This window comes from Sus scrofa, chromosome 15 (genome assembly GCF_054392235.1).
Source record: "Sus scrofa isolate SSC_HxYL_T2T_F1_AM1 chromosome 15, Sscrofa_HxYL_maternal_Yorkshire_Landrace_v2.0, whole genome shotgun sequence".
NCBI classification, from domain to species: domain Eukaryota; kingdom Metazoa; phylum Chordata; class Mammalia; order Artiodactyla; family Suidae; genus Sus; species Sus scrofa.
The window spans coordinates 33,879,042-34,000,937 of NC_139397.1; the positions used below are offsets into that span (position 1 = coordinate 33,879,042).

Here is a 121,896-nt window from a genome sequence, read left to right on the forward strand (position 1 = left end):
TTGCAGACGCGGCTCGGATCCCGCGTTGCTGTGGCTCTGGCGTAGGCTGGTGGCTACAGCTCCGATTAGACCCCTAGCCTGGGAACCTCCATATGCCGCAGGAGCGGCCCAAAGAAATAGCAAAAAGGCAAAAAAAAAATAAAATAAAATAAAATAAATAAATAAAGTCTTAAAAAAAAAAAAAAAAAGATACATGCACCCCTATGTTCATGGCAGCACTATTCACAATAGCCAAGACATGGAAACAACATAAATGTCCATCAACAGATGAATGGATTAAGAAGATGTGGTACATATATAAAATGGAATATTACTCAGCCATAAAAAGAATGAAATAATGCTATTTGCAGCAACATGGATGCAACTAGAGATTCTCATACTAAATGAAGCAAGTCAGAAAGAGAAAGACAAATACCACAGATATCACTTATATGTGGAATCTAAAATATGCCACAAATGAATCTATCTACAAAATAGAAACAGACTCGCAGAAATAGAGAACAGACTTGTGGTTGCTAAGGGAGTTGGGGGAAGGAGTGGGATGGACAGGGGGTTTGGAATTGATAGATGCAAACTATTAGATTTAGAATGGAGAAAAAATGAGGTCCTACTGTATGACAGAGGGAACTATATCCAATCTCCTAGGATAGACCATAATGGAAAATAATATAAGAAAAGGAATGTACGTATATGTGTGACTGGGTCACATTGCTGTACAGCAGAAATTGGCACAACAATAAAGTAAATCAACTGTATTTTAATTTTAAAAAATGTAAAAATAAAATGCATTGTAAATGGACAAACTGAGTAGGCTGGGTTAGATCTCCTAAAGAAAAGAGGCAAGCTGTTACTCAAAGAAGCAATGCTGGACTCCCTCAAAATTACATCACAATTAAATGTTGGAACTCTGAAGACAGATAGAGGTGGCTTTGGGTCCTTATGACTTAGTATGAGACTGGCAAATGGTTTCATTCCTATGGGCCTGAGTTTTCTAATTATACAATAGGGATACAAGCTATGCCATGGATATATCAGGAGAGTAAAATGAGACAATACCAAATGTTCACTAAATGTTACATATGGGAGTTCCCATTATGGCTTAGCAGGTTAAGTCCCTGACATAGTGTCCATAAGGATGCGGATTTGATCCCTGGCCTTGTTCGCTGGATTAAGGATCTGGTGTTGCTGCAAGCTGCAAGTAGTTCGCAGATATGGCTCAGATCTGGTGTTGCCACGGCTGTGGTGCTGGCCTGCAGCTGCAGCTCTGATTCAACCCCTAGCCAGGGATTCCATAACCTACTGTTGTGGCTATAAAAAGAAAAAAGAAGTTAAATGTTACATATGAATAGTTCTTCTTCCCAATCACCTCTGTCACCCCCGCTTAGATTAAACTGAACGAGGTTAAAGATATTATCTGTTTTCTTTGTGGCTCTTTCCCCATTCCTTTTATACTATAGACGCCCAGCCAATATTTCTGGAATGAGTTAATGACAGAACTAATAAACATCCTGTGAATTTCTACTCTTCAAATGTCAGCTCCCAAGCCCTTAGTAAACAGTAGGAGTCATTTTCTTCACTTTGCCTGTTGACATTTCTCTTACTAACCTTTCTTACAGTGCTTAGCAGCAAGAATGAGAACCAGGAACGCAAGTGACTTAGCTCAGGATCCCACTGCCGGCCTAGTGCCTGGCACCCACACAGTATATGTTGATAAATAACGAAGAATACCTAGTCCGAACTCTTTATCTCACATGTGTTTGTGACAGAGACCCAGAGAGCTTAAACAATTTGCCAAAGCCAAATAACTTCCCAGTTCAGCCATGACTTCTAGTTTACTCCTCTTCCATCTACCTGATACCTCCCAGACCCTGGTTCTCTTGTGCTCCCTGGAACAATACACACTGCTGAGGATAAAGTGAAGTTCTTGGTCTTCTAGGAGGGAAGGTGTAACAGAGGAACAAGCCTGACTCCATGTTGAATTGATTCCTTTACCTCTAACCCTTCTGCTCTGTTGCCTGTGCTTAGTCATGCTGACCCTACACACCTTTTGTAAAAGAATGTTGCCTCTAGCCTGAAACATACCGGAGAGCCCATTCTCAAGACTCTGGTCTTTAAAGGTATAACACTTTTCCATTCATATAGAGATAAAAAGTCACAGAACAGAGAATAACATTTGTCTTGTTGGAGGTTTACAGGAACATTGTGACCTGGCCCGCATAGACAGCTGCAAGAGCAAAGGATTCCAGTATCAAGAAGTTTCCAACAACCAGCCATACCCCCTCCCCTTCTAGTATAAAATAACCCTGAATTCTAACTTGGGTAAGATGGTTTTGTGACATTAGTCCACCATCTTCTGGGTCTGCTGGCTTTCCAAATAAAGTTGCTATTCCTTGCCCCAACACCTTGTCTCTTGAGTTACTGGCCTATTGCACAGTGAGCGATACAAATTTGGACTTGGTCACAACAGAGTATCTTCAATATGGAAAGTCACCAGTACAGAGACCAGCATCGAGTTCCACATGAGAGTTCAAGAATTATTCACTTGTTTCATTCCACATATAAAAGCATTTTTAGTCTCAGGGTTTTTCCTTTTACAACTTCTGCTTCTTTCCAATAGCTCCAGCAGAGATCAGCCATTCATACTCCACTCCCTAAACATATGACATCCACCTAATACCAAACCATTGAAAAAGGAGTCCAACATACCTTAGCCAGGCTGAAGACAGAATGCTAAAGCCCACAACAGTGGGTTGACAAGCTCTTCTCCACATTACTCCATCCCATTCTCCATCTAAAGGAAGAGGGCCCCCAGGCAGGAGTCAAGCCAATATCTCCCCCTTCCTATCTATTTCCAAACCCAGTTTCCCCAAATCCAGGTGCTATGCCTTGTTAATTTCTATCAAAAACAGAATCTACTATTAATACACTCAGGATCGTTTATGCTAGTCTCACTGGAGACCATAAAAAAAGATATTTATTTTATTCATTTATTTGGTCAATAAACATTTCAAGAGCTACTATGTGCCAGGCACTGGTACTGAGCATACCAAAACAAATAAGCGAATCATAAAGAATGTATCTGCCTGTTACAGCACCTAATCCATTAATAGCATCTGTTTCAAAATCCCCAAAGCAGAGGAGCTTTCTCATTCACCACCACCCCACCGCAACGGATATATATTTCAAAGAAATGCTTTGAAGAGCATGTCATGAACAGCTTTTTAATTAAGAGAAAAGGTTCTCTCGGGGTAAACTTGATCTATTGACCAGCAAAAAGGTGTTTTCCAAAACTTTTATTTTTTTAATGACAACAGCAAGTGGATTCAGACTGCACCCTCATTGTAGAAAGGAGGTTACGGTGATGTGTTCACTGCTTCCTTAACACCAGGAGGAAAGGCTGCTGCTAAATTTACAGTATGCTGAATGTTTTGATGTGAGAAGGAAGCAAAACATGAGAGACTCTATCAAAAATCTCCTCTGAAAAGGATTGTACATCATGATCAAGTGGGATTTACCCCAGGGATGCAAGGGTTCTTCGATACCCACAAATCCATCAGTGTGATACACCACATTAACAAACTGAAGAATAAAAACCATATGATCCTCTCAACAGATGCGGAAAAAACCTTTGACAAAATCCAACACCCATTTCTGATAAAAACCCTTCAGAAAGTGGGCATAACGGGAACCTACCTCAATATGATAAAGGCCATATATCACAAACCCACAGCAAACATCACTCTCATGCTGAAAAGCTGAAAGAATTCCCACTGAGATCAGGAACAAGACAAGGATGTCCGCTCTCACCATGACTCTTCAACATAGTTTTGGAAGTCCTAGCCACAGCAATCAGAGACATAAAAGAAATAAAAGGAATCCAAATTGGAAAGCAAGAAGTAAAACTCTCACTATTTGCAGATGACGTGATGCTATACCTAGAGAATCCTAAAGACTCTACCAGAAAACTGCTAGAGCCCATCCATGAATTTGGCAAAGTCACAGGATACAAAATCAATACACAGAAATCGACGGCACTTCTGTACACTAACAATGAAAGAGCAGAAAAAGAAATTAGGGAAGCAATCCCGTTTACCATCACATCCAAAAGAATAAAATACCCAGGAGTAAACCTACCTAAAGAGACAAAAGACCTGTACTCTGAAAACTATAACACACTGATGAAAGAAATCAAAGATGACACAAATAGATGGAAAGACATACCATGCTCGTGCGTTGGAAGAGTTAATATGATCGAAATGACTCTACTGCCTAAGGCAGTCTACAGGTTCAATGCAATCCCTATCAAATTACCAAGGACATTTTTCACGGAACTCAAACAAAATAGTTTAAAGTTTGTTTGGAAGCACAGCAGACCCAGAATAGCCAAAGACATCCTGAGAAAGAAAAACGGAGCTGGAGGAATCAGGCTCCTGGACTTCAGCCTAGACTACAAAGCAACAGTCATCAAAACCGCATGGGACTGGCACAAAGACAGAAATATAGATCAGTGGAATGGGAGAGAAAGCCCAGAATTCAACCCACGCACCTACAGCCAACTCATCTATGACAAAGGAGGCAAGAATATACAGTGGAGAAAGGACAGCTTGTTCAAGAAGTGGTGCTGGGAAAACTGGACAGCCACATGGAAAAGAATGAAACTAGAACACTCCCTAACACCAGACACAAAGACAAACTCCAAATGGACGAAAGACCTAGCTATAAGACCACACCCTATAAGACTCTTAGAGGAAAACATAGGCCAAACACTCTCTGACATAAACGACAGCAACATCTTCTCAGATCCGCCCCTTAGAGTATTGACAATAAAAACAAAAATAAACAAATGGGACCTAATCAAACTGAAACGTTTCTGCACAGCAAAGGAAACCCTGAACAACACGAAAATAAAACCCACAGAATGGGAGAAAATCTTTGCAAGAAAATCCACTGACAAGGGATTGATCTCCAATATTTACAAACACCTTCTGCAGCTCCATTCCAAAAAAAAAAAAAAAAAAAGACCCCATCAGAAAATGGGCAGAAGATCTAAACAAACAGACAGTTCTCCAAAGAAGACATACAGATGGCCAAAAAACACATGCAAAGATGTTCAACATCTCTCATTATTAAAGAGATGCAAATCAAAACCACTACGAAGCACCACCTTATACCAGCCAAAATGGCCAGCATCAAAAAGTCTACAAACCACAAGTGCTGGAGAGGGTGTGGAGAAAAAGGAACCCTAGTACACTGTTGGTGGGATTGTACATTGGTGCAACCACTGTGGAAAACAGGATGGAGATGCCTCAGAAAACTAAACATAGAACTACCATTTGATCCAGCAATCCCACTCCTGGGCATCTATCCAGAGAACACCTCGACTCGCAAAGACTCATGTACTCTGATGTTCATTGCAGCACTATTTACAACAGCCAAAACATGGAAACAACCTAAATGTCCACCAACAGAGGAGTGGATCAAGAAGAGGTGGTAGATATACGCAATGGAATATTACTCAGACATTAAAAAGAATGAAATACCGGCATTTTTAGCAACATGGATGGACCTAGAAATTATCATGCTAAGGGAAGTCAGCCATACAATGAGACACCAACATCAAGTGCTTTCACTGACATGTGGAATCTGAAAAAAGGACAGATTGAACTTCTTCGCAGAACAGATGCTGACTCACAGACATTGAAAAACTTATGGTCTCTGGAGGAGATAGTTTGGGGGGTGGGGGGATGTGCTTGGGTTGTGGGATGGAAATCCTGTGAAATCAGATTGTTATGATCATTATACTACTACAGATGTGATAAATTCATTTCATTAATAAAAAAATAAAAAAAATAAAATAAAAGAGGAAAGAAAAAAACAAAACAAAACAAAAATCTCCTCTGGAGGAGCTCAGAAGAGCCCAGTGTAATTTTTTTCCAGGCCTGATGAGCACAGCAAATATAGCTCAATGAATTAACTTGGCTGTGCATACAGCATTTGCTTCCACTTTCATTTGTAACAAATTCATTTGTTTTGTTAAGTGAATAACTCTAACTTAGTGTTTACTGGGCTTCAGTATCACAAAGCTCCTTCCTTATAATGCATTAGAAAGACTCCTTTTTAGAAGTTCCTGTCCTGGCACAGCGGAAATGAATCTGACTAGGAACCATGAGGTTGCTGGTTCTATCGCTGTCGTTGCTCAGTGGGTTGAGGATCCAGCGTTTTGGTGTACATCACAGATACAGCTTGGATCTGGCATTGCTGTGGCTATGATGTAGGTCGGCAGCTGTATCTCTGATTTGACCCCTAATGGGAACCACCATATGCCATGGGTGTGGCCCTGAAAAAGATAAAAAAAGAAAGAAAAAGAAGATTCCTTTTCAGTATAAAAAGGGACCTTTTGGTTTCTTATTTACCCATTTATCTAATTTTTAAGAGAGGAAACCAAGGTCCAGAGTGTTTCTCTCAATAGCACATAGATAATGAGCACTAGAGCAAAGACTAAAATAAGTCTCTTAACTCCAAATTGAGTTACACTTAACGAAGCCCATTAAATAACTGTCTTCCTTGTAATTTACAGAAGACTCCACCAATTGTTAAGGGTCTATTATGTACTGGGTACTTTACATATATTTTTGTCTTTTAATCCTCTCATAAGACCTCCAAGAAGGGGGTCATTAATGGATGCCACTAAAGCATTTAAATGATACCAGTCTGTAGCAGCACTTAAGGTGTACTCAGTGCTTCCCCTACATTATTTCCAATTTTTCACAAAAATCCTGCAAGACATCATCATCCTTGTGCTATGAAGGAGAGTCTTGGTTCTCTGAGGGATGAAGCAACTTGCTAAATTCACAAAGATAAGAAATCACTGCGCACTGGATCCAAATTCCCCCCTGAAAAGCCTATTGTATCCCTCAGAACACCCCCAAGCGTTAGGTGCTTGACTTCAATGATGGTGAAACTAGTAAAGTCAGCTGGTGCTTCCAGGTGGAGCTGAGCTCTCACTAGTGTAGTGGTGTCGCCTGGAGTGATGTTGCATTAGGGGCTGCCTGGGCCTTAGCTTGTCAAGTCAAAAACCTGACCCTACCATTTTATCTAAGGGTGGCTTGTGTCCTTAAAAATAAATTCGCATTAACCATATCACATGATAATAATCATCATATAATAATTATTATGATAATAATATTGATAACTACAATTTATTGAGTATCTGTTACATCTAGTATACTTTATGTCCACTGTCTCTAATGATTATGGCGTTAGACCTATCAGCCTAAGAGACAAACCCCATTTTCCACTCAGCACACATCCTCATGTTGAATCATGGTGTGTAAGAGTATCCTGCAGAATGTGAACAAAGAATGGCCACAGAGAGAGGTGAGGGTCTTCCCTCATTCCACAGTGATCTACTGAAAGATCATAGTTAAAAGTTGATTTTCCTTATATAAGTATTTGACAGGCTTAGTCTAAAATCAAAACTGATATGATAATCAGTACTCAAATATTGCCTTTTTTTTTTTTTTTTTGATGCTTCTTAAGAGTTACAACAAAAACGTGATACCTAAGGTTACAATCTGGGAAGATTTTGAGAAACCTTGCCTGTGCCATCATGTAATAACATTTTTTTTTCATCATGTAATAACATTTTTACAAATCTCATCGTAATATGTGTTACTGGGAAGACTTAGGCAGTTAGGCAATCTCTTCTATTGTAACTTGATTTTGATAATTCACTTGTCCTGGTATTTTTGCAATGAAACAGTGTGTTAGGCCAAAGGAGATACATCCCCTCTCACTACACAGTGGCATCAATATCTCATTTTCATCCATGACAACAACCAAGACCAACCTCATTCCAAAAAGTAGAGACAGGAACTTATTTGGAAAGTGCTTCAAAAGCTACTCACTCTTTAGCAGCCTTTGGCCTCTTCTGAATGACTCTGTAAGGTGAGATCATGACAATAGGAATAAACAGGGACACTTTTCGAGTAGAAGCCATGGGTCCTAAAAGATGGCTAAATAAAGAAGGGTGAAGGTACTGGTTTAAGTCCATCCTCCTATGTCCTCCGGAGGAAAAATTAGAGGGTTGGGTTTAACATACACACACTACTACATATAAAAGAGATAAACAAGGGAACTCTACTGTATGGCACAGGGAACTCCACTCAATATCTTGCAATAACTTATATGGGAAAACACTCTGAAAAAAGAATATATATAACTGACTCACTTTGCTGTATACCTGAAACTAACACAAAATTATAAATCATGTATACTCTAATAGAAATTTCTTTAAAACAGTCTACCCACCTTAAAGAAATAAATAAATAAAGAATAGGTTTCATCTCTCTCCTCCTCTTGAGCTGAGAAGGAGCTATTGGATTCAATTAAGCTAAGGGTTTTGCATTATTGTCAAGAGTATTTTAAGACAGTAGAAAAGCTAAAACCAAAATGTTGGGCTGAGGTTAGATACAGGAAATAATGTAGACAGGATGTAAAAGTCAACACAAAAGAGTCATAAATGGGCCAAATTCAGACAGGACACAGCTCCAAATCCAGTCTAAACATTAATAATTTCTGGGAAGTCTTCTGCAGATTAATTTCATCTATCACATACACAGATTCTTTTATCTTGACATATTGAGTTGATTCAGTTTATTTTGAGGATCTATGTGCCATTTTCTTCCACAATTGCACTATATACACACACCCAAACAACATTAGTCTCATTCAAAAATTATATACAAACCAACTGAGACTGGGTATGGATTCAATCAGCTGAAAGTTGTTTGGAAAATTGTTGATTCATTTGGGGGAAAAAATGAATCTATATCCTTATCTCAAACTATAAACAAAATTATTCCCAGAGAATAAAATTTAAACGGAAAAAAATTAAAACTATAAACATACTACAGATGATACTTCCAGCTATGGTGGCCTAAAAGTCTGGAAGATCCTCTCTCCAAGAAACAAGTAACTGAAAAAGTGTTTATTTGTGAAAACTTGCTCAAACGATAGATAATAACAGCAGGAATCTGAGGGTTTTTGCATGAGGAGTTCTATCTCCTACTCAGCTCAGCTGTCAATAACAGTAGGTTTTACTACTAGGAGAGTGATAGGTGAGAAAATCTGTAGACTTGCTGCCTGGGGCCAGACTTGACTTGGGGCAGAGAACAAAAACTCTCACTGCTAGTGTTAAAGTAGCAAAACTAGAAGAAAAATTTTAAAAAGAAAAAGAATGAGGAAAACCTGTAGGTCTTCTAGCCTGAGGTTGTGGTTTCCTTTAGGGCAAGTAGCCAACCAGCCAGCAGTTTATGGGATGATCCTAGAAATGAGAAAGTTACAGGGGTCAGCCTCGGGGACAAGGAGAACATTCCCCCGACCCTCGCGGGACCTGCGTGCTGGCCAGCAAGACCACCAGGAGGATCTTCTAGGAGCCGGCCAAGCCGAACCCTAAGCTATCCACTCCCAGCGTGAAGGGCAAGCCACCACTGAGAGAAAACCCTCGCTGCTTTGTCATCTTTCCTATCAAATACCATGACATCTGGCAGATGTATAAGAAGGCAGAGGCTTCCTTTTGGACAGCTGAGGAGGTGGGCCTCTCCAAGGGCATTCAACACTGGGAAACCATGAAGCCTAAGGAGAGATATTTTATTTCACATCATCTTGGCTTTCTTTGCAGCAAGTGATGGCATCGTGGATGAAAACTTGGTGGAGTGGTTTAGCCAAGAAATTCAGATTACAGAAGCTCGTTGTTTCTATGGCTTCCAAATTGCCATGGAAAACATACATTCTGAAATGTATAGCCTCCTCATTGATACTTACATCAAAGATTCCAAAGAAAGCGAATTTCTCTTCAATGCCATCGAGACAATGCCTTGTGTAAAGAAGGAGGCAGACTGGGCCTTGCACTGGATGGGGGACAAAGAGGCTCCACGTGGAGAACGTGTCATCACCTTTGCTGCCGTGGAAGGAATTTTCTTTTCTGGTTCTTTTGCATCCACATTCTGGCTCAAGAAACGAGGACTGATGCCTGGCCTGACGTATTAGCAGAGATGAGGGTTTACACTGCGACTTTGCCTGCCTGATGTTCAAACTCCTGCTACACAAACCTTCGGAGCAGAGAGTGAAAGAAATAATCATCAATGCAGTTAGGATAGAACAGGAGTTCTTCACAGAGGAGCTGCCGGTGAAGCTCACCGGGATGAATTGCACTTTAATGAAACAGTACATTGAGTTCGTGGCAGACAGACTCAGGCTGGAGCTGGGCTTCAGCAAGGTTTTCAGAGTAGAAAATCCCTTTGACTTTATGGAGAATATTTCACTGGAAGGGAAGACGAACTTCTCTGAGAAGAGAGTAGGCGAGTATCAGAGGATGGGAGTGATGTCGAGTCGGACAGAGAATTCTTTTACCTTGGATGCTGACTTCTAAGGGAGCTGATGATGTGCTCTTATTTTTCTGATTCCCCCCGCCCCTTCTCATCAAAAGAGAAAAAAAAAATCAGGTACTCAAACTGTGTCAACCATGAATTACGCATAATGTTCATTAGCGGCATCTTCATAGCTACCTCAACTCCTGCTAACGCTAGTGGGGTCACCTAGATTGAAAGCGCAGACAAAAGCTACTTGGATGTTTAGCAACGATCTTGTCCGTGTTTGGCTTGGCTGTACACGACTTCACCCTGGTTCTTAACAGCGCCTTTCTCGGCCTTTCTCAGCCTCAAAGTGTGGGACTTAGTTGTGTTTGATCCACCAGGATCCAACAGTTAACAACCACAAGGCTGAAGGAAGACAAACTCACTGCTTCAGAGCAGATTTTAAAGTTTACTTATGATTTGTATATAAAACTGTCACTTTACAGACAAATATACATAGTGTATGCTGTTGGGCCAAAAAGCCTTGATTTCACCTAAATTTGTTGGTTTCGGCACCAGATCCAAAGTATTCTATTTACCACTAATGGGAGCCAATTCAAAATGTACTGGGTGACCCAAGTACATTAAGCCTGTGTAAACCAAGCACGTTATGTTTTATTTTTCTTTACTGAATTGATGGTGTTTTTTAACTCAGTCCTTTGCACACCCAGGTATTAGTATCAGCCAGGTGCTGCCACGTAGAAGGCAGGTGGGTTTTGTGCTGTAGCCCAGGTCAAGGGATAAAAGGAGAGAGAAGATGCTAACTTGGATCACTAGAGAAAAAGGATCCAGGCTCACTGCTGGCAACCTGGGTGGGCCTGAGGGGCAGTAGCGTTGATTTTCCCACACTGTATGTCCTCCGACTTCACATTAATAGGAAAGATCCTTGAAGAGTCTTCTTAGCTGGGATCTGAAATATTTGTCCGATAAATTGGTTTTCAAGTCATCCTTGAACAAAAATGACCCACCTAGGAGCTTTCTCCCCCTAAGTGGTAAAACCTGGACTGAAGTTGCCTCTCCTTAAAGTTGAGTGTTTATTCTGGTTTTGTTTAATTCGTGTGTAAGTAGGTACTATTGACTTAACCATTTATACTCTTTAAGTTAGAGAATTTTTCTACCATACATGTTTTTTAATATTGTAGCTATAGTTCATACTTTGAAATAATTACAGTATTATTTTGCAGTTGATAATTGAGATATTGTTCAGTGCAAATATTTCTAGGATTTGCCTAAATCTGAGCATCACCTGCTCAATCCCTAAAGTTCAGTAGAAGACTAGTGTTGTGCAAGTGATAAATACATGTTCCACTCAGATGTTACTTTCAGATAAAGGCATGAACTTAACAGATATATTTAATAGGGCTAGTTTGAATCCCTGTTTTTATGTTCCCTCCCCACACACACCCTTCAAAAAAGCCAAGAGGTGACGACATAATAGGTAATGCATGATGCTCATCCATCCTTTGGCCGAGTTGTTAAAACAGGTTGTTTGTGTGTTGGCTGACCACTGGCCTGCTCTGTTGTCAGTTTTCTTCACTGATTGTATAAATGGTATAATAGTCAAATTAAAATTTTCTGTCATGGGAGGCCCTTTTCTATCTTTTAAATTATTGTTCCATAGAGTTGATCCAGATTATATGGTCCTGAAACTCATGCAACACAAAAATAAAACACACCCTTTGCCTTGAATTGTCAGGTACAGGTGGATGCTAGAATCATATTTTAGAATTCTACCTCCTGTTAGCTGTGTGGTATAAGGATTAGTTTCTGCTAACTAGGATTCGGTTTCTTAATCTGTTTAAAAGGAAACAGATTTTTGTTTAAAGCGTTTCAATGTCTCTTAACATTGAGTGCTGCACAAGTGTTAAACGATTTAAATAAAACTATTCTTACGTCAAAAAAAAAAAAAAAGAAAGAAAGAAAAGAAAGTTATAGGAAGGCTAGATAAACTCTCCACACACCCTTGACTGACAGGGCAGCTACGAACCTTCAGGGTAGACTTGAGAGAGCTTGATGTAAAGTGAAAGCCAAGGCAGACTTGAGAACTAGCTTGACTTTGATTAAACCCATAACCCACAAATAGATTGATTGAATAAACCCACAACCCACAAACAGATTGATTGGCAGAAGGTGGAACTTTTATAGAGTCAAGATATATCAGCAAAACTTCTTTTTAAACACTGGTTGATCACTAAGCTATGCAGACATGGAGGTGACCCCAGGAAGTCAGGCCAAAAAAATGAAAATAAATTTTAAAAAACTGAGCAGAGACCGCAGTGGCCACAGACCATAAAGGAAACAGACTGTACAAAATGGAGGAAAGGTACAAAAATGAAGAAAAGAGAACCTCAGGGGTACAAATCAACAGTATATTGCTTAAAATGTCAATTTTCAACAAAATTATGAAATATACAAAGTAATAGAAAAGTGTGACTGTGTTCAGGAATGAAAGCAGTCAATACAAATCAGTCTGACTGTGCCCATATGTTAAAAGTAGCAGACAAAGTCATCAAAGCAGCTATTATACCTATGCATAAATAATTAAAGGAAAATGTTAAAATAATTAAAGGAAATACTATAACCTAAGTTGACAATAAGGACACTTAATAGAGAAATATAAACTATAAAAAAAGAGCCAAACAAAAATTAGAATTGAAAAGTACAAAAAACAAAACAAAAAATGAGTTTGAGAAATGACAGAAGAAAAAAAACCACAAATTTGAAGACAGATTAATAGAAATTATCCTTTAGAAGAATATAGAAAAGAAAATTGAAAGAAAATGAGTAGACCTACACAGACCCCTCAGAAAAATAGAAAGGAAATCAACATATATGTAATAGGAATCCTGAAGAAGAGGAGAGAGAAAAAGAGACAGAAAAACATCTAAAGGAATAGTCCTTGGAAACTACTCAAATATTCTGAAAATCAATGATCAGTAGGTTCAAAGAATCCAACAAACCTAAGTAAGATAAACACAGATTCACATATCATAGTCAAATTGCTGAAAGCCAAAGACAACAAAAAATCCTGTATGCAATAAGACAAAAATTTATTGTCATGTACAGGAAAACAACAACATGTATATCAGCTGATTTTCCATGAGAAAAAATGGAGGCCACAGGACAGTAGAATGACATATTCAAAAGCTCAAAGAGTCTTAACTATATATCTGGCAAAACCATCTTTCAAAAATGAAAGCAAAATAATGTCACTCAAAGATAAACAAAAGATGAGAGAATATGTAGCTATCAGAATTCCCTCCTAAGAAATACCAAAGAATGGAGTTCCCATTGTGACTTAATAGATTAAGGACTCAACATTGTCTCCATGAGGATGCAGGTTCAATCCCTGGCCTCACTCAGTGGGTTAAAGATCTGGCACTGCTGCAAGCTTCAGTGTAGGCTGCAGAGGCTGCTGAGATACAGTGTTGCTCTGGCTGTGGCATAGAGAGCAGCTGCAACTCTAATTCAACCCCTGGCCTGGGAACTTCCATATGCCATAGGTGTGGCCCTGAAAAAGAAAAGAAAAGAAAATATTAAAGAGGACTTTCAGGCTAAAAGATGATACCAGATAGTAACTTGGACTGAGAGAAAGAAATGAAGAGCATTGGAAATTATAAATATTGGGTAAATATAAAAGAGTGGGTAAAGAGGTCTTGTTCTCTTTTCTCCCTGAATTTCTTTTATTCCATTTTGTTTTGCCACAACAGCAGCATGTGGAAGTTCCTCTGCCAGGGATGCTGGATCCTTAGTCACTGAGCCACCAGAGAACTCCCCTGAAATTCTTTTAAAAAGTGATTGCATAAAGCAATAATGATAATCCTATACTGTTGATTTGCATCATATATAGATACACCATATACAGGAATAATAGCACAAAAGAAGGAGGAAGAAATAGAGAAATATTGACACCAAGTTGCTGTGTTTTACCAGAATAGTCATTATTAAACTAAAACAGATTGAAATAAGGTTACATATATACCATAACCTAAAGCACCACTAAGAAAATTAATTTTAAAAAATAGTTGATAAAACAAAATAGGAATTAAAACAGCATGCTAAAAATATTTATTTAACACAAAAGAAGACAGCAAAAAGGGAAAGAAGAACAAAGACATCAAAAAAAGACCAAATGGCAAAAGAGCAGATATAAATCCGACTATATCAATACTGACACTAAATGTGACTGAATTAAACAGTTTAATCAAAAGGCAATTATCAAATCCACCAGTGTGATGCACCTCTTTAACAAACTGAAGCATAAATCCATATGATCCTCTCAACAGATGCGGAAAAAGCCTTTGACAAAATCCAACACCCATTTCTGATAAAAACCCTTCAGAAAGTGGGCATAACGGAAGCCTACCTCAACATGATAAAGGCCATATATCACAAACCCACAGCGAACATCATTCTCAATGCTGAAAAGCTGAAAGAATTCCCGCTGACATCAGGAACAAGACAAGGATGTCCACTCTCACCACGACTCTTCAACATAGTTTTGGAAGTCCTAGCCACAGCAATCAGAGACATAAAAGAAATAAAAGGAATCCAAATTGGAAAGCAAGAAGTAAAACTCTCACTATTTGCAGATGACGTGATGCTATACCTAGAGAATCCTAAAGACTCTACCAGAAAACTGCTAGAGCCCATCCATGAATTTGGCAAAGTCACAGGATACAAAATCAATACACAGAAATCGACGGCACTTCTGTACACTAACAATGAAAGAGCAGAAAAAGAAATTAGGGAAGCAATCCCGTTTACCATCACATCCAAAAGAATAAAATACCCAGGAGTAAACCTACCTAAAGAGACAAAAGACCTGTACTCTGAAAACTATAACACGCTGATGAAAGAAATCAGAGATGACACAAATAGATGGAAAGACATACCATGCTCGTGCGTTGGAAGAGTTAATATGATCGAAATGACTCTACTGCCTAAGGCAGTCTACAGGTTCAATGCAATCCCTATCAAATTACCAAGGACATTTTTCACGGAACTCAAACAAAATAGTTTAAAGTTTGTTTGGAAGCACAGCAGACCCAGAATAGCCAAAGACATCCTGAGAAAGAAAAACGGAGCTGGAGGAATCAGGCTCCTGGACTTCAGCCTAGACTACAAAGCAACAGTCATCAAAACCGCATGGGACTGGCACAAAGACAGAAATATAGATCAGTGGAATGGGAGAGAAAGCCCAGAATTCAACCCACGCACCTACAGCCAACTCATCTATGACAAAGGAGGCAAGAATAAACAATGGAGAAAGGACAGCTTGTTCAAGAAGTGGTGCTGGGAAAACTGGACAGCCACATGGAAAAGAATGAAACTAGAACACTCCCTAACACCAGACACAAAAACAAACTCCAAATGGACGAAAGACCTAGCTATAAGACCACACCCTATAAGACTCTTAGAGGAAAACATAGGCCAAACACTCTCTGACATAAACGACAGCAACATCTTCTCAGATCCGCCTCTTAGAGTATTGACAATAAAAACAAAAATAAACAAATGGGACCTAATCAAACTGAAACGTTTCTGCACAGCAAAGGAAACCCTGAACAACACGAAAATAAAACCCACAGAATGGGAGAAAATCTTTGCAAGAAAATCCACTGACAAGGGATTGATCTCCAATATTTACAAACACCTTCTGCAGCTCCATTCCAAAAAAAAAAAAAAAAAAAGACCCCATCAGAAAATGGGCAGAAGATCTAAACAAACAGACAGTTCTCCAAAGAAGACATACAGATGGCCAAAAAACACATGCAAAGATGTTCAACATCTCTCATTATTAAAGAGATGCAAATCAAAACCACTACGAAGCACCACCTTATACCAGCCAAAATGGCCAGCATCAAAAAGTCTACAAACCACAAGTGCTGGAGAGGGTGTGGAGAAAAAGGAACCCTAGTACACTGTTGGTGGGATTGTACATTGGTGCAACCACTGTGGAAAACAGGATGGAGATGCCTCAGAAAACTAAACATAGAACTACCATTTGATCCAGCAATCCCACTCCTGGGCATCTATCCAGAGAACACCTCGACTCGCAAAGACTCATGTACTCTGATGTTCATTGCAGCACTATTTACAACAGCCAAAACATGGAAACAACCTAAATGTCCACCAACAGAGGAGTGGATCAAGAAGAGGTGGTAGATATACGCAATGGAATATTACTCAGACATTAAAAAGAATGAAATACCGGCATTTTTAGCAACATGGATGGACCTAGAAATTACCATGCTAAATGAAGTCAGCCATACAATGACACCAACATCAAATGCTTTCACTGACACGTGGAATCTGAAAAAAGGACAGATTGAACTTCTTTGCAGAACAGTTGCTGACTCACAGATATTGAAAAACTTATTGTCACTGGAGGAGACAGTTTGGGGGATGGGGGGATGTGCTTGGGTTGTGGGATGGAAACCCTGTGAAATCAGATTGTTATGATCATTATACTACTACAGATGTGATTAATTCATTTGAGTAATAAAAAAATAAAAGAATATATGTTACAAAAAAGAAAAGCTGAATGAAATTGATGGAACTTTCACTAGACTGACAATGAAAAAAGAGACAAAATATAAATTACTAAAATCAGGAATGAAAAGGGTATGCAATAACTGATCCTACAAAAATGGAAAGAATTAAGAATATTACGAACAACTTAATGCCAGCAAATCACACAATTTGGATGAAATATATAAACTCCTAGAAAGATAAAAATTACCAAAATTGATCCAAAAAGAAATTAAAAATAAGATTTCTAGGAGTTCCCATTGTGGCTCAGTGGTAAGGAATCCGACTAGTGTCCATGAGGATGTGGGTTTGATCCCTGGCCCTGCTCAGTTGGTTAAGGATCCAGCATTGCCACAAGCTGTTCCACAGACCTGCAGCTACAGCTCTGATTTGACCCCTCGTCTGGGAACTTCCATATGCTACAGAAGAGAAATTAGGCAAACAATCTAATTTCCCTAGAGAAATCAGGGAAACAATCCCAATTACCATTGCATCAAAAAGAATAAAATACCTAGGAATAAACATACCTGAAGAGAAAAAAGACCTATACTCTGAAACTCTAAGAAGCTGATGAAAGAAATCAAAGAAGACACAAATAGATGGAAAAATATACCATGCTCTTGGATTGGAAGAATCAATACAGTCAAATGATAATACTACCTAAGGCAATCTACAGATTCAACATAATCCCTATCAAATTACCAATGACATTCTTTATGGAACCAGAACAGAATATTTTAAAATTTGTACAGAAACACAAAAGACCTTGAATAGTCAGGGCAATATTGAAAAGAAAAAAAGAACTGGAGAAATCAGGCTCCCCGACTTCAGACTTACTACAAAGCTACAGTCATCAAACTGGTACGGTACTGGCACAAAAACAGAAATATAGATCAATGGAACAGGACAGAAGGCTTAGAAATAAATGCAAACTCCTATGGTCAATTAATCTATGACAAAGGAGGCAAAAACATACAGTGGAGGAAATACAGTCTTTTTAATAAATGGTGCTGGGAAAACTGGACAACTGCATAGAAGATAAGAAATTAGAACACTAATACCATACACAAAAATAAACTCAAAATGGATTAAAGACCTAAATGTACACCAGACATTATAAAACTCCTAGAGGAAAACATAGGCAGAGCGCTCTTTGACATAAATCACAGCAGCATCTTGTTTGATCCACCTCCTAGAATAAAGACTATAAGGACACAAATAAACCAATGGGACCTAATTAAACTTAAAAGCTTATTCACAGCAAAGGAAACTATTTAAAAAATGAAAAAACAACCCAAAGGATGGGAGAAAATTTTTGCAAATGACTCAACCAACAAATGTTTAATCTCTAAAATATACAAACTCATACAACTCAACAAGAAAAAAACAAACAACTCAACTGAAAAATGGGCAGAAGACCTAAATAGACATTTCACCAAAGAAGACACACAGATGGCCAGCAGGCACATGAAAAAAATGCTCAACATCACTAATTATTAGAGAAATGAAAATCAAAACTATAATGAGGTACCACCTCACACCAGTTAGTGGTCATCATTAACAAGTCAACAACTAACAAATGCTGGAGAGGATGTGGAGAAAAAAGGAACCCTCCTACAATGTTGGTGGGAATGGAAATTGGTACAACCACTATGGAAAACTCTGTGGAAATACCTCAGAAAACTAAATATAGAACTACCATATGATCCAGCAATCCCATTCCTGGGCATATATCCAGACAAAAACTGCACTGAAAAAGATACATGCACCCGTATGTTCACTGCAGCACTGTTCACAATAGCCAAGGCATGGAAACATTCTAAATGCCCTTCGACAGATGAATGGATTAGAAAGACATGGTACATATATACAATGGAATACTACTCAGCCATTAAAAAGGATAAAATAATGCCATTTGTAGCAACATGGATGGAACTGGAGACTCTCATAATGAGTGAGGTAAGCCAGAAAGAGAAAGACAGATACCATATGATATCACTTATATGTGGAGTCTAAAACATGGCACAAATGATCTATCTACAAAACAGAAAAGATCATGTACATGTAGGAGAGACTCATGTTTGCCGGGGGGAGAGGGAGGGGGTGGAATGGATGGGGATTCTGGAATTAGTAGATGCAAACTCTTACATTTGGAGTGAACAGGCCATGAGATCCTGTTGTATAGTAAGGGAACTATATATCTAATCACTTGTGATGGAATATGATGGAGGATAATGTGAGAAAAAGAATGGGTGTATATATATGTATATATACACACACACATACATGAATGGGTCACTTTGCTTTACAGCAGAAATTGACAGAACACTGTAAATCAATCATAGTAATTTTTTTTTTAAATAAAGGTAACAGGAGTTCCCGTTGTGGCACAGAGGAAATGAATCCAAATAGGAACCATGAGGTTGCGGGTTCGATCCCTGGCCTCGCTCAGTGGGTTAAGGATCCAGTGTTGCTGGGAGCTGTGGCGTAGGTCACAGACACGGCTCAGATCTGGCATTGCTGTGGCTGTGGCATAGGCCAGCAGCTACAGCTCCATAATTGGAGCTAATGACCCCTAGCCTAGGAACCTCCATATGCTGCAGGTATGGCTCTATAAAGCAAAAAAGCAAAACAAAACAAAAACAAACAAACAAAAAAAACTAGGTTCCCCCCAAAAAAAATTTAAAAAATAAAGGTAACATAGCACAAATGCTTGAAAAAATAAAAAACTTAAAAGAAATGGAGAAATCTATGTTCACAGGCTGGAAAATTCAATATTGTTAAGATGGCAGTTCTGTTCAAAGTGATCTGTAGATTCAAATGCAATTTCTACCAAAATCCAGCAGGAATATTTTTATAGAAACTATCAAGTTGTCGGAGTTCCCGTTGTGGCACAGTGGAAATAAATCCGACTAGGAACCATGAGATTGCGGGTTCGATCCCTGGCCTTGCTCAGTGGGTTAAGGATCCAGTGTTGCCGTGAGCTGTGGTGTAGGTTGCAGACACGGTTTGGACCCCACATTGCTGTGGCTCTGGCGTAGGCCGGCAACTGCAGCTCCGATTCGACCCCTAGCCTGGGTACCTCCATATGCTGCAAGTGCGGCCCTAAAAAGACCAAAAAGAAAAAAAAAAAAAAAACTACCAAGTTGTCCTAAACTGTATATGAAAATGCAAGAAACCTAAATTAGCCAATGTAAGTTTGAATAAGAAAATAAAAAGCAAAGGATTCACATTACCTTATTTTGAAATTTACTATAAAGTATAGCAATCAAGAAAGTGTAGTACTGGTATAAAGATAGACACATAGATCAATGGAACAGAAGAGTACAGAAATATACTGCTACAATAATGCACAATTTATTTTCAACAAAGATGCCAAGACAATCTGCCGCAGAGAAGATAATTTTTTCAACCAATAGTGTTTAATACAATTGAATATGCACATGCAGATAAATTTAGTCCTTACTTTATATTATAGGTCACAGCTGCAGCTCAGATCTGGTATTGCTGTGGCTGTGGGGTAGGCCGGCAGCTGCGGCTCCAATTCAACCCCTAGCCTGAGAAGTTCTATATTCCACAAGTGCGGCCCTAAAAAAAAAAAAAAAAAAAAAAAATTGACAACACCAAGTATTGGCAAGATTCTAAAATGGTACAACACTTAGGAAAATAGTTTGGAAGTTTCTTAAAAAGGTGAGCATATACTTTAACAAGTGATATAGCAACGCTACTCCTAAGTATCTACTGAAAAGAAATGAAGGCATGTCTACACTTACACGTGAATATTCAAAGTAGCATTATTCACAATAAGCAAAAACTGGAAATAACCCAAATGTCCGTCAATGTGGTTTATCGGTACAATTGAACACTATTTAGTACTAAATAGGAACAATCTACTGATACTACAACATGGTTAAACCTCGAAGTCATGATGCTCAATGAAAGAAGCCAGAAACAAAAGACGACATAATGCGTGGTTCCATTTATATGAAATTTCTAGGAAAGACAAATCTGTAGAATTAAAAAGCAGATCACTAGTTGCCAGAGGCTGAGGTTAGAGTGAGAAATAACTGCAAATAGATACAAGGGAATTTCTGAGTTGATAGAAATGTCTTAAAACTGGATGGTTCCACAACTCTCTACATTTGTAAAAATAATTGAACAATATACTGATCGTGGGTGATTTTTTTTGCATGTTAACTGAATCTCTATAAAGCCTTAAATTTAATTTTAAAAAGTGGGAAAAAAAAGTACTAGAATAGAAATAGAAAAATTAACATGTTTATTAAACTTTACAGAAATAAGTGATGTGGGAATGGACACAGAAAGGTAAAAATAACGTTTTAAAGGAATAAATGAAAATTTGCTAAACTTTGGAAGGGGCAGGTAAAGGAAAACAATGAATCAAAAGTACCACAAGTTTTTACATCAGAAGCTGTCTGAGCTGCTCTCCGGGTGTAAAATACCACCAGGAAGTCTGGCTAAATTTGATAGGCAATTGGGAATGCCATCCTGGAGCAATGATAGTCAATGTCAGTTTCAAAGATGCAGACCAATGTCAGTTTCAAAGATGCAGGTTTGGAAACTATGCACAGGTTTGAAATCGTGGGCCTGAATGAGATCACGAAAAAATTCAGAGCAAGCAGGACAAGACAGAACCTTGTAGAACACTCATCGCTGAGGAGCCTGAGGAGGAAGAGGTAGAATTTAAAAGAGAAAAAAAAAAATCTTCTACACCTTCATGACACTCACCTTCCAAAACAGAGCAATGGTGGCCAACTCACAAAGGAACACAGGCAGACAGGTGGGCAAGAGGCAACAAACCAGCCAAGACTGTAGTATTTCTAGACAATAAAGATAGAAAACATGGTTAATTTTCCCCTTTTGTCTCACCCCTTCAAAATAGATTAGGAGGTAAGATGCACCAAGAAACATTCTGGTTTCTGTCTGGCTTGGATGTTACTATGTGTTGTCCTTTTTTTTTTTTTTTTTTTTTTTTTGCTTTTTAGGGTCTCACCCATGGAATCTCCACCCCTGGAGGTTCCCAGGCTAGGAGTCAAATCAGAGCTGCAGCTGCCGGGCTATACCACAGCCATAGCAACTTGGGATCTGAGCCGCATCTGAGACCTACACCACAGCTCACAGCAACACGGGATCCTTAACCCACTGAGAAAAGCCAGGAATTGAACCCACATTCTCATGGATACTAGTCGACGGGGGTTTGTTACCACTGAGACACAACGGGAACTCCATGTGTTGTCTTTTTAAGCAGGTAAACATTAATAGGATTTTAAAAAATAAAGACCATATTAAAAAGCAGTATAGAGCAAATCTTGTTCCTCACCTTCCCATGTCTCAGTTGATAGCTTTTCTTTTTTTTTTTTTTTTTTTTTTTTCAGCCGCCTGGAGGCATATGGAGTATGGAGCTCCCTGGGGCTGGGGATCAGATCTGAGAAGTATTTGCCACCTAAGCCACAGCTGCAGCAAATGCCAGATCCTTAACCCACTGTTCCTGGCCAGGGATAGAACCCATGTCCCAGTGCTTCCAAGGCACTTCCAATCCCCTTGTACCATAGCAGGAAATCCTAGCAATTTTTAATAGTTCCTTGATTTTCTTAAAAAAGAAATTTTGAAAGAAAGAGGAATTTAGTAAAATGGAAATTAAATAGAAAATTCCAGAAATAAACAGTCTAGAAGCTATAAAATGTGAGCCATTCTGAGTAGCATGATGAAATCTTCATGTCTCCCACAGGGACTTGAATCACCCCTTTGTCCAGCATATACACAATGCATATGCCACTTGCCCCTCAGCACAGGAAAAACCATAGTGTAAGGAAGGTTCAGCCCTGTCCATGGTTTCAGGCATCCACTCGGGCCTGGGAACCTATCTTCCTGGGGATACCAGGGCACTACTGTGTTTGGAGAAGAGAAAAAGGCAGAGATGGGGAATGTTATTTGGGTCTAAGTTGACATTCCCTGGGTGCGTCTCTGCTCCAAGTGGATTTTCTGGCCCTCATCCCTGTCTCCACTCTGCTTCCAGTGCAGAGACTGACCTTGTTTCCCGGGACAGCAAATGGCCCTCTCCCTGTATCTGCGCCTCTCCAGAGCAAGACCCTGTGCTCTACCTGTGGGGGGAGTGGGGTAGGGTGAAGAGGGAGGCCCGGCCAATAGCTGCTCAGATCTTAAAGAGGTGCAGGCTCTCAATATAGAACCCAGTGACCAATGCAGTGCTTACTTTCAACTACAGCTTTTGGCTATTAAGGACATTAATGGGACAAATGAAAAAAAACCTGAATTAGGATGGCAGTAATGTGCCAATGTTAATTTAGCCCAAGTCCTGCAGAAAGGGCCAGGGATCCAACCGGTGCCACAGCAGTGACTATGCTGGATCCTTTAACTACTAGGCCACCAGGAAACTCCATTAATTTCCCAGTTTTAATGGTTAGATTGCAGTTATGTAGGAGGATGTTTTCCTTGTAGTCACTAAAATATTTGGAGTGGAGAATCGTGTGGGCAACATACTCTTAAATGATTCAGGGGAAAAGATGTTCTTTATGCTATGCTTGCCGCTTTTTTATAAATTTGAAATCGTCAAATTTATAAAAAATTTTTAAAACTGGTGTCAAAAAAATTTTTAAAACTGGGATGCAACTAGAGATTATCATACTAAGTGAAGTAAGTCAGAGAAGGACAAATACTACATGATATCACTTATATGTAGAATCTAAAATGTGGCACAAATGAACCTATCTACAAAACAGAAACAAACTCAAAGACATGGAGAACAGATTTGTGGTTGCCAAGGGGGAGACAGGGGGAGTGGGATGGACTGGGAATTTGAGGTTCGTAGATGCAAACTATTCCATTTAGAATGGATACGCAATGAGATCCTACGTACAGCACAGGGAACTATATCCAGTCTCTTGGGATAAAATATGATGGAAGATAATACAAGAAAGGGAATATATATATATATATATATATACATATAAACTGTGTCTCTTCGCTGCACAGCAGAAATTGACACATTGTAAAGCAACTACACTTTAATTTTTAAAAAAATTTTTTTTTTTTTAATTTAAAGCTGTGTGTTAGTGGGCAGTTTGGTTTGATGTTACATTTTTGCTTTATGGGTTAGTAGGACCTTACAGAAGGAAATGGACAAGGGAGGGAGGGAGGCTGGCGTCACATGTTTCCCCTCCTGGTTTTTGTAGAACTCTGGGTTACAGGCCTGGAAGCAACCCTGTTTGCCTTGCAAAATGTAAACAAAGACATTACCCTTAAACAGTGGGATAATGTGCCTTCCTCATCCCAGCTAACAGCAGGACTCCGGCAATCAGACCAAATAAATTAAGTCACTGGCACTGGGAAGGTTTGCTCCCACAAAGAAAGGCAATTTAAGTAATTAGCCAGTCTTTATGGCAAGATCATCTCCTGGGCTCAGCGGGGGCCAGGGAGCACCGGGCTGTTCTACGAGGAAAGCTATTCTTCATTTTTACACCCTCTTCCTCTGAAGCAAACATGCAAAGCAGGCTCAGAGAGGATGCTTTTCCTCAGTGCCTCTCAGGGTCCCAAATGCAAAGAGGGTGATGATGGCTAAGTCAAACTAGCACGTGCCGACAAGTTTTGTTTCATTTAGGGTTTTCATCACTTGTTCTCCAATGAAAACAGCTCTGTTGTTTTTCCAGATTATCAAAGTAACCCATGCTTGTTATTAAAACAAGTTTAAACAATAACAAATAAGAGTAGTTATAAAGTAGAACGTTAAAATTATCTATAATCCTCTCAACCAGAAAGAGCTATGGCTCCTAGTTCCATATATTAGGCTTTGAGTTTATATAATTATAAATAAAAATATGACAACACTAAACTAGTTGTACTCTAACCATTATAATCTTTGTTTTCCTCTTACTCTATTTTGTGTATCTTTACATGTTAATAAGTATATATTCTTGATGTCATACCACAAAGAACCCTTTGCCCAACTGGAAATGGAAAAATGGGCAGAAGACTCTAAGTCTTTAGCAGTCTTTGGAGGCAATGTCCAAAAAACATTAAAAGAATACGAAGCTTCATCAGTCATTAGGAAAATTCAAATTTTAGCCACCAGAATAGCTTAAGTGAGAGAGGGAAAAGCACATGGTGACAAGGATGTGAAGCAATTAGAACCCTCATACACTGCCGGCTGGTTGTAAACCTGTACAACCACTTTAGAAAACTGTTTGGCACTATCTATGAAAACTAATCATATGTATACATAGAGTTCAGTAGTTTTATTCCTAGGTAAATACCCACAGAAGTGCATATACTTCTTCACTGAAACAAAGGTACAAGAATGTGCACAGCCTCATTATTCATAATGGCCTCAAACTGGAAACAACCAAACATCCAGGTATTGTAGAATAGATATGAGACAAGCTGGAACCTGGGACTTGGGATATGGGACCTGTATCCTTTGCTGAAATGCTTGCACCTAGACAAACCTCTCCAAGAGCAACAAAATACAAAGAAACTATAAGAGATTGGATGCATGCACAGCTGGGGCAAATTATGAACAACAAGCCACAAAAGTCTGAGAAGCAAAAGCAGAATAGTGTGTACGCACCCTGCACACAGCACCACCAAGGGCGTGGGCAGACCAATCTAAGCCACCCCTCCTGCCTGGACCCACTCTTACCCTCACTCCACTTAAGGGACCAAATTGCTCCCCACTCAGGGAGCAAACAAGGGAATCTGTTACTTGTTTTTCCCCCTCCGGCTGCAGCGCAAGTTCCAATAAAGCTTGTCTGATTTCTCCTCTAGCCTCTTATCAATTTCTATTGATTTAGGTGTCCAAAACCCCTGACCGGCAACAGATAAATAAACTGTAGAATATCTGTAACGAAATATTATACAATAGTGAGAATGAATAGATCCTATGTGTAACAACACAGATGACTCTCACAAATATGACAGAGGTAAAGAAGCCAGCCACAGAAAATTACACATTGTACAATCCATGTATGACAACATCAAGAGCAAGTTTACTAACCACGGTGAAGTCAGGACAGAAATTATCATTCTCAGGGGATAGGGACTGTAGGGGGGACACAAGGGGATTTCTGGGCAATAGTAAACTTGACTTTATTGACTTGGGTACTAGCTATAGGAGTGTATTCACTAATGTATACCAAGCTGCACCCTTAGGATCTGTATATTTTTCTGTATGTAGTATGCCAAAAAATATACTATATACAGTAACACTACCAATACAATTAAACTGATCAATTCTCCAAAGGCTGGAATCAAGTGGATTATATTCAGATTTTTTTTCTCACAAATTGTAGGAATTTCCTATTTTTTTTTTTCTTTTTGTCTGCACCCGAGTCATGTGGAAGTTCCCTCACCACAGCAGAGACACAAGCCACAGCAATGACAATGCTGGATCCGTAACCTGCTGTGACATAGGAAACTACAGAATTTCCTAATTTTATTTATTTTTTATTTTTTCCTTTTTATGGCTGCACCTGTGGCATATGGAATTTCCCAGACTAGGGGTCACATTGGAGCTGCAGCTGCTGGCCTATAGCTGCTTGCAGCAACACCAGATCCTTAACCCACTGAGCAAGACCAGGGATCGAACTCGAATCTTCATGGACGCTATGTTGGGTTCTTAACCCGCTGGGCCACAATAGGAACTCCCCAGAATTTCCTAATTTTAAAGCAAAAACTACAATCAAATTGCATACAATATTGATGACATTTCCATTTTTTAACCCTCTAGCTATTTTGACCCCTAGCTGCCTGTCCCCCTCAATAGTTATGTAATAAAGTAATTGACTGTATAAAGAACCATATCTAGACACTGTTTCAGGGTTAAGCAGTAAAGAACATCCCAATGTTTGGCTCCTGGAGCCATCCCCACAGGGCTAGACAGTGGTTCTTTCCAAAGGGTACTTTGTAATCAGCTAACCTCAGGTATATATGGGCAAGTGCAAACTGCATTGTTAGTTGTACTTTGTAGCAATGCTACAATTGCCCATATATACCTGAGGTTAGCTGGATCCTGCCTCAGGCCTGAGGCACAATTTTCCCAGCTTCTGGGAGGGTTGCTTCTTGAGGACTCAAGAGACTTCCTCCCCAGAAATTGTTGTCAACAGAATGAAGCTGCCTGCTTGGCTTATGCTTCTTCCTAGGGCAGCTCATGTCCAGTGACTGGTCCATACAGGAATAAAAAGGCTGCCCCCTGCCTCAGTGGGAGACTGCTCTGAAGGACCACCCAAGCCCCAGGGTGCCCCATGAGTTGGCATGAACCCTCTACTGAAACTGTGTCACAGTTCAGATTTTCCCTCTCTCCAATCTTGCTTATTTCCTCCCAGACATTGTGTGTTTGAGAATATTCCCCATAATCCTTCCCACACACAAATCTCTGATTCAAAGTTTGTTTCCCAGGGGAACTGATGTGAGACGTTCACTTAGGAGAAAGAATTCAAAATGCATGTCACATCATAGTAACCCAGCATTGTCCAGGATAGGCTTTATGGAAGGTGAGAGCTTAAGGCCACACAGAATTATGATTTGGAAGAAGCCAACTTGAAGCTTTCCAGATAACGAAACACGAGGAAGCCTCAGGTCAGAAGCATAGATGGGCAGAGCTGGGGAGCCATTGCTTAGGTTGACCTAACCAGAGCAGAATGGCTTTGTTGAGAAATAGAGACGACAGAGACACAAGGTTTCATAGACCAATGAAGGCTGATTGGGGGTGGGGAGGGAAGCCTTGGCTTGAAGTTGGTTTTAATAAAATTGACCCTGTGGTGATTTTTCAATAAGCGATTGGTAAAAGTAAAGCTACCTTTGGAAAAAGCTAGCAGCAAAGGACAAGAATAATTGCAGGTGAGACTGATAGCTTGAAGACCAACACGGCAGATGGGGTCACAAGCCCAGGGAACGGGCACCACATGCCCAGACTGCAAAGAGCTCCCAGGATGTTCAGAAGATGAGAGGCATCTTTCCTACATGAAGGGCTGTCGTGAGAAAAAGGTATCAGCCTTGCTCAGTGGGGCAACCCTAAGCTATTAAGGAAGCAAATATCAGTTAAATACAAGGAAACACCTTCATTCAACGGGAGAGCTATCCAACAATGAATTGGACTTTTCTTTGGCAAAGGCGAGCTCACATCCCTGGAGATTTTTTTAAAGAGGCTGGTGGTTTCTTATTAAAGATAAGAGGAAGCCAGCAATGAGTAGAAGGTTAAACAAGGGTCCTTTCAACTCCCTTTTAAGCCCTCTGAAATAATGGAAAGAAAATCTCGACCCCACCAAGAAAAACTGGCTAAATTTTAGTGACTTGTGGGGATGGGGTGTGAGGAAATGTTCCCAATTGCCTCTGAGTTCTCAAACACAGGGGGTGAAATGCAGTTGGTAAAATTGATCCCGATATGAAAGTGTTGTGATTGGTCGTTTTTTAAACAATAAAGCAGAAAGTTGGACTCTGCTTCCAGTTGAAGTGAAAATGATGTCTGTGGTATCTTGCGTCAACCACAAGATGGGAGCAACACAAAAGGTAACTTACTTCCATCCAAAGCTGACCCCCAATTTTCAGAATGGAGCATCCAGCTGCCAGCTGCTCATAGCAGTTCTCTTTCCCCTCATAGCTCCTGCAACATTAGAGGAGAAAAGGGATTCCTAGCAACAGCAAGTGAAGACTTCAAAGTCTCCTTCTGGTCCCATTACCCTCACTGCCTCCTGAACAGGGTTGGGGAATATTCAGAATTTCCATCACAAGGTCAGCCTCTTCGTGATTTTCTCTCAGCTGCTGGTTACAACCAGGCTCACTCATCCTAGGTCTGTTAAAAAGCTTTTTGGAAGATTCATATTTGTTAAGAGATTTCAGATGACTCGTATTTCTCCTGGAGTCTGTTTCTTTGAAATTGTATCTTTATGCAGAGTTGGAAAAGGACTGTGCATTATTTTATTATATTTATAACATATATTTTTAAGTTGTAGTTCTAAGATCAGTTTCTTCTTGCGGGAGTTCTTTTGCTTTCTCAAGTTTGACTTTATTATACCCATCTGCCCCCTCTTCCCCAATCACTTCATTGAGGACTGGGATTCTTCATGGTTTCCCACTTACAGGGCTGATATTTTGGGTTCATACTCAAAGGAGAGTAAATCTGGCTCACCCCTTCTGCATACTGTGTGCCTCCAACTTCTGCATGAATGACATTTGTTCCTAGAGTGCCAATCCTGTTTTGCAGAATCCCTCAGAATCAATGAGAGCACAGGCCATCTGGTCTAGTACCCACTGAAGGTGTTAAAAGGCACATGGGCACCATTGTGTGTTTGGGGGTTTCCTGCCTCAAGTTCACATGTTTAAGACCAGTTTTGCTCCTGTTACAGTGCTAACCACGAGACAGAAAGAGGAACAATATTTTCTTTCTTTCTTTTGGCCTCGCCCACGGCATGCAGAAGTTCCCAGACCAGGGATCGAACCCATGCCGTAGCAGTGACCTGAGCCACAGCAGTGACAACACTTGATCCTTAATCCTCTGTGCCATATGAGAACCCTAGAATTCTATGTTCAATGGAGAATCTCACACTGAAGTGGAGTACTCCTTCAGCAAAAACAGAATACAGCCGCAACTGTATTTCAAAGAGTTGAACAAAAATTGCCAAGAGACAACTTTAGAAATGTTGAAAGACAAAAGCAAGCTCTCCAAAATCGCCATTAGCATCAGTCTGGGTGGAACATCAATGGTGAGGTTTTCATCTCTGTCTGATTTCTCTAGGATCAAGGATATGGACTTCCCTCGTAGCTCACAATATAACTACATGGCATTGTTTCTCTCCAGGCTCAAGGACAGATGTGAATATGGTAGGGAGGGGTCTGCTTTTCAAGGGTACCCACCACCCCATGACTAGGGATACAAATGTAAGTAATATAGTGTCTAGGTCCTTACAGGTAAAACAATAAAAATGTGTTTTATACAGGTTTGTGTTCTTTCTGTGGCAGGGACTCCAGAACAGCTTTTCCTTTTCAAATCCTTGAAGCTGAAACTTTCTGTGTGATGTTGGCTCATTACTGTGTGAATGAGGTCAGGGTCTTTAGTTCAGCATCCTGGGGACCAGCTTGCTGCTCTGTTTCATAGCCACAGACCACAACTATAACCTCAATCAGCAATGGTTTGACTGTATTTAGTATGTTTGCAATCACAAGAAAACCAGGTAAAAAAATACTTGCTTCAACTGGGGAAACTATGTACAATGCGGCTTTCTGACTCTATTCTCCTTTTCTTCAGAAGTTACTTTTTAAATTTTAGCATATATTCATCCAATCGCCTGGTGATCTATTTCTCTCTCTTAATAATAGTAAATCAAATGTAGATAGGAATAAGTCTCCCTCACTTGCCTAATCGCCCAGTGTACAACTATACTACAGGAATCTATTATTCTTGAGTTTTTTGGGGGGTAGGGGTTGGTTTTGTTTTTGGCCACACCTGTGGCATGCAGAAGTTCCATGGCCAGGGATTGAACCCACACCAGAGCAGCAACCTGAGCCACAGCAGTGACAACACTGGATCCTTAATCCACTGAGCCACCAGGAAACTCCTACTATTCTTGAGTATTATGAAAACTTGCAGTTTCTTTCTATGTATAAATGAAATATGCATATAATTATTCCAATTTTTTACATACACAAAATATTCTATTCCAAACCTTTATTTTTCTCACTGAATAATATTTTGGTGAGAGCCTTCCAAACTGGCCCATAAAAAGTTTTCTTCATTATTTTTCATGGCTTTATAGTATTCCATTTGTCCTAAAATTTTTTAACAGTCTCTATTGGAAGACATTTCAGTTATTCACAATGCTTTGCATTTTATTTTTAAAAGGTGCAATAAATAACCTTATACATACATCCTAGGATGTTTCTGTAGGATAAATTCCTAGAAGTGGAATTGGGAGGAATATGCATTTGTAATAGATATTGTCAAACCATTTTTCATAGGAGTTTCCTTATTTCTTTAACATATAAAATGGAAGTTTTAAAAATGATGTACCCTTGCCTCACTCTATACAAAAATATTAACTCTAGATGGATCAAATACCTAAATGTAAGAGCCACACTAGAGAACTCTTCAAAGAATAAATGGGACAAATCTTCATGACCTTAGATTTGGTAGTGGATTCCTAGATATGATTCCAGACACACAATCCACAAAAGAAAAAATAAGTTGAACTTCATCAAAATTTAAAACTTCTCTGCATCAGAGAAAACTACCCAAAAAAGTGAAAAGAAGACACACAGAATGGGAGGCAATATGTGCCAACAACTTTCTAATAAATATCCATTATAAAGATCCACTTACAGTTCAACAATAAAACAAATTACCCAATTTAAAAATGAGTAAAGAACGGGAGTTCCTGTAGTGGCTCAGCAGAAATGAATCTGACTGGTATCCATGAGGAGGCAGGTTTGATCCATGGCCTTGCTCAGTGGGTTAGGGATCCGGTGTTGCTATGAGCCGTGGTGTAGACCAGCAGCTACAGCTCAGATTCGACCCCTAGCCTGGGAACCTCCATATGCCACAGGTTCGGCCCTAAAAAGACAAAAAAAAAAAAAAAAAAAAAAAAAAAGAGTAAAGGACGTGCATTGACATTTCTCCAAAGAAGATAAACAAATGGCCAAGAAGAACAGGGAAAAATGCTCAACATCATTAGTCATCAAGGAAATGCAAATCAAAGCCACAATGATGTCCAGTAATTGAATATACTTTATGACCCAGAATTGCCAGAATTGTACATTTAAACCTGTTAACAATGGTAAATTTTAGTTATGCCTATTTTGCCACAATAAAAAAAATTAAAGCAAAGACCCTAAAAACAAAACAAAACAAAGAAACCCAAAATAAGTTACCAGTTCAACCTACTCGTATGGTTATAATAGGAAAAGAAGAAAGGAAGGAAGGAAGGAAGGGAAGAACGAACTAACAAAAGAAAGAGAAGGAAGGAAAGAAAAGGAAAGAGAGTGAGGGAAGGAGGGAGGGATGAAGGAAAGGAGAGAGAGAGAAAGGAAGGAAAGAAGGAAGAAAAGGAAAGAAAGAAAGAAAGAAAAGAAAGAAAGAAAGAAAGAAAGAAAGAAAGAAAGAAAGAAAGGAAGGAAGGAAGGAAGGAAGGAAGGAAGGAAGGAAGGAAGGAAGGAAGGAAAACAGACACATGGTGTTGAGGATGTGGAGAACTGGAACACTTGTACAACACTGGCTAAAATGTAAAATTATATAGCCACCTGTAGAAAGCAGGCAGACTCTCAAAACATTAAACATAGAGTTATCATTTGACCCAATAAATTTACTTCTATACACCCAGGAGAAATGAAAACATATGCACAAAATATTCACAGTAGTATTATTCATAACCAAAAGATGGAAACAGCCCAAATGTCCATCGACTACTTAACAGATAAATAAAACATGGCATATCTATACAACGGGATGTCATCTGGCCATAGAAAGGAATGAAGTTCAGATACACACTATAGCACAGATGAACCTTGAAAACACTCTATTAAGTGAAAGAAGCCAGTCACAAACTACCCCATATTATATGATTCCATTTGTATGAAAAGTTCCAAGTAGGCAAATGTATAAAGATAGAAAGCAGGTTAGTATCAGGAGTTCCCGTTGTGGAGCAGCATAAACGAATCCAACTAGGAACCATGAGGATGCAGGTTCAATCCCGGGCCTTGCTCAGTGGGTTAAGGATCTGGCGTTGCCGAGAGCCATGGTGTAGTTCGCAGATGCGGCTCGGATATGGCGTTGGTGTGGCTGTGGTGCAGGCCAGCAGCTGTAGCTCTGATTTGACCCCTAGCCTGGGAACCTCCATATGCCTTGGGTGTGGCCCTAAAAAGCATTAAAAAAAAAAAAAAAAAAAAAAAAAAGTAGGTTAGTATTTGCTTAGGGCTGGGGAGGTCAGGGAGTGGGAAGTAACAGCAAAGAGATTAAAGAGTTCTAAAATTAACTGCGGTGATGGTTGCACAACTCTGTGCCCTAAATGCACTAAAAACTGCTGAATTGCGCACGTCAAATGGGTAAATTGGGTGCTGTATGAATTACATATCAAGCTGCTACAAAACAAACCTGATCTAATTACTAAGGAATCTAGTTACCTGTTAGTGGTAGGATAGCAAGGTTGGTCTTCCATGATTATCCTCACTGGAAAGCCTATTAAATCTTTTTTATTTATTTATTTATTTTGTCTTTTTGTCTTTTCTGGGGCCACACCTGCAGCATATGGAGGTTCCCAGGCTAGGGGTCTAATCGGAGCTGTAGCCACCGACCTACACCACAGCTCATGGCAATGCCAGATCCTTAACCCACTGAGCAAGGCCAGGGATTGAACCCAAAGCTTCATGGTTCCTGGTTGGATTTGTTAACCATTGAGCCATGACGGGAACTCCTAAATCTTGACAGTCATCACAGCCCAGCATGTCCAGGACATTTTCTGGAACTGTGCCATTTGAAGCACTGGGGATCCAAGAGCATCACCGGCTGTTTGGTAATTTCCAACCAGTAAAAATCAGCCAGCCACCAACTTCACCTGATTGGTCACCCTTTAAATCTTGGCTTTTCTCCATACTGAAATGAACTATAAAATGAAAAAAAAATGAGGCACTCTTCAGGAAAGCAATTCTACACGGTGGGCTTCCCAAAAGTGCTTTGACTGTGTCACTTTGTTGTATAGCAGAAATTATCACAGCCTTGTAAATTAACTATACTTCGAAAAAACATAAAAAAATTAAAATAAAACAAAAAAACAAAAAAATAAAACAGTGGTTTTAGGAGTTCCTGCTGTGGTGCAATGGGATTGGGATAGGTGGCGTCTTGGGAGCAGTGGGACACAGGTTTGACCCCTGGCCCAGCACAGTGGGTTAAGGATCTGGCATTGCCACAGCTGTGGCTTGGGTTGTAACTGCAGCTTGTATCTGATCCCTGGCCCCAGGATCTTCATATGCTGCAGGGCAGCTGAAAAAGAAAAAAATAATAAAAATGAGTGGTTTTAGACACGAGTCAACAAGTTATGTGATTAGTGAATCAAGTAAGCAAGTAGTGGAGAGGAATGCTTTGAAAACCATTCATAATTCATCTATGAAAAAGCACAATTTATTTATTCTGCTGTTTACTAAATCTTTTGATCTCATATAAAAAGCTTCTACAAATCAATAAGTGGGAAACAAGTAACCCCTATGGGAAAGGATATGAAAATATGGTGCATTAGAAAAAAATGTAGATATAAGATTTAGATGTGAAAAAGTGTCTATTCTCCCACAAGAGAAAAACACAAATTAAAACTATCCCCACATTCCATACTTCCTCTGTCAGAGTGGCAAATGTTAAAAAGCTTGCTTATCCAGTGGGTTTTCAAAGGTGTTCAGAAATAAGATCCTTGGAGTTCCATCTGTGGCACAGTGGGTTAAGAATCCAACTGTAGTAGTTCAGGTTGCTGTGGAAGACTGTGTTTGATCCTGAGCCTGGCATATTGGGTTAAAGGATCCAGAGTTGCTGTAGCTGCGGCTCCAGCTGTGGTTCTGATTCAATCCCTGACCTATGTACTCCCACATGCCATCAGTGTGGCTGTAAAAAAATAAAAGTAATTTTTTTAAAAAGAAATAAGATCCTTGCACTATTGGTGAAAAAAATAAATTGGCACAGTTCCTGGAAGACAATGAGATAGCATCTAACAAAAAGTACAGTGCCCATATGCTGTGAACAGGGATCCTCCTTTCAGAGTCATGTAAGAAGGCCCTTTTCTCTTTCCTCTGTTTTTTCTCCTCTCTCATAGCCACTCTATGCCTCAAGTGAAGTCAATAAACGGGTAATAATTCCCTTTAACTCTACAGAATTAATTTCTTTTGAACTGTAGGAATTGGCAGCTCTTTAAAAAAAAAAAAAAAAAACTGATGCCTTAATAATTAAAGAGAAACCTTAAAAGTTCCTTCTGTGAAGGTTCACAGCTCTGAAAGTAATAACTGAAGCTCCTAAAATACTGCACTGTAGGTTGGGTTAAGAATCCTATTCGGTAAGAGCCAGCATTACCGGGTCTAGAAAGCTGAGGCCCATTATCAGCATATGTGCTACCATAGCGCTCCCTGCTGGCCCAATGCAAAAATTACGTGGTAGGTTTTAGTCAGCACTTTCTCCAGTGGCTGTTCTAAAAACACCGAATTTCCTGTGAATTCCTGATTATTACCTTTACTCTCCTCAAACTCTTGGCTCTTTCTTGCACCAGAGAGGCTTGCCTCCTACTTCTCAGTGAAGAGCAAGAGCCCTTGATTTTCACCTTTCAAGGAGATTTGCTCCTTTCACTGCTCTTTCCTGGCTGTTCCTTCTTGGGTAATTCCAGTTCTGCCTGTTGTTTCAATGTGTCTGTCTGCCTCTGTATTGACATAGGCCCACATGGGCCATGGCCTCGCATCCACAGACAGTGTGCCATGCCCATACTCACTGCCCCATCTCATCTGCACTTGCTTATTTCCCACTCATTCCTTAATCCAGAGTTTCTTACAATTAGTCTGTGGACCAGCTACACACTATTCACCAGACTGCTTGCTGAACATGAAGATTCCCTGAATCAGATCATTTATAACAAGTACCCCCAGAGAATTCTTATGTGTACACACACACACACACACACACACACACACACACACACAGAGGCATATAGGCAATATAAAAACCTCCCTGATTTTCTTACCAAACCATCTGCTCTTATCCAGAAACTTGCCTTTCCTCTTCCCTTGATGGGTCAGGAACACTCCTTCCTTTTGACCCTACATTAAGGCAACTACTGTAACCTGTTCATTTTGGAGGGTTTTTAAGGACACTTTTCTTATCATCTCTTCCCAGAAGATCTTAAGTTCCTTGAGATTAAACATTATCTTATCCATTATTGATGAGAATACAATCATAGTAGGAGACCTAAATACCCCCCTCACATCAATGGACAGATCCTCTAGACAGAAAACCAATAAAGCAACAGAGATCCTAAAGGAAACAATAGAAAAGTTAGACTTAATTGATATCTTCAGGACACTACATCCAAAAAAATCAGAATACACATTCTTCTCAAATGCTCATGGAACATTCTCAAGAATCGACCACATATTGGGACATAAAGCGAATCTCAATAAATTTAGGAGCATAGAAATTATCTCAAGTATCTTCTCTGACCACAATGCCATGAAATTAGAAATCAACCATGGGAAAAGGAAAGAGAAAAAACCTACTCCATGGAGACTAAACAACATGCTACTAAAAAACCAATGGGTCAATGAGGAAATCAAGAAGGAAATTAAAAACTATCTTGAAACAAATGATAATGAAGACACAACCTCTCAAAATCTATGGGATGCTGCGAAAGCAGTGCTCAGAGGGAAATTTATAGCAATACAGGCCTTTCTCAAAAAAGAAGAAAGATCCCAAATTGACAACTTAACCCTCCACCTAAATGAATTAGAAAAAGAAGAACAAAGAAGTCCTAAAGTCAGCAGAAGGAAGGAAATTGTAAAGATCAAAGAAGAAATCAATAAAATAGAGACTCAAAAAACAATAGAGAAAATTAATAAAACCAAGAGCTGGTTCTTTGAAAAGGTGAACAAAATTGATAAACCCCTGGCCAGACTCACTAAAAAGAGGAGAGAAAGAACCCAAATCACCAAAATTATAAATGAAAAAGGAGAAATCACAACGGATACAGCAGAAATACAAAAAACCATAAGAGAATACTATGAACAACTATATGGCAATAAGTTTGACAATCTGGAAGAAATGGACAATTTTCTAGAATCTTACAGCCTGCCAAAACTGAATCAAGCAGAAACAGACCAACTGAACAGACCAATCACTAGAAATGAAATTGAAGAGGTCATAAAAGCACTCCCTACAAATAAAAGCCCAGGACCAGATGGCTTCACAGGTGAATTCTATCAAACATATAAAGAGGAATTGGTGCCCATCCTCCTTAAACTCTTTCAAAAGGTTGAAGAAGAAGGAATACTCCCAAAGACATTCTATGAGGCCACCATCACCCTCATTCCAAAACCAGGCAGAGATACCACCAAAAAAGAAAACTATCGCCCAATATCATTGATGAATATAGATGCAAAACTTCTCAACAAAATCTTAGCCAACCGAATCCAACAACATATCAAAAAAATTATACACCATGACCAGGTTGGGTTCATCCCAGGTTCACAAGGATGGTTCAACATACGCAAATCAATCAACATCATACACCACATTAACAAAAAAAAAGTCAAAAATCATATGATCATCTCAATAGATGCAGAAAAAGCATTTGACAAAGTTCAACATCCATTCATGATCAAGACCCTCGCCAAAGTGGGTATAGAGGGAACATTCCTGAATATAATCAAAGCCATTTATGATAAACCCACAGCAAATATAATCCTCAATGGGGAAAAACTGAAAGCCTTCTCACTCAAATCTGGAACAAGACAGGGATGCCCACTCTCACCACTGCTCTTCAACATAGTTTTGGAAGTCTTAGCCACAGCAATTAGACAAACAAAAGAAATCAAAGGCATCCATATAGGAAGAGAAGAGATCAAACTGTCACTGTATGCAGATGACATGATTCTATACCTAGAAAACCCTAAGGACTCAACCCCAAAACTCCTTGAACTGATTAATAAATTCAGCAAAGTGGCAGGATATAAGATTAACATTCAGAAGTCAGTTGCATTTCTGTATACCAGCAATGAAGCATTAGAAAAGGAATACAAAAATACGATACCTTTTAAAATTGTACCTCACAAAATCAAATACCTCGGAATACACCTAACCAAAGAGGTAAAGGACCTATATGCCGAGAACTATAAAACCTTAATCAAAGAAATCAAAGAAGATGTAAAAAAATGGAAAGATATTCCATGTTCCTGGATTGGAAAAATCAATATTGTGAAAATGGCCATCCTACCCAAAGCAATCTACAGATTCAATGCAATCCCTATCAAATTACCCATGACATTTTTCACAGAACTAGAACAAACAATCCAAACATTTATATGGAACCACAAAAGACCGAGAATCGCCAAAGCAATCCTGAGAAACAAAAACCAAGCAGGAGGCATCACTCTCCCAGACTTCAAGAAATACCACAAAGCCACAGTCATCAAAACAGTGTGGTACTGGTATCAAAACAGACAGACAGACCAATGGAACAGAATAGAGAATCTGGAAATTAACCCTGACACCTATGGTCAATTAATCTTTGACAAGGGAGGCAAGAACATCAAATGGGAAAAGGAAAGTCTATTCAGCAAGCATTGCTGGGAAACCTGGACAGCTGTATGCAAAGCAATGAAACTAGAACACACCCTCACACCATGCACAAAAATAAACTCCAAATGGCTGAAAGACTTAAATATACGACAGGACACCATCAAACTCCTAGAAGAAAACATAGGCAAAACACTCTCTGACATCAACATCATGAATATTTTCTCAGGTCAGTCTCCCAAAGCAATAGAAATTAGAGCAAAAATAAACCCATGGGACCTCATCAAACTGAAAAGCTTTTGCACAGCAAAGGAAACCCAAAAGAAAACAAAAAGACAACTTACAGAATGGGAGAAAATAGTTTCAAATGATGCAACTGACAAGGGCTTAATCTCTAGAATATACAAGCAACTTATACAACTCAACAGCAAAAAAACCAATCAATCAATGGAAAAATGGGCAAAAGACCTGAATAGACATTTCTCCAAAGAAGATATACAGATGGCCAACAAACACATGAAAAAATGCTCAACATCGCTGATTATAAGAGAAATGCAAATCAAAACTACCATGAGATACCACCTCACACCAGTCAGAATGGCCATCATTAATAAATCCACAAATAACAAGTGCTGGAGGGGCTGTGGAGAAAAGGGAACCCTCCTGCACTGTTGGTGGGAATGTAAACTGGTACAGCCACTATGGAGAACAGTTTGGAGATACCTTAGAAATCTATACATAGAACTTCCATATGACCCCGCAATCCCACTCTTGGGCATCTATCCGGACAAAGCTCTACTTAAAAGAGACACATGCACCCGCATGTTCATTGCAGCACTATTCACAATAGCCAGGACATGGAAACAATCCAAATGTCCATCGACAGAGGATTGGATTCGGAAGATGTGGTATATATACACGATGGAATACTACTCAGCCATAAAAAAGGATGACATAATGCCATTTGCAGCAACATGGATGGAACTAGAGAATCTCATCCTGAGTGAAATGAGCCAGAAAGACAAAGACAAATACCATATGACATCACTTATAACTGGAATCTAATATCCAGCACAAATGAACATCTCCTCAGAAAAGAAAATCAATCATGGACTTGGAGAAGAGACTTGTGGTTGCCTGATGGGAGGGGGAGGGAGTGGGAGGGATCGGGAGCTTGGGCTTATCAGACACAACTTAGAATAGATTTACAAGGAGATCCCGTTGAATAGCATTGAGAACTATGTCTAGATACTCATGTTGCAACAGAAGAAATGGTGGGGGAAAAACTGTAATTGTAACGTATACATGTAAGGATAACCTGACCCCCTTGCTGTACAGTGGGAAAATAAAATTAAAAAAAAAAAAAAAAAAAAAAAAAAAAAAAAAAAACATTATCTTATCCATAATGTGTTCACTGAAGCTTTACAAATAGTAGGAATCCTCACAAGTATTTGTCGAATTAAATTAGCACTTTCAATTAGAGGATGGCTGTTTAATATATTTATGATGTTTTTAAAGGCAGGTTTTACCAAACACTCAATATACTCACTGAGGAAGCAAAATTAAGGTGCAAGTAGTTAGGATAGACCGTGATGGAAGATGATATAACAAAGGGAATGTATATATCTGTATGGCTGTGTCACTTTGCTATACAGCAGAAATCGACGACATTGTAAATCAACTACACTTTTTTTTTTCCTGTCTTTTTAGGGCCACACCCACAGCACATGGAGGTTCCAGGGCTAGGGGTAAAATGGAAGCTGCAGCCACTGGCCTACTCCACAGCCACAGCAATGCCAGATCCAACCTACACCAAAGCTAATGGCAACACCAGATCCTTAACCCACTGAGCAAGGCCGTGGATTGAACTTTCGTTCTCATGGATCCTAGTCAGATTCATTTCCGCTGAGCCATGACGGGAACTCCTATACTTTATTTATTTATTTATTTTAATTTTTAAAAGATGCAAGCAGAATTATTTATAATAGCAAAAATTCCTGCTGAATAAAAATATAGCTCAAAGTGTATCCAACCTCTGTGTGTGTGTCTGTGTGTCTTGTGGTGGCAAAAATAACCAGGTTTTGATCTTCATTGCTTTCTCTCCCTTGCTAAACCCAATAGGTTTTAAAGAAAAACTTCACCAAAGAAAAATAATGTATCATAAAGTTATCATTTCTATTATTACATTCCATATGCTAAGGGCAATTTTTACATTTTGGGCCCAAATTAGCTAATGTATTTTCTTACATTCAGGAAGATGTACTTCCCTACTTATGATTCAAATTCAACTAATATAATTCCAATTTCAAGACAAATACCCAAAAACAAAGTGCCGCCCTGACAGATCCTCATGGCAAACAGGGTCCTTATCCCTGGTGATGAGACTCTGTCTCCTTCTCCACTCCTCTCCAGCTTCCATTAACCTCATGCCCTCTGAAACATTTTGGCAGTAATTGCACTGCATCTTCAGGTTTTCCTGAATCTAATTTTCAAAGGATGGGAGATATTCTTTTTGAACTGCTCATCAATTTCTTGCTGTAGGAGGTTTTACTATAAGATGAAGGTAAAAACACTTTGTACTTATTAGGGACACAACATTGCATGCCGGGGCCCCTTAAATTGGCCATCTGTGCTAAGAAAACATACCATCCATTCAGCCTCTTCATTATTGCAGGAGGAGAAACATCTCTTCTACCAAAAATGCAAAACGACACAAAAATACATAAAGATTCCTGATCTTTTGTCAGTCATTTGCTATCTTCAATAGCAGCAGTTTCTAACCATATTCAGTACAGGAGCAACTCTACATAAAGGGAGAGATGTTTAGCAAAAAAATTTAGAAATAAAAAAATAAAAAATAGGTAGTAACGGTTTATAGGAGAATCAATGATCAAACAAGTTTGAAGGAAACTGCAAATTGGATCTCAGCCCCTGTAGGAAGTCATTATTAAGATAGGGCACTAAATCTTCCCTGTGATTCTGCAGTGAAGTAAGAACAGGTAAGCATGTTTCCCAACTTATCGGAATTGGCTTCTGTTTCTATGTTTCACTTTGTTTTGGAACACCCATTGAGTTAATTTCATGGGATACTGGCATTCAGCAGGACTTGAATTGAGATACAGTTTCAGGCAGGTATGCTTTAGTAATCCATCTAAAATAAATGTCAAGAAAAAAATTATTTGAGTTGGAGATTTCAAGTTTACATAAAGAATGTCCAAGATTGAGTGTTTTCTCAACACTGTCTGAGAAAGCAGGGCTAATTGTTCTGAATTAAATGCACCTCAGGAGTTATAGTTTTGGCTCAGCAAGTGAAGAATACGACTGCTATCCATGAGGAGGAAGGTTCGATCCCTGGCCTTGCTCAGTGGGTTAAGGATCTAGCGTTGCCTTGATCTGTGGTGTAGGTTGAAGTTGCAGCTCAGATCCTGCGTGCTCTGGCTGTGGTGTAAGCCGGCAGCTACAGCTCCAATACGACCCCTAGCCTGGGAACTTCCATATGCCACAGGTACTTCCTGAAAAGAAAGAAAATGCACCTCAAAGAAAAGGTCTCATAATTATGGTCTTAATTTGATTGTTGTGCTGCTTCAATGCACTCCTGGTTGAACTTCCAGGATTTTTTTCAGATTGAGTTTAGTGCAGTGCAGATTAATACTGATGGTCAAGGACAGCCTTCTTTTTCTCTCCATCGTATTTATAGAAGTTTCATAATTGATGTTTTTTAAAACACCTGACCACATTCTCCACACTGCTCACCAAATAATAAGGCTCTTTGCCTATATAGGCTCATGGAATTTATCATTCTGGATTAGGCATATTCGCATTCTTTGGGATTATTTAACAGGCACATTTTCTGCTCCATCATTAAAACAATTTTAAATGCCCCCACCAAAGTCATAATATGTTTAAGGGCTTTATCATCACAATTTGCATCCAGGCCATTCTGGAATAGTACAAGTCACTTAGAGACGATGTAGTAGTTGGTCATTCAACAAAAGTGTGATTACCTGCTATGTGTTGTTTGAAAGTATAGTGACTTATCTGTTAAGCCTTTTTTTTTTTTTCTTAATCTTTATTAAAGCAGTACCTGCTATATATTTTAGATTCCCTTAGTTCTTGGGGTGATTTAGGTTTATGTGGCTAAGATTTGATTCTAGGTGTTTCTCCTCAGTGCCAATTTAAATTATGTGGCAGAATTCAAATGGAACTGCTCAGACAAGAGGAAAGCCTGAGCAGCCCAAAGGCCCCTTACGAATGTCCCATGGAGGACATCACCAAGAAGACTAGATAAGAGGCTCTCGACTTTCCCTCCTCCCACAGATGCACCGAATATACAGCTACGCGTGGATCAATTCCCCTGTGAAAGGAATGCAGAAACTAGTTGAATAACCCCAACACACTGGAAGGCTGAGAAAATACTTCCATCAAAACAGGAAGGAGGGGCTGTTTCCCTCTCAAAGGCTTTCAGAGACCTGAGGCCAACCTACTCCAAACCACTCCATGCGAACGCTCACCTCCTGACCCACCATGTCATGACAGACTTCTTCCTTATTTCTACCTTATTTAGATATGCCTGCACTTATGTATTCATGAAGACGAGTGGTGTACATACAGAACTAGGATTTATTCTTAATTTTCCAAATGGTATTCTTTCATTCGTACAATAAAGTCTTGATTCTTTTCCTGAAAAAAAAAACAAAAAACAAAAAAACAGGAAGGAAATGTTGAAACACACTTTTGCGTAAACCCCACTCCTGGCACAGTGCCTATAGTCAAGAGGAAACCCTCAACTTTCAGCTTCTCCCTCAAGAGAGAGTGGTTTGGACCCCACATCTATGCCCCAACTTTTATGGCTGCTACACGAGGGAGAGACCCTCAAATCTCATCTCTGATAGACAACAGAGCATGGCATTCACAAGTCCCATAAGACCAGAGTAAACAAAGCAGCCACTTTTAAACAGGCCCATGAGCACTTCCAGCAGCTAGACCCCCAAAGGGCAGGAAAAACGTTCATCTCCCTCTCTGTCCCTGGAAGGAGTTTGCATACTATCCCGGTTGCTGCCCAAGGATCTGGCTTTAAATCAGCCTGCATCTGGGTGCTGACTAGGATCCTCCCAGGAGCCTGTAAGAGCCAAGAGGCACCTCCCCTGCCCCACACATTCTCCCTCTGGCTTGCTCAAACAAGAAAATCAAATTGGGAGTTCCCGTCGTGGCGCGGTGGTTAACGAATCCGACTAGGAACCATGAGGTTGAGGGTTCGGTCCCTGCCCTTGCTCAGTGGGTTAACGATCCGGCGTTGCCCTGAGCTGTGGTATAGGTTGCAGACGTGGCTCGGATCCCGCGTTGCTGTGGCTCTGGCGTAGGCTGGTGGCTACAGCTCCGATTCAACCCCTAGCCTGGGAACCTCCATATGCCGCGGGAGCGGCCCAAGAAATAGCAACAATAACAACAACAACAACCAAAAAGACAAAAGACAAAAAAAAAAAAAAAAAAGAAAATCAAATTGCCAGCTTCTCCCTGGAAGGAGCTTGTGCACACATCTAGAGCTCCAACTTTTATGGCTGCCATTGGAGCAACGGCCCCTCAAATCGTCTAGCCCTAAAAGCCAGTGGATCTCAGTATTCATGAGTCTCACAGGACCACATAAAACAAAAAAAAATGCAGGTTTCAAAAGGCACACACTCATTTCCCATAGTTTATCCCTCCAGGTCAGTACAGGGGGAGCAGGCAAAAATATCCATCTTCCAGTTTCTCCTTGAAAGGGATTTGACTGCTTACTTTCCCAACTGCGTACTGTCTGAGAATCTGGCTTCTAATAAGTTTGCATGTAGAAGTTGACTAGGATCCTTCCAGAAGCCTGAAAGAGTTGTCAGGCATGGAGTTCCCGTCGTGGCGCAGTAGTTAACGAATCCGACTAGGAACCATGAGGTTGCGGGTTCGATCTCTGCCCTTGCTCAGTGGGTTGACGATCCGGCGTTGCCGTGAGCTGTGGTGTAGGTCGCAGATGCGGCTTGGATCCTGCGTTGCTGTGGCTCTGGCGTAGGCTGGCGGCTACAGCTCCGATTGGACCCCTAGCCTGGGAGCCTCCATAGGCCGCGGGAGTGGCCCAAGAAATGGCAAAAAGACAAAAACAAAAACCAAAAAACAAAAAGAGTTGTCAGGCACATCCCACCCTTCCTCCCTCTGGCTCACTCCAACAGTGAAACCAAGTATCCAGCTTCTTCCTGAAAGGAACTACACAGAGCATCCAACTGTTGCAACTGCCACCTGAGGGACTAGCTCCCAAGTCACCTAGATCTGGGAACTAGCAAGGCTCAGCACTCACCAGTCCCCCAAGACCACACAAAACAGACAGTTCTATATGGATGCACAAGCACCCCCAGCAACTTTACCCTTTGGCTTAGCATCAAGTAAGTAAAAACATCCAGCTCTTGATTTCTCCCTGAAAGGAGCTAGACAGCATAGTTAATATCCTGACTTTTCCAGCTGTTATCTGAAGGTCAAGCTTCCAATTAGCCTACATCAGGGAGCTAAAGGTACAGGCAATTACATACAAAAGAACCTCCATAAGACTATGACTTGACTTTTCAGCAGAAACTTTTAGACAAGAAAAGAGTGGGATGACATATTTAAAACACTCGAAGAAGACTGCCAACCAAGAATATTCTACCCAGGATTGTTATCCTTCAAAATTAAAGAAGAGATAAAGATTTCTGAGACAATGAAAGCTGAAGGAATTCATTACCGTTAGATTGGCCTTAAATGTTTAAGGGAATTCTTCAAGTTGAAACAAAAGATGTTAATTAGTAACATGAAAATATGTGAAACTATAAAACTCACTGGTAGAGGTAAACATATACTTAAATTCAGTATATTCTAATATTGCAATGATAATGTATAAGTCACTTATAACTCTAGAAGAAAGATGTAAAGACAAAAGTATTAAAAATAACTACAGCTACAATAATTTGTTAATGGATACACAATTTAAAGAGATATAAATAGTGACATTGAAAACATAAAATGCTGGAAGGAGAGTATAAATACGTAAAGCTTTTTTGTGCATTTGAAAATGTTGTTACCAGCTTAAAACAGACTGTTACAAATATAAGATGTTATATAACCACAAAGCAAAAAATCTCCTATAGGAGATAGAAAAAAGATGAAAGGAAGCAAAGCATACAAACTACAGAAAATCATCCAATCATGAAAGAAAAGAGGAAGAAAGGAACTAAGGAAATACAAAAAAAGCCAGAAAACAATGAACAAAATAGCAATAGTAAGGTTATACCTACCAACAATAACTTGAGGAGTTCCCATCGTGGCGCAGTGGTTAACGAACTCGACTAGGAACCATGAGGTTGCAGGTTCGATCCCTGCCCTTGCTCAGTGGGTTAACAATCCGGCGTTGCCGTGAGCTGCAGTGTAGGTTGCAGACGAGGCTCGGATCCTGCGTTGCTGTGACTCTGGTGTAGGCCAGCGGCTACAGCTCTGATTAGACCCCTAGCCTGGGAACCTCCATATGCCGCAGGAGCGGCCCAAGAAATAGCAAAAAAAAGACCCCCCCCCAAAAAAAACAATAACTTGAAATGTAAATAGACTAAATTCTTGTCAATATGCAAAGTGGCTGAATGAACTTTAAAAATAATAATAATAATAAAACACTTATATATATACACACACACATATACATACTGCTGAAAAAGAGAATAACTTCTGCTTTAAAGATACACATAGACTGCAAATGAATGGGTGGGGCAAAGGCTATTTCATACAAATGGAAACCAAAAGACAGGGGTAGCTATATTTACATCAGACAAAATAGACTTTAAGTGAAAAACTGAAAAGAAGCAAAGAAGGTCATTATATAATGACAAATGGATCAATTCATCAAGAAGGATATAGCAATTGTAAATATTAATGTACACAATATCCAATTGAATAGATAATAGAATAATAGAGACTACAATATCCCACTTTTGAAAATGAATACATTTTCAGACAGGAAACTAATAAGCAAACAGTGGACTTAAACTACATTTAAAGATGAATATAACAGACATATATAGAACATTTTATCCAAAAGCAGCAGAATTCACATTCTTCTCAGATCACACAGAATATTTTCCAAGATAGGTCATATGTCAGGCCACAAACAAGTGTTAACAAATTTAAGTAGAATGGAATTACAGCAAGCATAATTTCTGACCACAGTGGTTTAAAGCGAGAAATCAATAATAATAAGAAAACTGAAAAATTCAGACTCATGAATCTGACTAGGATCCATGAGGACACAGGTTCGATCCCTGGCCTCGCTCAGTGGGTTAAGGATCTGGCAGTGCTGTGAGCTGTGGTGTAGGTGGCAGATGCAGCTCAGATCTGGCATTGCTGTGACTGTGGCATAGGCCAATGGCTACAGCTCCAATTCAACCCCTAGCCTGGGAACCTCCATATGCCATGGGTGCAGACCTAAAAATACCAAAAAAAAAAAATCAATTTTGTTTTTACTCACCAACAATGAACCATCAAAAAGAGAAATTATGAAAAAAATCCCATGTACAATAGTATCAAATATGGTAAAATACTTAGGAATAAATTTAACCAAAAAGGTGAATTATCTATATGCTGAAAAGTATAAAAGATTGATGAAAGAGCCTGAAGACACAAATATTTGGAAAGATAGTCCATATTCATGGGTTGAAAAAATTAATTGTTCATACATATCCAAAGTGATCTATGGATTCAACACAATTGCTACCAAAATTACAGTGTCATTTTCTACATAAATAGAAATTCATATGGAAATCAAAAGACCCTTAATAGCTAAAGCAATCTTGAGAAGAAAGAACAAAGCTAGAGGGATTACATTTCTTGATTTTAAGCTATATTACAAAGCAACGGTATGTGCTTGGGAGTTTCCATTGTGGCTCAGTGGTAATGAACATGACTAGTATCCATGAGGATGTGGTTTCAATCCCTAGCCTCATTCAGTGGGTTAAGGAACTAGCGTTGCCATGAGCTGTGGTATAGGTTGCAGATGTGGCTTGGATTCAGCATTGCTATGACTGTGGCGTAGGCCAGCAGCTGTACCTCTCATTTGACTCCTAGCCTAGGAACTTCAATATGCCATAGGTGTGGCCCTAAAAAGCCAAAAAAAAAAAAAAAAAAAAAAAAGTTAAGGGAGTTCTCATTGTGGCTCAGCAAGTGAAGGACCCAACATTGTCTCTGTGCGGATGTGGGTTGAATCCCAGCCTTGCTCACTGGGTTAAGGATCCAGCATTGCCACAAGCTGTGACATAGGTCACAGATGAGGCTCAGATGTGGTATTGCTGTGACTGTGGTGTAGACCATCAGCTGCAGCTCCAATTCAACCCCTGACCTGGGAATTTCCATATGTGACAGGTATAACTATTAAAAAAAAAATTTTTAAGTTCTAAGGCTCTAATGTATAGAAAGAATGGTGACTATAGTTGCTAATACTTCATGGTATTACTGAAATTTGTGGAGTGTAGGTCTTAAGCTTTCTCACCAAAAAATAAAGTAACTATGTGAGGTGATGAATGTGTTCATTAACTTTATAGCAGAAATCCTTTCACAACATATACATGAATCAAATCACCACATTGTATACTTTAAACATATTACAATTTACTTTGCCAATTAGTCCTCAATAAACCTGAAAAATATAAATAAAAAAAAGTTGCATGTAAACATGTTTCTTAATAACTGGTTTGTGGCCCTTGGAAGGAAAATTTGAGCCAATAGAGTAAGCTGGATAATCTGGTTCTTCACTAACCTCCATGAAGTATCCTGGCCTTCCACTCCAAGAAGAAAATTGATTCAAGGTACAAGTTAACATCCTGACCAAAAGACCCAAGATTGTTTGCCAATATGGCTTCCTTTATGCAAGCACTCAGATCTAGTGTAAATAATACTAGATTGGGAGTCAGAAAATGTGAAATTTGTCAGAGGCCTTGCTATCAGGAAACATGGGTGGCCATATAATTTATTGAACATAAATTACATTCTTTATTGGAGCACTATTAATGATTATACCAGGACAGCAGATGTAAACTGGGACTGTCCTTCACAAACTGAGACACATGGTTATCAAAATTTAGTCACTAGGTATTCTCTAGAGACCCTTCCAGTTGTAAAACAATGATTCTATGATTAGTGAACCAGTTTAAAATTTTTATTTCTAATGGTTAGAACTGACAAATGCTTAATGACTTGTTAAAATAATTAAGATGAAGAGTTTTCAATTGAGCAAGATTTCAACTTTTAGGGGGAGCAATGGGGGCACACCCAGGGCATACAGAAGTTCCCAGGCTAGGGGCTGAACCAGAGCCATAGCTGCCAGCCTACACCACAGTCATAGTGTTGCTAGATCCGAGCCACATCTGTGAACTACACCACAGCTCACGGCAACACCAGATCCTTAACCCACCGAGCAAAGACCAGGGATCGAACCCATGTCCTCATGGATAAGAGTCAGGTTTGTTACTGCTGAGCCACAACTGGAACTCCCTAGAACAAGGTTTTGAGAACACTATCTCAAGATTCTAATTTGTCTTTCATAAGTCCTTCAAGAAATTCAGAAATTATTGTTCTTAGTTCCCCTTTTCCAGCACCTCTGTCTATGAATATACTATCCCAAATGCTTTCACTCATATCCTCTCAATCACTATCATGTTTGGTTTTAAAGAAGCCACATGGCGGTGGGAAGCAGTGGAGGAGGGGTGGGAATGATAAAAAGCTCATGGCAGGCTCTTTCTGCAGTGAGCTTGAGATGCACAAAATCACTCCTGGTTTCAGAGTATTTCTTTTTCTTTTTTTAAATTTTAATGAAATTTATTTTTCTTTCTTTTTTCTACTTTTTTATGATTTTTATTTTTTCCATTATAGTTGATTTACAGTGTCAGAGTATTTCTCATACTGTGATGTCTTCAGGTTCTGAGATTCTGTTGTAGCAACTCCATTTCCCAAGCTCCCTTGGTGGCAGCTCCTGGTCAGACCCTGCAAAGGGAGGAAGTGGAAGAAAGAAAAGGAAAACCAGAGTCTCTCATTGTCTTGTTTCCTACTCTTCTCTGCTGAAGTTTGCCTTCCTCCTACTGACCTGGCTTTGCCCCACTTTCTCACCTTGCTCCACTAGCCTAGGGAGAGGATTGGATTCCCCTTTTGCGCATTTCTGAGCTACCTCAGTTTTTGCTTGTCCTCTCAGCTCTTTGAACACAATTGTTTTAAATTCCCTGTTTAAAATATTCCAGTAGTTTTTGTTTTCTTGGTGGAACCCTGACTGCTATAATACTCAATTAAATAGCGAGCTATTCCAAGTCTGGAGGAAGAACTCACTGGAAGGGCCTTGTGAGACAGAACGTTAACTCTCCTACGATGAACCTTCCCATGAGTAATTCGACTATTGAAAAAGTTTACCCTGTATGTTGTCTTTAGACCTTAACAAGCATAATATACAACTCACTGTGCTCCATGTTTGGTCTCTTACAACTGAACCACATTGTTCCACAGGAAGATCTACTTTACTGAATACCTGAGATATATTGGAGATTTAGGCATGAAAGAATGAATGAATGCAAATGTTGTAGGAAAAAGAAAACTTTAGAAATCAAATACTTGTTTGCACAAGGATAGATCTGAACTTTTCATATATTTTTACTGAGATAGAAAGTACATACTATAAGTAGAATATACAAATGATTTTATACAAATACATTAGAATAAATCATACATATTTTACATTAGGTTATTCATAGTCTATAAAATAATCTTTCCTAAATTATATAATATAAAAATAAGCAATGTTTCAAATTTCTTCCAAAACTTGAGGGTAGTTCTGGCCCCAAATTATAACAGAATTAGTAACATAAGTAGAAATTAGAATTATAATTATTTAAAATTTAAATATGCCAGGATATGAAAATATTCATTTTATTAAACAGATGGAAAAATAAACTTATCAAGTTTAATAACAAATCTGAGGTAAAAATCTACATTATATTACACCAAGGAAAATATATTTAAAAGACTGTTTCCTTAATTTATCATTAACATTTAATCTTTCTAAAGTACTCTTTCATTACCTCTGGCCTTCAGGGTCTAGTAATTAAGGTGACTTTTATATGAAATGATCTCTACGACAGGAGTATTTGCACTTCGTTATTGATTACTCAATACAGACCTATCAGATAAAATTAAAATGTTGCAACTTGATCAGAATGATGCAGTCTCACTTTACGTAAAACTGCAAATCACAGTATGCCAACACTTTATATTTTCAGCTTTAATTTACTAGCCAAAAGGGACTAAGAATGTACTATAAAATTTTAGTATAGCTGATCCTTGAACATCTGTTCAGATTTGGACTGTGTGGGTCCACTAAAATGTGGATAATTTTCAATAATAAATACTATAGGATTTGGTCTCTGGTTGGTGGAATCTGCCAATGTGGAAAAACCAGAGACATGGAGGGTCGACTATAATTTATACTCAGATTAAATAACCCCCATGTTGTTCAAGGGCCAAATGTATAGAAAATATCTCAGATGCAAAACAAACCTTCACAAGAATTTACAAGAATGACTATAAGAAAATGCAAATTAAATTTATATACCTTGGTTCCACAAAAATACTGCTGCCTAACTTCTAACAGTAATCTGAGTATTAAGACCACTTCAGATGATATTAGTTGAATTTCAGCCACATTGGATCCTAGCATTTAATTTTGTTTGTTTTGCCACTACCAGATATCTCATGTTATATTAACAAAGGGAATTAGCATTTTCAGTGTCCTGTCTGCATTCTTTCCAGCCTTCCTCTGCTTAAGTTTTTAAAAATAGTTGTTTCAAATGCAGTTGGAGCCTACAGTGCATGAGGAGAACTCTCCCATCCAGGTCTCCAGGGCTTATCCTGCAGGCACCCAACAGTCAGTTCAAGGAGACCACCCTGCATAGATGCAAATACTTTGTTCAAGTTCCACATGTGTCTCCAAACCCCAACCAATTAATTGCATATGCCTTTTGTTGTGCATACTCATCCCAGTATTTACTGTATAGCAGATTTAGATGGTGGTGTTGGGGTCGGGGGTGGTGGGAGATGGAACCCAAGTTGTGATTATTTTAACAAGATGGAATTAAATGATGAAAAAAATCTAAATGTATTTTAGCCCAGTACTTTTAGCATACCCATTTTTTTTCTTTCTTTTGGACAAACTTGTAGCATATGGAAGTTCCCAGGCCAGGGACTGAATCTGAACCAGTGCCTCCACAGACAAGCCAGATCATCAATCCACTGAGCCACAGCAAGAACTCCCATTAGCATCCCTAATTTTTAAGATTATAAATTCACAGTGAATACACTAGTGACTATTTTTAAACAAACATTGAATAATTTCACGCTATAAAAATTCTATGCTCACAATTTCAACTTGGATTTGTTTTGCAGCTTATTTAATGCTGTTTGAAAATCAGGCAGGTAATGAAAACTATATATTTGAGCATGCATTACAGGAGGCAACGTAGTGGAGATTAGGGCCAGTCACTTAGAAAAGTATGCCCATTTATCTGATATACTCAGCTTCTAGAAGACTGTCACAGATTCAAATATAACTTCTTCAATGCTGTTTTATAAATCAGACTTTCAAAGAATCTAGATGCTAAGCCCTAACAAATGCAAAAACTAAACTATGGTCGATGCAGTCTCACTGTTACCACCACACCACTCTCACCATAAAGCACAGACACACGCTATGTTTGGCATTGTCTCTTGAACTATAGGTTTTAGAATCACAGAATTTGAGAGCTCAAAGGAACTTGGAAGATGGTGAATTTAGTTCCTTAATTCCCACCTGAGAATAGGAAGAGGAGGATGGACAGAGGGAATCAGCATTTATCCATCACAAGGCGCATGAGATTGGGCACTTCCAACTTGACTATCTCATTTCAGGTAGGTAGCATTAAACCCCATTTGATAGCTAAGAAAAGGTGGATCTACCTGGGTAAATAATCCTCCCCCTCAATAAATCCACTAATGGGGAACAGGGGAAAATTCAACTTCAAAGTTACTGCTCTTTCCTCAGGGTTTCGCAAAGCATGGTCCTAGGACTGGCAGCAGGGACATAACCTGGAGTTTCCGTTGTGGCGAAGCAGAAACAAATCTGACTAGGAACCATGAGGTTGCGGGTTCGATCCCTGGCCTCGCTCAGCAGTTTAAGGGTCCAGTGTTGCCATGGTGTAGGTCATAGACGCAGCTCAGATCTGGCATTGCTGTGGCTCTGGCATACGCTGGTGGCAACAGCTCTGATTAGATCCCTAGACTGGGATCCTCCATACGCCATGGGTGTGGCCCTAAAAAGACAAAAGAAAAGAAAAAAAAGAAATACAAGTTCCTAGGCCTTTACCCAGCCCTACTGAACCAGAAACTGTGGTGGGGCCTCCCGCAAGTCCTGCAGATGATGCTGGAGAACACTTGTTGTCTCTCAGAGACTTTACCTGGAACATGGATATGTACCATTTTATACTAAGCTATGACAGAAGTCAAAAGAACTTAGTGTATCATAATTCACAACAGAATATTAGGACAGGATAGCCTTCAACAAACTTCTGCTTTGGCAGTTCCCGTCGTGGCTCAGTGGTTAAGGAACTCGACAAGTATCCATGAGGATGCTGGTTCAATCCCTGGCCTGGTTCAGCAGGTTAAGGATCCGGTATTGTCATGAGCTATGGTGTAGGTTACAGACACAGCTCGGATCCCACATTGCCGTGATTGTGGCATAGGGCAGTGGCTACAGCTCAGATTCGACTCCTAGCCTGTGAACTTCCACATTCCACGGTGCAGCCCTAAAAAGACAAGAAAAAAAAAAATTCTGCTTTGAATGTTACATAACTGACACTGAATTTTTTCAAAAGAAAAAAAAATTTTTGAGAGTTATTCCAAATGAACAAATATTGGCAGTAAGATTCTAAAGAACTGGGAGTTCCCATCATGGGGCAATCCGACTAGGAACCATGAGGTTGCAGGTTCGATCCCTGGCCTTGCTGAGGGGGTTAAAGATCCAGCATTGCCATGAGCTGTGGTGTAGGTCGCAGATGTGGCTCAGATCCAGCATTGCTGTGTGCTGTGGTGTAGGCCAGCAGCTGTAGCTGTGATTTGACCCCTAACCTGGGAACCTCCATATGCCGTGAGTGCGGCCCTAAAAGGCGCAAACACACACACACACACACACACACACACAGATTTTAAAGAACTGTTTTCACCTTAGGACCAAAATAAGACTCTTAAAACAAAAATCTTCTGTCTGCCTTACAAAGTCTCACTGAAATGAACAAATACCTTGCCTGACTTAGTTAATATCTGCCACAATTAAAATTAGTTATGGAAAAACCAAGTAGGTTTATACTGAACATTTAGAATATAAGGATCTAAGTTAAAGTCAATAAAAGTAGCTCTTAAGAAAGAAAACATGTAAAATTAAATTAAAAACTAAAAATTTAATAAAGTACCTTGGTAAAAGTTTCAGTTTGGAAGTTTAACTTCAAAAGTTCCAATTTGGAAGGTTTCCTTTCCAACTTTAAAGTATCATGAAGGAAATGCTGTCCTCATCTGAGTGTTTCTACCCCAAATCTCCATATGAAAAATAAAATCATTCATGTTACCAAAAATTCACAATGTTCTCACTGGAGATTTTACCATTTCATATTAGCATTTCAGCCAATGTGCCTAACCAGAGAATATAAATTACTTTTCATATGTAATTTTTCCAAAGGTTATGCCAATGATTTCATTAGTTGACATTCTAATATGTGTATTTCATATAGGAAATTTCATTGTTTTTTTAATGTAACATTAAAATGATATTTAGTTTTTTGGGTTGTTGGTTTTTTTTTTTTTTTTTTTTTTTGTCTTTTTGCCATTTCTTGGGCCACTCCCACGGCATATGGAAGTTCCCAGGCTAGGGATCAAATTGGAGCTAAAGCTGCCGGCCTACACCACAACCATAGTAACACCAGATCTGAGCTGCATCTGCAACCTACACCACAGCTCATAGCAATGCCAGATCCCTGGCCCACTGAGAGAGGCCAGGGATTGAACTCACATCCTCAGTCAGATTCATTTCCACCGTGCTACAAGGTGAACTGCCAATGTTTATTTTCTAAGATACATAAACCACATTTGTTTTTAGAAAATCAAAAAAAAAATCAGAATGAAAATAAGGTAATTTAATACTAGTTAAGTTAAAATAAAGATTTCAATTATCATGTAATCTTGATGCCTGAGGGCAAAACAAAAAGCTTCATGTCAATAGGACAATAAATTCCCAGAGTTCTCGTCATGACTCAGTGGTTAACGAATCCGAGTAGGAACCACAAAGTTGAACCCCTGGCTCGGGGGTTTAAGGATCCAGCGTTGCCATAAGCTGTGGTATAAGTCGCAGATGCGGCTCGGATCCAGCGTTGCTGTGGCTCTGATGTAGGCCAGTGGCTACAGCTCCGATTCAACCCCTAGTCTGGGACCCTCCATATGCCATAGCAGCGGCCCAAGAAATGGCAAAAAGACCAAAAAAAAGGACAATAAATTCCCAACTGTCATTACTTGCTTCAAATTTACAATTAACTCCTTTTCTGTCCCTAGCTTTTTAAAGGCTCTTAGTATTTAAGAGCCTGTGTACATCTAGTGTATGAACTATGAAATACTGTACTATTAATTTTTCTACAGATGGATGAGGCTGATAGGAAATGTGGGGGAGGGTCTAAAAGCTGCATGTCTATGTAAAAAATGTATCTCAATTTATCTAAATGGAATTTTTGGTAAATTACATACTAAAATAGAACCCTAACTTCAAATTCTATAAACTGAAAATATTACATATGCCTTGTCACCATTAAAAAAATCAGCACAGAATACTACTCAGCCATAAAAAAGAACAAAATAATGCCATTTGCAGCAACATGGATGGAACTAGAGACTCTCATACTGAGTGAAATAAGAAAGAAAGACAAATGCCATATGATATCACTTATCTCTGAAGTCTAATATACGGCACAAATGAACCTTTCCACAGAAAAGAAAATCATGGACTTGGAGAATAGACTTGTGGTTGCCAAGAGGGAGGGGGAGGGAGTGGGATGAATTGGGAGCTTGGGGTTAATAGATGCAAACTTTTGCCTTTGGAATGGATTAGCAATGAGATCCTGCTGTGCAGCACTGGGAACTATGTCTAGTCACTTATGATGGAGCATGATAATGTGAGGAAAAAAAAATGCATACATGTATATGTAACTGGGTCGCCATGCTGCACAGTAGAAAAAATAATGTATTGGGGAAATAACAACAAAAAAAAACCCTAAAAACTAAAAATAAAGAAATAAATCAGCACACAACTATGTTAGCTGTATATAGGTTAAACCTACAGATGTCACAGGGTAGCAGTCATCTCTCAATTCTTTGAATGCTTCTTTTATTATTAAGTAATAAAGAATATTTCAAAAGGAAAGTAGGGAGAAATGACACAGGATTATGTCAACTAGAATTGCTCAAAATAAAAACATTTATTTGCTAATATGATTCTGGAAAAGATATTTTCTAATTCCTTCTTTAAAGATATTCTATTTTTTCAACCAGCTCACTGAAGATTAGTACTACAAACATTACTTACCAAAGTGCCTTATGAAAAACCTTGGCTTCTAGAGAAGTCATACCTTGCAACCCCAAATTGGTTCTGCATGATTCACTGTCAAGTGGGCATTATTAGCCTTCTTCCTGAAATAAGACTGTATACTTTTGAGAACATTCATTTAAACTTGTGAGCTCACTCCTATAGAAACAATGGACTTTATTCATTGGTTGTCAGAAGGAATACCTGTCTAAGGAATCAGTTAAGTCAGGCTGATAGAAGCCAATATATTGATTTTTTTAATCAAAATTTATTTATAAGGACTAAGTATAGGTGTATTCCATACATCTAATGGCTCTTACAAGTTCCAGAAAAACATTCATCAAAGCACTTTTAAGGCTGCTTTATTTTCCAGTTTTGTTGTAGTAGACATTCTGATGTTCATCTAACAGAAAGCCTTTCTGACAAAACAGCAGACTTCCTTCCATCAAGGTCATAATTTGAAACATAATACAGTAATGGGATTTAAATTATGTATGGGAGGAAAAGTAGAAGACTGAAACAAGGTATTAGAAACCCCTATTTGGGTCTTTAGAGTTAGAAAAATATAATCATGGGCCAACACTGTTCTAACAGAAATGAAGGACATTAGCAGTTACTTGAATATAACATCTGCCAACATTTGCAAAGGCCTGCAATGTGGCTGCCATGATCCTAGGGCCCTGATACCTAGATTTCTGGGTAATCACAGAATGGAAGTTATTTACCATAATTTAACATCTTGAGATGAACCCTTAACTACAAAGGTACAAAAAAATGAAGACCTCAATTGCTTACTTTCCATGTATAGTAGGCAAATGCAAAAATCATTATGAAAAATAAAACCTGGGAGAAAAGATAATAAGTAGGTAGGCAAAGCTGAAGTAATTCATACTTTGAGGTAACCAGTGTAATAGTGCTTCCTTCTAAAGAGGTTGTTTCTTTGATTAAAAAAAAAAAAAAAAAGCATGGCCTAGCAGAAGACCTCAAGACTCACCTGGTATGTTAACAAGGCTTCCTACTCCTGGAATCCTGAATGACAACATACACCTGTATAACATGTGAACACAGAGCACAGGGACAAGCAAAACATTCTCAGTTCAACTTCCTTTCCTACAATATTTACAGATAACATAAAGCTTGAATTTCACCTTCACTGTTTGAACTATTTTGTTCTATAAATTACTGAAAGGTACTGATAAACTGTCAACAGCAAAAACAGAATATAGAAAGGTATAGAGATAATAAAGTTCAACCAAAATTAGTCTTGGAGTAATTAAAATGTTACTCCATTAAGCTATTTTTTTTAAAAAAAAGAAAATTTAAGTCCACATTCTTTACATGCCTTTAACCTGTGCCAAGCTAACAAAAGCTATCTTTTCAAGTTAATATTATCAACAAATAGTCTTTTAAATTAATATAAACGTTCTGAGGACAAGCAGAGAGATGGCTAAATTTCACTTTAGACTTATGGTAACACCAAAGCAATTTTAAAAATGTGAGTAAGACAAATTGAAGCTAAACACTGCAAAGGGAATTTTTAAACATCAGATTTGTTAGGAGTTCCCACTACGGCTCAGTGGAACAAACCCTACTAATATCCATGAGGATGCAGGTTTGATCCCTGGCCTTACTCAGAGGGTTATGGATCCAGTGTTGCTGTGAGCTGTGCTGCAGGTCACAGACATGGCTTGGATCCTGTGTTGCTGTGGCTGTGGTGTTGGCCAGTGGCTGCAGCTCCAATTCAACCTTTAGCCTGCTAATTTCCATATGCTGCAGGTATGGACCTCAAAAAAAAAAAAAAAAATCATATTTGTTAAGATATTTTGAAGAGAAATGAACTACTCTCACAAAACTTGAGATGGAAATGTGTTTTGATTAATCAAAAGCCTGAGTGGGAGTTCCTGTCATGGCACAGCGGAAACAAATCCGACTAGGAACCATGAAGTTGCAGGTTCAACTCCTGGCCTGGCTCAGTGGGTTAAGGATCTGGTGTTGCCATGAGCTGTGGTGTAGGTTGCAGATGCAGCTCGGACGTAGGCCGGAAGCTACAGCTCCAATTAGACCTCTAGCCTGGGAACTTCCATGTGCCACGGGTGCAGCCCTAAAAAGACAAAAAGGCAAAAAAAAAAAAAACGCCTGGGTGAATCCTGAGACATATACTCATCCTCTGGGGTCTATAGAGAATAGAGTCCAGGAGCAGCTGCACAATAAACACATATAAGGCCTAAGGTTAACAATTAAAATCAGAAGTATTTTAGGAGTTCCCATTGTGGCTCAGTGGTAACAAACTCGACTAAAATCGTAAGGACTTGGGTTCGATCCCTGGCCTTCCTCAGTTCGTTAAGGATCTGGCATTGCCATCAGCTGTGAGGTAGGTCACAGATGCGGCTCGGATCCCACATTGCTATGGCTGTGGTGTAGGCAGGCAGCTACAGCTCCAATATGATACCTTGCCTGGAACCTCCATATGCCGTGGGTGGGGCCCTAAAAAAAAACAGAAAAAAAAAATCAGAAGTATTTTATATTTAAAGTTGAGGAAAAATTAAAATGTAATTTTTAAAGCAGAATTTCCTATGGTTTTTAACCATAAAAATTTATTTAGGAAAACTAAAACTATTTAAAGAAGAGACATCCAGTTCAAGAATAAAGTGGCACATTTATACATGAAAAAAATTGAAAACAATTGACAGATCTGTAACATACACACACACACATATATATATAAACATTTTATTTTAATACTCTTTATCACTTCAATTTACATCATTCCATTATGAAAATGTTTAATTGAAGAGAGAATATTTCTTCAAAACTCTAAATAAGCAGAGCTTTATCAATTAAATTTACAGCAATACAACCTTTAGAAATACATAATTCTTCATTTTTACAATAATACTTCCCCTTTAAAAATTTTTCATGTTTTGTCACAGATTTAAAGTACAAGGCACCTAATGCTAGGAAAGGATAATATGTAGTATAAGTGAACCAGATCTTTTTTCAAATAGTGATTCTTTCTAATGTCCCACCAAATTTGTGTGAACATGTGTTGCATAAATTAAACATTTTCTGTGTTAATTTGTAATATTCTACAAAACTCAAAAATATAATCCGTACCTATTGTAGGCAGCTTATTTTAGCATTTTACCTGTAAGAAACACTGATCTATTACATACTTAAATAATCTCTTGAAAACCTTTTCATAGTATAGTCCAGCATTTAACAAGTAATATGTGAAAATAAAGTCTCCAGAACATTAAAATTTTATCCCTTGATTAGTTCAAATTATTTCACCAGCTGAATTCCTTGAGATGTGTAAGGCAGGTTGGTCCTTTAGATGGACTGTAGACTGAAACTTCCTATAACTGTAGTGATATGTACACAGCTACATAGCAAAGTACTTCATTACGAAAATGAAGAAAACAGATATGAGGAAAATATATTTTAGAGTTCCAAAGAACTGAAACTGTTATTTTTCAGACTAGGCACTGAAACATTTTTCTACAAAAACTTGCCAGAGATTGTCTCTTCGCTGTACATTGCTCCATCATCAAGCTAAAAATAAAAACAAACACATAGTCATCATTAGATTACAATTGTCACAGCTTTAATTTCTATAGTTTATATTTTAAAAATCAGATTATCTTAACATTAAAATGTATATTAAACATAGTATACATACTTAATAATTGGATATTATAAATTGAGGTGAGTACTAAGAACTCATGACAGTGAGTTCTACAGCAATGCCAAAGGCTGGCATCCAACACAAGTTTTGAGATCACATAATAACTGTTTTACTCATGGTACACTCCACCATTACCCTTACTGAGAAAAAGACTCCTGCCCAGCCTATCTTACTTTATTCTACTCTGTTGTTCTATCTTATCTCCTCTTCATCCATCTCTCACTTCCAAAAATATCTGATTGAGGGTGGGTATGAGTGTAAGTATGGGAATAGTGCATAGCATACTAGGGATGGAAACTGTGTAAATTACAGCATTAAAAATTTTAGGGAGAAGGATCAAGACAGCAGAGGAGTTAAGATATGGTGCTCAACTTTTCCCACAAACACATTAAAAAAACATCTACATGTAGAGTGATTTGCACAGAACATCTGAATGCTGGCAGAAGACCTTAAACCTCCAAAAAGGACAGGAAACCCTCCACATAACTGGGTAGAACAAAAGGGGGAAAAAACAGAGAGAGACAGAAAAGGAATCAGAATAGGACTAGAACTCCTGAGAGGGAGCTGTTAAAGAGGATGGGAACCCATACCCTGGGAAGCCACCTAACTGATTGGGAGATCGGCAGAGACAGAGGAACCTCAAAGCTGCTGAGAAAAGAGCAGCAGCTGGACTGAGGAGGGCAAAGCATAGTGAGAGCTGCACAAATCATCTGCACCACCACCCTGGACACCACAGTCTGAGAGGCTCGGGCAGGGGCTGGGAGCTGAGACTCAGGCTCCAGAGATCAGTTCAGGGGAGAGGACTAAGGTTGGCTGTGTGGAGACAGTCTGAGGGGCTAGGGAGTGGTGTGCCACAGGCTGGGGAGCCAAGCACCATAGCCAAGGGAACCCAGGAGGAGGTCTGGCCCCACAGGAGAGGCAAGGCACCACTGTTGGGGAGGGAAAGAGGAGGAGGGGTGGACTGCCATAGGAATCTCTTTCCCAGTAAACATGCAGACTCTGAGAGGGTGGGGCACCTCTGGTGCAGGCTACAGGTGGCAAAGTACCACTTGCTCGGGCTATAGGAGACTGAGCACCTCCTGTATGGGCTACAGGTGGCTGGGTACCTCTTCTGTGGGTTAAAAGCAGCAGGGGGCTAAGTGCAACACGGTGCCTCTGCCGTGATCTACAGGAGGCAGGGACAAACCACAGCAGTCATCTCAAAAAATGGCGGGGGGTGGGAGGGATGGCACGTCACCACCAGGGGTCTGTAAACCGTCTCCCCCTGCAGCCCCAGTCACCTCAGAGGTCAGCAAAGAAGAAGGCACTGGAACTAAGCACCACCCGTTGTTGCTCTCACTCCCCTGGGAACACACCCACCCTGCTGCTCTCACTGCCACTCTAGGCACGGCCTACACATGCCTGATCACTGTCATTTCCCAGAACCCTGCAACTAGGAACAGCCTGTGCAGTACCTCCTACATGGGCTAAGCTGGATAGGGTGCTTCTGTGTGGTCTACAGGTGGCTCTGACAGTTATCTCTTGTCTCCAGAGGTGGACATGGCCCTCCACCACCAGGGGTCTGTGAACAGGCACCACTTTCAGCCCCAGTCACCTCAGAGGGCACCACAGAGGAGGGCACTGTGACTGAACATCACCCATTGTTGCTCTCACTCCCTTGGGAATTCACATACCCTGCTGATGCCACCACCAAATGCTCTTGGCACTGCCTAAATCTACCACTTCCCAGGGCCCTGGAACTAGAAGTAGCCTGTGCCACCTTCCAGTGAGTCGTTGCTACTATCAAGAGCCCAACAACTAGGCACTAACTACTAGTCCTACCCATTGCCTCCTTCTCTCTGGAAACACACATAGCACCCTATCAAGAGGATAACCGGAAAAAAAAAAAAAAAAAAGGGAGTTCCCATCGTGGCGCAGTGGTTAACGAATCCGACTAGGAACCATGAGGTTGCGGGTTCGATCCCTGCCCTTGCTCAGTGGGTTAACGATCCAGCGTTGCCGTGAGCTGTGGTGTAGGTTGCAGACGCGGCTCGGATCCCGAGTTGCTGTGGCTCTGGCGTAGGCTGGTGGCTACAGCTCCGATTCAACCCCTAGCCTGGGAACCTCCATATGCCTCGGAGCGGCCCAAGAAATAGCAACAATAACAACAACAACAACAACAACAAAGACAAAAGACAAAAAAAAAAAAAAAAAAAAAAAAAAAGAGGATAACCGCCTGATCACACTGAGGAAAGAGAGAGCAAATATCCAAACTCCCACAACAAGCATAAATAGTAACCTCCAACAAAATACAAAGGGGCACTCTTGCATAGAAATAGTCCTCCAAGACTATAGTAGTTGGTTTCCCTAAACTCACAGAACAAGAAAAATATAAGCAAAATGATGAAGTTCAGGAACCATTCCCAGTTAAAAGAACAGGAGAATTCACCTGAAGCAGCAAACAATGAAACAGACCTCTGCAATCTGATAGATACCGAGTTCAAAAAGGAGATAGTGAAAATACTGAAGAAATTAGGGTGGATGTGAAGGAATTAAGAGCAGGTATGAACAGTAATGCAGATTACTTTAGAAAGAAACTAGAAAATATAAAGATGAGCCAAGAAAAATCAGAAAACTCATTTGCAAAGACTCAAACTGAGATAAAGGCACTAAAGAGCAAAACGAATAATGCAGATGAACTAATTAGTGACTTGGAAGATAGAATAATGGAAATCACCCCATCAGGACAGCAGACAGAAAACCAAATGGAAATGCATGAACCCAACATGAGATCTATGGGATAATATAGAGTGGGTCAGTCTATGTATAATAGGGATTCCGGAAGGAGAAGAAAAAGAAAAGGGGATTGAAAATATATTTGAAGAAATTATGGTTGAAAACTTTCCAAATCAAAGAAAGCAGACATGAAGATACAGGAAGCACAGAGGGCCCCAAACAAGTTGGTACCCAAACAGGCCCACATCAAGATATTACAATAAAAACGGCAAAAGCTAAAGACAGAGAGGATTCTAAAGGCAGCAAGATAAAAACAAAGTATTAATTATACGGGAACCCCCATAAGGCTATCAGCTGATTTCTCTACAGAAACGATACAGGCCAGAAGGGAGTGACAAGATATATTCAAAGTTCTAAAAGGAAAAAATTTGCACCCTATTATACTCTACACAGCAAGCATTTCATTTAAAATAAAAGGAGAAATAAAAAATTTCTCCAACAAACAAAAACTAAAGAGCATAGCAATACTAAACCATTCTAAAAGAAATACTGAAAGGGCTTCTCTAAATAAAAAAGAAGAAATAGGATGGAGGAAATCACAACTGGAAAGCAATCACTTAAATAAGCCAGTGTAAAGATCTAAAAGGAAAAAAAAAACTATTGTAAAAGTGACAATAAACACAAGAAACAGCAAAAGGACAAACATGAAGATATTAAAAAAGTACTTCAAAAATCATAAAATGTGGGGAAGGTAAGAAAATCTAGACTCTTTTTTTTTTTAGAATGTGGTTGAAAGGAAATCATCCAACCAAAAAAAAAAAAAAAAAAAAAAAGAAAGGAACAAAGAAAAACAAGGTTTAAAATGGTAAAAAATACATATTTATCAATAATTACCTTAAATGTCAATGGACTGAATGCTCCAATCAAAAGACACAGAGTGGCAGATTGGATAAAAAAAGCAAGAGCCTACAATCTGCTGTCTATAAGAGACTCACCTTAGGGCAAAGGACACATATAGATTGAAAGTAAGGGGATGACAAAAGATATTTCATGCCAAGACAGGACAAGACAAGAAAGCAGGAATCACAATACTCATACCAGAGAAAATAGACTTTAAAATGAAAGCCATAAAGAAAGACAAAGAAGGACACTATTTATTTATAAAAGGATCCATTCAAGAAGAGGATATTACAATCCCCAACATATATGCCCCTAATATTGGAGCACCCAGATACATACAACAAATATTAGCAGACATAAAAGGAGAAACTGATGGGCATACAATAATAGTGGGATAATTTAACACCCCACTCATATCAATAGACAGATCCTCCAGACAGAAAATTAGTAAGTCAACAGAGGTCCTAAATGACACAATAGAAAAGTTACACTTCATTGACAGTTTTAGGACATTATATCCAAAAGAAAATCAGAATATATATTCTTTTCAAATGCACATGGAACATTCTCAAGGACTGACCACATACTGGAGCACAAAACTAACTTCAACAAATTTAAGAGTATAGAAATTCTTTCAAGGATCTTCTCTGATCACAATGGCATGAAACTAGAAATCAACCACAGGAAAAGAAATGAGAAAAAACTGATTACATGGAGACTAAACAACATGCTACTAAAAAAACCAATGGGGAATTCCCATCATGACTCAGTGGAAACAAGTCTGACTAGCATCCATGAGGACACAGGTTCGATTCCTGGCCTTGCTCAGTGGGTTGAGGATCCAGTGTTGCCATGGGCTGTGGTATAGGTTGCAGACGCAGCTCACATCTTGCGTAGCTGTGTCTATGGCATAGGCCAGCGGCTGCAGCTCCCATTCAGCTACTGGCCTGGGAACCTCCATGTGCCATGGGTGCAGCCCTACAAAGACAAAAGACAAAAAAAAAAAAGAAAAAAAAAAAGGGGGGGTCAATGAGGAAATCAAAAAGGAAATTAAAAAATACCTTGAGAAAAATGATAATGAAGACACAATCATACAAAATCTATGGGATGCCCCAAAAGCAGTGCCTAGAGGGAAGTTCAGAGCGATACACGCCTTCCTCAGAAAAGAAGAAAAATCTCAAATCAACAACTTAACCTACCGCCTAAAAGAATTAGAAAAAGAAGATCAAAACCGAAGTCAGCAGAAGGAAAGAAATCATAAAGATGAGGGAGGAAATCAATAAAATAGAGATTCAAAATACAATAGAAAAAAAATCAATAAAACCAAAAGCTGGTTCTTTGAAAGGGTAAACAAAATTGACAAACCTCTGGCCAGACTCATCAAGAAGAGGAGAGAAAGAACTCAAATAAACAAAATAAGAAATTAAAAAGAAATCTCAACAGATACTGCAGAAATACAAAAAACCGTAAGAGAATACTATGAACAATTGTATGACAACAAATTTGACAACCTAGAAGAAATGGACAACTTTCTAGAGACTTACAGCCTGCCAAAACTGAATAGAGAAGAAATAGATCAACTGAACAGACCCACCACTAAAAGTGAAATTGAATATGTAATAAAAACAGTCCCTACAAGCAAAAGCCCAGGACCATATGGCTTCACAGGCAAATTCTACCAAACTTACAAAGAAGAACTTATAACCATTCTTCTTAAAATTTTCCAAAACGTTGAAGAAGAAGAAACACTCCCAAAGACATTCTATGAGGCCACCATCACCCTAATACCAAAACCAGACAAAGATACTACCAAAAAAGAAAATTATAGGCCAGTATCTTTGATGAATATAGATGCAAAAATCCTCAACAAAATGTTAGCTAACCAAATGCAATAACATATAAAAAAGATCATATACCATGACAAAGTGGGATTCATCCCAAGTTCACAAGGAAGGTTCAACATACGCAAATCAATCAATGTCATACACCACATTAAAAAAAGAAAAGTCAAAAAACACATGATCATCTCAATAGATGCAGAAAAAGCATGTGACAAAGTCCAACATCCATTCATGATAAAAACTCTTACAGGAGTTCCCGTCATGACTCAGTGGAAATGAATCTGACTAGGATCCATGAGGATGCAGGTTCAATCCCTGGGCTCACTCAGTGGGCGTTGCCATGAGCTGTGGTGTAGGTCACAGACACAGTTTGGATCCCATGTTGCAGTGGCTGTACATAGGCTGGCAGCTACAGCTCCAATTCCACCCCTAGCCTGGGAACTTCCATATGCCATGGGTGCGGCCCTAAAAAGACCAAAAAAAAAAAAAAAAAAGAAGAAGAAGAAGAATATAAAATGGGAAAAAAAACAGTCTTTTCAGCAAATGGTGCTGGGAAAACTGGACAGCTACATGTAAATCAATGAAACTGGAACATACCCTCACACAAAAATAAACTTGAAATGATTTAAAGACTTAAACTTAAAGCAAGACACCATCAAACTCCTGGAAGAGTACATAGGCAAAACATTCTCTGACATCAACCTTACAAGTGTTTTCTTAGGTCAGTCTCCCAAAGCAACAGAAATAAAAGCAGGAGTTCCCGTCGTGGTGCAGTGGTTAACGAATCCGACTAGGAAACATGAGGTTGTGGGTTCAATCCCTGGCCTCGCTCAGTGGGTTAAGGATCTGGCATTGCCATGAGCTGCGGTGTAGGCTGCAGACACAGCTCAGATCCTGCGTTGCTGTGGCTCTGGCGTAGGCCGGTGCTATAGCTCCGATTCAACCCCTAGCCTGGGAACCTCCATATGCCGTGGGAGCAGCCCTAGAAATGGCAAAAAAGACAAAAAAAAAAAAAAAAAAAAGAAATAAAAGCAAATATAAACCAATGGGACTTAATCAAACTGACAAGCTTTTGCACAGCAAAGGAAACCAAAAAACAAACAAACAAAACGACAACCTATGGAATGGGAGAAAATAGTTTCAAATGATGCAACTGACCAGGGCCTAAATATCTAAAATATACAAACAACTCATACAGCTCAACAGCAAAAAAAAAAAAAAAAAAAAAAAAATCCAACTGAAAAATGGGCAGAACACTGAGTAGACGTTTCTCCAAAGAAGATATACAGACGGCCAACAGGCACATGAAAAAATGCTCAACATCACTAATTATTAGAGAAATGAAAATCAAAACTATAATGAGGTACCATCTCACACTGGTCAGAAGAGCCATCATTAACAAGTCAACAAATAAATGCTGGAGAGGATGTGGAGAAAAAGGAACCCTCCTACACTGTTGGTGGGAATGTAAATTGGTACAACCACTATGGAAATACCTCAGAAAACTAAATATAGAACTACCATGTGACCCAGCAATCCCATTCCTGGGCATATATCCAGACAAAAATTGCACTGAAAAAGATACATGCACCCATATGTTCACTGCAGCACTATTCACAATAGCAAAGACATGGAAACAACCTAAATGTCTATCAATAGATGAATGGATTAAGAAGATGTGGTATATATACACAGTGGAATACTATGTAGCCATGAAAAAGAACAAAATAATGCCATTTGCGGCAACATGGATGGAACTAAAGACTCCCATACGAAGTGAAGCAAGTCAGAAAGAGAAGGACAAATACCAAATGATGTCACTTATATCTGGAATCTAATATACAGCATAAATAAACCTTTCTACAGAAAAGAAACCCATGGATCTGGAGAACAGACTTGGGGATTGCCAAGGGGAAGGGGGAAGGAGTGGGATGGAATGAGAGTTTGGGGTTAATAGATGCAAACTATTGCATTTGGAGTGGATAAGCAGTAAGATCCTACTGTATAGCACAGGGAACTCTATTTAGTCAGTTCTGATGGAAGAGGATGGAAGAGATAATGTGAGAAAAAGAATATATATGTATATATGACTGGGTCACTTTGCTGTACAGTACAAACTGACAGAACACTGTAAATCAACTATACTGGAAAAAATTAAAATCTTAAAAAAAGTTTTGAAGAATAACTACTTCCATTTTTTTAGACATGACAAATAAATACATACTTAGTTCTACTTTGTCCCCAAAAAAACCTCAGTAAAAAGACAAAAAAAAAAAAAAAAAAAGAGAGAGAGACTTTTTAAAGGAAAAAACCACATGGACAAAGAGCAGAAATGAGAAAATAGCAGCTAGGAGTTCCCTTGTGGTAGAGTAGGTTAAGGATCCAGCATTGTTATTGCAGTAGCTTGTGTTGCTACTGTGGCACGGGTTCAATCCCTTGCCCAAGAACTTCCACATGCCACAAGTGTGGCCAAAAGAAAAAAGCAGCTAAGTCTTAGCTAGAAATGAAGAAATACAACCACATATCTCCATAAGGAGGGTTAAAGAAATAACTAAAAATAGGCAGACTGGTACAAAGTTTATGGAAAAAGCAGTTAAGATACTCAGACGCCCTCGTCTTACTTTTCACAGCTGATCAAGTGCCTTCTCTATCCCAGAAGATCTGAGGTTTATTCTCTAAAAAGGGTAGTAACAGAAGGTATTTGGACTGGGTAAATGCTAGGCACAATCCTACATGGCTCAGATTAAAAAATAACATTTGTATATTTATAGCAATGTAGACAATGATTACACATCTATCCAAAATCAAAGGATAACTATACTGGGATGATGAGGAGGTAGGAATCATATAGGGTTGGATACAGGCAAATGGGAGGGTGGAGGAGAGGAAGGGATAACTCAAAGTACCTATCCTCATGTACCATAGTGGGAGAATCAACTAATAATGCCAAAAACTGAGAAATCAAGAAATAGAAGAATTAGCATGGTACTTAGATGGAGAGGAAAACATCAAAAGAATCAGCAAAGAGTTTAAAGTAATTCCTCGGGGTGGGATAAGAATGAAAGTAGGACAGGCAGTGCAAGAGACAGCTGCATTGCACAAGAAGTCTTGTAGAATTCTCACTCTTCTAACTATGTGGATGTATAACCATAATACCAATGAAAACTAGAATAAAAAATGACCAATCAAAGAAAAACACAAAACCAAGATAAACAGCCTTAGGATAGAGGTGAATTTATCATGAAGATAAACTTAAGCTACATGGCCTGCGTGAGCACAAGGAATTGACAGGAGGTGTTCAATGATCTAGGTGAGAAGAGTAATCAAGAAACATTTCAATATAAACTGTCTTAAATTATTTCAGAAGAAAGGGACCAGAATCTCCAAAATTTCAGTAATTTATTGTGGTCTCTCACTCTAAATACATAATTGCTTTTTAAGAGCTCATTAAAAGAAACAAACTATCACATACTTTTTCTGCTATGTAAGAAATATATAAAAGATACTATTTCTTAAATAAATGTGGCAGTGTTCTTAAAATATTGTTAAGTGAAAGGCACAGAGAATCAGTATATATATATGTTGTGCAAATTATGGTAAACACACACATGCATAGAGAAAAGATTGGATATTACATTTTTCTTAATTTTATACTCAGAGAAAAAATATTCTTCTAAAGCATCATTAAATAAAATGATGACCCTTAGTATGAATATAAGTAAGTAATAGTTAAAGCTTGGGATCACTAGTGGTCATTTTGTAATGTATAGAAATATCAAATCACTACATTGTGCATCCAGATCCAACAATGCTGTAGGTCAATTATACTTTAATTAAAAAAACAAACAGGAGTTCCCGTCGTGGCGCAGTGGTTAACGAATCCGACTAGGAACCATGAGGTTGCGGGTTCGGTCCCTGCCCTTGCTCAGTGGGTTATCGATCCGGCGTTGCCGTGAGCTGTGGTGTAGGTTGCAGACGCGGCTCGGATCCCGCGTTGCTGTGGCTCTGGCGTAGGCCGGTGGCTACAGCTCCGATTCAACCCCTAGCCTGGGAAACTCCATATGCCACGGGAGCGGCCCAAGAAATAGCAACAACAACAACAACAAAAGACAAAAGACAAAAAATAAATAAATAAATAAATTTAAAAAAATAAAACAAAAAAACCAAACAGAAGTAAATTTTTTAATTGCTTTGGTTATTTTAGGACATCATCTTGCCAATTTCTACAACAAAGCCTATTAGAATACTGATTGGAACTACATTCAATCCATAAATCAATTTAGGGATAACTCATTAATAGTATATCTTAATGGGTTGAGTCAGTCAATCCATGAATACATTACTGTATTTCTCCATTTACTTATATCTCTAATTTTTCTCTGAATTATTTTTTGATTTTCCATCTATAGGTCTTTCACAATGTTTGTTAAATGTATTAGTAAGTATTTTATTTTATTTTTCTTTTCTTTTTTTTAGGGCCGCACCTGCAGCATAGGGAAATTCACAGGCTAGGAATCAAATCAGAGCTACAGCTGCCAGCCTTCGCCACAGCCATAGCAACATGGCATCCAAGCTGCATTTGCAACCTATACCACAGCCCACAGCAATGTGGGATCCTTAATCCACGGAGCGAGGTCAGGGATTGAACCTGCATCCTCATGGATACTAGTTGGGTTTTTAACCCACTGAGTCACAAAGAAAACTCCTGTATTTTTAAACGTCTATTATTTATGGAATAATTTTTATTTATTTATTTTTAATTTTTTTGTCTTTTTGTCTTTTTAGGGCCACACCCACGGCATATGGAAGTTCCCGGGCTAGGGTCAAATCAGAGCTACAGCTGCTGGCCTATACCACAGCCACAGCAACGCAGGATCTGAGCCGCATCTGTGACCTACACGACAGCTCACAGCAATGCCAGATCCTTAATCCACTGGGCAAGGCCAGTGATATAACCCGCAACCTCATGGTTCCTAGTCAGATTCATTTCCGCTGCGCCATGACTGGAACTCCTGGAATAATTTTTAAAGTTTCACTTATTGTTCATTGTTACATATAGAAGGATTAGGAAGATACTTTATATATTGACACTGTATCTGTGACTTTGCTAAACTCACTTATTCTAGCAACCTTTGCAAGTTCCTTAGAATTTCTAAATATAACCATGTAATCTGCAAATGAAGGCAATTCAAGTTCTTCCTTTTCAAAAAAACAAAAAACCTGGGAATCAATTTGAGTCAGTTACTATATTATATGTATTTCAAACTTACCAAGTACTTAACACTTGAAACAACTTTGTGACGGAGGGTCTACTTCAACTCCATTTCACAAGAAAACTGAGGCAGAGTGAAGTTAAGAACCTTGCATAAAGTCACACAGCTAGTACCCACAGAAACTGGGAATGGATTCCAAGCAGTTTAACTCTGGAATTGGACTAGGCTGTATTGCCTCTCAAAACAACTAATTTTGGAAAATCAATTCCGCATTTGACTGACACAGGAATGAGAACCTTATTCAACACAATGCTGGCTAACACACAAACCTGGACTAAAGACAACAGCTAACTAGCTCCATCCTCCTGAGAAACACTGTGCATAGGAATGAGACTCTCACACTGTTCACTGTCTTCTGGAACCCTTTAAAAAAAAAAAAAAAAGGCAATAGTTAGGAAAGCTTTAGAGCTGAAAGGAACCCTTACAAATTATCTATTCCACTGTCTGAGGCTTGAGGGTAGAACTAAGACTAGGGCAATATTTCCCAGCAAATTGTCCCAAGTTCTTTTTAGAGAAGAATGTAAAAAGCTTTTTCTTTTAAAGAGAAAAAAATCAAAATAGAAAAGTTATTTTTGGCCACACCTGCGGCATGTAGAAGTTCCCGAGCTAGGGACTGAACCCATGCCACAGCAGAGACCCAAGCCGCTGCAGTGACAATGCTGGACCTTGAACCCCTGTGCCACAAGAGAACTTTCTGAAAAAGAAAATCTGACATGTTATATTTTATTATGAATTTTGTTCGAACCAATAGACATATTCTACATTTAAATTCATTATAGCAAAACAGTAAGCACTTGGGTTTTACCTATGAGTTAAAACATTTAATTTTTAAAAAGCAGTTATGAGAAACTATTTTATCACCCAAAGGATCTGAATGAATTATTTTATCTGTCATGGTACATATAAAATTAAACCTTTTAATAATTCTTCATAGAATGTCTAAAGGCTAGGCCAGCATGATATGATTCTCAATTTACTTATCAAACATTATTTTTTTAATTTATATTGGCACTTAACCTACCTCTGAATTCGATGTTTTCTGCATATAAAGACAAAAATTCTTCTGATTCCCACCATCACAGGATCCCAATTATTATAATGGCACAAGAGAGTTACAATGAAAAATGAAAAAAATACATGGATAGCGCCTGCAAAAAATAACCAAGAGAACTGCACCTAAAAGTAAGAGATAGGAAAAAAAATTTTTTTAAAAAACCCACAATTATTATTAATTTTCCCTTAAACATAAGCTTTCCATTTACAAAAACTTGCAGGAATTAAAACACTAAGAAAATAATACTAAGTATTCAAAACATATTAAATACATTATTATTAAATATAAGGATTTGGGACTTCAACCTACTAACCACTTGCTTAAATTAGCAACAAAAATGCCTTTCACTTGGAAAACAACCTAATGAAAAGGCATGAAGGCATGGCTTGCATTTATTAGTTGAATACAGAACTATGAAATTTTAAGCTTTTGTCTTACAGATCAGTTGTCCATTTCTTCTTTACTGCTTACTACCTATTCTCAAGCTGATTCCTCTCATTAAGTTTCTGAAATCATCTTTAAAAACTCTCATTTTTAAAAAACTAGGTTATGTTATAGCTGTGATAGGTTGTTATGTTAATGGTTCTTTAAAAGAAGATAAAACTCTTTATAGTAGAAAAAAATTGTATTGCAGAAATAATTTTTTAAAAATCTAATAAACAAATAAAAGAAGATAAAAACTCAAGTGAAACCTGCAAAACTTTTATTGATGAAAATAATTTTAGCTTGATTATCTAGGAACAAATGAAAAAGATTCAAAAGGAAATCATGACTAAGTAAAATAAAGACTACAAATAGAAATACTTTCACTAGGAAACACGAGCCAGAGAAGACAGGCAGCAAGCGGAGCCTCAGCAGTTAAGGAGCCCTCAGATAACCCAGTTTGACCCTCCAATCCATCATTTCATTAGTGTTGTCAAGAAGATTAAAAAACAGTGAGATGGTAAAGTTACCAAAAAAAAAAAAAAATCATTCTTTCCTTTATCATCTAGATTCAACTAAGAATCAAAAACAATTGCCTAAGGATAACCTGACCCCCTTGCTGTACAGTGGGAAAATAAAAAAAAAAATTATAAAAAAAATAAAATAAAATAAAAATGATCTAAAACAAAACAAAACAAAAACAAAACAAAAAAAAAAAAAACAATTGCCAAAAAGCCCTCACTGATTAATTACTGAGACTCAGCTGCAATACACTGGTACTCTGTTTTCAAAATAATGACAAAAATAATAACTCCTATCTTTAAAATAGGTAAGAAAAACTGCTTGCTCTCTTTATGCATTTTAAAAAAAGGTGTAAAATCAAAGGCAAGAATCCTTCTGGTGGGAAACATATTATTCTATTTCACAGAATCACTATTCAGAGTAAAGGGGTTATGTGAGAACAATTTTTTTTTTTTTTAATGAGGAACTCATAATGCGTAACACAAGAATACTGACAACTTTTAACTACTGACAACTTTTAATATGCACGTCCTGCTTATATGTACATACACACAGGCTCAGTCAGCCAAAGGACACCTAAGAAAGAGAAGTCAGTACTCAAAAGCCTTCACAATGTTATTAAAATATTGGTATAACATATTCTTGAAATATTTGTAAGAATATTTAATAATCTAGAAAAAACTATGATGAATTTAAATGACCCAAGAACAGAAAAAGTATTAAAAACATGACTAATGAGAATTAAAAATATAGTTGATAGAATGATTTCATGAATATTAAACTAAAAACCCTATTTTGTAACTGAATAAAAGCAAATTACATAAACGAAAGTAAAACCCTGACTTTTAAAGGAAAAATTCACTTTTAACAATGTAGTCATAGGAGTTCCCATTGTGGCTCAGTGGATTAAGAATCCAAAGTAGTATTCATGAGGATGTGGATTCAATCCCTGGCCTCAATCAGTGGGTTAAGGATCTGGCGTTGTCACAAGCTGCAGTGTAGGTCACAGATGCAGCTCAAATCTCACATTGCTGTGGCTGTGGCGTGAACCTGCAGCTGCAGCTCCAATTCAACCGCTAGCCTGAGAACTTCCATATGCCACAGGCGTGGCTGAAAAAAGGAAAAAGATGCAGTTATTTATGTGTTGCTATGTAATAAAAAACTTTTAATTTGATCTCCAAGACAATTTTTTAATGAAGACATTAAAAAACAAAATTGCCTACATAAATAAGAGTCTGATTTCTGAAATATATCTGGCTACAAATCTGAATACGATCAAGGATGTTTCCTACATACCAAATGTCAAAGGTTAAAAAAAAATCTATCTTAAGCACAATAAATAATGTTGACAAATGCTAAAATTTCAGAAGCTATATATAAATATGCTTGGCTATTAGAAGTGAAAAACCCCATGAAAGTAGATTTCTCCTCTCCAGTTTCTATTGCAGCTCTGGGACACACCCTTCTACTTTTCCAGAAGGTATCTGCCTGCCTTCAATTGCTGCAAATTGCCTAAATCTAGATGTGAAGACAATCAAGAAAAGACTGCCTTTATCCTACATATACAAATATTTTCTCTTTCCTTTCATCTTAAAATATTCAAATAAATTAAACAATCATTTAATAAAATTGGGTCCCCTGTGACAGTTCTTTTTTTTAAAACTCCCTTAAATTAACCTCCAATTTTTCTTTTTCTTTTTCTTTTTGTCTTTTCTAGGGCCGCTCCCACGGCATATGGAGGTTCCAAGGCTAGGAGTCTAATCCACGCTGTAGCCACCAGTCTACACCAGAGCCACAGCAACACCAGATCCCAGCTGCGTCTACAACCTACACCACAGCTCACAGCAACGCAGGATTCTTAATCCACTGAGCAAGGCCAGGGATTGAACCCGCAACCTCATGGTTCCTAGTCGGATTCGTTTCCGCTGCGCCACAACAGGAACTCCCAATTTTTACTTTTCAAATTTTCCAAAAAGCTCATGTTCTCAAAATATCAGTTTGGTAAAGTTCATTTACACAACAATCTGCCAAAATCCTCTAATAAGCAGCACTTCCCCAGTTTCACTAGAATAAATTTCAGTTGATATTCAAGATTATGACCCTGAAATGCAAAAGGACCTAGATCTATGACAGGATCTAATTATCTACAACTTCAGTGTTACATATATTTTATAATATTCACATTCTTTGAAAATGCATGATACACGTTAAGATAATTCTCAGTTATAGAGATTTCCATTCCTAACCATGACAAATAAATAAGAATTTGCTGAGCCAAAAAACAAAATTAAATATCAGCACAGAATTGTTTTTGAATAAAAAGGATACATATCATTGAAAGCATTATGCCTTTATCCTAAAAACCACATAAAGATCTAAAGAAAAAAGTTTTAAAAATCTGATTAGTGGTTCCCACCATGGCTCAGCAGTTAACGAACCTGACTAGGATCCATGAGGATGCAGGTTCGATCCCTGGCCTCACTCAGTGGGTTAAGGATCTGGCATTGCCATAAGCTGTGGTGTAGGTCGCAGACGCAGCTAGGATGTGGCGTTGCTGTGGCTGTGGCATACAGCTCCAATTTGACCCCTAGCCTGGGAACCTCCATATGCCGCCAGTGCAGCCCTAAAAAAGCAGAAAAAAAAAAAATCTGATTGTAGGAGTTTCCATTGTGGCTCAGCAGAAATGAACCCAACTAGTATCCATGAGAATACGGGTTCTATCCCTGTCCTCCCTCAGTGGGTTGGGGATCCAGCATTGCCATGAGCTGTGGAGTAGGTTACAGACATGGCTCAGATCTGGCAGGGCTGTGGCTGTGGCAAAGGCCAGCAGCTGCAGCTCCAATTTAACCCCTAGCCTGGGAACTTCCATATGCTACACTTGTGGAACCCCCACTCCCAAAAATAAACAAACAAAAAAACAATTATAACTTTTACACATTATAAGCCTTTTGGGCTTTAAAGTGTTTCCTCTTCAAATTAACACACACTATTTTGTTACTTAATACACAGTATTAAAAGCTTACGAGTATTGAACTGAGTGACAAAAAGCTACACAACTGTCTCTGAGCATCAGCCAATGGCATACCTCTTTTCTCCCTGGTGCCCCTGCACTAAAGAACTTTCTCTCTTCAGGCTCCCAGAAGGGACCACACCCGACTCTCTTTCTGCAGTGTTACTATCATTGCCAGCAGTTACCAAAAGAATCCAGGACTTCATAGAAGAGAGAAAGAGCACCTGCCCTGCTGAGTCCAGACGGACAAGAGCATTCACTGAGAAATGATGTTTTTCCTGTGTGCTCATATCCATGAGATATTAGCACAGTGTTAAGGAATCTTTGGAGTTATCTTAGAAATCAAAACACTACTACTTACACGATAAAACAGACCTCCTATTCCATATCATGGACTTACCAAAGGAATATAGTCAGCTCCAAAACTGAAGAACAACATATAAAGAAACTGCCCTTAATTTATAAATTAGGGTAAACAATTGAAAGGCTAAAAATGCAACAGATTATCCATTTCTTTGGTACTTTTTATATCTTTATGTAGTAAAACATCTTAGAAGAGAAAGCATCAAGTATATTATTCACGGTCATCTCTATTTTTTTTCCTTCTTTTTAGGGCTATACCTGCAGCATATGGATGCTCCCAAGCCAGGAGTTGAATCAAAGCTGCAACTTCCAGCCTATGTCACAACCACAGCAACAGTGGATCCTTAACCCACTGAGCGAGGCCAGGGATCAAACCCACATCCTCACAGAAACAACAATGTCAGGTCCTTAACCTGCTGAGCCACAACAGGAAGTCCATGGTCATCTCTCTTACAATTTAGCCACATTCCTTATGTTTCATTAGCTATAGCAATATACCTAAAATATATTATAAATAGTTTGCCTTACCTTTTGCATACACATATCAGCTATTATGGACAGAGGTATTGTAAGGCTAAGTGCAAGTGTACCTATCAATGATGAGGTAAGAAAGCAGCCCCTAAAAAAAAGAAAAAGAAAATATGCATTTCCATACCAAAAAAGAGAATCAAAGAAAAATAATGATCAAAGACTATCCTAAAATATAGGCAAAAGAGATCAGGAGCAAAAATAAAAGCCCAGGATGGACTACGACATAATAAAAATAAAGTTACTAGGATGAATCTTAAACTTTATCTTCAAATATTAAAAATCAAATATATACATGAAAATTTCAAAAGACTTTACGCCATTTTCTAGATCTGCTTATAGAAGTTATTCAACTCTGGATGTATAGATTATATTTTATTAACTTTTATTCCAAAACTGTCAAAATAATTCTTATATAGTTTTGTGATAATGATACTTAGCAAACAAAGAGAATAGCTATATTAAAATTTCAGGACAATACCTGACAATATAGACTAAAAAACTAATAAGCCAACAGGTGAGTGTGTCATCAAAGCAAAAATATCTCACCCTCATTAAAACTAAGTCTTTAGATGTGTGTTGCTCCTTTGATTTGGTTTAGTGTTGGGGGAAAAAAAAGTTTGTTTCACTGATTATCTTACTGCTACTGAGTTGTTAGCATAAATACTTTTTTTTTTCCCTTTTTTTGGCTGTTCTGCGGCATATGAAGTTTCTGGGCCAGGTATCAGATCGGAGCCGCAGCTGTGGCATACGCCACAGCTGTGGCAACGCAGGATCCTTTAACCCACTGTGCCAGGCCAAGGATCGAACCCACATCCTGGAGCCACAGAGACACTATGGATCCCGGTGTACCACAGCAGGACCTCTACCGTAAGTACTTTTAAATGCATGAGTGTAAAAGTATAATCTGAAAACCTTTTTGAGGTCCTGAGAAATCCATCTTAGGTAAGGATAAACATAGCTTTGATATGACTTTAAGTGTCCAGTTTAACCATTCAACAATAAGCACTCATTTACACAGCTGGGAATATAAAATAAAAAAGAACAAAAAAAAAAGAAATTTTGTAGAAGGCTTAGAAGTTAGTAGTGGCTGCCTCTGGGGAAAATGAATAAAAAGTTGGGGTAGAAGGGAGATCTCCTTTTCATTGTAATCTGTTTTGTATACTTTTGTATGTATTATTCTTTTAACTTAAGTTAAATACGAAAAAGGATAAAATATTTCAAAACATGTTATTATTTCTCCAAATGTAAAATTTTCCAAGACAGCAAACTCAGAATGCTCACATAATAGAGAGATTACATTTTTGTTACAACTCATATTCATTCATCCCCAAAGCCTATATTAAATTCTGCCAAACATAATGAAACCCTATTGTGTATATTTATTAAAAATAAAGCTCTCGGAGTTCCTGTCATGGCTCAGTGGAAATGAGTCCGACTAGGAACCATGAGGTTTCAGGTTTGATCCCTGGCCTTGCTCAGTGGGTTAAGGATCTGGCATTGCAGTGAGCTGTGGTGTAGGCCAGCGGCTACAGCTCCAATTGGACCACTATCCTGGGAACCTCCATATGCCGCAAGTGTGGCCCAAAAAAAAGGAAAATAAATAAATAAATAAAACTCTCAATAAAGAATGAGGTGGTTTGTTTGTTGGGATTTTGTTGTTGTTGTTTTTTAGGGCCATGCCTGCAGCACATGGAGATTCCCAAGGTAGCGGTCGAATCAGAGCTGTGGCTGCTGGCCTATGCCAGAGCAACTCAAGATCAGAGCCGCATCTGCGACCTACACTGCAGCTCACAGCCACACCAGATTCTTAATCCACTCAGCAAGACCAGGGATGGAACCTGAAACCTTATGGTTACTTCTCAGATTCTTTTCTGCTGCGTGACAATGAGAACTCCAAGACTGAGTATTTTAATATTTGTAAGTAGTACAGTCCATGTTTATTATGAGTCTCAAGGTAATATGAATCATACTGAACACTTCTCTAATATCCAGAAAAAAATTTATTTCTTCCGCATATATAAAAACTCCCTGCTTTGACATTTTTCAATTTAAACTAAACTTGGAAAAGTAGAGAATATTAACTTGTATTAAAATACAGTGAGTGCATAATTACTTAAAACATATGACTCACTGGATTAAACCCTATAAAACTACCATCAAAAACTGTTGAAGATCAACAATTCCTATGGTTCAACTAAGTTCAATCAAAACACTATCAGAAAGTAGTTCTAGGGAGTTCCCGTTGTGGTACAGCGGTAACAACTCCAACTAGGAACCATGGGGTTGTAGGTTCGACCTCTGGCCTTGCTCAGTGGTTTAAGGATCCAGAGCTGCCATGAGCTGTGGTGTAGGCCACAGACGCAGCTTGAATCTGACATTGCTGTGGCTGTGGCCGGGTGCTGTAGCTCTGATTAGACCCCTAGTCTGGGACTCTCCATATGCTGCAGGTATGACCCTGAAAAGCAAAAAAAAAAAGAAAAAGAAAAAGAAGTAGTTCTATCTACCTAGGACAAAGTGTGGAGAGAGGCAAGAGAAATGATAGGACAAAAGAATAAGAGACACATATGATCTATATTACTATAAAAAATAAAATATGCAATTCTTTTTGGTTAAAAAAAATGAGCAACAGAAGTTCCCAAGTGACACAGTGGGTTAAAGATCTGGTGTTGCCACACCTATGGTGAAGGCTGTGACTATGGCACAGGTTCAATTTCTGGTACAGGAACTTCCACATACTATGGGTGTGGGGAAAAAAACTGAGCACTTAAAATAATTTGTACATAATGAGCAAATGGATTTTGGTATCAAAGAGCTTTAGATCAACAAAGGAATTTAAGATAATTACATGAATTACTATAGCACAAAGGAAATCGTTAAGTACTACACAAAAGGGAGTGTGAAGATAGCAAGAAAACAGAGAAATTTCCTTAATTGAACAGGGGCGAGAAGCATAGGTAGAGCACTAAGAAAGACTTCATGGAAAAGGCTGTTTTTCTTGCAGTCTTTGCCAAGGGAAAATTAGTCAGTGGCCTTAAATGGCATATACTAAAATTTATTTAGGAGTTTAACTACAATTTGCATTTCTTTCTCAGTTCCTATTAGGTGGAAACAGGACTAGGTATTAAGCTCTATATTTGAAAGCCTTCTTAAACGCCATACATGATAATGTTTTCAAATTATTTTAAGATTACTACATGTCAACATAGTTAATATTACAACATATCAAAGTATGTTAAAAACTCAAGTTAATTAGTTTTAGAGTTTATGTATGTTTCACTCATATGAAAAATCTTGAGGATAAACAAAAAAGTCTATGAACAAGCAGACATTCCAAAGTTTCTTGAATAAGCAAAGTCCTCAGATTCTCTCTCAGAACTTATGTATTCATACCTAGAATACATGTCTCCTAAATGTTGATGCCCATTAGATAACTTTGCTTTTAATGTGCATAACACGCAACTTTCTAAAACAGTTTTACAAATTTAGATCATTCATAGGCATTTATTCACTGAACAAACATTTATGATGAGCTCTTTCTAACATGCAAGCCACTACTCTATGCAATGGCTATACAGAGGTTAAAAAACAAAACATAGTTCCTGCTCTAATGGAGTTACTGTATTAAACTGTAAGTGTGTGAGGTGGGAGACGCACAGGAGGGGCCATCGGAAGAAAGAAACAAACACTTAAACTAGCCAAAAACCCCATAACTAACAAATCATAAGGTAATAAACAGTACCTACCACAACCATAGGAACTCTGAGAGAACTGTTCCAATAAGGCCATTAACGATAATGCACATTAACACTACTTTATTGGGAAACTCAAAGTCCTCAAATCCGGTATAATGAAGTAAAAAGAAACCTGGCCATAAGAGCAGCAGATTAAAGAGACCTACAAAACCTAAAAGTGTATAAAAGAAACAAAAGTTAATAACTGATTTATTTCAATTTTCCAAACATACAACTCTATAATCATAAAAGATTAGATTTTACACAAAGGGATTCAACGGGTTTCCTTAACCAGAATTTCCGTTAATTTTTTTTTAAGTAAGTCTTGTGGAGAAATTAATACAAGAAAAAACTTTAGTAAGCAACTGGTGATCACTGAGTCTTCAAGGTTCAACTACCCCACTGCATGGAGCAAGTACTGTAGAATAAACCACTTACAATAGCTCAAAAAGGGCTGTTAATCTGAGATTATAATAATATAGTGTCCTAGAACTTAAAGGAATAACTGGTTTGTGTGTGTGAGTATTTAGCCTAAATCAATTATGAGAAAGGAGATGGTCTACTCGCTGATTTAAAGTATTTATTTGCTTAATGCAGCTGTGCTATACTAGGAACAATGGAGGAAGGTTCCTAAAAAGATAAAATCCTTGGTTCCTGCCTTTCCAGAGCTTGTAAATTAGTCTATGAGATTACATACCATACAAATAACTATTCAAGTATGAACTAAGCAGACTGACTGTGTAAAGAAAGGTTATAACATTTAGCACTTAAGTATGTGCTCTGCAGTCTATCTGTCTTGGGTTCCAATCCCAGCTCTACCATTCACTAGTACTGTAATCCATAGGCACACTTTAGGCAAGATGCTGAACCCCTTGTAACCCTCGGTTTTCCAATCTATAAGTGCAAGATAATATTCAATTAGGTTACTAGGAAGATGAGATGAACACATAACATATAGCACAGTAAACAGAGTAAACAGTTAATAAAGGCTAGCTATTCTTATTTTAGAAATATAAGCTTATATATGACTACATACATGTGAATGTAAAGGAAAAAATATTACAATTTTATAGTAGTTTTTATTGAACTTTCTATATAATTTAATATCACCATTCCATTATGTGATCCACAGGCAACTGAAGAGCTTTTTTATTTTTTAAAGAGCTTTCTTAAAAGAAAATTAAATTACAGTAGTTTATATTTTATATTTGCTACTAAGTAATAAACGAGTATTTAGGATGCCTAGTTAAATCTTAACAGGGCTGTAGCACCCACTCTCTATCTGCTGCTCAAGACTCAGCATCTGCCTGCTCTGAAGAACTGTCTTAGAGACAGACCAAGTCTCTTTCGCAGGACGTTCCCACCCCTCCCCCCTCCATACCTCCTGCAGCCAAATCATAGTGGCTCTAGGTCAGGGCAACTCTGAAAGTGTCTAGACACACTACCCGTGCCAGCCCTGCTCTGCCTGTGCTCCCTGCCCCTGGCACCTGCAAAGAACTGGGCCAAACCTCAACTGCACCTGAGATCATGTGGTTCTCTCCCTTTCTCAGTCTTGCTTCTTTCACTCCCTTGCCAATCTTTCCAGGAGAGCACCCCCTCAAGGAATCGCCCACACCAAATCCCTGTCTCATACCCTGCTTCTAGGAAACCCAACTTAAGACACCCAATGATAAACAACACACATACAGAAGGCTTGCATAACATTAAAAATTGTTCTAATTAAAACACCAAAGTTTGGCATCATTGAGAACCACATCTTTCCCTTAACTATCAAGTCTATGAAATCCTACATAAAGTAACAACCTTTGGATCTAGAGATAAAAGGTCCAAATCATGCCACCTGTTCTCCAGACCCTCCAGAATGCAGCCCACACACCTTCTTGTTCTTTTCTAAAGTGAAGACTCCAGCATGGATCCACTCACTATTCCCTGCCATCCTCTGCTCACATCCTCATGCCCAAAGAACCTGCCACATCCCAGTACTAACTATACCCTCTCCAATCCGATCTACTCTAATGCACAGGTCAAATCCATAATGTTTTATATATCATGTCTCATATGAAGAAGATCAATCAAGCTGCATGCTGATGTGTAGTCCTCTCCAGTAAGAGTAAATAAGCAATTCTTCATGAAATTTGCCAATCTTAAAAAAGAACATGGAGGAGTTCCCATTGTGGCTCAGTGGTTAATCTAACATCCATGAGGTTGCAGGTTCGATCCCTGGCCTTGCTCAGTGGGTTAACGATCTGGTGTTGCCGTGAGCTGTGGTGTAGGTCACAGATGTGGCTCGGATCCCGCGTTGCTGTGGCTGTGGTATAGACTGGCAGCTGCAGCTCCAACTCGACTTCTAGCCTGGGAACCTCCACATGCCACGAGTGAACGGCCCTAAAATGCAAAAAAAAAAAAAAACCACTGAAAAAATATTAACATTTCGTTCCATTCCAGACAGAATTTTCTATGACTCTATAATAAGAAATTGTTATATTATCTTCCTATTTAAGGAATATTTATATGGAATTCTATACTTGAACTTGAGTGATCACCCAGTTTGGTGACTCTTCAAAGGTTCTATTTTTAGCAGACAAATCTTTTCTACCAATTAAATTATAATGCAAAAAAAACCCCACAACAAAACAAAATTGTTCCAGGAAAGCAATAAAGGAGTCTGAGAACCAGACTCACATGCAATTCCACCTCCTTCCAACTCTCCCAGGTTCTTCCATAAATCAGCTTAGAAGCAATGCATCTAGTCCAGTCTCCTCATTTTTCAGATGACTATGAGATGAATGAAGTTATAACAGCCAGGGTCTAGGTCTCTTGATTCCCTGTAAACTACACTTTGAATCCTCATCACCAGGCTTCTTTATCTATTGATATTCAGATATCCTGTGGAAGATATCCTGTCAGTGTGCTCTTCTTTTGCAATCCTAGATATTACAAATTCTTTTTTTTTTTTGTCTTTTTGCCTTTTCTAGGGCTGCTCCTGTGGCATATGGAGGTTCCCAGGCCAGGGGTCTAATCGGAGCTGTAGCTGTCAGCCTATGCTACAGCCACAGTAACGTGGGATCCGAGCCGCGTCTGCGACCTACACCACAGCTCACGGCAATGCCAGATCGTTAACCCACTGAGCAAGGCCAGGGATCAAACCTGCAACCTCATCATTCCTAGTCAGATTCGTTAACCACTGAGCCACGACAGGAACTTCACAGATTCTTTACTTAGCTGATTTGAGGCAAAGAAGAATTTATAAATCATATTAGGTATTTACCAAAATTAAGAACTGAAGCTGGAAACTATAATTGGGTAATTTGAAAATCTATGTCATAAAAGAATCTGTGTCTTAAAGACAAAGTGCAAATGGAAAACCTTGAAATGACCTATAATTTTCAATAAAAATAAGTATATAGACTGGTATAGTATTTTATATATCATTTGGGGGCAGCTTCCCCAATCTTATGCTTCTAACAATTCAAAAATGGCAAAATGTGCAACAAAATAGGCATATTCTCACATGCTTATAACAGCATAACCTGTCATATCAATTAGGAAAATATCTGATTCACAGGGTGAAGACATTAATTCAAAAAAGGTGTTAGAAGGAATTTCTTTCTATACCTCACACTGAGGGAATGAGCATTTCTTCACAGGTGCACAACTAAGCAGAACAAGGTAAGAACAAAATATTGAGATTGAACTTCATAATCTTTAAAATCTAATGCTTTTAAGAACCATATGGTGGGTGTGGGAGGAAGACCTCCCTATTCCCTACAAAAAACAAAAATGAAACCCTAAGTTAATAATTCAGAGTAAAAAGCCTTACAAGTTAAACACGTTCTTACCAAAGAACATTGGAATATCCAACTTATCTTCTCTGTCTACTTTTCTCTTAATCATAACAATATAGACAGCATAGAGCATGGCTCCAACAAGAGACCAAATGGAACCTGTAAAAATCAATTTAATAATTTAAAGCATTTGTTCAACTCATTCAATACACACATTTAAAATCTGACAGATCCTATTTCAAGAAATGAGTATTCAAATATGAAAAGAAAAATTATAACTCATCTATATCCTTCGGGAGTACAGGAAGAAGTTGAAAGCATAAATAAACAAATGCAAAAACATTCGCCTAAATGATCTAACTGATCACTTATACATACTGTAACACCAAACTCACATAAAGTTAACACTTTGGTATTTAACTTTGAAATGCACACTTCCTATTTTCCCCTACACAGACAATTTTGACACCTGACACAGCCAAGTTAACAATACTTCCTTCCCTCTCCAAGCTGCTGTTTACATTGTTCTTCCTACTGCCATGGATCATTTTCAATATATATTTCACCACTATCTTCAAGACCCTGTTAAAGCATACTCTTTCTACCCCACTGAATTTCCATCCTACCTGTCTTCTATTTTAGATACTTTAACACTTACTATAGTTAAATATAGTATCACTTTATTCTCTAAGGGCTTCATTGTGTCAATCATATATATAGATTAAAATTAAGAACTCCCTGACAACTATAAACACATAATTTATAGTCTTTAATGTTCTAAAATATCTAACAATGTAGGACTCACAGCACATGCACAATAAATATAGATTCTCTTTATTATACTAACTCATTCTCAAAAACATTTAAGTAAGCCTTTAAAAACAGTTATAGAAGGTGCTATCTGCCAAGTAACCATATTCAATATTTTAAATATCCAAAAGTCCAATGTTGCACTAAAGCTATTTACTATTATTATGTTTATTAAACTTTTTTTTAAAAAGCAAAGGGAAAAGCCTGTCAACAAAATCACATAAAGCAAATACACACATAACAAATACATACATTGTTTTACACATGCAAAGCTGCTCTGGGTGAGACAGAGGTAAGGCAGTCCAAGTAACCAGGAATAGTTTAGAAAATACTGTTCTATTCACCAGACTTTATAAATATCTAAAGAAAGTATCCAGAAGGAAACCAATTAAGCTAGATTCTGATTATCTTTCTTTCGTTAAGCTAAGTTTTTACTGTAACAGTAACTGTTTCAGGCAAGAATCAAAAGTGAATGGCAAAATGAGCAGATCTAAGCCTGATGCACAGATTATCTGCATAGTTTCAGTATCTCCTACAAGATGCCTATCATTTACAAAGAGAAAAATTAATTACTACACTGGAGCAGCCAGAAAGTCAAGACTTTAAAATTAATGTCACTAGTAATGGGACAAATCAACACATGTGTCTTCTGATACAATGTACTTATCAGGACACAATATCACTTCTATGGTATTCTTGCCAAAAATGTACAACAAAAATTTTACCATAAGGAAATATCAAACTGAAACTGAAAGACATTCTAGAAAACAAGTGGATAGTATCCTCCAAAGAATGTTAAGACTATGAAAAGATTAAAAAAAAGAAAGACTGAGAGACAGTTCCAGAATAAAGAAAACTAAGGAGATATGACAACTAAATGCAAGAAGTGATCTTGGATGAGAAATAGAACATTAGTGTAAAAAATGGTGAAATTTGAAATCTATAGACTAAATAAAAATTATCATGATCAATGTTAATTCCTAATTTTTAAATCTGTACTATAGTCGTGTACATAGTAAGCAGTGCAGAGAATCTGGGTGAAAGCTATACGAGAATTCCATGAACTATCCTTTTCATTTTTTTTACATTATTTCCAAAGGAAAAATTTAAAAAACAAAGCCTTGTTAGTGCCCATTCTGTGTGTGTGTATGCATGTGCAGGGATGTGTGTATACATGAACATGTGTGATGATATGCACACAACTTTCCTTTTATTCTCGAAGTTCCAAATTTCTATTTTCATTAAATTTTATTTTCTTCTTAATGGCCACAACTGCAGCACATGGAAGTTGCCAGGCTAGGTGTCTAATTGGAGCTACAGCTTCTGGCCTATGCCACAGTCACAGCAACACAGGATCAGAGCTGCATCTGCGACCTACACTGCTGCATGTAGAAATGCTGGACCCTTAACCCACTGACTGAGGCCAGGGACAGACCCTACATCCTCATGAAGACAATGTCAGGTTCCTAACTCATTGATCAGGAACTCATTTTTTATTTTATTTTTTATGTTTTCTTTTTTTTTGGCTGCACCCATAGTATGTGGAAGTTCCCAGACCAGGGATGGAACCTGCACCGCAGCAGCAACCCGAACCACTACAATGATAATGCCAGATCCTTAACTCACTGAGCCACAAAAGAACTCCTCTTGTATATTCTAACATAAAGAATACAGAGTGAGATACTTACCTATTGTATCTCTTCCAGCAGACTTTTCAGATCCTGACAGGTTTACCAGCACCACACCTCCAATGCTATGGGAATAATAATCATTACCGATCAGCAAAATAATGAATTCCTTAAAAAGACTAATCTTAAAGATAAAAATTATTTACAGGTAATAAAGACTAATCTTAACTTTGGGTAAACTATCAAATAATTAATTATTTAACTAATAATATCTAATAATATTATTGGTATAACATAAATGCTGTAATAATATTAACTCATTTAATCTGCACAAAATATCCAGTATTACCTTATAAAGAACATATTATCATTATTATTATCATTACCATTTTACACATGAGAAAACTAATGCACAATGGAATGAAGTAACTTGACCAAAATCACACAACTGGAATTGAATCACAGGCAGTCTACTTCCAGAGTCCACTGTTCTTATCTGCAATGCTATCTTCTGTCTTTCAATTAGGAAAAAATTCACTAACTTGTCATTCCTCTTCCAATCTTTATATTACCTTTTTTCTAGGTAATATATATATAAACCTAGGAATGATACTAATTTGTACTTATTAGTAAAATCAAAATTAATATTAAAACTATCTTTAAATATTTAAATAATTAAATTAATCTCATTATTTTAATGGATAAAAATAAGACAATTATAGATGTAGAGAAATCATTCTTTCATTCAATTGTTGCTTACGGAGCTAAACTTTGAGTTAAGCAATGAATAAGAGAGATGTGGTTCCTGTCCTCATGGAGCCTTATATTACTGTCTATTTCTAAGCATCGTTCTACTTTTAAGACAATGCAAAGAAAAGTTAAAAATAGGCATGAGTTTTGAACAAAGCTGAATAAACTCATTACTTCCCAAATACAAATATATTGTATTTCCCTAATGCAAAAATATGCTCAGCTAAAACACAGGCCTATCATGCAAAAGAATAATTTCCTAGTGTCTATAAATTCTTTTTATTTTCTTTTCTTTTTTTTTCTTTTTCTTTGCTTTTTAGGGCTGCACCTGCAGCATATGGAAGTTCCCAGGCTAGGGGTCTAATTGGAGCTCTAGTTGCCAGCCTATGCCACGGCCACAGCAACGTCAGATCCAAGCAGCATCCGCTACCTACACCACAGCTCATGGCAATGCCGGATCCTTAACCTACTGAGAGAGGCCAAGGATCAAACCCACAACCTCATTGATCCTAGTCAGGTTCGTTACCCACTGAGCCATGAAGGGAACTCCCGTCTCCATAAATTCTAAATGGTAAATTAGTTGGTTCAACCAGACTGCCCATGGTTCAACCAATCTGCCTTTATACCTAAGAGAGAAAAACACATAATAATAAGAGCTACCACTTAGATGACTGCCAAGGGACCAGGAAACAATCACTTTTTTGATTCATCATTTCAAACTTTAAAACAAGAGGGCAAAGCAGATGATACTATCATCATTTTGACTTCTGACTTTCTCCCTCATAAATGACATCTTCATCAAACCAACTGTGAGTAAAGCCCTATGTAAGGCCTTTGGACACAAAGAAGTTTAAAACGAGGCTTTGGCCTTCAAGGGTTTAAAATCTGATAGGGAAGACAAGCCAAACACATACAAAGTTAAATAAAAATAAAAGATTTAAATACAGTTGTTGATAATACTTATGTATTGTATTACAAATACAGTAGTGTGAAATTGCCAGATGACTTATACAGAAAATAAATGAAAGACTGAGGTTGAGACAATCAGAGAAGACTGAACATTAGAGTTCTACAAGTAGAAGTAAAAACAGAAACTTGAACAAAAGGGGGAACTTGTTTAGAAAATTGAGTGGTTGTGAGGACTAAGGTGCCACACGCAGTTAAACGTGAATGTAAGTACAAAATTTATTAAGTCCACAGTCACAAGAATGGAAATCAAAGCTGCTTTGAGGTCCTCCCTCCAGTTACTCTCCCCAGGAAGGTTTTAAAAACCAGCCAAGGATGCAATGCAGGGCTGAGTTACATAACGTTCATTTAAAATCTTCTAGCCTCATCTTTTTCTTGCCTATACAGTATATTGCAATATAAATTATCCTCTATCACTACCAGGAATGCTTTAAACACTGTATTTTTTAAGCAGCGTTAACTAGATATTACACTATAGTCTTACCTTAAAATTACAGCTAATAGTTTAGAAAGAGTAAATCTATCCCCACTGTTACTTGGAAACACTGCAGCAAGGATTAAGGTAAAAAGTCCTATGGAGAGAAAAGGATTTAAAAAAGATACTTTAGCTTAAATACTATCAAAATTATTTACCACCAACTTGACTGTTTAAATAAGTTACACACCTAACTTTTAAACTAATTTCTGTAATTTTTAAATGTCGAAGAATAAGACTGCAGTTACCCAGGCTCAACTATTCAAAGATCATACACAAAAACAGCTTCTGGAGTTCCCGTCGTGGCGTAGTGGTTAACGAATCCGACTAGGAACCATGAGGTTGCGGGTTCGGTCCCTGCCCTTGCTCAGTGGGTTAACGATCCGGCGTTGCCATGAGCTGCGGTGTAGGTTGCAGACGAGGCTCGGATCCTGCGTTGCTGTGGCTCTGGTGTAGGCCGGTGGCTACAGCTCCGATTGGACCCCTAGCCTGGGAATCTCCATATGCCGCGGGAGCGGCCCAAGAAATAGCAAAAAAAAGACCAAAAAAAAAAACAAAACAAAAAAAAAACAGCTTCTAAACAAAACCACATTTCAACAATGCCGATCAAGTACAGTCCTACTTATTTTAAAACTAATGAGTTAAACTGAGCAATCAGAATAACATTCTGACCTCATCATAATCAAGCATGTGTGCTAAAGTTATTTTTACTCTGTCAAAAATACTCTTTTTATCTTCCAGATTTGGAAGGTGATTCAATTTTAAAAATAAAACACCTTTCATAGGACAAATTATAGTTCTGAAATATGCAATTACATTTAACCAAAGGGTCAAGAAAAAGATCTTTAAAAACAATATGTGAAGGGAAAGACAGCTAAAATACAAAGAGTCAGCCTATAAAACTTTTCTTTTTTGCTTTTTAAGGCTGCTCCTGTGGCATATGGAGGTTCCCAGGCTAGGGGTCTAATCAGAGCTGTAGCTGCCAGCCTATGCCACAGCCACAGCAAAGCCATACTGGAGCTGAGTCTGTGACCTACACCACAACTCAGGGCAATGCCGGATCCTTAACCCACTGAGTGAGGCCGGAGATCGAACCCGAAACCTCATGGATCTTAGTCGGATTCGTTTCCACTTCGCCATGATGGGAACTCCAGCCTATAAAACTTTAGTATACTATTGCATAGAAAATACTGTAGGAGTTCCCACTGTGACGAAGCAGAAACAAATCTGACTAGGAACCATGAGGTTGCGGGTTAGATCCCTGGCCTCGCTCAGCAGTTTAAGTATCCGGCATTGCCGTGAGCTACAGTGTAGGTCACAGACACGGCTCGGATCTGGCGTTGCTGTGGCTCTGGTGTAGGGTGACAGCTACAGCTCCGATTAGACCCCTAGCCTGGGAACCTCCATATGCCTCGGGTGCGGCCCTAAAAAGGACAAAAGACAAAAAAAAAAAAAAAAAAAAAAAAAAAAACTGTAAAGTATTGGAAGGGATATAAATAGCACAAGGCTATGGCACAAAACTGTAAAGATTAAGTTGTGGTTATAATACACTAATATATAGAAGAAAGAATGAAATAAATTTATAACAAGATAATATATGTCTATGTGTACACACACACACACATCAGAAATAGGTCTCAATTTACACCGATTTTGAAGACAAATTTCTTACCAGAAGTTGAGGACAAAATATTAACTATAGCAACTTGTGTATCTGAAAGTGCTTCTTGATATGACAGATTTGCCAAAAACCACTAAAGAAACAGAAAATAAAGTGAAACCTAATGAATATGTTTATACTTATCATTGTATTTATAGTCTCTTCCTTTTTTCTCCCCCTAAATACCATTACCATAAGAAGTTTTAAAATCTTCTTCGTACTGAAAAATCACAAGTCCCAAAAGACGACAAATATTTATATCAGACTTAAGATCCTTGCTATCCAATTTCCCTTAAGAAATTAAAATAGTTGGTTAAAAAGTAACAACTATTCGGGCTTTTTAAAAATGAGGGTAAACATAAAATCGACATTGAAATTTTCCAAGTACTGATAGTACTCTACTATCTAAATCAAATTTAAATTGGGGGAACTTCCCAAATGTTAACATACGTATAGATGAATATAGTAGAAAGAGAAATCAGTTGAACAAAGCATATCTAAGGAAATGGATGGAACTGGACAGATTGATAGACAAAAAGCTATGTTCACTTTGGAAATTTAAAAATGTCCAAGAAAATTGTGAATTTATTGGCTGTGATTGTTTCCTGGATTCTCAGTTTGGAGACTAATACAAAGATTTCTCAAAACTGTGGATTTAATAGAGGATGTTTTCCAGCTATGAGGATTTTTTTCTTCTTCCCTTTTGCTTGTCTTGCCTCCTTTGATTTAGAGACTAAGATATAAGATGATAGCTTCTAATGAGGTGTGTGTGCATGTGTGTGCGTGCGTGTGCATGCATCCAAAGTTCATTTATTTTCACTGCTACCAGATATTCTAATGCTGATGACCACAACTCATCCATTTTTCTCGATGGACACTTTTTGACTATTTCAAACAATGCTACCAAGAACATTCTAGCATATACTCCTGGGGCATATGTGCATGAGGGTCCTTAGCAGTATATACTGAGAAACAGATTGCTGGGTCAGAGTAAATAAACTCCTTTTCTGTTTTTGATGCCTCTGTTATTTAAACAGACTGAATGAATAATCATATTCTATTGGAGGATGACTTGTCTCTATTAAGAAATGAACATCTCTTGATCTCTCATTTATAGTTAAGTGAGTAGTATAATTAGCAGCTTTTTATTTCAAAGAAGTAGTACAGACACTTGATCTTAAAGCACTGCTAGAAGGTTATAGATGGTTGAGTCCAGAAGTCTCCATTCAGTTTACACTGTATTCAATGCTAAAGCCAGATGGCAAAGTGATTTTGATTCCATCTGCGCTCTTCGACTTCCTAATTTCACCTCACTACCTAAATAAGAAAATGAAGCTAGCAAATAGTAAGATGAGCAGTATCAAACGTACGTACATGGTAATATAAGCTGCAATCTGCTTGTACGCTGAAGTGAAGTGGAAGACTGCCCTTAATTATCTTTTGGAGATTTTCTATAAGGATAGATAATGCTTACTGGGTGATAGTTAGCTTTCTTGACCCACTTTCCTTACCACTTAAACACTTAAACACTATGCTCATTTTCCAAACAATCTCACTGGTCTCTGCTAATGCAAGATAAAGAAATAAAACAGATCACTCAGATGGCAGGAATTCAAAGAGCGCAACAACTAATCATCATCTCTCCCCAAACTCCATTCTCTGGTTTTCACACCCAAGGCAGCCTCATCTCAAAAGAAGATCCGTCCCAATTACCCTCCAATAAAAACGATCTTTAAAATGCTGCCTTTCATTGTTCCAAAGTTGAAGACAACCACTTACTAATAGTTAAGCTATCATAAATAACTTATATAATACTTTATTATTTACTGAGAGGTAATTCATTTTGAAATTATCACAAAAGGTATTCTGTGTAAAGACTATATGACCTAAATTGTATTTGAAAGAAAAAAATTAAAGTACCATAAGCCCAAAGGAGATAAAACAATTAAGGAAGGACTGGTAAAGACAGTAATCATTAACTCCTTTTGACTGGCACTGTCCAGTACATTAGCCACCAGCTGCATTGACTACTAAGCAACTGAAATGTAGCTAATCTGAAGTGAAATGTTTAGAAATTGAAATAAAAGCCGAAATTAAGGGAAATAGAAAGAGAAATTGAAATTCAAAATGTTAAAAAAAACAGAAATGTTCAGAAGGTGTTAGTACAAAAAAAAGAATGTAAACTATCTCATCGACGATTTTTATATCGATATGCTGAAGTGTTTATATAGTTGGTTAAATAAAAATATAATATTAAAATTAATGTTACTTGTTTCACTTTTTTTAATGTGGCTACTAAAAAGTTTAAAAATATGTATGTGACCTGCATTTGAGGCTCTCATTATATTTCTAGTGAACAACACTGCTCTAGACCTTATCTAAGTTAATCATTTTATTGTCAGATTTCTTAAAAGATACATTCCTGGAATAATATATTATTCTGACTTTCTAGAGAAATGCCTTTACTAAAGATTAAAATACTTCTCTTCTCTTGTAACATAAGGTTGATTTTTCAAAAAAAAGACTATTAAAGGTGGAAGCAACCCAAGTGTACGTCAATGGATGAATGAATAAACAAAATGTGGTATATACATGCAATGGAACATTACGCAGCCTTAAAAAGGAAAAAACCTGTGACAACATACTACAAAGATGAACCCTGAAGACACTATGTTAAGTGAAATAATCCAGTCACAAAAGGAAAAATACTATATGAATCCATTCATATGAGGTTCTCAGAGCAGTCAAATTCATAGAGACAGAAAGTAAAACAGTGGCTGTCAGGGGCTGTCAGTGGGAAAAGGAAGTTATCATTTAAGTTATAGAGTTTCAGTTTTGCAAGATGAAAAAACTGCTGATGGATGATGGTGATGGTTGCAAAACAATGTGAATGTATTTAATGCCACTGGCACACTTATAAACAGCTAAAATAGTAAATTTTATGGTATAAAGATTCTACCACAAATTTTCCAAAAGGCTATTATTACTACCAGTAAACTGCTATCCAGAATAGTGCCTTAATACAAAAGAACGTATGAAATACATTCTCTCAAGAGTTTTGAGTTAGGAAAAGTTTATTTTATCACTATAAGAGAGATACTTCCTTTTAACAGACAAGCTGTTTAACTCAGGAAGTTTCCCTTTTTTTCTTCCTGCCAATATGCCAAGAGATGAACTGTGTGCTTTCTTTAAATAGCTTTCTTTCTTTAAGTGGAGGTTTCTGATACAATCAATCCATTCCAGTCAGTATGTCCCCTATATAGACATTACCTGTTTAATTTAGCTCTTATCTTTCCCCTCCTTTTTAAACTTCTACTATATAGATCCTTTTATTGTGTTTCACCTCAAGTCTCCTTTAAAAATTAGGAGATATTGGAGTTCCCGTCGCGGCGCAGTGGTTAACGAATCTGACTAGGAACCATGAGGTTGCGGGTTCAGTCCCTGCCCTTGCTCAGTGGGTTAACGATCCAGCGTTGCCGTGAGCTGTGGTGTAGGCTGCAGACGCAGCTCAGATCCCGAGTTGCTATGGCTCTGGCGTAGGCCAGTGGCTATGGCTCCGATTAGACCCCTAGCCTGGGAATCTCCATATGCCGCAGGAGCGGCCCAAGAAATAGCAAAAAGACAAAAAAATAAAAAATAAAAATAAATAAAAATAAAAATTAGGAGATAGGGAGTTCCTGTCATGGGTCAGTGGTTAACAAATCTGACTAGGAACCATGAGGTTACAGGTTCAATCCCTAGCCTCTCTCAGTGGGTTAAGGATCTGGCATTGCCATGAGCTGTGGTGTAGGTCGCAGATGCGGCTCAGGTCTGGAGTTGCTGTGGCTCTGGCATAGGCCAGCGGCTACAGCTCTGATTAGACCCCTAGCCTGGGAACCTCCATATGCCGAGGGAGCAGTCCTAGAAAAGACAAAAAAAAAAAAAAGGCACTGAAATTCATTTTTAAAATTGTAAATCAGAGTTTTCACTAACTCAGACAAGTCATCTACTCCCAGATTAGCCCAAAATAATATTTTCTTTGCTGTATAAATAATCTATGTGAAACATAAAGCACATTTTAGTTCTTTAGTAAAGTAACTGAGAAGCTATAAACAGTATTTTAAGGAATTCTGAAAAAACGTTTACACTGAGTACTTGTAAATATTTGACATTTATATGAATTCAATATAAAACTGCAAGAGCATTTATTTGAAGAAATCAATGCAATCAATGAAAACTCTTATCTGGATATTTATTAGCACTTGTATATATCATAGCATAAAATAACTCTATTAATTATTCTGACCATGAGGCAATGCCAAATTCTAAATATGTATGAGGAGTTGTAGTATTTCCCGAATTCCTTTAGCTGTGACTAGTATTTATTAACTTTAATACTCTAATTCCCCAATGATGGCAGGTAACAGAATTTAAAGTCATGATTAAGCAATCTAATAGTCTCATATCTCAATTGTATATTGTTGGTACATATACTGTCTTAAAATTCAAATTCCAAATATATATTAAAGAGAATACTTACAACAAAGCAAAAAAAAAAGCTAATTTTTGCTACTTGAGTTGCAGTAAGTTTCCCCACAGTTTTGAATAAGGATTCTTGCTCTTTCACAGTAGGATATGACATGCGAGACAACTTAGCTTCCAATGCGTGGCTTGACGGAAGCTGTCGAATCTCCATGATGTTACTAAACCTTACACGAGACTTTTTGGGAGCTTAAAAAGAAAGTATAGTACAAAATCATTAAATGTTTTCTCCTGCATCCAACAAAAAGCCACAAGTTTTAATTTACTGATAAATGCATATTATTTAATCCATCTATAATCATACCTGTACTGTCAAAAACACTCAGTTACATTATTACATGGGACAGCTCTGCTCATTGACAATGGTTAAGAGAAAAAAATGTTTCCATCTGTAAAAATTTTAAAGGTTTTAAAATGAGACCAATATTTAAACAAAGTTTCTGCAATTGTGTATAAACACAACTGCCCGGTTCAGGATTATAGTATGATTACTATTTTGGCATTTATAGTAAAAGTTTATTTGGATTTTTCCTCATTGATACCCAATTTATGAGAATTATTTTCCTGCTCAAGCATGTGCAACATTCTTCTGTAGATCCATTCCTTGCAAGAGAATATTATGGATAAATACTCTGCCATACATTGAAACTAGCATTCCTTCCCATATTCACAGAACCAGCAAAACTCCCATAATTTGCTACCAAGGTCTTTGATGGTCTGGTTGAAGAGGACATTGTTCGTTTAAAAATACATATACATGGAGTTCCCATCATGGTACAGCGGAAACGAATCTGACTAGGAACCATGAGGTTGTGGGTTCGATCCCTGGCCTCACTCAGTGGATTGAGGATCTGGCATTGCCGTGAGCTGTGGTGTAGGTCACAGGCGTGGCTTGGATCTGGTGTTGCTGTGGCTCTGGCATAGGTGAGTGGCTGCAGCTCCGATTAGACCCCTAGCCTGGGAACCGCCATATGCCACAGGTGTGGCCCTAAAGAGACAAACACACACACACACACACACACGCACACACACACACATAATAACACCACAGAGACAGAGATTTCTGGTATTTGGAAATTATTTCTATTGAAATAATAAAAACTTCCAGTCAAACTTCCGGAAGACTATAGGCTGACCCAACACCACATGAACGGAAGAACTGCCACGTAATCCCAGACAACCCACAGAATCACTATGTTCTGGAATGGCTTAAATGCAGCTAAAATTTCCACCCATTTCCAAGTAATGAAATTCTAAGTTTTGCTTACCTTTTTCAGTATCAATATTTGTGTTCTCAGGTTTTTCACTGGGAAGGTCATGAAATTTCACAGGAACATACAGAGGTTCACTCTGGAATGTAGCACAACAGAAACAAATATCAACAAGTATAAGAGCCAATATACTAGCTAAATTTAAATGGTTGGTATATAGACACAGATACCACCCCAAACAGGGCTGGCTGTTCACCACCACGTTCATACAGCATAATTTTCCCAAAATGCATTTTCAAGACTTTAAGAGGGGAGTTCCCGTCATGGCTTAGTGGAAATGAATCTGACTAGTATCCATGAGGATGCGGGTTAGATCCTTGGCTTCACTCAGTGGGTTAAGGATCCAGTGTTGCTGTGAGCTGTGTTGTCGGCCGCAGATTCAGCTCATGTCCCCGAGTTGCTGTGGCTGTGGTGCTACAGCTCTGACTGGACCCCTAGCCTGGGAGCCTCCATATGCTGTTGTGCAGCCTTCAAAAGACCAAAAAAAAAAAAAAGACTTATAAAAGAAACTCAAATGATCCACCCAGATACAAATGAATCAGCTAAAAGTTTAGAGTAATCAAAACAGCATTGGCATATTATGATGTAATATTTGATGTCATTAAAAATAGATCTCTCCTAGCTAACAGATTATCTTCCATTCCTTTTACTCTTAACAAATACATATTGAGCTCTTACTATGTATGTCAGGTGCTGTTCTAGGTCCTGGGGGTACAAGGGTGAATAGAGACCAAAATCTCTGTCCTCAATGATCAGGTAGGCTAAGGGGAAGGCAGACAATGAAGGAGAATCACATATATAATGTGTGTATAAATTCGCCAAATTGTCTCCCCTTAAGATTCAACTAAAACTCAAAATTCCTAAAAACCTTTATTAGATTAGTAGATAAGAAAAAAACAGCTACCTCTGATAAGGTAGTCCTCACAACTTTATAAAATGGTATTTTAAAGGAACTTTTCTACAAGCTCAGATATAAGAAAATCAAGTGATAGACAAGAGAATTAAAGCCAGGTTTGTCTGTCTGATCGGGCACTAAAAGCCTACTTTTTTAAGTGGTTCTAAATCCCTCACTGCTTTGGCAAGTGTTCTTCAGATGATCTGTGTTTAAGGCAGAATTCACCAACAAAACTGTTTCTTAAATTAATATAAAATATTTCTTTGATTTATCTTTAACTTTTGATAAAGAACTCTGCCAATGAAAAATATCTAGTAAATGAAATAATATGATTTGGAAATAGAGTCTTTGTTGCATTGAACTTTTCATTATAGTATCTATCCCAGAATAATCTGATACGTCCATCTTAGAGATAATAATAAAAATTAGTAGAAGAGTAGGCTGCCATCTCAACTATCTTCTATACTCATAGAGACAACTAATATTAGTCTTGTTGATACTTAAGATCCCAGAGAAAAGAAATGACATTTTCTCTAAGCTTCATAAATCCCTTCATAGTACCTGGTAACTTACTTTACATGCAACTGCAGTTCTAAAATCCAAACAAAAAAACTGTACTGTCAATAAGGTCACCAATCTAGTGCTTCATAAGTTGGTATTAAATTTTAGAGTAACTTTAAAATTTTTCTCAGATAGAATACTACATTTGGAGTAATACATTTTAAAGAAATTCCTTAGTGATGATCTATAAAGAAGAGATTTTTACATGCTATCTCTCCAACAAGATTATAAATGCTTAAATTAAGTGACTATACTAATTCCTTCATATGCTTGATTGTCTGTCTCCGCCCCTTCCCAAACATACACTCTCAAACACTAAGCTGTATTTGGAGAGTTCAGAACACATGCTTAACACATAGTAAATGCTCTTTAAAAACTGTGTAATAAAATGAATTAATAATCTGCTTATAGAGTCTCAGTGTCAATGTATTTGTTTCTAAGTGATAATAACAATGAAAATGAAGTGACAAAGTTGGTAAGAAATAAAGGACAAAGGACTTCCTTTACTATTTTTACTCCTTACTAATTTCCTCTTTCCTTCTCTCCCCAGAGGTGGCCGAATTGCTTACTTCCAGGCCCCAGGTAGCCCTAAAGAAAGAAAGTGCCAAATTACAACTCTCAAGGAGAGCACCCAACATTGAGATATATCTTTATCTTAATATAGCTGTGGTGCTATTAAAGCTATTTTAGTCCTTCCCACCATGGTCAACTCCAGCCAGTCTCTTCCTGACTAGAAAAGAAACACTTACCAAAGAACTATTCATAGTTGTATCTGTTGTACAAGCAGCAAAGTAACCTTCAGCATCTGCAAACTAGAAATAATAAGACAAATGATTCAATTAAACTCATGTTATAAAGTAGAACTAGTGTGAGTCAAGCTCAAAGGAATAGAGCCAAAAATCCAGGGTAGACCTATAAGAGTATAATCATTATTCATGACAATAGCAGCTAATGCCAAGTACTCAAACATGCAAAGTAAGTATTATCATCTTCATTTTATTGATGAAGAAACTGAGGCTAAGGGATTTCATCTAAGCAACAGACCAGGATTAAAACCCAATTTAAGCTAACTCTGAAACTTATGCCCTTTTCACAATATTATTACAACATTTCAGATAAGTAGGAAGAGAATGGGTAGGTTAGTGAAAAAGACAAATAACATCTTAGTATTTTCATGATAATAGCGTTAATCTCAAGAACACTTTAAGTGGATTTCAGGGACTGGACCACACTTTTAGAACCACTGTGCTAGTGTTGTGTAAGCATGCTTTTTTTCATATTCACAGCCACCCTCTCATGCTTAAAGTCTAAAAAGGTTAAATAACTTGCTCAGGATCACACAATCAGCAAATGACAGAAGAAGATCCAAACACCAGAACCCAACCTCTTAAAAAGCCCTGACAGGAGTTCCCTTGTGATGCAGCAAGTTAAGGATCTAGCATTGTCACTGCAGCAGCTTGGGTCACTGTTCTGGTGCGGGTTCCATCCCTAACCAGGAACTTCCACATGCCGTGGGCATGGCCAAAAAAGAAAAGTTGTAGTAATACTAAGTTACACAGAAAGTTGTCTGTGATATCCTGTTAAATACAAAAGGCAAGTAATAAAATAGGACACAGCAATACAATTTCATTTTTGTATTGTTAAAGTAAAATAAAAATACACATATGTAAAAGAATGGCAGTATATACGCCAAAATGCTGTCAGTGATTATTCTTTGAATGGTAGAATTTATTATTTTCTTTGTTTTGTCCTTCTATATTTTCTAAACTTTTGACAATGCACATTTATTAATACACATATAACATATTCCTACATGTAATACTACAATGAATATGCATTTCCATAATGTAGAGAGATTAATTTTACAAAGTAAAAAAATATATTCATATTTTGGTCAGTTTTTGTGCACATGAGTATACATTTCTAGTCTTTACCTCAAAAAATATTATTGCTAAGTCTGTGACAAAAATGTAAGGACTATATTTGTCAAGAATGTACTCACTTAAAACAAAAAGGAGTTCCCTTGTGGTGAAGTGGGTTAAAGATCTGACATTGTCGCTGCAGTGGCCTGGGTCACTGCTGTGGCACGGGATCAATCCCTGGCATGGGAACATCTACTCGTTAGCTAAGATAAATGAAAAGGATTAATAGGGGCAGAAAGTAAAGTAGTGGTTACCAAAGGCTGGGGGAAGGAAGGCATGGGAGTTATAATTTAATGGGTACAGAGTTTTTGCCTGGGATGACGAAAAATTTCTGGAGATGGATAATGCTAATGGCTGCACAGCGAAGTGAATGTGCTTAATGTCACTGAACTGAACCAGACATTTTTAAATGGTTAAAACAGTAAATTTTATGTTATATATATTTGATTGCAATAAAAAATAGGGGAAAAGAAAAAATGACTAAAGTGGTAAATATAATGTTATGTATATTTTACCATAATTTTAAAAAGGGAAAGGATTAAGAGACAGTTTTATATTTTTCATTCTCAAAAATCCAGTTTCTACCTCTATAAATCATTACATAAACTGCCATTTCTTTCAACACTTACAAATAAGCATGTTATGTCACATTAATGAAAGAATATTATTTGATTAGCTAAACATCTGAAATATGCCCTGAAATAAGTTACTTTCATCTTAACATATAAACTTTGAATTATTTTTCTTCTACAATCAACTGTGCAACTAAATTAGATGCTATTCATCTAGTCTGCAAATGACCCAAGACCCTAGATATTCTTCTTATCCCTTCCCTTCGTCCTCATCTCCACATTAATTGATCTGGGTTAGTTCAATAATTTTTAACAACTCAGAGGATGTCAAGAGGTAAAGGAAATAAAGTAACTAAGTACCTTTGATTTCCCAGATATTCTGATGCCAAATTGATTAGAAAAATAAATTTTAAAGTTTGTTAAATAAAGCAGGTTTTTCTTATATTTTCTTACCTTTCTTATATGTTCACTCATTTAATTGAACAACTTAAAATTTGACTATTCTTCAAGAAATTAATACTTAAAAAAAATTTACCCCCTCTCCAACAAACATTTAGAAATTTAAAACTTACAAAAGCAGCGTGCTTTCCTCGAAATCCCCTTGTACACTGTTGTCTCCATGGCTTCCAAATAATAAAGCCCAAAAGATACAGAACAAACATAGATGTTTTTGCAAAGGTACTGAAGAATGGTTTGTTGTACTGAGTAAAAACATACTGTAGAGAAAAAGTTACATAAACTCTGAGACAATTTTAAAACTTATTACTCATTTCCAATAAAATAAGGCTACTATACATGATTTTTAACTTAGATCCAAAGGGATTATAAAAATATTTTGAATTTATCTCTGAATATTGTATTTGTCTTACATGCAAAGGATAGTATTTCCAAACAAAGCAGGAACAACTTGCAAAAACAATTTTGTTCAGCATTCATTGAAAACCTACTATGCAATAGTACCTACACTAGGAGGTAAAAAAAAGCAAGACAGGCTTTCCCGAGAGGAGATATACAGATAGAGACACAGATGTAGATACAGATATAGATAGGAAGAATATACAGTATAATGTGCTAACACCATAAAAGGGGGAATACAAGGTACCATGGGAGTATCAAAGAAAGACAGACCATTTTAAAGATTATAGAAGTTTCCCAAAAGAACCTATTCTTGATCTGTATCTGAAGGGCTGACTATCAGCTCAAACAGAAGAAACAGCATAATGCAAGGCAATGAAACAGAATAGGGAATGAAGAAAATTGCATAAAAATTGCATGAAATTGCATGTTATTAGGAAGTTATACAAAAACCTGTAATCATCACCATTTTTTTCTGTTTGACTTTTTTTATTGAAGTATAATTGATTTATAATGCATTAGTTTCAGGTGTATAGCAAAGGGATTCAGTTTTAATACCTATATATTTATATAGACATATTTTTATATATATTCTCTTAAAGATTTTTTTCCTTCTATGGGTTATTACAAAATATTGAATATAGTTCCCTGTGCCATACAGTTAGGTTCCTCTAATCATTACTTAAATTGGAAATATCAGGATAAACTCATAATTTTTGTTTAAAAAAAAATCCTAGCTATGTGCGCTGAAAAGGCCTAGAAAAAAATAATACAGAAGGAATAAGTGTCTCCCTATGATGATCTGTACTATCATGCACTTAAAAAAAAAAAAAAAATGGGTCCTTGAAAAGTGGTCAAATTCAAGTATGTAGGAGGAAACACATGAGATGAGTCTGGGACATCTTGTGTCAGAAAGCAAACAAGATATTAAAGATTCATGGGGTCACTCTGAAAGGACACTAGAGCCAATTTATAGGGGTTCCCACTGGCCAAAGACAGGACAGTTCAATCGTCAAAAGGGATAATAACCACAATTGTCTGAAATACATCAAACATACAAAAATCCATAAATGTATAATGACACTCAAAAAATCCTCAATGGTACTTCCAGAAGTTGCTAGGGAACATTAATCTAAAATGAATAAAGGAAAAGATTCATCCAACCATTCCTATATGAATCATGTTTCAGGATAACCAAATAGTAGTTGTGGAAAAGTTCTCCTTAAAGAATTTCAGCTAATAAGTGCAGATGGAATGATCCTTAGAAAAATCACCATTTTACAATCTTTAATGAAATACTCTATCTGGACAATAATCATACAGATATTCAATTACTACCTAAAGACTGATGAGGAACTTACAGCGCTCAAATTGGTATCACTCAAAGTAAGACTTAAAGCCATTATGGGCCTTATGTTGTGATGTCAAAGGAAGTACTCAATACCACCACAGCACTTTTTCCTAAAATCTGAACCTAAATCAAGACTATATCTAACTACCATTTTATAGGAAATAAGAGAGAAAAGGGAGCAATTCAAATGACAACTCAAGAAAATAATTAAGCCAAACCCAAAATGTGTGTGTTGTGGAATGAATGTCTGCATCCCCTCAAAATTCATCTGTTAAAATCCTGACCCTCACTGTGATGGTACGAGGAAGTGGGCGGCTGTAGGGTGAACTGGGTCACCAGGGTGAATCATGAATAACATTAGTGCAAATAAGAAAAGAGACCCCAGAGAGCTCTCCTGCCCTGTCTGCTTTGTGAGAACACAGTGAGAAGCCAGCCATCTAAGAACCAGGAAGGGGTTCACACTAGATTTCAAATCTGCCAGTGTCTTGATCTTGCATTTTCCAGTCTACAGAAAAAGTGATCTAATTTCTCTAACAAATCAAAAAAGTAGAGGAATATAATTAAGGACCAAAAGTGACTCAAAAGTTCCAACAAATGCAATATGTGATCGTTGTTTAGATCCTACCCTAAAAAGATGTCCTTGACACAAACCGAGAAAATCTGATAGACTGTGTATTAGAGGATTTTAATTTTGTGAGATATGTTAATGGCATGTTGATTATATTTTAAAAATCAAAAGACCTTTTCAGTTTGAAATGAATATGAAAGAATTTATAGGTGAAATGACAAGTGGCTAGAATATGTTTTAAACACTGCGAGAAAAAAATCTTTGGGGAGGGGTTATAAGATTGGCAAAATTTGATAACTGTTAAAGGTAAGTGATGGGAACATGAGGTTCCATTTTACCATTCTCTCTCTCTACTTTATATATGTCAGAAAGTTTCTATAATAAAAAAGGTTGCTTCTTAATTTTGAAATACACAATATATCTCAAAAGTCTGATGAGCATATTTGGGTGAGGAATTAGATGCATTACATATGCTCCTGGATAACAAAATTATACAATATCCTCTTATTAACAGACTACTTTTTTCAAAAACAGGGAAAAGTTTGTCATTGGGTTTTTGCCTTTTGGTTTTTGGTTTTTGTTTTTTTTCCTTTGCTTAAATATGGATTGTTAAATTATAATTTAATCAGGTGGTCTTTTGTCCTAAATTTTATTACATGATAAATAAAAGCCAAACTATTTATTTAAAACTAAAATAAAATTTAAAAGATAAACTTATTTCCCTGTCAAGATTAAAGAGATTTCTTTGTGGCTAAACTTCAGAATGTTAATCTAAAAAAAAAAAGGTTGTTGAACAGTGAAAAATAAATGGCCTATTGTATTCCAGAGCCTAATTCCAAAAAGGCTAAAAAATTTATTAATTTATTGGATACAATGTCAAGGTCAACTCTTACTTAGCTACGATCAGAGATGACCAGCAGTAACAAACTGCTTCTTTTGACATTTAAGTTCATTTTATGAATGCCAGTCTTCCTTTTGCCTTAAGACAGTAATATGTAAACAGAAATGCAATAATTTCTGAAAATAAGGTTTTACAGGGATCATTAACCAAGAAAATAAAATAACTAAACAAGTAGAAAGAAAAACTCAAAATACATTACTACCCATAGTTCATCAATAAAAAAAAAAAATTAACTAAAGGCAATCACTGTTTATGGAGACTTCACAATAACATCTGAATTACCAAACATATAAATGTACATGCACCCATGTATGTGTACAACAGTGACCTGAACATGAAAAACTCATATCACTTTCATTCACCTGTCCAAAAGCATTCTCACTTTTCTACCAAAGGGTGCCAAATGGTTTTGCATCCTAGATTGCTGTTCCACTAGAAAATAATATTTATAAAGAAAGAAATTGTGGGATGGATTGGGAACTTGGGGTTAATAGATGCAAATTATTGCCTTTGGAATGGTTAAGCAATGAGATCTGCTGTATAGCACTGGGAACTATGTCTAATCACTTATGTTGGAGCATGATAATGTGAGAAACAAGAATCTATACATGTATGTGTAACCGGGTCACCATGCTGTACAGTAGAAAATTGACAGAACACTGTAAACCAGCTATAATGGCAAAAATAAAAATCATTATAAATAAAAAAAGAAATTAAGAAAATAACAAACACCCACAAATATTAAAAAAATATGCATGCATCTCATCTTCTAAACTCCCTAAAAAATATAAGAAAACTGAAAAAACAGAGTATCCTTTCCATTTTAATTTGAACTGCAACTAATTTGTTATCAAAGAAAACAAAATTCAACAATACTCAAAATACTGCTTTAAGTAAGCATGAGAGCTAGTGATACAGAACATCATTCCTAGATGAGAATTACATACCGAAGTAAGTTCTGAGGATGCGACCCATATCACATCAACAAGTAGAAGAATAACAATCCCTAGGGCCAGTCGCCTGCGCTGAGTGAAACCACTGCTCTGGGAATTCATTCGATTCATGATAAATACACACACCATTTGCAGTCTGTTTTTAGAAAACACAGATCACATTAGAGGGGATTTTAAAAAAATTTTTTTAAATTATAAAAGCAAGAAAAGTAGTATAACAGAAACATCCAACATTTGTTAAGCTAATATTCAATTTGAAAGTCATCCAGTAAGTGAAAGGTATGGAATTTACCTTAGTTTAAAGGCCTTTCTGAGATCTTCAAAAGCAATGCCAGAAAACTTGGCAGATCTGAGTCTAAACGGAGGTGAAGAACTCAGCGCACCTGAAAACAACCACAAAATGATGCTTATGAAAACATCAACCACTCAACTATAAGATTCATAAGATCATTTTTACTCTTCACTTTCAAAATAAACACAAATGAAAGAAGAATATCAAAGTATATTAAATATAATTGACACTTTTCTCTAGACTTTCTTATCCAATAAACATCTCAAATTAAACTCAGAGAAGAAATTGGTAAAGGGAAGGGGGGGAGGCATACTCAACAAAGGGCATCTTTATGAATAGTTAACTACTGAAAAACAGCTTCGAGTTTCATAAATCCGCCTTCCTCGCCACTCTCTCCAGAGTTATCCACTCCGGGGATACTGTCTAGCCACGCACCTGTTTCTAAGTGTATTTTCTGTCCCTGATCTCGAGTGCAATTGGGTGATATGAGAGGAAGTGATTTGTTGTTGTGAGTCTTCGGACCAGAGGCGGGGGGCGTTTCCAAACACCTCACGTGGTAAAAGGGAAAGGATCCTCCAGGCTTCCCCACCCACCCCTGTCACAGTGTCTACTTATTTTAGATCACAACAATCATTCACGAAGTGGTGAGAAAACAGCTGTTAAAGGGAATCTTCCTTTTTCGGAGGAAAAAGAAAAGTTAAGCCAAGGGACGCCTCCCCAGGGAAGATTAAAGCCCCGAAGCGGCGGCGCACAAGTAGCTTCCTCAACTGCCAGAGTCGGGACCCAGCTCCGGCACCCCGTCAGCCTCCCCCTCGCCCCGCCCCAGACACCAAAGAACATCTGCTGGCTCCGAAGGGCCGGAGCTGTCCGTGGGGCCTCCGTCCTGGCTTCGGCTCTGGGTGATTTCGCGGCCCTCCCCCGGCTACCTACCCGGCCTTCCTGCCCCGGGATGGCGTCGTGGAGGCACCATGAGCGGACCCTGCCCGGACCCGCCGCCTCCCAGGGCCACGGCCGCGGCCTCGGACTCAGAGAGCTGTCGTGGCGCCCGACATTGCGCTGCGCTGGCGGCCCAGTCCCTGAAGCCGCGGTGCCCCTCGGGGCGAGGCTGCCAATGCCACCCTACCCCGCTCGGCCCGGGAGGGCGGGGAGCGGGCGAAGGTTAGGAACCGCGCAGGCAGCGATGGCCGCGTTGGCCGGGAGCTGGACCCTGGCCCCGGCCCCGCCCCCGGCCTGCCCGCCAGCCCGCCCTGGCCACGCCCCCCCGGCCGAGGTCGGTGGCGCGCGGGTTACGTCACGGCGGCGCGACGGCGGGCGGCGGGAGTGTACTCCCGTAGGGTGACTTGGCATCGCTAAACCGACTGCTGCCAGGTGCCGAACATTGAGCGAAGAGACTCAACTGCGACGGCGGAGTTAGGAAGGAAGGGAAGGAGGGCGCGGTGGAAGTAGAAGCGGGCGTGGGTTGCTGGAGCGGAGCGAGGGATCCGGGAGGTGGTGGAGCCTCCAGATGGCCCCGCACTAGAGCGACAACTAGCAGCCCCTTTTCTTACAGTTTGGCCAGGAAACTGCATATTCCTTTCCCGAGGAGAGGACTAAAATGCAAAGAGGCTTAGGGGAACTTATGCTTTCTGGAAACGTTTGCATGTAAACTAGATACCAGCCCCCTAGAAGTAGAAGCTGTGTCCCTAGGGCAAGCTACTTCACCTCCCTGGCCCTCAGTTTCCTCATCTGAAAGTGGGCATAATTATAGTATTGTCTCATTTTTTATATACATTTCAAGTTTACATGATTATACAGATGTGAAGGGATTATATAATTCATGGCACATAGAATTTAACAAATGTTTAATAATTACTAAAATGTATAGGTTTTTTTAAATCATCTTTTGAATATCCTGTAAGAAAAAAGGCGTGGCCAGCGTCCTGAATCCTATTTAAAAACGAAAACGAGACTAAAAGGTTTTGTAATTTAACGGAGTTGTCTACTATAGCGCATTTGTAACATCTTTATGAGGTGGTGCAAAGAAATTAATTTTCTTTCTTTTTTTTTTTTTTTTTGTCTGTTTACGGCCTCACCGGAGGCACATGGAGGTTCCCAGGCGAGGGGTCCAGAATAGGAACTACAGCTGCTGGCCTGTGCCACAGCAATGCGGGATCTGAGCCCAGCCTTTAACCTATGCCAAAGTTCACTGTAAGGCTGGATCCTTAACCCACAGAGTGAGGCCAGGAATTGAACCTGCTTCTTCATGGATGCTAGTCAGATTTGTTTCCGCTGAGCCACCACAGGAATTCCAGAAATTAAATTTTCTTCTGTAGTCACAATGTAGTGCATTTCTTATCTTTTAAATCTGTTGTTTTATTAAAATTGAATATATGTTCAAATACTAGTAACGTAATACCAACAGACATTTTTGTGTGTGTTGATTTAGTCAATTCCTTATAAAGTTATTAGCATCAAGCTCCTTTAATAATTATTCAGAAATCTGTCGTGCAGAGTAGAAAAATCTTAACCATTTACTTAAAATTGCTATGTAGAGGATATTTGATTGCAGACATTAATCAAATTATTCCAGTTCCTGCTTTATTCTTTTTTTTCATTAACTTTCTTTAGGGTGTCAGGCTCATAATATGCTTAAAATTTTTTTTTTTGCTACATTTATGATAGATAGACTGGAAAAAAAAAAAAGCATTATGGATTTCTCCTGAGATCTGCAAGAGTCAGGAAAATTAGGTTCTAATTCTTAATCTGACCCGAATTTGTTGTGTAATTTTGAGAGTTATTATTCTCTCTTGTGTCTCAATTTTCCATCTATTAAGTATGCTGACCTGTTTTTAGTTAGATAATGCAAATGTAAGTACTTTATAAATGTGTACAAGTTACTATTATTACCACTTGTTTCCAGAGCATCTGAAGAAGGACAGTGCCTCTAGTCCTAGGTTAATCTTCCATTAACATTTTCCCCTGCACACTCTGAAGGAAATTCCATTCCTCCTAGTCAACAGGCCTTGATGTGGTTTCTGTGCTGTGGCACTATCCTGACTTCAGGCATCTTTCTTTTGTCTCCATGTAACTTGCCCAAGGCCAAGTCTTCAGTTACTTCAAAGTATTAGAAAACTGCTTTCTGATATAACTTTAATTCTTATCTCTAAGTGATTAAGTCTTTAAAATTGTATCTTTACCGTTCCCTCCCTACTAAATCTCAACTGGCTACATTTTTAAGTATAAATTCCACAGGAACAAGGATATTTGTCCTCCACTATATCCTTAGCACCTAGAATAGTGCCTAACACAGAATTAGGAGTCAATATTTGTTGAGTGAACATTGTACCTTGATCTTGACCTTTTTAAGCCTGTTTTCTTTCTCATATCTTCATTTCAGTTGACGCCATTATTTTCATAGTCTCACAGGCTTAAGATTGCTCTTTCATTTTTATTAATTTCCTTTTTACTCTTCAAAGATTTTTATGACATCTTTTCAGTAGTAGACCCTAAAGATTGATCAGTTATTAAGTCTGACACCTAAAAAAAAAAATCTAGAGACTAATTTCCTATGTAAGTAGTTATGTCACAGCATGACTATAAAAGCAAGGTTCTGTGTGGTACAGGGCAGTCACTAGTTAACTAACTCCCATATACCTGTATCAAAGATTACATTTTTTCTTTTTTTAAAAAAATTTTTTATCTAAGTATAGTTGATTTACAATGTTATGTCAATTTCCGCTGTACAGGAAAGTGACCCAGTCGTACATATATATATATATATATATATATATATATATATTCTTTTTCTCATATTATCTTCCATCATGGTCTATCACAAGAGATTGGATATAGTTCCCCATGCTATAAAGTAAGATTACATTTCGAATTCAAGCCTTAGTAAAATTATAAATGACTGTGAGTCTTTGGAGCCTCTAGTTACTTGAATCCACTTATAATAATTCTGTGAATTCCAAGTGTGGAAATAGATAAAAAAAAAAAAAACTCAAATGAGAACAAGCAAAATTTCGTAACTCAGAGCTTGCTATGGCAAGGCAGTCAACCCCTATCACCTGCATTTGGCAGAGACTCAAAGGCAGGGAAGTGTAAACACTTTATAGTAGAAAAGAGGAAAGGTTTCACATATGCTCCTATTGTTGGCACAGGGAAGCTCAAGGAAGGCTAACCAGAAGCAAGGCATCCAATGTGGTTGGTAAGGGGTACATAGTTGCCTTTCTCTGGTTGGTCCTAAGTTGGGAATAGGGCAGAAACTTAGGAAACTGGCAGTTTTTGATCAAATCCTGGTCATTTGGGGCCAACTGCCAACACAAATTGTGGTTACCTTTCTGAAATGATTGCTGCAGAGGTTGTGGGTCAGAGTTCTATTTTTATATACACTCTTGCCCTTGTCCCTTTGTATACAGTCTCACAAGAGTCTGCTCTTACAGTTGTATGTGTAGTATCATATTCTTTGCAGTAACTACCAGAGTGCTGCACACATAGCTCGACAAATACTTGATTTGTGTCTAAGACATGGTCTAATGGATTGAGGTTCACAATTTTTTAATTATTGTACATGAGACTGCTTTTGAATTTGAATTGCCTTATGTGGTAAATCCTATGCTATTATAATGTCATATAAAAGTCATAACCTTGGGGAGTTCCCGTCGTGGCGCAGTGGTTAACGAATCCGACTAGGAATGATGAGGTTGCGGGTTCGGTCCCCGCCCTTGCTCAGTGGGTTAAGGATCCAGCATTGCCGTGAGCTGTGGTGTAGGTCACAGACACGGCTCGGATCCCGAGTTGCTGTGGCTCTGGCGTAGGCCAGTGGCTACAGCTCCAATTCGATCCCTAGCCTGGGAACTTCCATATGCTGAGGGAGCGGCCCTAGAAAAGGAAAAAGACCAAAAAAAAAAAAGTCATAACCTTGGGAAATTCTGAGATATCTAAGGTCTTGGGGGTTTATTGTATACAATCAAATCCTAGATTTTAAAGGGTTTACAGGCAGGTTGGAGGAGCAAAATATCAACAGATTGGAATAAAAGTTCCAAACATCCATAGACTAGGCATCCCAAGACAGTGCTTGATTGATGGCCACTCAACTGCCATGCCCTTGAGGACACAAACCAGAGTTTTGCAGGCATGATCTCTTCAGAAGGCTTTAGAAAACAGATGACCCTGAGCTCCATTTTAATGATGGCTATTTTGATGGGGGTGGGAGTAAAGGAATGATTTTTTTTTTCCTAAGAGAATAAAGAAAATGAGTGTAGGGGAGGAAGAATTATTTTTTCCTTTTACCCTCCTAGGTTCTCTTGCTGGGGCCCTGTAAAATTAGACTAACAAAAGACAGGTTAACAAGGGGAAAACACATCGTTTATTAACACAGGGTACATCATTTGGGAGACATCTCAATGAAGAATGACTCAAATAGGTGGTTAGAACTTGTGCTAGTATAGCATCTTAACAACATCAAAACAACAATAATTTGTAGAGATGTGACAGAGAAAAAGAGTTTCAGACTTTTAAGAGATCAACCAACCATGGGGAGGTAAGTATGTGGGGGCAGCTAAAGGGATGAGGTTTGTTTGTGCAGGTCCATCTTAGCTTTCTGTTTTCATGACCATAAAACTTCCCAGGCAGAGGGGATTTATGTGTGGCAGTCCTAATTTTTTAGCAGTTTCTGCTTTTGGTCAGAAAGTCTTCCTTCTACTTAGATCTATTGATTCTCATTTGCCTCCAGCTCAAAATCATCCTTATGCCAAAGTGACATAATTTGGGGTGGCACATTTCTGGTCCCCAACATAAGCAAGAGAAAAAAAGATGCATCCAGAGGCAACTTACATGTGTGGCAGAACACATCGTATATATAGAGAAACAATGGGAAATAGGACAGATCAGGTGAATAATAGAGAAACACTTTCAGTAAGTCAGAAATTACTGTGTCCACTTGATGTCTACCAATACAGTAGTATTGTCAGGGCACTGCATAAGTAACCATGTTATAGACAAAACTGATTATCTCATTAAGGCAAGTATTTGCTAAGCTAAAAAATACTGAATCAAAATGAACTTGTCTAGTGTCCTCTTTGCATGCTCTACCATGCTGGATGTCAAATCAATGCTCATTTTGAAAACGGTCTCACTTGAGTATTACTGCCTTTTGTTTCTTACTGGTGAAGGCATAACTGGCAAGGAACAAGTAAGAAAATAAGAGCTCCCTCTAATTGATGCTGAGGAATCAGCTGTCCATGCCCACCCTCTGCTTTCAACCAGCTGACCAGTCCCCTCTCAGCTGAGTGGCCCACACCTGCAGGTTAGAGCATGGTAATGGGGAGCTCATTGGCAGCCACACCCTTCCCAACATGATCTTAACCTCCTCAGCTTCTCATTCTCTCACCTCTCACCTTTGTCTTGCCTTTTGCTCCTGATTCTCGATACCTGATAGCACTCACCCAGTACAGCCCTGGCTCTTCCCTCTCTTATCATTTACACCAACACCTGTGCTCGCTTCCACCAAGAGGCAGTACGTGAACAACCCAGCCTGGGCCTCACAGCCCCTGGAACATTTCTGCAGCCCATTTCTGCAGCTCATGAACCTCCCAGGTTGCCTCAACTCTCAGTTGAGAAAATCTGAAAACAGCAAGCTGAGGCTATAACACGTATAACAGATTGTTAGATGTGACTCTTCATGTTGTCTCCTGCTTTGCGCAGAGGCCCTCAAACACAGAATAAACAGTAAACACAGAATAAACAGCAAAGACAGTCATATTCTAAGGTGAGCTGTTAGACTGTAAAGGGGGTGTCCTAACCCAGTTTTACTGCCAGTACACCACTCATATCCAGGCTGTATATGTAGACTTGAGAATCCATGAGAAGAGACTAAATATGGGAAAACATGCATTTGTTCAAAGAGAATTGTCATGTGATCTGAATATTCCCATCAGCAACCTCATAGGGATTTGGAAGATGTGTTTCTCTCCATCTCAAAACAAATAAGGGGGAGGCAGTCACTTTAAGAGAGTATTCAAAGGTCTTGGCACATGTTCTCTTGGGTTTAAGGAACATAGAGACTAGTACCCAAGTTTGGGGGAAGGGGATTAACCTAGAGCCTACAAGGAGGCTTACTGCTCTGTCTGCAGGATGAGGAAAGAATTCTAATGGGAATGGCCTGTATTTCCAGGCAGAAAAATTGGATATGAATTTCTCACAGGCCAGAAGTGGACCACATTAGAAGGAGCCTATTGGGTTTCTTAAGAGTGACTCTACCAGGAGTTCCCATTGTGGGTCCTTAGTAACAAGGACTAGGATCCAGCTAGGATCCATGAGGATGTGGGTTCAATCCCTGGCCTCGTTCAGCAGGTTAAGGATCCTGCATTGCTGTGAGCTGTGGTGTGGGTCACAGACAAGGCTTGGATCTGGTGTTGCTGTGGTTGTGGCATAGGCCTGCAACTATGGCTCCGATTCCACCCCTAGCCTGGGAACTTACACATGCCACAGGTGCAGCCCTAAAAAGCCAAAAAAAAAAAAGTGACTCTACCAACTAGGGCTGCCTAAAAGGATGAGGTCTCCCTAACAGAGAACTACTCAGGGGAGAATTATGAGTGGTCAAGTAGATGAGACAGAACCATGCCAAGGAAACTATAGGAAGCATATCTCAGCAGAAGAAATCCATGAGAATGAAGATCTGAATTTGGAATACACCATGTCAGTGGTATTCAAGTAAAGGTTTCACAACCAGATCTCCAGGAAAAAGAGTCCAAATCTATAGCATTTTTTGCCTTCCATTATGTGATTCCTTGGCACCTGACTCCTGCTACAGCCAACTTCAGGCCACTAATGTGACATCACTGAACATGGACTTGGAAAAGATGCACAATGGGACACAATTATAAAATATTTCCACCATGCAGATACAGTAAACATAAGTAAACTGAAGACAGGAACATAGATAACATAAAACATACTTTAAAAATTAGGAGGAAGTAAGCATTTATTATCTGTGATTTTAAAACATTTATTTAACTGTATGTTTATATAAAATTTAATGTTTCATGATGGCCGTATTTAACAATGACCCAAAATTCCTGATAATTGAACCATTAGCTCTTGAGAGTTGGTACAATCAAATTTCGGCATACCACTATACCATTCCCGGAAGGCACAGATGTCATATCACGGCCAAGTCAGTCAGGTAAGACCTTTTCTATTCTTTGCCAGGCATCCTTCCTCTGCTGTATCCCCTATCTACAGAGACATCAGACATAGTCTGGTGAGTGGCAGACAGGATGTCAAATAAGCTGTGGAATAAAGAAACCAGCCAAGCTATCCTCCCCACTGCAAGCTTTCAGGCCTGAAATAGCCCTGGGCCAGCAGAGGGGCAAAGCTTATGTTGAATGAGAGCTAGAAGTTATATGATTACTAGATGAAAATGAACTTTTTAATATCTAAAAGTATCCAGAAAAAGCTAATTGACATGCTTACTATTTCATCCAGGGGAAGAAAAAAACAAAAAGAAAGCTTATCGGGGAAAAAGTGAGAAAAAATTATGTCATTTATATTTGTATCCCACAAAGTCCAGCACATTCAATAAACAGATGTCCTGGGAGTTCCCACTGTGGTCCAGTGGAAATGAATCTGACTAGTATCCATGAGGATATGGGTTTGATCCCTAGCCTCACTCGGTGGGTGGGGGATCCGGTGTTGTTATGAGCTGTGGTGTAGGTCCCAGATTTGGCTCAGATCCTTCATTGCTGTAGCTGTGGTGTAGGCCAGCAGCTATAGCTCCAATTTGACCCCTGGCCTGAGAACTTCCACATGCTGTGAGTGCAACCCTAAAAAGCAAAAGGCAAAAAAAAAAAAAAAAAAAAAAAAAAATCCTAACTGGACATTGTTGTGTAACAAATCACTCTAAAACTTAACAGCTTAAAATCAAAACTACCATGAGATACCACCTCACACCAGTCAGAATGGCCATCATTAATAAATCCACAAATAACAAGTGCTGGAGGGGCTGTGGAGAAAAGGGAACCCTCCTGCACTGTTGGTGGGAATGTAAACTGGTACAGCCACTATGGAGAACAGTTTGGAGATACCTTAGAAATCTATACATAGAACTTCCATATGACCCCGCAATCCCACTCTTGGGCATCTATCCGGACAAAGCTCTACTTAAAAGAGACACATGCACCCGCATGTTCATTGCAGCACTATTCACAATAGCCAGGACATGGAAACAAGCCAAATGTCCATCGACAGATGATTGGATTCGGAAGATTTGGTATATATACACAATGGAATACTACTCAGCCATAAAAAAGGATGACATAATGCCATTTGCAGCAACATGGATGGAACTAGAGAATCTCATACTGAGTGAAATGAGCCAGAAAGACAAAGGCAAATACCATATGATATCACTTATAACTGGAATCTAATATCCAGCACAAATGAACATCTCCTCAGAAAAGAAAATCATGGACTTGGAGAAGAGACTTGTGGTTGCCTGATGGGAGGGGGAGGGAGTGGGAGGGATCGGGAGCTTGGGCTTATCAGACACAACCTAGAATAGATTTATAAGGATATCCTGCTGAATAGCATTGAGAACTATGTCTAGATACTCATGTCGCAACAGAAGAAAGGGTGGGGGAAAAAAAACTGTAACTGCAATGTATACATCTAAGGATGACTTGACCCCCTTGCTGTACAGTGGGAAAATAATAATAATAAAAAAAAAATAAAGTAAAATGTCCTCCAAAAAAATAAAAAATAAAAAATAAAACTTAACAGCTTAAAAACGTATTATTGGTCTTCTCATAATGGCTCAGCAGAAATGAATCTATTACCCATGAGGACGAAGGTTCGAGTCCTGGCCCTGCTCAGTGGGTTAAGGATTTGGCATTGCTGTGAGCTGTGGTGTAGGTCACAGAAGTGGCTCAGATCTGGCATCACTGCAGCTGTGGCATAGGCAGGCAGCTGTAGCTCTGATTAGACCCCTAGCCTGGGAACTTTCATATGCTGCAGTGCGGCCCTTAAAAAACAAAACAAAAAAAAAAAAAACCTCATTATTTCAGAGTTCCCACTGTGACTTAGTGGACTAAGAACCCAGCATAGTTTTTGTAAGGATGCAGGTTTGATCCCTGGCCTTGCTAAACGGGTTAAAAATCCGATGTTGCCACAAGCTGCAGTTTAAGTCAAAGATGTTGCTCAGATCCAGCACTGCTGTGGCTGCAGTGCAGGCCTCAGATGCAGTTTCAATTCAACCCCTAGCCCAGCAACATTCATAGACCACAGGTGCAGCAGTAAGAAGAAAAAAAAAATCATTATTTCATAGTTTCTGTGGTTTGGGGATTTGGGAGTGGCTTAGCTCAAGGATCCTGACTCAAGATTCTTCATGAATTTGCAATCAAGATGTTGGCTGGGCTGCCATCATCTGAAAGCTTGACGGGAGCTGGAGGATTTGCTTCAAGGATGGTTCACTCACATGGCTGTTGTCAGGAGGCCTCAGTTCCTTGCTAATTGTTGGTGGTTGGCCTCAGTTTTCTCCCCAAGTGGGTCTCTCTACAGATTGCTTGAGTGTCCTCATGACCTGGCAGCTAGCTGGCTCTCCCCAGAGCAAGCAGTGTGAGAGGGAGAGCAAAGAAGAAGCCATAATGTCTTCTCTTTCTCTGACCTCGGAAGTTACACCATCATTTTCACCATATTCTTCTCACTAGAAACAAATCGCTAAATCTACACACACACACACACACACACACGGGGGTGGGGTGGAGGGGAGAGGCTCCACATTTTGGAAGGGGAAGTATCAAATCTATGGACATATTTTAAAACCACCACAGCCAATAAACACATCTAAATGAATATATATGAATATTTATGAGCTACTATATATTTGCTATAGCCAAGTTATCTCAAATCAAAATGTAGCCATTTGTTAATGTATTGAATCAATGTACTGAACTCCATGTGACAGGAGCTCTGGCTTAAGTCTAAGGGTCATTCAGAGTTATCTTGGAATCATTGGCAAACTGACACATGATGGTTCGTGCAAACAGGTTTTTCTGGCAAATAACTGATTCTAAGAAATAAATAATCAGGGAGCAAGACTGTGGCCCTGTAAGAAATCCTTGGACCTCAGAAAGGATGAACAATTCTAAGTAAAACATGGAATTAGTCTCATCTCTATCATCTCAGCCTCACTGAGAAGAGGTGCCTCAGCAAGAGGAGACTAATGTAGAAGTTCCCATTGTGGTGCAGAGGAAATACATCCAACTGGGAAGCATGAGGTTGTGGGTTCGTTCCCTGGCCTTGCTCAGTGGGTTAAGGATCCAGCATTGCTGTGAGCTGTGGTGTGGGCCAGCAGTTATAGCTCCGATTAGACCTCTAGCCTGGGAATCTCCATATGCCGTGGGTGCAGCCCTAAAAAAAAAAAAAAAAGACTAATGTACATATACATGCATATTCCACATAACACTATTCATAAGGGACAAAAGAAAGCAAACCATCTTAGTATATTCAGGCTACTATAACAAAATGTCCCAGACTGGGTAGCTTATACACAATAGAAACTTATTTCTCACAGTTCTGGAGGCTGGGAGGTCCAAGATCAGGCACCAGCATGATTATGTTTTGGCAGAGTCCTTTTCCTGGTTCACAGCTGGCACCTTCTCACTGCATCCTCACATTGTGGAATGAGCAAGGGACCTCACTGAAGCTCCTTTTATTAGGCACTAATCCCGTTCATGATGGTTCCACCCTCATGATTTAAGCACTTCCCGAAGGCCTCACCTAGCAATACCGTCACATTGGGCATTAGGATTTCAACATAGGAATTTGGGGTGGATAAACATTCAGACTATAGCGTAACACAAATGTCCATCCACAAATGAATGGATAAAAAAATTGTATTTACACACACACACACACACACACACGCACACACACAATGGAGTATACTCAGCCAAACAAAGGAATTAAGTACTGATTCATGCTACAATATGGATGTACCTTACATATTTCATGCTTTCATTTCCATGAAATACCCAGTATAGGTAAATCCCTAGAGACAGAACATAAATCAGTGGTTGCAGGGGAAAGGGAGAATGGGGAGCAACTGCTCAGTGTGCATAGTTTCCTTTTGGGATGATGAAAATATTTGGAAACTAGATGGGAGTGGGGCTTATACAACATTGCAGATGAACTAAATGCCATGGAATTGTTCATGTTAAAATGGTTGATTTTATGTTATGTGAATTTCACCTCAATTTTAAATATTAATTAAAAGAAGGGAGGAGTTCCCATTGTGGCTCAGTGGTAATGAACCCAATGAGTATCTGTGAAGATGCAGGTTTGATCCCTAGTCTCGCTAAGGGGGTTAAGGATCTGGCATTGTTGTGAGCCATGGTGTAGAGTTACAGCTGCAGCTCCGATTCAACACCTGGCCCAGGAACTTCCATATACCACAGGTGCAACTGTAAAAAGAAAAAAAAAAAAAAAAGAAAGAAAGAAAGAAAGAAGACCAGGTGTGGCTGAGGCCTTCTTGGGCAAGAAGAGTTATAAGACAGGAGCAGAGAGGTAGGCACCAGCCAATGTGCATTGTCTGGAGACTCATGGAAAAAGTTTGAATTTCCTCCTTAGTACTATGGGAAGCCATTGATCAGTTTTAAGCCAGGGAGTGACAAAATTCTGGATGATATATATATATATATATTTTTAATTACTCTTGGAGTTCCCATTGTAGCTCAGGGGTAACAAACCCAAGTGATAATCCTTGAGGATGTGGGTTCAATCCCTGGCTCTGCTCAGTGGTTTAAGGATCTAGCATTGCCGTGGCTGTGGCGTAGGCCAGCAGCTGTAGCTCTGATTCGACCCCTAGTCTGGGAACTTCCATATGCTGCGGTTGCAGCCCTAAGAATCAAAAATAAAAAATAGATTTTAAAAATAAAAAATAACATATGAAGAATGAACAGGAGGAGGGATAGGGAGAAAAGGGAAAAATCAAAAGGTTGTTCTGGGAGTTCTGAGGGAGACGATGGTATCTTGGACTTGATAAGGAGTCAGGAAAATACAGAAGCACAGAGAGATTTGAGATAGGTTTTGAAAATAGAACTACCTGATGAATGTGGTAGTGATAGGAAGAGTACTAAATATCCTCTCAGGAGTTCCCGTCGTGGCGCAGTGGTTAACGAATGCGACTAAGAACCATGAGGTTGCGGGTTCGGTCCCTGGCCTTGCTCAGTGGGTTAAAGGAGCTGGCGTTGCCGTGACCTGTGGTGTAGGCTGCAGACGCGCGGCTCGGATCCCACGTTGCTGTGGCTCTGGCGTAGGCTGGTGGCTACAGCTCTGATTGGACCCCTAGCCTGGGAACCTCCATATGCCGCAGGAGCAGCCCAAGAAATGGCAAAAAGACAAAAAAAAAAAAAAACCTCTCAACAGTGGAGATTGTGTTTCTTTAGTGCCTAAAAGATTACCTTGAACACACATATATTTGTTGAATGAAAAGAACTGGCTGAGTATGGAGGAATGTAGAAACCAAACAAGAAACACAGAACAGTGTTATCAAATTCTACTCTGTGTTATCTGTAGGAGCCACTAGAGAAGATAAAACAAGTGGTTAACTCTTCCAGGTTGGGGACAGGTGAGAGAGAACAGGATTAATAGGTGGCAAAGGAAGCAGAGAGATGCCCCAACTGGGAAATCGGGTGAATCACGAACCAATGAACAATAGGGTGTAGCAACCAAAACAGTGCCTTGCAGGAGCCATGGAGTGTAAATCCTGTTGAAAATATCCTGAATTTTCCATCCTAAAAGATACATTTAAACCTCTGGGTTTTACTCGTTTAAAGCAGAGCAGGTGGATATTGTTAGACTAGATTTTAAAAGTTAAATTTAAATGCAAAAATCTCAAATGCCCAGAGTGCCACTTAACCCTCCTGGGTCCTCTGTATTGTGCTTTCCAGGGTTTTGAACTGCAGTATGACTCAGATGCAAAATAAGTACTTTCAACATCAGGAATTTATGGTTAGTAAGAAGACCAGAAGCCAAAACTCTCAGAAAATCCTCATCTGAGAATGACCTTACCTTCATCTCCTCCCCCTGCCAGGAGTTTGCCTCATTAATGTCTCCTTGGCACAGCTGATATCACTGAAACAGTAAGACTTTTGAGGTCATTAAGCATGGGAAGGACACATGAAATAGGAAAACTTGAAAAATGTGGTTAGAGCCCATTAGACTTAGCATTAACATCTTGGCAAAGTTTCATATTTTTTTGCAATGGATTTTCTGTCTTTAGAGCAGTTTTAGGTTCACAGGAGTTTTGAGTGGAAAGTACAGAGAGTTTCCGGGTATCCCACCCACTCAACTTCCCTAACCAGATTAAAACAGTATTTTTTTTAAATTTTTTTAATTTTTTATTTTTTTTTCCTTTTAGGACTGCACCCATGGCACACGGAAGTTCCCAGGCTACACCACAGCCACAGCAACACAGGATCCAAGTTGTGTCTGCAACATACACCACAGCTCATGGCAACACCAGATCCTTAACCCACTGAGTGAGGCCAAGGATCGAACCCACATCCTCATGGATCCTAGTCAGGTTCATTAACCATTGAGCCACAAAGGGAACTCCAAAACAGTATTTCAAACATAGCAATTTTACACGCACATAATTTTTTCATGCCTTTCTTGTGTGATAAAGATCTAAGCAAGTTAAAAGATTGTTTTTCACTATGTGAATTTATTGCAGCTAAGTCTTTGAGAGTTCTACTGACTGAAACTGCCCACCTTGGCCAGGCATGACAATAGCTGCTTGCATGACTTGTCTCAGGGTTGGAGGCCCTGAGAAGGAACTTGGTGCTGCCATGGAGACTAACCAGGAGGCTTAGGGAGGGGCCAATAAGAAGTAGAAGACAACCAACCTCCTGGAACCTTTGGCACTGGAATCCATCGTGGCTGAGTGGTGCACACCACCAGGAAGGACCCTGGGCCAGACCAAGTATGAGCTGAGCCAGATGATTGGCCAGAGACAACCTGGAAACTAACTCCATTCCCATAAAACCAGAGACTGTGAACCACATGGCAAAGCAGTTCTCCTGGGTCCCCTCACTCTGCTGCTCTCTGCCCGGGCACCCCTTCCCAATAAAGTTGCTTGCTTTGTCGGTACGTGTGTCTCCTCTGACAATTCATTTCCAAGCATTAGGTAAGAGCCCATTACCGGGCCCTGGAAGGGGTTCCCTTTCCTGCAAAAGTTCAGAATCATTGACCCTTCAGTTTTCCTTGCAGACCAAGTTGATCACTGCCCCAGGAGCACCAATCACACAGGCTTTCCAGTGGTCAGTGGGATGTGCAGCTGTCATCATCCCGCCACCTTCCCTGCCAGGCTTAAACTGTCCATGATCTTATTCCTTAAATAAATGAAAAGAAAAACCCTTCTGAATCTAATCACATACCATGCTGGGTTTATCTGTCTGTGTTTATAATTGGTCATCTAGGGCTTTGAACCTTCATCAAAATGTAGTTTCATCATAAGGATTACATGGTATCCACCCAATCCTTTCTCAGGTGATTCTCAGGGACAACTGCGGTGGAGACGATTCAGTACAAACATACTAGGGGTAATTAAGCAAACTGGCAGAAATCTAGGGCCTTAATTCATTAGCTTGTTTTTTTGTTTGTTTTATTTTTTTAAAGAGTCTCATCTGCAGCATATGGAAGTTCCTGGGCTAGAGATCGAATCCAAGCTGCAGCTGCCAGCCTAAGCCACAGCCACAGCAATGCTGGATTGAAGCCACATCTGTGACCTATGCCATAGCTTGGAGCAATGCCAGATCCTTAACCTGCTGAGCAAGGCCAGTGACTGAACCTGCATCTACATGGATACTAATCAGGTTCTTAACCCACTAAGCCACAATGGGAACTCCCATTAGCTTGCTCTTTATCACGTTCTTACTTTGTGACAGATGTGGTGCTGCCATAGAATAGTAAGTAAATGAGAAGCAGCCCCTATTCTTGAGGAACTTAGTCCAACATAGTTGTTCTCAGGAGGCTGATTTTATCCCTTGCCAAAGGACATTTGCCAATAGCTGCAGACTTTCCTCGGCTGTTGCAAGAGGAAAGGCACTACTGATCTCTAGCAGGTAGAGGCAAGGGAGGCTGCTAAACATAGGACAACTCCATAAACAAAGAAGGGCAACAGTGCCAAAAATAGCAACAGCCAGAAAGGTCAACAGTGCTGAGCTAGTGAATGGAAATATGTTACAGATTTACTGAACAGTAAACTAAATCTCCCCTGGAGGGTTCCACCTGCAGGGATCCTCACTTTTTTTTTTTTTTTTTTTGTCTTTTTAGGGCTGCACCTGCTGTATATGGAGGTTCCCAGGCTAGGGGCTGAATCAGAGCTGTAGTTGCTGGCCTACACCATAACCACAGCAACACAGGATCTGGGCCACGTCTGTAATCTACCCCACAGCTCACGGCAACGCCAGATCCTTAACCCACCGAGTGAGGCCAGGGCTCAGACCCACGTCCTCACGGATGCTAGTCAGATTCGTTTTCACTGAACCATGACGGGAACTCTGGATCCTTACTTTGAATGAAGTGTTTGGGTTTTATATAAACATCTTAAACCTACAAACAGAAGTAGGACTAGCTAGGAGTTCCCATCGTGGCACAGTGGAAACAAATCTGACTAGGAGTCATGAGGTTACTGGTTAGATCCGTGGCATCGCTCAGTGGATTATGGATCCAGCACTGGGGTGAGCTCTGGTACAGGTCACAGATGAGGCTCAGATCCCGCGTTGCTGTGACTGTGGCGTAGGCCAGCAACTGGAGCTCAGATTTGACCCCTAGTCTGGGAACCTCCATATGCCGCAAGTGCAGCCCTAAAAAGCAAAAAAAAAAAAAAGAAATAGGTCCAGCTGACATCAGAAAAAGGCACAAGGACACACAGGTGGTTTTGCTCACTGTGATGTTTTCAGATTCTAGTGCAATGATTCTCAACCTAAGGACCAGTGGAGAATTCTATAGAAAGTTTGAGAAACTTTTGGTGCCCAGCCTGCACCTCTGCTAAGTATCCAGCAGAGAAATATGGAGCCCAACACAGAAAGTTGGGGGCTAGACCAGACCCTACAGTGTTCTTTTTTTCTTTCTTTCCTTCCTCTTTTCTCTAAATTCCTTGAGCACTCTATACACTCTATTTCACACTTCACTATGTATATCTTTGAAGTCTATGTATAGACTGGCCATAGTCCAATCA

The 121,896-nt window shown here is 38.6% G+C and overlaps 1 protein-coding gene and 1 pseudogene across 4 annotated transcripts; one reads left to right on the plus strand and one right to left on the minus strand.

Annotated features, from left to right (window-relative positions):
• The window catches only part of LOC100514876 (ribonucleoside-diphosphate reductase subunit M2 pseudogene), a 14,723-nt pseudogene extending 4,291 nt beyond the window's left edge, over window positions 1–10,432 (plus strand).
• Window positions 10,433–59,188: 48,756 nt separating this feature from the next.
• On the minus strand, window positions 59,189–105,886 carry SLC35F5 (solute carrier family 35 member F5). Of its 4 annotated transcripts, none has more exons than NM_001243692.1 (16): window positions 105,603–105,835; window positions 104,673–104,763; window positions 104,375–104,516; window positions 100,325–100,468; window positions 98,008–98,070; window positions 95,800–95,881; window positions 94,530–94,720; window positions 90,023–90,104; window positions 88,360–88,447; window positions 86,220–86,284; window positions 83,776–83,880; window positions 79,949–80,108; window positions 76,203–76,293; window positions 71,324–71,478; window positions 70,572–70,665; window positions 59,189–59,440 (listed from the first exon to the last, which is right to left on the minus strand). In NM_001243692.1, the coding sequence occupies exons 1-15, from the start codon at window positions 105,640–105,642 to the stop codon at window positions 70,590–70,592; spliced, it is 1,575 nt and encodes a 524-aa protein (NP_001230621.1). In that variant the 5' UTR covers window positions 105,643–105,835; the 3' UTR covers window positions 59,189–59,440; window positions 70,572–70,589. The 4 variants fall into 4 exon arrangements, 1 of the variants encoding a protein (NP_001230621.1); XR_014828738.1 differs by lacking the exon at window positions 59,189–59,440 and adding an exon at window positions 68,412–69,034 and having other exon boundaries at window positions 69,924–70,665; window positions 105,603–105,886; XR_014828739.1 differs by lacking the exons at window positions 59,189–59,440; window positions 70,572–70,665; window positions 71,324–71,478 and adding an exon at window positions 73,985–74,128 and having other exon boundaries at window positions 75,175–76,293; window positions 105,603–105,886.
• Between the last annotated feature and the right edge of the window lie 16,010 nt (window positions 105,887–121,896).

What these genes read in the sequence shown, in the direction of transcription:
- SLC35F5 (NM_001243692.1), bottom strand. Translation starts at nt 105,642, where the DNA reads ATGGTGCCTCCACGACGCCATCCCGGGGCAGGAAGGCCGG. An exon ending in TCCCGGGGCAGGAAGGCCGG is followed by an intron (nt 104,764 to 105,602) that starts GTAGGTAGCCGG and finishes GGTTGTTTTCAG; the next exon opens with GTGCGCTGAGTTCTTCACCT. An exon ending in AGAAAACATCGAATTCAGAG is followed by an intron (nt 70,666 to 71,323) that starts GTAGGTTAAGTG and finishes TTTTTTTTAAAG; the next exon opens with GGTTCCAGAAGACAGTGAAC.